The following is a 118,015-nucleotide window of genomic DNA, read 5'->3' as shown; positions in this document are numbered from 1 at the left end:
AACACAAAAATTGATGGTATGGTATATGGGGGTACAAAGATAGTGGGGCCATTCTTCATCAATGGAAACCTCAATGCCACTGGATATCTGAAATTGCTACAGTACATGATGAGGTGTTGCCCTCTTTATGCACAGAAGATGGCACGTTCCCTGAGTTTTTCCAACAAGATGGTGCACCACCACATTATGGGTGTCAGGTCCAAGCATTCCTACATGAACAGTGTCCTGGAAAGTGGATTGGTCGTCGTGGACCAGTTGAATGGCCACCAAGGTCTCCTGATCTGACCCCCTTAGACTTATCATGAAGGCAATGGTCTATGCTGTGAAGATACGAGATGTGCAGCATCTGAAACAACGGATACTGGAAGCCTGTGCTAGCATTTCTTCTGCGGTGTTGCTATCAGTGTGTCAAGAGGGTTGCATTGACAATCCAACACAATAATCCAACACAATGGGCAGCACTTTGAACACATTTTATAAGTGGTCATAAACTTGTAAATAACTCATAAAAGAATAAAGTTATGTTAAAACCAAGCACACCATTGTTTTTCTTATGAAATTCTCAATAAGTTTGATGTGTCACATGACCCTCTTCCCATTGAAAAAAAAAAAGTTGGATCCAAAATGGCAGACTTGAAAATGGCCACTATGGTCACCACCCATCTGGAAAAGTCCCCCCCCCCCCCATATATTAATGTGCCACAAACAGGAAGTTGGTATCACCAACCATTCCCATTTTATTTAGGTGTATCCATATAAATGGCCCACCCCGTACATGTAGCATGAATCAGAACGAGACTGCAGCCAGGTGTGTTTTACTATAAAATGTTGCGGTTTTTCAGAGCAAGAGTTTGAAAAGCTGACGTATAGCCAGCTACAGGGAGAGATCTGACTATTCCAACGATGTCCCAGGCTGGCAGCTCCCAACCCATGTCGACTGACACCATCTATCTATAGACCGGTTCCCTTTAATACTGCTAATCATATTCTTTAGCAAATGAATGTGTATCAGAACAATGGATGAAAATGGATGCCCAGTCATAATATAACCCATTTGATCGTCATATAATATTGCTCTATATCTTTAGGATAGGTAATGATAATGCAACCATTTACCGGAATTCCGATAATTTATTAGTCCTTGGAACAGCTTGCCCATACCAACCATTATGGTGTGCTAGAAAGCATAAGATAAAACAGCACTCAAGTGTTTTTTTTTTTTTTTACTGCACCATAGGTCCCTGCCTTCTACTCGCCTGCCGCCACCTTCATCCTTGTCCAGCAAAAAGTGACCTACTGACAGCTCCAATGTTTCATGGAGCGCGCTGGAGGTCACTTTTCAATACAAGTCTATGAGAGCCTCGTTGTAGCTCTCAGACTTGCACTAAGCTCTTGTAACATAACTTCTGACTTCCAGCCATTCAGAAGTTACAGGCACAAGATGGTGTAGAGGGACTGAAAAATGGTGAAGACGCCAGAGCAGGGCTGTGGAGTTTGGAGTCGGTATAAAATGGACCGACTCCGAAAATATATAATAAATTGGGTACAGTAGTTCAATGCAGTTTGTGGGGAATATTTTTTCATAAGAATTTGGGAAAGTTATGAAATGTCCTATAAATGTCTGTCCTATTCCTGATCTAAGGGTCTAGACTTTTAGTTGAGATTAATCTGTGCTACAGTAAATTCATCACTTAAACATGAGCCGTGTATGAGGGAGTCTGAGTCGTGGAGTCATCGAAATTGAGGAGTTGGAGGTTTGGCTTACCAACTCCTCAGCCCGCGCCAGAGGGCGAGTATATGCCCGGGGATTACATTTAAAGTGCTACTACAGAGCTGAAAGAAAAAATAATCACTGGAGTGGTGCTTTAAAGGAGATGAACTGTAGGCAATCTGATTCATCCCCTTGATGGGTAGTGTAGCTACAATAATCTAAACTTGTGAGCAGGTAAATTCAAAGCTATATAACCAGAGGTATATTAAAAGGAGAGAGGGGGAAAAAAAAGAAAAACAAAAACCCATTTAAAATAAAAATCAAACCAGTTTATTTGTGCCACCTAAAAGTTAACAAGACGATAAGGAAAGGGGGGACGACTTTCTGTGGCCAAATTCACAAACACAACACTGTATCCAGAGAAGAGGAAAAAAAATACAAAATACTATACAATGTTTGGGAACTTTACCATCAGGCTCCAAAGAGTGCATAAAAAAAAAACACCCTATATATACTACAATTTGGAAAAGGGAAACCAAAAATTCTAAGAGTCAACAAGAAAGGATGCCATACTGCCAACCTTTCTTTTATAATATTGCTTAAATAGTAAAGTTTAAATACATCCACCATAAATAAGTGGAAGGTAACTTAAGCCTTTATTCTCGCTTCCAGATGATTTGGTCCTACAATCAGGACTAAGTCACAAGCAGTAGTCCATTTACTCAATGAAGCTGAACAAACTGTTTAGACATGGCTGTAGACGGTGTCATGCTTACTGAGCAAAACTATAGCCTCAACATAGGATAGGAATTGAACGATTACAATCTGAACTGGACACTCAGCCATTCTAGTCTGTATTTCATTGTGGAGGAACAATCTCCCCCTTTGAAGTTTGCATCATTTTTACATGAATCTGGAGGAATTTTCAGATTGAGCACTTATAACAAGTCAAATTCACCAATAAAATCCCCCCTGATCAAAAAAAAAAATTCTTAAAACTAAAAAACACAAAGCGGGACAATTCACTGTATTAAAGCCTTGTTCAATTGAAGGTTTTAACAAACGAATAAGTTATCGCTAAACACGGGTAACAGACTTCTTAAAATCTCCGTGGAGGCGCTCCCTTATAGGACTTGAATCCAGAACCACTTCCTCCTCGGGGCATAGATCCTGGCATATGAACAACTCTGTTGATTGCAGAATTACTGGAAAGGTAAAAAGGGGAAAAGATGTTTTAAATAAATAAATATATATATATAAAAATAAATAAATAAAAAAAAAAACCACACACACACGCAAAATTTACCAAATGTCTTCCGATACACAGACATACCTCATCTTCCACTGGTCCTCTAATAACATACCTGGAATGAGAGGACATCATGTCTCCACTTCGACCATCTGGCATCCTTCGGCCATCATATCCACCACCTTGTGGGTTGGGACCGTGCCATTCTTTTCTCGGCCCAGCATTGTCACGTCCAGGGCCAATAGGTCTTCCTTCATTGTAGTGCTATATAAGGGAACATTGATACTTTATAGGGGAGCAAAATGGTCTTCTGTTTATACTTTTGGAGATAAACTATTGCAGGAAATGTAGAACACTTTCCCTTTGAATTCTCTTCCTTCCTGGGTGACCCGGTTAGGAAGAAGGTAAAAACATGAAAGTCTTCAGGAATGATTCCACATTTAGAGAATCTATTATTTTAACTGCTTAAAGACTGGCCTATTTTCAGATTTTATGAGTTCTCTATTCATCACTGTATTCCACACTGAAACAGCATTATTTCCCAGTCGGTGCAACGGTGAATCTTATTTTGCAATAGCATTACTTTGGGATACATATAATTCATTAACTGTTAGAGATGAGCGAACTGATTAGCAGGCTCCAGGTCCAGCGGCCATAGACTACGGACAGCCACCTTGCACATCACCTGCAGGCATTCCCGGCAGCTCTTCTATTTAACTGACGCACTGCGACATCATTGTTACGGCGTGATGAGAATGAGGACCCATCGGGCCTACTATTCAAAGAGCTGCCGGGAATGCCAGCAAGCAGAAGGCATTTGGCAGGGTTCCTGCGTGGCTGGCAAAAAGTACTGACATGGCCACTGAACAAGGGTCCTGTGAATGTTGTCGCTCAGCTTTATTAATCTAAATAATAATAGTAAGGGGTAAAGCATAAAAATACTTACTTGTCCACCGCTACCACGGTCTCCCACCATTATTCCACGATCGCCATCTCTGCCACTAAAGCCAGATTTACCACCACGATTGCCATGTCCGCCTCTGGCAGAATGACCAGGTGCATCTCGTCCAGGTCTGTCAGTTCTGTTGAAAGAAAAGGGGATTTTTTTTTAACCACTTAAAGGGAATAGGTCAGCAGGTTTTTCCTTTGTAATCTGAAGACCGGGTGAGTTAGGGGTTAAAACACATTTGTGTTACAATGAATGTTTTAAGTAAACGCACACAGTATCAGCAGGTGATCATCATAGCGGACACCCTGCTGAATCTATTGCCATGGACCATGGCCGTTTAACCCCTTAGATGCTGCTGTCAATAGTGACTATGGAATCTAGATGGTTAACAGTGTGGGGACTTGCTCTTTAGACCCATCAGCATCCAGAGATCATGATTGGTTGTTAACTGCCATGGCAATCAGGCCCACACAAACAGCAGCCTTAAAGTCTGCACATTATATAGTGACCTGTTCAAATGTTAGCAATATTAAGGTGATAAACATTTATTTCCTGCCATGCCACTTTGCATTAATTCCTGAAAAGCACCTGAAGAGTTAATAAACTACCTGATAGCAGTTTTGAATATGTTGAGGGGTGCGGTTTTTAAAATATCACTTTTGGGGATTTCGAGTACACAGGTTCCCCAAATACACTTCTAAACTGAATAGGTCCTTAAAAAAAAATTAAAGATTTTTTTTTTTTTTCAAGGAAATTCACAACACTTTAAAACTGTAGCAGTAATTTTTTAACATCCTAACAAAATAAAAAGAGCATTTTACAGATGGCCTATTTTGTGTAGTGTGACTTTGGATTAAAGGGATAATCATTCAAAGTTAGAAAATTGCGAATTGTTTGAAATTTGTCAAATTTCTCATTTTTATAAATAAAACAGTTTCCACAGCATGTGCTTGGAAAGCGCTTGACAACCCGCATGCGGAAATGCATGCAAAACGCTTCACTTCCGCTTGTCCCTGGCAGGAAAAAACGCATGTACAATCCGCATGCGTTTTTTCTCCCAGGGAGATGCAGAAACGCTTAGGAAAAATCCGGAGCATTTCTGCATCGTGGGCACATAGCCTAAGTCTAGCCTCTGATGGCCATGGAAGAATGCCTCAACCACCCCTGCCTCATTTCCAAGCACTCAAATGCAGTTATGGTCATGGCTGTGGAGTCGATAAGACAAACCTCCGACTCCTCAATTTCGATGACACCGACTCCAACTCAGACTCCCTCATACACGGCTCATGTTTAAGTGATAAATTTACTGTAGCACAGATTCATCTCAGCTAAAAGTCTAGACCCTTAGATCAGGAATAGGACAGACATTTATAGGACATTTCATAACTTTCCCAGATTCTTATGAAAAAGTATTACCCACAAACTGCATTGAACTACTGTACCCAATTTATTATATATTTTAGGAGTCGGAGTTGGTCCATTTTATACCGACTCCACCAAAATGGGCTCCAACTCCACAGCCCTGGTTATGGCTGATAACAGCATCGAAGGGGGTTAAACAGTTACGAGTTCAGGTGTCAGCTGAATAGACAAGCAAAATAACTAAGCTTTTTAGCACCAAACTCCACTAGGAAAACGGTCGATGTTAGTCTCAATGTGTAAAGTAGTAATTTATAGTTTTCAACTATGTACCTTGTGTCCCGTTTATCAGTTGGCATTCCTCCTTCTTTCCAGTTAGTGGACCGTGGTGGTTTTCCTGGAGTATCTCTTGGATGATGCCCATGCTGCATATCAGGATTACTGAGCCTTCTATCAGGGCCTTGGCCCTCAGATCTGTTTGCACCTGGTCTGTCAATACGTACTGGCCTTCGATCATCGCGATCTCTCCGATCTGTATCTCGTGGCTCATTTCGGGGTTGTGTTGGATCACTTCTTCTTGAATCATTGAAATTCTTGTTAAAATTCTTTTTGTTATCCCCTTGGTTTGAAAAACGGTCACGTCTACCAGACGGGAAAAAACAAAACATACATAAAACTGTAAACGCATACCATTGAAATAAGCAAACAAAAACAGTTATCTGCACACTTACTGTACCTTTCAAAGGATGATGCATTAGAACCCTCTGAAAACCGACCCCGTTCTCGAAGATCAAAGTCAGTGAATCTGGGCTGCTGCCGATTGTAATCAGACCCTTGGCTAAAGCGGGAGTCAGTATCCATAGCCATTTTCTTGTTCTCACCCCAGAAGTTATCATCTCTCCTATGAGAAGAAATAAATAGGCATATATAAAGAGGGGAAAAGGAATTTTTTCTCCTCCTGCCGCCACTCCTTCCTTCATGCCCCAGGTCAGGTTTATAAACATCTTTATATGTATCACCTTTAGTGCAAATAATCTTTTTCATTTATTTTTTACTGTTCATTTTTTCTTGGCATTCAGGTTTATGTGTGTTGTAAAAAAAACCAAAAAAAACAAACCCTGTTGAAAACTTAGGGACACAATTAAATAAAAATAAAGCTGTGTGCCCACTATGCGTTTAAGCGTTTGCGCAGCGGCAATTCCACTGCAGAAACGCTTAAAAAAAACGCTTGGTAGAAGGTCTGCCATGTTCCCCAATGATAATCCGCATGTGCTCTGCACATGCAGCGGAAATTTCTGCTGCGGATTATCATTGTGGAAAAAATCCACAGCACTACCAATTATTTTGCGGAAGCGCAGCATTTTCGCCGCCATTGACTTGCATTGGAACGCATGACATCCGCATCACTGCATCTGTAGATGCGGATTCCATGCATTTCAATGTGCGGATGGTACCCGGGTTTGGAGAAGAGGAGACTCTCCTCCGGACCCCGAGTACCATAGAACCTGTAAAAAAAAGAAAAAATAAATATTATACTTACCTTCTGATGGCCCCCGGTCTCCTTGTCTCAGCTTGCCGGCAGCTCTACCATTCTTTCGGTCACACTATATAAATCCATGCCGGTTGCATGGATTTATATAGTGTGACCAAGTTGTCAAGCACTTTCCAAGTGATGCTAAAATCGCTTAGAAAGCTCTTGTCAACCTGCATGCGGAAATGCATGCAAAAACGCTTCACTTCCACTTGTCCCTGGCAGGAAAACACATGTACAATCCGCATGCGGTTTTTTTCTGCCAGGGAGATGCAGACACGCTCAGTAAAAATCCGGAGCATTTCTGCATCGTGGGCACATAGCCTAACAAACACTCTCTATAATATAGCTACAAGTATAATTCTAATATACATACACATTTAAATGTATATCTTTACCGTATCTTTGGATTATAAAACACACTTTTCCTCTCCAAATTTGGGGGTCTTATAATCCGAAGTGAGCTTATCAGGGGGAGGGCGGCTGTGGTGAAGCGGGGTCACAGGAAGCAGAGTCGCTGCTTCAGGAGGCCAGCAGCTCCCGAGATCTTAATCTGTGAATGCGCCGCCTATGGCGTCCATTCATTTGGGCTCAGTGCACCGCAGGGAAATCTTGGGGAAAGGGGACGGCGCTCTCCAGCAGCAACATCTTATGAAAGTCCACTGCCCGCAGCATCAGCCCACTCCTGAAGCAGCGACCCTGCCCCACTGCACTCGGTAAGGTGTAGAGAGGGTGGGGGTGGGGGTGTGTGTGTGTGTGTGTGTGTGTGTGTGTGTGTGTGTGTGTGTGTGTGTGTGTGTGTGTGTGTTACGTAAGCTTACACACAATTGAAACCAGAAGTTTACATACACTGTATAAAGAGACACATATGCATGTTTTTCTCAATATCTCACATGAAATCAGAATAAACCCCTCCCGTTTTAGGTCAATTACAATTACCATAATTTTTAATATTTGACAAATGCCATAAAAATGAGAATGCAATAAGTAATAAAAATGCCTTAAAAAAAAGTCAAAAGTTTACATACATTTCATTAGTATTTGGTACTACTGCCCTTAAACTGAATGACTTGCTTGAAACGTGTGGGATATCCTTCCACAAGCTTCTCACAATAGTTGGTCAGAATTTGGGCCCATTCGTGATGACAAAACTGGTGTAACTGATCCAGGTTTGTAGGTCGCTTTGCTCGCACCGGCCTTTTCAGCTTTGCCCATACATTTTCAATAGGATTGAGATCCGGGCTTTGTGATGGCCTCTCCAAAACATTGACTTTGTTATCCTTAAGCCACTTTGTTACCATTTTGGCAGTATGCTTCGGGTCACTGTCAATTTGGAAGACCCATTTCAGCACAAGCTTTAACTTCCTGGCTGATGTTGAGATATTGCTTCAGTACTGCCACAATCTTCTTTTCTCATGATGCCATCCATTTTGTGAAGTGTACCAGTCCCTCCTGCAGAAAAACAACCCCACAACATGATGCTGCCACCCCTGTGTTTCACAGTTGGGATGGTGTTCTTACACTTCCAAGCTTCTCAATTTTTCCACCAAATGTAACAATGGTCATTATGCCCAAAAAGTTCAATTTTAGTTTCATCAGACCACAGGACATGTCTAAAAAAATTAAGGTCTGTGTTTTTGTGTACATTTGCAAACATTAATCTGGCTTTATGTTTCTTTTTGAGTAACAGCTTCTTCCTGGCAGAGTGGTCTTTCAGCCCATGTTGATACAGTACTCGTTTCACTGTGGATATTGACACAATCTTACCAGTTTGCGCCATCATCCTCACAAGGTCTTTTGCGTTTGTCCTTGGGTTGATATGCACATGTAGGACCAAAGCACGTTCATCTGTGGGACACAGAACCAGTCGCTTTCCTGAGCGGTATGATAGCTGGACACTCCCACCTAGTTTGTACTTGCGTATAATTGTTTGCACAGATGAACGAGGCACCTTCGGGTATCTTGAAATTGTACCCAAAGGATGAGCCGGACTTGTGCAAGTCCACAATTCTCTTCCTGATATCTTGGGTGATTTGTTTAGACTTTCCACTACACAAAGAAGCAGTGTGTTTCAGGTGTGCATTAAAATACATCCACAGGCGTGTCTCTGATTAACTCAGATGTTACCAAAAAAAACACCTATCAGAAGCTTCCAAACATATGACATCATATGGGCTGTCCAGAATTGTTTAAAGGCATAGTAATCTTAGTGTATGTAAACTTTTGACTTTGCAGGAAGGAATAAAAATGCCTTAAAATATTCTCTCTCTAATTATTCAGCCATCTGGTAAATAATAATTTTGGTAATCCTAAATAACCTACTCCTGCGCTATATTATAATATAAAATATACACACACATTATTATATATATATATATATATATATATATATATATATATATATATATATATATATATATATATATATATATATATATATATATACACACACACACACACACACACGAAGTGTTTTACATGCACAATAGTGAATGCCACATAACGACAAAATTCCAAGTTTAGCACTTGAGGCTTACAAATGTTCTGTGTCCTCCTTTTGTCACATGACACATCAAAATGGTAATCAAAACATATCCTTGTCAATGGTCATTAGAGCAGCGGTAACGCGGCCCCAGAGCTCATCCAATGCTGCTGGCAAAGATGGCATTTAAACAATGTTTTTGATGTACCCCCAAAAATGAAAAATTCACACTGTCCGATCAGGAGACCTGGAGGGCCATCAGAAGAGTGCCAAGTCAACACCAGTACAGCACCCAATCCACCAGTTTGGGAGTTGCACATTAAGATCGTGACACACCCCTGAATTTCAGAGGGGGGCGGGGCGCCTTACACCTTTGTTTTTGAGAAAGTGCATAGAACTCACATCAGATGCCATGGTCAGCTGGCGGTAAATGTTGCAATAACTGTAAGATATTGTTTCTAGCGCACTCGCAGAATCTCCCAGTTGGCTGAAGAGTGCCAAGATCACGACGTGTTGATTTTACAGGTCTCTCAAACCATCTCCACTGCTTCGCCTGTAACATTTGGTCGTGTGGGGTTTTTACTTTTACACAAGCACCTGGTGTCCTTAAATTGTCGATACCACCACAGTGCTCTGGTGACCAGGTGGATCACTTTCATACAGTCTTTGGAGCGCTCGCTGCACGGTGACAATTGATCTACACTTCCCATACTCTTAACACAAAAAGCACTTTCACTTGCATAGCAGCCATTGGGGGGGGGGGGGGGGAATCTGATTCCGCCCTGCCTCCTGGTGAGTCACAAGTATTCCAGTGTAATTATTCAGTACTGTGCAAAAGTTTTAGGCAGGTGTGGGGAAAGAAGTGCTGCAATGCTCTCAAAAATAGACGTCTTAATAGGTTTCATTTTGTCAAAATGCAAAGTGAATGAACAAAAGAAATCAAATCAATATTTGGTGTGACCACCCTTTGCCTTCAAAAAACGCATCAATTCTTTTGCGTACACAGATGCAGTTTTTTTTGAAGAAACTCTGTTGGGAGAGTTTTCCTAGAGGTTTGGAACAAGCACAGATTTTCTGTGGATGTAGACTTGTGCAAAACCTTGTCTTTTCATGGAATCCCTGACAGACTCTGTTGCAAACACAAACTCAGAGGAATCATGTCACAACTTCTAGGACTCCTTGTTTTTTGTTATGCTTAATATAGCTCTTAATGACAGGCTGTATGTTTGGGGTCATTGTCCTGCTCCAGAATAAATTTGGAGCCAAATGGGATGCCTTCCTGATGGTATTGCACGATAGATAAGTATCTTCCTGTATTACTCTGCATTGAAGTCACCATTAATCCTTACAAAACCCCAATTCTATTTGATGAAATTAAGTCAAACTTGCCTGGATCCTCCACCATGCCTCACTGTTGCCTGCAGATACTTATTATTGTACCACTTTCCAGCCTTGCAAGAAACCAATGACATTCTATTACAACAAGACAATTCATATTTTGACTTATTAGCCCAATGCACTTGCTGTCATTCCTTTTTCTGCATAGTTGAGTTGCATGGCCTTTTTTACATGTCGAACGTATGACTTTTTGGCCACAATTATACCATGAAGATCACACCAGTTCTCCGAACTATAGACGAGTCATAGCCGTGTCTTACTGGTTGCTGCTAGTTTTGAGCTTAATGCACTGCTGGACATCTTCAGATTGGAAGCATGATGTGTCTTATGTGCACATTTCTTGGTGCAGCTTTAAAATAACTAACAGCGTCCCTTGAAACCAGCTTGCTTTGAAATCTTTGCTGGGGAGAGACATTGCTGATGCAGTATAACTACCTTGTGTCTAGTTGCTGTGCTCAGTCTTGACATGGTGGATGACCAGTGACATGAAATGGTCTCTCTAACCACATTTTTGTACCAGTTTGGTTGTTAATCGCCCTGTTAAGCCTCCCACACAGCTTAATTACTGTGTTTCAACCTACACACAGGAGGGATACCTGTTTGGTATAATTGGTTACTCATACACCTTACACTATAATCCTACAAAATCCCTGACTTTACGCAAAAGTACATAAAACAATTGATGCCATTTTAAATGCAAAAGAATAGTCACACCAAATATCAATCTGATTTAGACTTCTCGTTCATTCACTTTGTATTTTTTAACTTATAAAAATAAACTTATTATACTCCTAGTTTCCATAAAATTCTTAATTTTCAGCATTCTTCCCACATTTGCTTAAAACATTTAAAAAGCTAGCATTTTGCAGCTCATTCCCCATTACATAATCAAAATGAAATTTCTAAAATTTAAAACTGGGTTAAATACCTATGGTCGACATCACGTGGACGCTTTAAAGAATTTCTTTTCTCTTGCTCAAATCGAAGTTGATCTTGCTGACGTCGCAGCTCTTCTCGTTCGCGTGCAATGCGCTCAGCTTCTTTGCGTCGCTCCTGTGGAGTGATTTAGTGAGGTGTGCATCTTTCAGTAGAATCAACCCTACTAAGCTGTCTATATGAGCATGCAGGTCATCGGAAGTTGAAGAAAATGACACCTTCATGACAATTTTATATCTTATTTCAGAGAAACTCATGTTTTTCTTAATATTTAAGAGAGGTGTTAAGATATTTGGGCTGGACATGCATCTCCTTGAGAATCTGCCTCCAGAGCTTGGTTTAAATTAAACAGAGCTTTTACCAGTGTGAGACATGTAAGGACAGACAGTCTGCTCTCTGGATGTCACGGCAGAGATGTGTGATTATAACAATATAAGGCCATGTGCCCACAAGGCGTTTTTAGAGCCGTGAAAACGCTTGTAAAACAGTCTGCCATGCAAAGCAATGTGAATTTGAATGTGCACATGATGCGCTAATTAGCGCGCCGAATTCACAATGCGTTGCAAAACGCAGCATGACCATTTCGACCGCGAGGGACATTTAAACACAGCAAACCCGCAGGTATATGTAGATTTGCTGCATTTCAATTAAATTCAATGGCCGCGAATTTTCAGCGTAATCGCGATGCGTGTGGTACCCGGGATGAAGAGGAGACTACAACATCCCGGCTACCACGCGGTGAAAAAAAGAAATAAAGTTAAAAATAAAAAAACCTGTATACTCACATCTCCGGTCTGCTCCCGGCAGAGTCCTCTCTCTTCAGCATCCCACGGTGTACTTGCAGGACCTGGCGCTGACGTCATTTAGTCAGCTGATGGTCACGTGACCGCTGACATCAGAGGTCAGGTGATGGTCGCGTGACCATCAGCTGACTAAATGACGTCACCGCAGGTCCTGCCAGTACACCGCGGGACGCCGAAGAGAGGATCGCCGCCGGGAGGAGACTGGAGAGGCGAGTATACCAGTTTTATTTTTAAACCTTAATTCTTTTTTTTTTTACCATAGATGCAGCATTTAAAGCATCTAAGTTGGTCACACAATATAAATACATGCAGGTTGCATGGATTTATATTGTGTGACCAACTTGTCAAGAACTTTCCAAGTGATGCTCAAAATAGCTTGGAAAAGTACTTGAAAAAACGCATGCGAAAACTTATGTAAAAACACTGAAAAAAACGCTTCTCTCTGGCAGAAAAAACGCATGTAAATCTGCATGCGTTTTTTTCTGCCAGAGAGAGGCAAAAACGCTCTGCATCAAATCTGCTACGTGGGCACATAGACTAACAGTGCTGAGCTTTCTCTCATTAACAACACATATGCGGCAGCAGCTGTCCTCTCAGTGCTTCAGCCGCCATCTCACAAGCAGCAAGCGTGGAAGTATGTGAGCAATAGTTCTGGGCTGCATTTTGAGAGGATAACTACAGCATAGCCACATATCAAAGTACCATTTAATCAGTCCAATATAGAAAAGTGGCACTGATCTGTAAAATCACTTTTAGTCAATAAAAAAAAAAATCTTGCTAGGGGAATATTTGTGGAATACAGCGACATCATGTGTACAAAAGCTTCTAGGGGTCACAATTAAGTATTGTGACCACTAGAAGCATTTGAACACATGAAATGGCAATCAACCACACACATCCCCACAAATCAACTAGCAAATGTGTTTTTTAATGGTGATTAAAAAAAAGTATTTTTTTACGGATCTGAGTGCCACTCTATAGTGGACTGACACCTTGCACATACTTCATCTAAGTTCAGCACCACAAGGTCCGAAGCAGCCATATGGTGAGATCTGTGTTTTTAAACTTTGACCTTTGACTGTCCAAAGCAGTCTGGTTTTGTTAGAAAGATGAATAAAATGACACCCTATGACCTGCAGGCCAATGCAGACTGCTTAGGAGGGTTGATTTTTCTGACAGACTGCCTTTAATAGAAGTGTACATTATTTAGTCAGATTATATTTAATATATTCTCTGTATGTGGTTACACACTTTTAGTAGTTTATGCCGTGCTGGATTTTTAGCTCCCTATAATTTGCAAAAAAGAAATGATTCCTATATGGCCGTCTGGGTGGCCAATGCATGGTCTTGGGTATATACAAGCCTGCCTCTATAAGAGCAAGAAATTATGTATGTCTAAGCACCAACCACAGACACGGCAGAGAGTACAAAACCGGATCCATTAAACACCTCGTCTTTCCTTCATCTCACTTAACCCCACTACCCAATCTATCACACTTTCCCGCATTGGTGTAACCCTGGTCTTTAACCAGTGTAGACAAATCCAAGCCCTTAACATCTCCTGCAACTCAAAAAACATTTTAAGAATCCACCATTTCCTCAATTCAGAATCAACTAAAAGTTAGTGCATGTCCGCCTCAACTATTGCAATATCTTCCTCTGTGGCCTTCAAACCAACACTAACACCTCTCCAGCCTAAGCCTAACTATGCTGCCTGATTAAGTCACCCATCGCTACTCCTCTACACTTTGCCAATCCATTATCTAGCTTTGAATTCTCCAGCGAATCCAGTTTAAATGTCTAAAAATGACTTACAAAGGCCATCCATAATCTGTCTCCCTCATACATCTCAGAACTAAGCACCTAACAGTAAGATTTTCCTGAGCACCCAGCCCATCCTCCGGAATTTGATGCCTCAATCCATCTGATTATCTCCCACATTTGAATCCTTTAGATGCAACCTGAAGACTCATCTCTTTAAGAAAGCCTACACCTTGCAATAACCTTACTGCCAACTCACTACCACCAGAGCTGCTCCAACCCCTGACCTATTGTGTACTTCCCCCAATAGCATGTAGATTGTAAGTTTGTGAGGGCATGGTCCTCCTCCCCTGTACCAGTCTGTCACTATAAGTTAGCTTACTGTATTATATGTGTTATATGAATGTAAACCTCCACGTGTAATAAAAATGAGTACATGCTTACATTTTACACAGGAGCGCATGTGTAACAGACTAGGCACAGACAGTCAATTGCTCACCTGTTCAATACGTATACGCTCCCTCTCAAGACGTTCCCGCTCCATCCTTTCACGTTCCAACTTCTGCCTTTCTATTTCTAATCTTTCTCGCTCTCTTTGTAAGCGGTCAAGTTCTTCACGTTCTCGCATTATGCGATCCCTCTCTCTGTCACGGCGCTCCCTCTCAGCCATTTCTCTGCGCCTAAATTGTATATATAAAAAAGTGGATTTATCCACTGTTATATATTTTACAAACAATTTATGAACTGGCTGAATGTAACCTTTGTTCTAGGGAAAAGGAGCTCAGTTTCTCACCTGGCCATGTTTATATAGTGTAAAAATAGAATTAAGACTTACCGATAATTCTGTTTCTAATAACCCTCCACGACAGCACCAAAGGAGTATGTCACCCCACCCTAATAGGGACAGGAAACACAAAGGTCAAATAGACACTCCCTCATCCTCCCTCCAGTGTTTTTATAAAGGACCACACAAGTATGGATGCTTCAAATTATATTTATTATTATTCAAATTAAATGATTTTTTGGCTAACCAAGCCAGGGAGGGAATTACCAGTGCTGTCATGGAGGGTTATTAGAAACCGAATTACCAGTAAGTCTAATTCTATTTTCTCCAATAACCCCCAAAGACAGCACCAAACGAGGAGTACCAAAGACTAATGTTAGGGAGGGACAACAGCCTGAAGCACTTTTCGCCCAAAGGTCAAGTCTTTAACGGACATTAAATTAAGTCTGTAATGCTTGGCGAAGGTATGGACCGAGGACCAGGTAGCTGCTCTACATATCTGCTCGAGGGAAGCGTTTCTTTCTTTGCCCAGGAGACGGACATGGCTCTAGTAGAGTGCGCTTTCAGCTTCTCTGGCGGTGAGAGATTTTGGATCTGGTATGATTTTACAATTGCTTTCTTGATCCAACTAGCAATGGTACTCTTCGAGACTCTTTCCTTCGTTTTGACCAGATGGCTGAATAAAGAGGTTCTGATCCTTCCTCCAGGCCCCTGTTTTTTTGGAGGTAGTGAAGAACGACCCGCCTTACGTCCAAAGAATGGAATTCTTCTCTTTTATTTCTCGGGTTCTGACAGAAGGAGGGCAGGATTATTTCCTGTGAAAGTCTGAGACCAATTTTGGTAAGAAAGATGTATCCAGTTGCAGAGTAATTCTATCATTCAGAATTCTCAAATATGGGTCATTTACTGAGAAAGCCTGGATTTCTCCCACTCTCCTGGCCGTAATCGCTACTAAAAAAGTTGTCTTCCAAGCTAACTTATCCAGCTCTATCGAGGCCAAAGCTTCAAAACGGTGGTAGTGTCAGACCTTTAAGGACGATATTGAGATTCCAGGAGGGAACATGGCTGATTAATCTGGGACGCAGACAAGTAGCTGTTGTCATGAACCTTTTTACCCATCGATGTTCAGCCAAGCTTTGATCAAAATAGGCACTTAGCGCCGCGAATTGTACTTTGAGGGTGCTGGGTCTAAGGCCTTTTTCCAGCCCCTCTTCCAGGAAATCCAAGATCTGGGTCATGTCAGGATGCCAAAGATCTGGCGTATTTGGTTTATACCATGTTAAGAAGGTCTTCCATATTTTGCTGTAAATGGAGTTTGTTATTTGTTTCCTACTTCTCTGTAGGGTATGAATTACTCGGTCTGAGAGTCCTTTGGCTATCAGGATTGTGAACTCAGAAGCCAGGCCACTAGATGGAGGTTCTCGGGATCTGGATGGAGTATTGGACCCTGATGGAAAAGGTTTTTGATTGCTGGCACAATGATGGGTCCTTCTATGCTTAAGACTGTTTAGTGCACAGAACCAGCTCCTTTTTGGCCAAAGTGGAGCTATCAAGATTATCTTGACCTCCGAGGTCCTTACTTTCTGTAAGGTCTTGGGTAGCAATGGAATTGGGGAAAAGGCATAAGCTAGATGGAAAAGCCACAGGTAAGCGAATGCATCTACCCCCCCCAAGCATACGTCGTATGGATCTAGGGAGAAGTATTTTTCCGCCTTGGTATTTTGGAGTCTTGCAAAAAGGTCCACCTCCGGGCGACCCAATCGTCTGATCAGCATGTGGAAAACGTCTGAGTTCAGTTTCCATTCCCCCGGATGAATATTCTTTCTACTCAGAAAATCGGCCTGGATGTTGTCTGAGCCTTTTATGTGCAGGCCTGATAAGGAATTAAGAGGTCTTTCTTCCCAGAAGAATATTCTTGCTGAGATACCTTTTAGATTCTCGTACTTCGTACTCCCTTGATGGGAAAGGTGAGCTACGGTAGTCATGTTGTCTTAATAGACCCTTAAGTGTCTGCCCGCAATGAGAGAAGCCAATATTTTAAGTGCCTCCTCCACTGCCTTTAATTGGTGGAAGTTGGAGGATTGTCTGCTAGTCTCTTCTGTCCAGACACCTTGGAAGGGGGTCAGGGCAACGACTGCTCCCCATCCAGTCTTGCTGGCGTCTACCGTTTTTTCTGTGGCAGGGACCAGGTCTGACTTTTGATAAATCATCAAACCACCCTAGGGTGGTCAGGATTTGGATCGTCCTTTGCAGATCTTCCTGAAGTGATACTACCGAGGGACCTACTAGTAGGAAGTTGTCGAGGTAGGAAACTATGCAGATTTTCTCCTTCCTGATGGAAACCACTACCTCTGACATAATTTTGATAAAAATTTGTGGTGCTGCGGATATTCCGAATGGCAATATGTTGAATTGGAAATGTAGCGTCTGATCCCCTTGAACCACTGCAAATCTTAGAAATTTCCGGTATGTTAGATGTATAGGGACGCGGTAGTATGCATCATGTAAATCGATGGTTGCCATTACATATTCTTGTCCTATGAAGGGAACTGCTGATTTGATGGACTCAATCTTGAATTTTCGGTAGATGACGTATTGGTTTAAGGGTTTCAGATTTATTATTCTGTAAGTGCCGTTTGTTTGTTTTTTTATCATAAACTGACATGAATAGTGGCCTGTGTGTCTTTCCATTTTTGGGACCGGCAAAACAGCTCCCAAGGATAGCAGGTTTCTTAGGCCTGACAGTGTGGTTTCTAATCTCGGGGAGGCTAGATGAATTATTCTTACTTTCCTTGGCGGATATGAGGAGAATTCGATCTTCACCCCTTCTTGAATTGCTTTCAAGACCCATTGACTGGAGCAAATCTTTCACCATTGGGGAAGGTATTTCGTGATTCGTCCCCCTACTGCTCTGGCATCACCGCTTCTGTTGTCGCTGTCGTTTCGAGAAAAAAATATTTATATCTTTCCCCCCTTTGGGGTAGCTCCATCCCCTTGTACTGAGGATTCTGCTCCCGAGGGGGGCAAAAGGGAGTTTTCTTGTAGTGTCTGGGCTCAGGCAAGGATTTCTTTTTATCAGCCGCCTTCTCCAGGATGTGGTCAAGGGCCTGGCCAAACATTCTCCCCGGAAGGGAATAGAACAGAGATTTATTTTGGAGGCCACATCACCGTTCCAAGATTTCAGCCACTGTGCTCGTCTTGTGGAGTTTGATAGGACTGCTGCCCTGGCGGTTACTCTCACAGATTCCGCTGAAGCATCTGCAAGAAAGTCAGTGGCTTTCTGCAGTAAAGGTAGGGAAGATTATATCTCTTCTCTGGGTGTGCCCATAGCCAGATGCTCTTCAAGTTGGTTGAGCCATCTTGACATGGATTGCGCAATACACGTAGAGACGTTAGTCTTCAGAAGGGCTGCTGATGTTTCCCAGGATTTTTTGAGAAGGCTGTCCATTTTGCGGTCCAGAGGATCCTTCAGTTGTGAAGAATCCTCAAATGGCAATGTTGTCTTTTTAGCGACTCTTGCCACTTGAATATCGACCTTAGGTATCTCGGTCCAACAGTTTGAGGTTTCTTCATCTACCGGAAACTGATCTTTAAATTCTGTTGGTATAATCAGCAGTCTTTCCGGATTTTCTCATTTGTCCAGGATTAAGTCCTGAATGTTTTTATGTATTGGAAACACCATCTTTTTCTTTGAACAGAGACCACCAAACATCTCTTCTTGAACTGTTCAAGTGGGCCTCCCTTCTTCCACTTCCATCGTTCTTCTTACCGCTGTGAGGAGGTCTTCCATAAATTCCGCTGAGAAATAATATTTCTTATTTTCCAGACCTTACTCTGCTGGGCTAAGTTCACCTTCCTCTATGAGGTCATCTGGAAGGGATATCTTGTCCTGAGAGTCCGAGTCTCTTCATTTTTCCAGGGAAATCTTCCTCTTAGCCTTTGGAGGGGAATCAGAAGTGGATCAGGAGAAGGAGGCCAATGAGGATTGAACCTCTTGACGGACTATCCCCTTGATTTCGTCTATGAGAGACGACCGCTCTTTCTTAATAATTTTCTCCATACATTTTTGGCATAGATATTTTTTGTTTGAAGAAGATAGCTTCTTTGCACATATAGCACACTTCCGGCTAGACTTATTTCATGGTGCAGGATCCTTGTCCGCCTAAAAAAGAGGGAGAAGGGAAATTAATCGTATCAATTTTAACCTGCACCTAGGAAAAAGGACACCCAGTGCCAGTAACTTACTGGGATTGGAATCGCGCTGGGCTTCACAGACATGGAGAAGATAGATTCTCGACCATCCAGTGTATAGCATACAAGAAGGATTAGGTCCTACCTTAAGATGTCTTCTGTCCAGGGCTCTTCTACAGGAGACTGGACTCAGCGCTCTCCCTCCTTCTCCTGGGGAATGGGGGAGGGGGGCTACTCCCCCCTTGGTCCAAGTGTTAAGCAGGAACACCTGCAGTTTCCTCTTTTTTTTGGCCTTAGTGTGTGTGCGCCGTTTACGGACCGGCAGTAACTTCAGGGACCCCGTTCCGGCGCCCCACGTAACTTTCCGGCCGTTCCTAGACTCTTGCGTTTCAGGGTGGAACGCATACCGGAAGTGACTTAATTCAGCGGTCCGCGTCACTTCCGGGATCCGGCGCGCGTCTCCTCTGCTATGGAGACAGTCTAAGCCGCTCAGGAGGCCGTCTGAGAGGGGGGAGGAGCTGGGCTGGAGAGCTCAAGGAGGCCTCCAGCACGGCACCCACCAGACCTTACCCGCAGGTGCGGACTCTGTGGGGAGGAGGATCCCGAGTCCCGGAGGAGAAGAAGACCGCTCGATCCCAGCTGCCTGGCTTAAAGGTATGGTTAGGTGTCTGCCGCCGGCACAGAGCACCCTGGATGACCTCTTCATCCCAATAGTGACAGGAAAAACACTGGAGGGAGGATGAGGGAGGGGCTATTTGACCTCTTTGTGTTTCCTGTCCCTATTAGGGTGGGGTGACATCCTCCTTTGGTGCTGTCGTGGGGGGGTTATTGGGAGAAAATTGCACTACTGAACTAGGCTTCAAATCACTAAAATGTGTTAGGTTATTACAACATAAAATCTGCGATCAGTGTTCCAAGCTGAAAATGGTTGTGTATATACACGTTACCTCCGCAGCTCCACTGCTCTGTGATATCGCTGTAACCTCTCCAGACGTTCAACGTTTTCTCTTAGTTTCTGGGCTTTCATTTTTTGAAATGTCATAATATCCTTTTTATCCCTGAACTCACGGAATTTGGGCTTATTTGGGATAAATCTTTCTCTTGGTCTCATCTAAAATGAAAATTAAAATGAGTAAACTGAATCATTCTTCAAAATATCTACATCAAAATTGTGAATGATTATTTTCCACACAACTATATATGGAGAATAGATTCATTCTTTAATAACCATTAGTGAAGGAAAGAAAAAAAACAAAACAAAACTAACCACAATATTAATATATATGAAAAACCCCTGATGTTAAAACTTACCTTGTCAAATCTTCCTTTTCTCATTTGGGGCCGCATGTAACCCTGATCACCTTTTGTCTGGTCTATTACCACCATCTGTCCTGGGCTTTTACCTACAAGTATTTTAAAAACATTTGATTACTATAAAAATAAAAAAGTTACCCCTACACTATTGTTCTATGGCAATAATAGTATAATAGAAATCTGTAATGTTAAGAGGTCAGAGCTGTTTCTTCCCCCCATATTCTATGAAGATTAAATTCTGCCTGCTACAAATAGCAAAGGCCGCTAATGGGTTTACTGCATATTATTACAGAGTTTGATTGAGTAAGCTGCTCGTAGTAGGAAGACTGGCCAACCACTGGGTGAAGAATATTTTAAACTTTTCTTACCTGGCCGTTTCCTTTCTTCATTTTTGTCTCTATGATCGTGGGAAGAACTTCCAGCCTTATCACCACTATCTTTACTAACCATCTTGGAATCTTTGCCATCTTTCTTATCAGAAGATTTGTCAGATTTTTTGTCATCTTTCTTAGAATAACTTGTGGACCTTAGCACAAACAAACAAAGTAATTCGTTTAAATCCCAAATTGCTAAAACCAATATAGTGCATATTAAAATCACAAGTGTGATTCTTACTTGCTACTTTTGTCTCCACCAGATGATTTTCTGTCACCAGAAGTTCTGCCAAACCCAGTTTTCTCATCGCCTTCTTTCTGATCTCTTCTTGAAGGATCACTCTTCCACTGGAGGGGAACAAAAATGATTTATGAAAGACTTATAAGTTGGGGAGAGCCATTGTATAACTAGAAAAAAAGGGCACCTTTTCCACGGATATCTGCTGGCCATGCAATTCTGTGCGATGTAGGTGAGAGATGCATCTGGAAACGTCAGAACTACATGACATAGTGACAATCCCATAGCATTTTGCCCCTGGACTCCTTGCATTGGTAACTACTTTGGCACTCAGAACCTGGAGGGATAAAAATGAAATCGTACTGAAAGAAATATTTTGTGAAAGGGTTTGCATTTTTCAATTAAATCACCTTGAATTCGTGACATTTCTATAGGTTTACTAAAAGTGAATGGGTATATGGCCATAGAGATAAGATAGCTGTTGTACACTAGTCCATGCCAACAATAGTCTTCCTTGATTCAACCATACACAAGCTCCCTTAGACCAGTAGTGCAGGAGCATTTGAATGGGGACTGATGTATAGACGGCAGCCAAACACCTCCCATGAAGAATAAATGATCATGGGACCATCCACCTGATCTAGGCAGGAAAGCTTTTATCCACTGACGAATCATCAACATGGGGATGAACGGAAGAACGAAACATTTACTCAACTCTCCATAACACTAATTAGGAGGTTACACTGCTTAAACCAGGGATGTCAAACTCAAGTACAGAGCGGGCCAAAATAAAAACTTGGACAAAGTCGAGGGTCAAACTTGATATCTATTAACAGCCCTCCATACAGTATAATGGGCCCCCACATAGTCCTCCTTGGTGGTGGTAGTAGTAGTGAAACATGGTATATTATATTCAATGTCAGGTTTGTGTTGTTTTCTCTAAATTAATAGGTCTTCTAATGATCGGACAAATCTGATGAGATTGTTAACCAGCACCCATGTTACATAGAAAGAGGATGGGGGGACGACAAAACACACTTTGGTGTTTTCAATATGGCTCATTCATAAGGAAGCCTGAAATGCCTCTGCAGTAGATACCAAAAACCTACATATTGCTATTATCTGAGTAAAGAAACATTTACAAGAACAAAATGATATCCTCCATAATTACCAGACCTTTCACATACCTTTCCATATTTCCCAAAAAGATTCTTCAAATCTGCAGCTTTTGTATTAGATGAAAGTCCACTGACCCACATATTCCTTAGTGAGCTTCCACTTGTGCCACTAATACTTCCTTTAAAACACGATTTTAGAATTATAAATGTAAGAAAGCATTTCTGAAACAGACAAGCTATGAATGCATGGCTGTGCGGCATAGGGTACTGTACACAACTAAGACTAGTACAAGGCTTAGAGTTTTGTGTAAAGAGATTTGCACATTACATCCATTGTGTAGTGTACGCTTTCTTGTGGCACCAACCTGGTGTTCAAGTGGTAAAGCAATGTGCAGTTTTATCTTGTGAGATGAGTGCTGTTGGTCACACATGCTCAGTCATTCCCTCTATAGCCAGCTCACTGCATAGTGAGCCCCCCCCAAAAAATAGCAAGCCGGGCAGAAAGCAATTTTTATTAGTAGCTCTGCAGTAAGCAGAGAATCACTATTCAGAGACAGCTGTGTGGAGAGTTAGGCCACGGCCCCACTATCAGTATTTGGTCAGTATTTTTTCTCAGGAGTGGGAGCCAAAACCAGGAGTGGGTGATAAATGCAAAATTGGTGCACTGGTTTCTATTAAACCTTTTTTTCTGATTGTTCCTTACCTGGTTTTGGCTCCCACTCCTGAGAAAAAAATACTGACCGAATACTGATAGTGCGGCCGTGGCTCATGTGAGCATATATGACCAGCAGCACTCGGCTCATTAGCTGGACCTCCAGATTGCCGAGTGAAGCTGGTCACATGCGCAGTTTACAGGGAGCAGTGAATCACTAAGCTGAGGCATAGCCTATAGAATCCTGCTGTGCAGATCACAAAGGTCACACCATGCAGAGATCTGGATGCGCAAGTGACGGGCTGCATGAAGCTTATGACATGGACCTGCACAATGCCAAACCCCATGAACACCAGAGATGACGTCCGATTCTAAGAAAACATCCATTCTTCATTGGATGGCCTGGTTTTCTTTTTTTTAATTGGCAAATGCGCTTATTTTATCATCATCTATACAGCTGATGTGATAAAATGATGGGTCACGCAGATAACGTCATTAATCTTGAAGATGCCTCGCCTACTTACTGAAATTGCAGCACTCAGGAGAAAATGAACCTTTTTCCTCCCAGGAGCCACTGGTATTCAGTTATACGGGAGCAGCTACAATCACCACTCACAACAATGTGTGCCGCGGCTGTTGGCGCTCTGGCACATTGACAACCAGTTCTGCATCGATGGGTGGGCTGTCAATTAAAGTACCGGGGGGCGTGCTTACAGCCATTAGTGAAAGCTGGTGGCTCCGGCAAGGGAAAAAAGCTCACTTTTGCCCAGGTGCAGCAATTTCAGTACGGTGGTCGGGCATCTTTTTAACGCTATTACTTTGCAGATTAACACCATATGCTGTTTAATAGCATTATCCAACGTGACAGGTTCCCTTTAAATACTTCACAAAGGTGTTAAAGAGCCTCAAGTTGTACACTTGATGCAGGTTCTCGACAAGTATGCTTTTCTTACCTTAAAGGGATGGTCCGATACAGTAAACATTTATGATTAAATTAAATGTTTGTAATAATCTAAAAGCTTTTCTAATATACTTTCGTTAAAAAGTCTTTATCTTTCTCTGCTTTATATATTTATTTTTTATCTACTTCCGGTGTGATGACAATTAGTTTGAACATCCCCAGTGCATGGTGGGATAATCCAACGAGACTATCAGGGGATAGAGGCTGTTGCCCCTGACAGTCTCTGTCCCACTCTGATATAAAGTCATTAGGGTTGTCCATTTCAGGGGCTGTACTAGTCAATGCTGTACTGAGCATGCATCGGTGGTCAATTCCAACATATGCTCAGTACGAGCTCCCTTGTTACGGTGCAATATTCTTTTCAGTGCACAGTGACAGTACGTTCCCTTGCCGGCTCAGCTGAAGTGTCATGGGCTGGCAAAGAGCACATTGCATTTTAAGGAAAGAAGCAGACAAGCAGAACAGTAGAGACCTGCCTTGCCACTGTGCGGTAAAAGTGATAAGACCGATTTTTCCGTTGGATCAGCACGATTACAGCGATACCAGATTAATCGTTTTTTATGCTTTGCCGTTTTTACACAAACATTTTACAAAAATGAATTTGCTTTTGATTAGTCATATTCTGAGAGCAGTAACTTATTTTTTTGACAAATGAGCAATATTCAAGTAGGTTTTTTGCGGGACGGTTAAGCGTTTATTTGTACAATTTTTTTTTTTTACATACAACTTTTTGATCGCTTTTTATTCACTCTTGTGAGTCAGCATGATGAAAGAGCATAATTTTTGGCGTGTTTTTTTATTTTTCTTTACGGCGTTCGCCATACAGAACAAATAACGTGTCAGTTTTGAAGAGCGAGTCGTTCCGCACGCAGCGATACCAATTATGTGTATGGCTTTTTTGTTTAGATTTATTTTATCACAAACAATGCGTTGCGGAACAGATTAGTGATTTGTGTGCACTTCCGTGCTTTTTTTTTTTTTTTACATATTTTTATTATACTTTTTTCACTATTTCACCAAGTTCCACTATGGGACATTTATAATTTATTTTTTTTTCAGATCACTTGTCTCATGCACTGTAGTGCATGAGACGGTCAGTGAGTCACTAACATCCTGGGAGAACCAGCTTATAGCTGGATCTCACAGGCCACCGTACCCTGGGGTCATCACTTAATTATCGGACCCCCGCGTTAAGAATCGCAGGTCCCGATGGTTACTAGTACGAACCCCTTGTAATCACTTAAATACCACTGGCACAATTGACAGCTGTATTTAAGGGGTTAAATGGGCCCGATTGGCTTCAAAACTGGCCGGGCCGATACTACAGGGTGTCAGCTGTCATACACAGCTGACACCTGCCGAAAATTCGGCCACGGGTCAGCGCTATACTATTATTCCTCAGCACCATTAAAAAGCGGCGCTGAGGAATAAGCACCCTTAACGAACACCATTAAAAGGCGTATTGGTGGTTAAGGGGTTAACTTATTGCAAATAAACTTTCACAGACCAACCATAAACAGTCAAGAAATAGCAATAAGAAATCAGCAATGTATGGGAAGCTTAAGCGGTGGTTCACACCCTTTAACAGCTCTAACCTGACGGAAGCAAAGATGTCAATTATAAAATCTTACATATTCATAGTTTTTATGCCCCGATGCTGAACCATTTTAGCTCCTTAAAGCACCACTCCAGCGTATTTTTTTTTTCAGTGCTGGAGTGAGGCTACTAATCTAAGGTACCTGCCCCGAGCATTATACTTACTCGCTGCCTTCACCTGTTATTGGCAAAGCTCTGGTTACACAGCGTCATCTTGTGACCTTCAATTCGGACTGACTGGAAGTCAGAAGTAAATGTCACACGCTCAATGTATGTCTTCGAGAGCCAGAACAAGGCACTCCGACTTACATAGAAAAGTGACCTCCAGCTCGCTCCTGAACACACTGGAGCAATCCGGTAGGTCACAACCTGCTGAAGACCGATGGGAGTGGTGGAGATAAAAGGTGAAGATGGCGGCAGTTAAGCTCAAGTCTAGAGTCAGGGAACTAAGATTAGAAATACCACTCTAGCACTGCAATTAAAGCACTAACCTTTTTTTTCTTTAAGACCAGGTTTAACTTAGTCTAAACATCCACACATCTGTTTATGTTTTTTCATCGCCTCACTAGGGGAGCCATAATTTTAATTTTTTTGTTAGTCTACGTAGCTGAATGAGGGCTTGTGTGATGCGAGAATTGTTAAATTTGACAATGCAATTTTTTGGGGGTAGAAAATACCTAAATTATTAGCTATTGGAAAAAACAATGGCTATATCTGACATTTTAAAATTGTACTCTAGCAGATTTATGTAACTAATTTTCACACAATACTCATTCTGGGGGAAAAAAACAACACACAACACACGCTTTGTTTTGGTGTCACTACTTTAAGAGCCATAAAGAATATGCTTTATAATCTGAGCTGTATGACTTTTTTGCAGGACGAGCTGTAGTTTTCACTGGTCCCATTTTTAGGTAAATATGGCTTTTTGATCACTTAATTTTTTATTGCAATGGTGAAGTGGATGGTCAAAAAAACAGCAATTCTGTGAGATAAAGACACAGCTTTATAGCAGGGGTAGACATTATTACAGTAATATTTAATTTACAACTATATTTAACAAAATTTGCACAACAAACTTTACTTCTAACTTGCTATAATTGTTTTCTTTAGAGAGCTGTGTGATTGCTTGTATTTTGCATAATGAACTGTAAGTTATATTAAAAGAGTTATTGATATTTTTCATTTTATGCGAGACAGTATGAACAAAACTGCAACACTGGCTTTTTTTTTTGCGGTGTTCAAAATGCGGGATACATTTTATTGTGCTGGTGGTTTACATGCAGGAACTGGATCATTTTTTTTTTTTTTTAAATTACTAACCTGAAAACATTTTTTCCATTTTTTTTAATCTTTAAAAAAATGTTTAGGTGTGCGTGTTTTTTCTTTAAATAATATTTACTATTTCCATAAGGGCACTTGATCATGCAACTTATTGATCGCATATATAACACATTACACGTGTAGTGCATTAACAAGCTTGGTCGTGTTATGGTCCATTCATACATGCATATATATAGGCATATATAAGGCTGTCATGTTTGTATAAGAAGGTCCAGTTCCTACATCGTGGTCTGTACTCAAGACAGTGACGCACTGATTTGAGAATCCAGCCTTATACTGATAGGCAGGCCGAAGCAAGTCTCTGGTTGGATCTATTATGTTTTGCTCTATGGAGCACTAGATCTCATTCACATACCACAGTCACTACTGACTGAAGCATGTAAGGGAATAAATGAGCAGCTGCAGACCTCTAATAGCGCTGCTGTGTCTGTGCTAGCAAGAAGAATGCTGTTAGGCAGGGGGAGCCCTGGGATAGCAGAGTGAAGATTCACTGGCCAAGCGCTGTGACAGGACGCAGTTGAGAATTTAGCCACAAAAAGTGTATATTGTGTATAGATTTTATTGCAAGTTAAGATAAAAAAAAAAAGGGATGAAGGCATACCTTTATCATCTTTAGATGTGCTCTTGTTATCCTTTGCATCCTTGGAAGAGCTGCAAGAGGCAAATGATTAAGAAAATAAAATTAAAAGGAGATCAGGAAATCCTACGAAAAAAAAACAAAGCAAAAAAAAAAAAAAACCACATAAAAACACCTTGCAATAGGTCAAATTGAATCTTAGAGGATCAAAAGGTTTCCCTCAAAGCTTCTTGATCTCATTCTCCCCAGGAAGCCCGAAGATCTAGATTTTCTGACAAATATATTCAGTGTGGAAATATGGAAAAATCTTCTCCCAAATTCAAGGATTGGACTTGGCTTCATTTAGTGTTCGGGCAGTTGTTCCTTACCATCATCACAAGGAGCTTTTAGAAACTTGTCAATTTGGAAAAATAAAAATAAAACTGCTGCCAGTAGAATAAACTGGGAAAATCTTGGTTTAAAAATATAAACAAAAATAAAAAGGAACTTATGAGGCTCAAAAATCATTATACACAAAGGCAAGGTGCTAAATATATTCTTGAAGCTACCCCTTAATGTAGAGTGCTCTTAGTGAACGCTGGTAATCAGTATCTTAATGAACTGACATAGAAAAACAAACCTCTTTGCTTGACCAGAGGTCCCTGTAGATGGACCTTTCTTCTGAGAATCCTTTTCTTTATCTCCAGATTCAGCTTTCTTTGAACCTTCTCTGGATTCCTTCTTAGCACCATCTCCTTTAGCCCTCTCCCCTTTGTCATTTTTCTGGTTCCCCGACATGTCATCTTTTTGTTCCTCCAGGCCATCCTTAGGATCACTCGCGGCTTCCTCATCTTCATCCTTTGGTTTGCATGCCTCCGAATCTGCAAGTTTCACATTTTTACCTGTTTCTAGGAGGTCATCTCCATCACAATCGATAGTGATGGCATCTTCAGCCTGGAGTGTGACAGATACATTATCGTCCTCTACTTCTTTCAGAGATGTGCTAGCCTTCTTGTCTTCTTTAGCAGCAAGCGCTGATCCATTTTCTTCTGAATGAACAGGTTTAGCTACTTCTTGTGTACCACCTCGAGAACCTGTTATATCTAAGAGGATTTAACAGGAATAAACATGGCAAAATAAGAAGTTTAAACAAATGTAAAGTGTAGTGCAGGACCTAAAGAAAACACATCTGGTTAACAGAAAGCATTGCTAAAAACTTTAGACAAACAAGCTGACATTCTCCATGGCAAGACAGCATTATAGAAATGAAAGGGCTCCATGGATCCGGTCTTGTGACGGTGCTCCAGATCTACAGGAAATCTTCATAAAAGTCAGACACCTCCCAGACGAGTGTACTTGAATAATCATGGCTCTCAAAACAGGTCAGTCTCTTCATCCATTAGTAGATTAGATAACACGATGAGGTCCAAAAGGTTTAGTCCAATCACAGATCATTCTTCACCAATTACTGGCACACCAGACACAAATACGGATCTTTATGTCCAAGACAACACAATTCCAATCTTTCTAAGCAGTTTACTCATCAAGTGTCCCAGCATATATGCCAATGGCTAGACATCCAATACTCAGTCTTACAGGTTGACTGTGCAGGAGCTCATCAAGTACTTTAATGTTACACAAGGCAAGGAGGACACTCCAAAAAGATCTCCTGTCCACTATTGAGCACAACAAAGGTGACTGTATATTCCTAGACACCAATAAGGGTCCAGATCTTCTAAAAAATCCCATATAACCAATCGTTTATATAATCCAGATAGTAAGTAGCAAGTACAAGTAGTCCTCCACAGAGAGTGGTCCAAATGGGTAAAATCATCACTACAGGTTTCTGTATGGAGTTGCAGTCAGAAACCTGATTTTCAAACTTACCTTACATAAAAACCCAAGAATTGCAACGTGTGCTGGAGTCCTGGGTGCATACAGGTATGTAGTGCTGTAAGCTATGTTTTATAGTAATAACAAAAAAAAAGAAATAAAAAAGTGAATGTACCAACTAACCTTTACTTTCATTATCGTCCTCATCTCCTTCCTAGGGGGGAAATAAAGGGGAAAAAATAAAAATTTAGGCTTAAAATTTACTGTTAAGTTATTCTGGCTTTTTAAAAATAAATCTAATCCCTTCTCTAGTCCCTTCTGTTCTAGATCTTTATCACTCCAGCTAGGAAACCCCCCTTGAGGTCTGCCATCACAATAAAGTAGTCCTGGGCAAAGTGCAGCCCCGGGCTACATCTGGCCCTTTGGCTGTTCTGGTGTGGCTCATGGGCCAGGATAGCCAATGGGCTGGCTACAGTGCTGTCCTGCCCCACTTAGCCCCCCCGCCCAGCGTTTGTTTCACCGATATCTGCATCTTCAGGACAGAAACCAATGAATACAATCATTCAACATGTGGGACTCTCTCTGCCCAGCAGGACATAAGGTCATCAGATTGTGACTACTGTGCAGGGAGTCCCTTTATACAGCCGAGCAGGGCGGAGAGCCGTTTTATTTAAATTATCAGTCAGTACTTATGTGGAGCCATCATACTTTGTGGGGAGCATTTGAGGTATATTTCTGTGTGTATGAAGCTGTGTGAGGGGCATCATACAGAGGCTGTGGGGACTTCATATTGTGTATGGGGGTGATGATGTTTAAGGTACAGCCATACTTATAGAATTAAGGCTCAACAGAAGCAGTAGGATATACCATTATCAAAAAAATCAGTAGATGATATTGTTTTGATTAACTACTGATAATACATGATACAATAAGTCATATTGTATTCAGGGCTGTGGAGTCGGTAAGCCAAACCTCCGACTTCTCAATTTCCATGACACCAACTCCACCTCCCTCATACACGGCTCATGTTTAAGTGATAAATTTACTGTAGCACAGATTCACCTCAGCTAAAAGTCTAGACCCTTAGATCAGGAATAGGACAGACATTTATAGGACATTTCAGAACTTTCCCAAATTCTTATGAAAAATTATTCCCCACAAACAGCATTGAACTACTATACATAATTTATTATATATTTTAGGAGTCGGAGTTGGTCCATTTTATACAGACTCCAACTCCATAGCCCTGATTGTAAAATGTATTAGCTGTTATTCAATATTGAGTGATAAAAATCTAAAAGCGTAATAATTAGCAGAATTAACTTTGGCTTGTTGCTTAAGCCCTTCACGACAGTCAGGGTCTCATGTGGCCCCCAGGCAAATTTATTTGCTCACTTGTGCACTAGAGACGGCTGCAGGTATTTTAAAACAGGGAAAGAGTATAATTAAGTAGCATCCAATAATGTTAGTGTTCAGGAGGGAGTTATAGTTTTTTACTTTAGAAAATAAAATAATAATCCTCTATAATGTTTATGTACGCTATAACTGTGCCATCTAACCCATCTAAAAGAGCCATGTCATGATCTAGTGCCAAGATTGGTGACATGCAGCCTTAAATTGGACCCATGTACGAAAAAGTCCCAAGTGTTAAATCATTATCAGGAACGGTCCCCATTCATGGGTGGGAGCAATAAGATAACAGCCACACAAGTACAATCTTAACATAGACTTGGGCTACAGAGTGACATGTCGCTCGACAGCAATTTTCACAAAAGCCATGCGACAACACATTTGGGCAACTTGTCATTTTAGAGCTGTGATTTGCTTGTAAATAAATCAGCCAAGTTGGAGATAAGTCAGAGATACATTGTGTGCGTCTTGCATTGAAGTCCATGGGAAGTGTAGCACATGGGTTGGATTTTCTGTTGCTTGTCACAAACCATTTGGAAACATTTAAGACAGCAGTATTTTGCAAGTCACAATATGACGACACTTTAGGGAATCATTACACCCAATGCTGCAATTTCAGTGTTACATGACATGTCACTGTGTACGCTAGTCTGAAGAGATTGTCTGGGCTTGGGACAAAAGTCTGCAGCCAGTATACGACTCTCATGATTCCTTGGCACTCCTGGTGCTAGTCTGTGGTCACAAGTATGCAATTTTCATATTTCTGGTCAACTGCAGACTCTCCTTATCTGGTGTCTAAATTCACTACTATTGCGAGAAGCTGAACGAGTCTAGTCAACTTGTGACAGCAAGTATGCAGACTTATGTCTCAAACCTAGACAAGCCCTTTAAATGGAACCAGATAGCTGACACACGCTGCCAAATCAGCTGGCGGCATGATTTCAGTCATATGTTTAATTCTGAAACGCTGTGGCATTTCAGGAGAATCAGTTCAAAAGCCACAGAGTGCCGAGACACATGGGAGACTAGTCAGACAGATGGCTCTTCAGCATCTTCTCCCTGCCAGCTTTCCTGGAGTGACAGGTCTCTCGCTATACAGTAGCTTGCAAAAGTATTCACCCCTCTAGGCATGTGTTTTGCTACCGGACAACCTGGAATTCCACTGTATTAAAGGATTTGCATCAGTTCATGTAAAGAACCGTTTTCTTTTACTGTGAAGCAAACAAATAGGACAAAATAACTGACAACTTCAGTGTGCATGACTATTCACTCCCCTAAAGTCAGTACTTTGTATCCTTTTGTGGCAATTACAGCTGCAAGTCGATTTGGTTAAGTCTGAGCTTTCCACATCTTGCCACTGGGATTTTTGCCCATTCATCAAGGCAAAACTGCTCCCGCTCCTTCAAGTTACATGGTTTCTTCTAGTGAACAGCGATCTTCAGTCTGACCACATATTCTCAATTGGATTAAGGTCTGGGCTTTGACTAGGCCACTCCAAAACATTTACACATTTCCCATTAAACCATTCGAGCGTTGCTTTAGCAGTAGGCTTTGGTTGTCGTCTTGTTGGAAGGTTAACGGCCCTCCCAGTCTCAAATCACTGACAAACAGGTTATGCTCAAGAATATCCCTGTATTTCGCACCATCCATCTTCCCCTCGATTCAGATAGTGTTCCCTGCCCCTGATGATGAAAAACATCCCCACAGCATAATGCTGCCACCACATTTCACTGTGGGGATGCTTTCCTTTGGGTGATGAGCTGTGTTTGTTTGGAGCCCGACATACCATTTACCTTTCGGGTCAAAAAGTTCAATTTTGGTCTCATCTGACCCCAGCACATTCCGCCATACATTTGGGGAGTCTTCCACATCTTTTTTGGCAAACTTAAAATGAGCCTTACAATTTGGGTGTCTAAGTAATGGCTTTTTACTTCCCACTCTTCCATAAAGTTCACAGCTTATTTTGGTCGTATGGAAAAATGCTCCAGTCTGTGTTTGAGAACTCTGCAGCTTATTCAGGGTTACCTTTGGTCAGTATGCTGCCTCTCTGATTAATGCCCTCGTTGCCCAGGCTGAGTGTTTTTTGTGGTACCATGTTCTTTCCATTTGATAATGGATTTGATGGTGCTGAGGGGGGGGATCATCAGAGATACATATTGTCGCTGACTTGTTTGGAGATATCCTTGGTCTTCATGGTGGTGTTTGGTTAGTGGTGCCTCTTGTTTTATGGTGTTGCAGCCTCTGTGGCCTTTCAGAAAAGGTGTGTATATACTGACAGACCATGTGACATAGATTGTATACAGGTGGACTTCCTTTCACCAAGCATGTTACTTATGAAGGAAATTACTTGCACCAGAAATCTTTAGGGGCTTCATACGTAAAGGGGTGAATATGAACATGCTTTTTTTGTTATTTGATCCCACAAATTAAATCTATGCTATATCTTTCTCACTTCACCAACTTAAGACTATTCAGTGTTGACGCATCACCCACAAAATCAGATTACAAAAGTATTTATATAATATGCACTAAAGGACAACACCAGACACTGCTGCTCCAGAGGGGTAACAGGTGTAAAAACTCATAAGCCACATCCTAACAGCTGCGCTGACATTTATTGATTGCCATTTGTACATGGAAAGCCACGTGTCAACGTAAGTGGCTTTCTGTATATAAGAAACTACCCACAACTACCGACACGCTGAAGGTGTCTGCAATAAGCACCAGATTGTAGGTACCATTGAAAACCAGGACTAATGAGAATTTTTACAATCTGCAAAGTCGTTCATGTTAAAATCATTCTCATCACCTCTCAAATTATAAATGATAGAATTTTAACTAAAATGTACGTTGAAAGGTGTATAACCCGAAAGTACTGAAAGTTCAGACAATTTTAAAGGGAATAGTCAGTAGGATCAATCCTCCTGGGTCGTCTATATGGGCATGCAGGTCATAGGTGGCTGAATAGTTGAATCTGCGATCTGATGTCTTCTTGCAGAGAATTCTTTGTTTTTCTTATGTGTAAAAGAGATGTTAAGATCTATGGGCCTGACACTGATCTGCTTGAGAATCTGCTCCCAGAGATTATTTTAAACGAAAGGGGAGTTACCAGTGAGAGACATGTAATGTCTGACGGTCTGCTCTCCTGATCTACATATTAAAAAAAAAACAAAAAAATACACCTCCCAAAAAAATGGATTTCTTGGGAATACAACATCGTATTGCAGTTTTCAAGGAATTATTTTATTGAACTTCGTGACTTACATGCCCATATAGTAGGTTTAGGAGGGTTGATCCGACTGACAGATTCCTTTTAATATAACCAACATGGCTGCAGTTGGTCAAATGCAGAGCTTTTAGAAGGAAAAGGTATATATTCTCGTTTTAACCGTTCTATTTAATTTATCAATCTGGCTTCAATTTGTATCCTCCATACACACATTTGCTGACTATCGCTTGAATGTGGCAATTTTGGAGAGACCCCTTCACCACCTAACATGTAGGGCCAGTTATGCCTGGCAGGACTGGTAGGGATCTAAACATTTAAATAAACTTACATCAGGAACAACATCTTGATCAGAGAAAGCCTGCATATCTTGATTTTCATTATCCTTAAAACAAGAAAAAGTGGGTTATTAAATTATCTATAAGCGGGTGAAAATATACATATTCCATGTGTGGTAACCAACAACACAGAACCTACAAACATTTCATTTATTGATCTCATGAAAGTTAGCACATCTTAGATAAAAGAATAAAACGTTGATCATGGTAATGCTGGACATACAGGTAAAAACGTGCAGTGTCAAATATTAAAGCACTTGAATATAATTTCTATGGCAAGATTCATACATTGGTGGTTGACAATATAAATACATCACACGTTCGCTTTTATAATCACATTTTACAGAGAATACACATTGTATTTGATTGAGTTCAGTGCAAGAAGCCATCCTACAGTACTACAATGAAAACGGTTCTCCTTTCACCACGCAAAGAGCAATGGGGCTTTCTGGGAAAAGAGGAGCCGATCACACTCTAAGTAATACTATACATGACGAAACATTACTTGAAGTGAACCAGTCTACATTGTGCGCTACTTAGCTTAAGTTCCAGAAACAGTATCAGCTTACTGAGTCCATTCAGTAGAAATGTTGGAAAGCTGACATTTATCATACAAAACTACAACACGTGAAAAACAGATTTATGTAAGTAAACCATCTCCACTCCGTGGTTAATCACATTTACAGGCTGTATTAACTCCCAGAACCGTCTAAAAGACCCCATACTTACATCATTTGAGCCTACTGATTTCAGTAGGACAGGCGGCTCAGTTATATGGATGCCGGCCGATTCACCTGACAGACAATAATATTCCTGAAGATAAGCAATCTCCGGATGAGTGACGCAGAAAACTCCACACTACCCACAGAGAACATACAAATGCTCAGCAGAGTTGGGATAGTCAGCATAAGAAGTGTTCAGCCCTCAGCAGGGTACAGACACCATAAACACGCTTTCACAGGATCTGCTTGCCATATGCATATACGTCAAATGCACCAAACACTCTTCTCCTGAAGGAGGCAAACCGTGCCCTTTTGGGTGCTTCTAGGTTGGCACACCTATCAGCTGCATTGATTAGTGTAGCCAACTAAACAGGAAAAATTAAAAACTAGTTGTCTACGTTTTAAACACAAAGCACCAATAAGCCAACAGCCAAATTGCAATGTACATGGAGTTACAAAGACAGGACTAATCTTGTACTAGGGACAACTTGCCTCTTGATTCAGCAAACATTGCTCTGCTGCACCTGCAGCACTTTTCTATACATCCAAACCACTTACCCTATTCTGTTCCTTCTATTAGTGTACTCAAATTAGCTGATACAGTAAGCCCCCCACCCCCAATTACACTTTACAGCTAGACATTAGCTAGTATAAAGACAAAACGTACCAATTATTCTCAATCAATCAAAAAAAGGCACAGCTAATGTACTGATGTTCTCAATCCCATGTACAGAAAAAAAGAAAAAAGTTATCGCAACAAAAAGATGAGCAGCCACTATAAAACCCTTCCCAGAAATTAAACTTGCAGGCTGACTGCTGGTCAGTCACCTCAGCCCAAATCTGTCCCCTGTTCCTAATATTCCTGAATAAATTGACACTTGTATGACTCTCTATACTCTGACTCTGTCCAATTAGTGCTAACAGCAGCAAACTGGAAGTTGTCCACTACTTTTTATAATGTCCGCAATGTATTAAAACTGTGCAGATAAGTGTTTTTGTAATTGCCTTTCGTTGTCTATATTGCCTGTGAGCAGCGCTATCGCTGGCCACTCACAGGCATTCATGTGACACCCGGCTGCAGCCGGCTTTCTTCCGCTGATGTAAAGTCAGGCATGACTCAATGACGCGGTCCCAGCGGTGGATGCTGCGCTGTGGGTGGGGTTTCCCTGTGGGTCACACCCAGCAACCACAGCATGCTATCCCAATGAATGCAGGAGAGGGAAAGCGCGCGGTGGACGCTGGGTGTGACGCGTGGTGGACACACCTAATGAAGGCTCTATGAGCAGAAACGCGTTGTGTGATCCTTTTTAAGACCCCCTTCTCCCTCCCTTTTTTTATGTATATACATGTCCCTTATGTGTATTTAATGTTTTTTGATTTTTTAAATAAACCTACGAGTATTAATCCCTTGTGGAATATACTCCATGTGATTGCACCATATTTGGAAGATTCAACAATTTTTTGGTTACTCTTTCTTCCACGGGAGCGCCTTCAGAATCCATTTGTCTCAATTTGTTCACGTGGTGGCTATCTGTCGGGTATGACAAATATACCACCACCGTCTATGGAAGAGCTGCAAACCGTGGTCTGAGAACCTTAACAGGCACAACTCTATTTGAGGAATTTGTCCATCAGCACAACTTGCTCAGGTGAGCATATAAGATTTTTTATTCTCTTAAAGTTTTTAGTCTCTACTTACTACGCTTTAGCGCTCCCTTTCCCTTTTTCCTCCACATCTTTCTACCCTGAAATGACTGATGTAAGCGGTGTGTCAGTGACTACAGCTCAAACACACTACCCTGCTCACAGAGGACACATTAATAAAAAAGCACCATGATGCAATGACATTTTTCCTGTACAAGTTCAACCCAGTTAAAAATGATTGAAACAATTCTTAGAAGGCCATTAGTATAAAATTTCAAAAGTCAAATTGAAGCATAAAATGATCCCTATTAAAAGATCAATGAGGCATGTAAAAGCAGAGCTGAATAAATGAAAAGCAGTAGCCAGAGAGATGATCCCAGCAGAAGAAAGGTAATCCTTCCACCTCCTGATAGGACCCAAAGTAGCAGATAATAAGTAAGGCCGATCAGAGTCCAACAGCTTATCTGAAAACCAATTTGCAGCTAATACTGTACAAAAGTCTACATTGTGATTGGAAGGTAACCACTTGTCATACTTGGTTTTGAGGTTCTTGCTCAGTTTCCCAGTCTGGATGTGTATCAGTGTTCTGCTCGTATTCTGTAGGTAGCACTGAGTCAGTCTTCGCACTTTCTTCATTTTCATCAGAATCCTTTTCGTCGTCATTAGCATCTTGATCACTTAAATCTTGAGACTCCAGCTCAACATCCTTTTTTGAAAAAGGCAAACAATGTGAATCTTGTAATGCTCCAAGACAGGCGTGCCCATTCAGTGAACGGGTATGCAATCTGTTTGCCAGCGTATATAGTTTGAATCCTATGGAAAGGCTCACTTGGCAGACACTGTAAATTATACCTCTACTGTGTAAGTGCATCATGCCATTTTAGCCAGTTTAACACAGCTGGATTAGGGAGGGCCACCACCACCTTATGGCTGTATCAGGTAGGCGCTCATGTCCTACTTAGCCAGACTGGCCATTGTAACCCATGACCATTAGCCTGTCCAATGATCAAGGTTAGGAGAAACACTGCAACACAATACCACCTACTCAAGCACAAAACACAAACACTTTTCACTCAAAGCCCTTGTCAACCCAAATGTTCAATGTGTTACCAGGGAATAACATTGATGACTTTCCTTAGGAATCCCAATATCTGTATCATAAGAAGTCATACTATTAATTTCATTAAAGGGGTAGTCTTGGACTTCAACAAGGAAAGGTCATCAGTATTTTAAGCAAATTTAGCCTTCATCCAACTTCACCACTCGACCAATCCATTATAGAGGTATTAACAAGCCATGCCATACAATACAATTTACAATGATGTTGCAGATGTGAGCAGGGAAAATGGGCACAAAATCATGTCCTCATCCACACTGGAAATACTTTCAAATCTGAATGAGGATTCACAAGTATATTATATATTCTATCCTAAAAAGGTTTTATTCAGACATAGGCCAACAAAGAAAATCACCAAAAATCTGTATGTCCATCACATAAAAAATAATAAATTGTGTTACAGGAGAAAGAGGAGAGTCATCATATTCTATTTAGAAGTGTGATGGAATCTAATTGTAGCACAGGACTCAAAAATAATCAGTGTGGAAAGATAAATGGGAACCAGAGGCATGGATTCCACAAAATCACTGGAGATCTTCAACAGTTCATGAGATGTTCTCCGTTTACATTGCACCAGAGTATCAAAATCAATGGCAACACTAAGGCTATGTGCCCACATAGCTGATTTGATGCAGAGCGTTATTGCCTCTGGCAGAAAAAAAAACGCAAGCAGATTTACATGCGTTTTTCCTGCCAGAGAGAAGCGTTTTTACATGCGTTTTTTCAAGCACTTTTCCAAGCGATTTTGAGCATCACTTGGAAAAGTACTTGACAAGTTGGTCACACAATATAAATCCATGCAACCGGAATGGATTTATATTGTGTGACCAACTTAGATGCTTTAAATGCTGCATCTATAGTAAAAAAATAAATAAATAAAAAAAAACCTATATATATTCTCCTCTCCGGCGGCCCCCGGCCGCGTCCTCTCTCCTCGGCGGTGTACTGCCCGGACCTGCAGTGACGTCGTTTAGTCAGCTGATGGTCACGCGACCATCACCTGACCACTGACGTCAGCGGTCGCGTGACCATCAGCTGACTAAATTACGTCACCGCAGGTCCTGCAAGTACACTCCGGGACGCCAAGGAGAGAGGACACCGCCGGGAGCAGACTGGTGGCCACCAGAGACGTAAATATACAGGTTTTTTTTTTTTTATTTTTAACTTTATTTCTTTTTTTCACAACGTGGTAGCCGGGATGAAGGGGAGTTGTAGTCTACTCTTCATCCCGGGTACCACACGCACCGCGATTACGCTGCAAATTCACGGCCATTGAATTTAATTGAAACGCAGCAAATCCACATATACCTGCGGGTTAACTGCGTTTCAATGTTCCTCAATGGCCGTGAATTTGCAGCGTAATCGCAGTAGAAATGGTCATGCTGCGTTTTGCAACGTAATGCGAATTCTGCACGCTAATTAGCGCATCATGTGCACAGCATATCCGAATTCACATTGCTTTGCATGGCAGACTGTTTTACAAGCGTTTTCGCGGCGTGTTGCTGGCCGTAAAAACGCTACAAGAATGCTATGTGAGCACATAGCCTAAGGCTGAAGCTACCTGGTGACTTGTGCCCCGAGACAAAAACAGCTGTGCAACTCGCTGTCACACAACTATATTAGACCTCAGAATGCAGGGTGACTGTGCTGAATATAAAAAACAAACAAGTAGCATGTCATATCCGATTTGCATTGAAGTCTATGGTAAGTGTGACTCATGCGACTTGCAAGCAGTGACCGAAAATGCAATATATTGGGTAACATATGCAATTATCACAGTCGCAAAGTGACATCACAGGGAGTCATTAGTTCCAGTCTTGCAATGTGTCGCTGGGATTTCAGTGTCACTCAATATACGTCAGTCTATCCCTAACCTAAAATACCAAACGCTCCTTGTGGTGTAATGAGTGAAACAAGCTTCAAAGACAACACTGAAATAAATGTATAAGCAGTGTAGTACACCCTTACCCAATGAGCAAAGACAAATATAATGAAGGGCTCCCTTAGAGAAAAAAAAAAAACTTCATTCTCAGAAAATGTCTAGTTTCATTAGAAGAAAAAAAATTATAGTTCCAGTTCTCAGCAGTTCATCTCATCAACACCTTGCGATTTTCTGTTTTTTTTGCACTTTCGTTTTTTGCTTCCTTTCTTCTCAGACATAACTATTTTTCCGTCAATATAGCTGTATGAGGGCTTGATTTTAGCAGTACTTGTACTTTTGAATGACATTACTGATTTTACCTTATAGTGTATTTATCAAAGGCAGATACTAGAGATATATATATTAAAATTAGTATTTTATTATTATATTAAAAAAATGTTATTCAAAAAGACAAGACACCACAAACTAGAAAAATGTATTTTAGGACTGTATTGGATACATGCAGTATATAATCAAATAATATTCAAATTTATCCTTAGATCCATAGTATAAAGAAGACAAAACAATGGTTTGTAGGACCTTCTATAATCAGAAAATAATAGCTTGCGTACTTAATAGCCACTCTATTAGTCAGCCATCCCTTTGGCTGGTCCTTCAGTTTAATATGACATATTCTCATTCAGTCCAAAGGAATAATACCTCACAATATCAGTGGCTTTTCACTCACCCAATTAATGTCTTATTAATGGATCCTCAAGCAATGGACAAAATAGGGTACAATACATAGAAATCAGATACATATCTATTCATGAATGAACTCAATTATACGTGCCTTTGTTTGACAGTTGTCTCTCTAATGCTACGTATAATATAATCTGAATCAATGATCAGGGGATATATCAACAGTGGTCCCATGTATTTGTATGTATGTATATATATATATATATATATATATATATATATATATATATATATATATATATATATATATATATATATATATATATGATTGATAATACTATACCGCATGGAAACAAATCAAAGATGTAGGACAACATACTTTTGAAAGAGACTGAATATTGCACATGTATCAATCTAAATTTAAAGTGCCTATATTGTCAGACTATTAATAAGACATGAATTGGGGGAGTGAAAAGCCACTGATATTGTGACATATTATTCCTTCGGACTGAATGGGGGATAGGTCATATTTAACTGAAGGACCAGCCAAAGGGATGGCTGACTAATAGAGAGGCTATTAAGTACGCAGGCTATTATTTTCTGATTATAGAAGGTCCTACAGACTATTGTTTTGTGGTCTACTTTATACTATGGGTCCAAGGATAGATTTGGATATTATTTGATTATATATGTATCCAAAACGGTCCTAAACTAAATTTTTCTAGTTTGTGGTGTCTTGTCTTTTTGAATAACATTTTTTAATATAATAATAAAATACAAATGTTAATATAAATCTCGTATCTGGCTTTGATAAATAATCTTTAGGAGTTAAACATTGGATTTTTTGTTGCTGTATCTACCTTATAGTGTACTGGAAAAAAAATCCAAGTATGGTGAAATTGTAAAAAAGTTCAATTCCACAACTGTTTTTTTTCTTCATTTACCATGTTCATCAAATGCCAAAACTCATCTGCCAATAGGATTCCCCATGTCAGCACGAGTTCTCAGATATCAAATATGTAAAAGTTTTGTTTGTTTTTTTTAAATTTAAGTGGTGAAAAAAAATTCTAAATTTGTAAGAAATAAAGTGTCGCCATTTTCCGAGACCCGTAGCATCTCCATTTTTCAGGTTCTGGGTGAGTGCCTATTTGCACGCCGAGTTGACGTTTCTATTGATACCATTCTGGAGTAGATAGGATGTTTTTAATAGCCTGTTGCTGCAATGTTACGGCGTCCAAAAAAAACCCTGTAATTCTGGAGTTTCGATTTTCTCTCATTATGCTGTTTAACAATTGAATTAATTATTTTTATAGATTGGGCGTTTATGAACACAGCAATAGCAAACATGTGTATTTTTTTTTTGTTATATTTTGAATGGGGCAAAAAGGGGGTGATATTAACTTATGATTTTCTTTTTTTTTTTTTTTTTTTTTTATACTGGCTTCAATAGTCTTCTTAAGAGACTTAAAGAGAATCTGTCACCCCCCCCTGGGCGATATCAGACCTCTACTATGGCCATAGAGGGTATAGAAAAGTAAATCTATACATACCTGTATGGCCCATACCAGAGGTCTGATTGCAGAGAAAAGCACTTTAATCAATTCTTTTTTTCCACAGGCTTGGCCTCCGGAGGACGCCAAGAAATCCCCGCTTATGTGCTTATTATTCCTCTAAATCCCCGCCTCTTTGCTTAATTATCATATTCCCCCATCCCCTGCACATCACAGGGCCCTGTGACATGCACTGTGCTCCCTGACTTCTGGGCATGCGCCGCTCACAGAGCGCTTTACTTCATCCTGACCCAGTCTACCTGTGCTCTGCGCCACAGGTTTCTATTGCGCAGGCAAGTGACAATGACCCCCACCAGCCCCTGCGCAATAGAAACCTGCGGCGCAGAGAACAGACAGGCGGGATGAAGCAAAGCGTGCTCTATGTGAGTGGTGCTCCCGCAAGCCCAGAAGTCAGGGAGCACAGTGCACATCACAGGGCCCTGTGACGTGCAGGGAAGGGGGAGGGGGAGGGGGGTTATGATAATTAAGCAGAGAGGCGGGGATTTAGGGGAATAATAAGCACATAGGTGGGGATTGCTTGGTGTCCGCCGAACCTGTGAAAAAAAGAATTGATTAAAGTGCTTTTCTCTGCAATCAGACCTCTACTATAGGCCATACAGGCAGGTATAGATTTACTTTTCTATACCCTGTATGGCCATAGTAGTGGTCTGATATCGCCCGGGGGGGGGTTGGGGACAGATTCCCTTTAAAGCTGGGACTGTCTGATCACCTGTGCTACGCATAGCAGGGCTTCAGCATAAATCATGATTTCCTATCAACACCAGCCATAGGCTGGTGTTCAAAGATTTACGATGGATGAGCACGGGGTCTTGAGTATCTTGAGTAGACCCCCGGCTGTCATGACAATCCATAGGCACTCAGCGATCACGTAACAGGGTCACCAATAGTGGTCTTGTGACATGCTTCCGCCTGGCACACATTAAATACCGCTGCCAGACATTGACAGCGGCATTTAACTTATTTAGAGCCGCGGGTGGATCGCAGATTAGCTGGACTGAGCTGTACGTGAGATTTAGTTTTTTTAGTGAAAACTGTAATAAAACTATAATATAGCCTAATAAAGGGACATCACTGGTATCAGGTTATCTGCCCCTACATGATGCTGCACTCAGATTAAATAGCAAAAAGGTGCTGACATAATCCCTTTTAAAAGGGGAAAGGAAGGGGAGGGGTGTTCGATTATAATCACATGTGCAATTGGGGTAGAGGCGGGTTAAGAAGTTACGTTTTACACGCTTGTGGTGCAGATTTAATAAAAATTCACAACAAAATAAAGTGCAATACAAGTGGATTGATTTTCAAAATCATGTACTGGTGAAAGTCTGCACGGAGAATATAGCATACTAAGGATTATTGAATCTGCAACAAGTTAAAAAGTAAACGGTCATGTGCAGAAATAAGGGTAATCTGCAGGTAAAAAAAAGTATTAAAATGCCAGCTTACTGAACAGCAGCTACAGAAAATAAAGTTTATATAATTAAAGATCTTTAATTACGGCACAGTTTTCCCATATTCAGGTCATAGGGGTGAAAACCTTAAGTAACATATTTTGCTGTGAATTGCTGTGAAGCAGAAAAATTCTGACACGTGGCTAGAAAAAAAAAGCTAACATTTTGGGCTTTTTTCATGGTCTTACCTACTAATCTATGCTTGTTCTGGCACATTCATTAGCTCTCAGTCAGATATTAAACCTTTCAACTAATATAATTATGATACTTTTTATAATAAGTACATTTCTAATAGGAGATGTGGTCCCAAAGGGAGACCGGCTGTTCCTGCTGTTGCATAGGTCGAATAAATGCGCTTATAACCAGTTTACACTGTGGACTTAGTTACAATGGGGAAAGAGCTACGGCTGCTCACCAGACAGGATGATCACCCTTCACTCTATATCATGGGATTAATAGCAGCATTTTACCTTAAATGCATCTTCTTCCATGGACGCTTCACATCCAGACTCATCAGTTTCCTGCTTTTTACCTGTAATGGACAATCACAAAATGTAACTAGTTGCTAAATCTTGAGTGGGTGTACAATCAGTATCAGCACATAACCAATCATTAACGGCTCAGTACATAAGAGCTGTATTTTTGAATCGTAAAATTATAGCTTCAATCCTCCAGGCTATGGGGCGTATGTTGCCCGGAAGATAAGACTGCCTCCGGTCTTCATTACACAAGATTTTTCCTCCCCTCTGGTCACTGTGTCCCTTTGACGTCCTATGTGCGGCCGGAAATTTTGCACATTCTGCCTGCCATCGCTACTCTGTACCGTTCTGCCCTTCTGTGGGCACAACTGCAAAAAGAACTTCGGCACTCCATACATGAATATATAAGAAATATTGTATCTAGACTAATGTCACTTTGAAAAATGAAGGTTTTTTGCGCATAATTTGGCCAATTTATGTGTGCCCATCAACCACGACAAGGTCACCTTCGTATGATGGGAAACTACGCTACGCTACCACTAGATATGCCACTCTTGGGCTGTAAGCCTGTATGGACAATATGTCTCTGCTTGGGCTTTTAACCTACAATGTATGGGCTGGTAGAGCTAGTTAAAACCACCTGTGACTGAATGGGAGGGACACATGGTCAGAATAAAAGCTGTCAAAATTATGCGCAAAAAACCTTCATTTTTCAAAGTGACATTAGTCTAGATACAATATTTCTTATATATTCATGTATGGAGTGCCGAAGTTCTTTTTGCAATTGAGATGACTTTTTTCTTCAGAGCACCCGAATAGACCAGTGAGCGACCCCTCTCTTTTTTTCTTCTGTGGGTACAGTCCTCAATATTGATGTGCACAGGCACCGGAGAGTCACTGTAACTTCCGGTCCCAGTGGAGATGGAATCCCCTCAGTGCAGAGGAGCGACGACAGGCAGAATGTGCAGATGCGGGGTTTACGGCCGCGCACATGACATCAAAGGGAAACTGAAGAGAAGAGGGAGAAGTCTTGTATAACTAAGATCGGAGGCAGTCTTATCCGTCGGGTAGCATAGCCTGGAAGATCGAAGCTATAAAAAAAATTATATTTACTGAACAAGCCATGATCCAGGAGGCATACAGGTATGGCTAATTTCAGCTGTATGCCCATATTAATAACTCAAAAGGGTGACAGATTCCCTTTAAAGGGGTTACCCGGGACTTAGCTTATTTTTTTTTGGTGTGGGGCCAAGAACTCACGAGGATATAAATAGCACGCATGCCTTTTTTCTGCAAAAATGACACCTGGTGTCTGAACCTGTGATACAAGTGTGAACATAATAAAACAAAGCTTTTTTTCGTTAGCTTATTTTTAAACAAGGATTTTGAAGCAGATCGGCTTCAAAATCAACAAAGAACTCAATGTAAACAATCCCTACTCAAATACACTTGCAAGACACTTTATGAAGCACAGTTGAAATATATGGCATTTTATACATTGGGTGTGTGTGCAAATACCCTTAGGCAGTAAATAAGAGAAGCTGCAGCTAGTACCCAACTGTGGGAAACCATCCATGAGGCAGAAACAAGCATGTACACTGCCTGAATGTCCTCAAGTAGCATTACAATCATTTATCACAAGCGGTGTGAAGTGTATAGACTTGTTCACCTTATTTCTGGACACCATTAATAAAATTGGTGGGAAAAAAAAAAAAATCTGAGAAAACTGTAAACTTGTTTTATTCAAATGAAAAGTGAATTTGGAGGTCTGCATAGTAACTCTTAAACTCTGCTTAATAAGTTGTCTTAAGCCAGGAACACTGTAATGGGCAGAGAAAAATAAGGTTAACACATTGGCACACACCTTTGCTCTTCATTTGCTTCTTTGAAGGAGTATCACCAACAGAATTTAGATCAACATTTTCAGGATCTCCGCCTTCATCTTCAATTGCCTGTATAATAAGAAAAAAACAAAACACAAATCTGGTAAGTAAATATAATTAATACATACAGCTGTAGTACAAAGAACATTACACCGAAAACTTTACGGACGGAAATCGGTCACCAGGTTTTTTCTACGTAATCTGAGAGCAGCATAATGTAGGAGCAGAGAACCTTATTGCAGGGATGTGGCATTTACTGGTCTGCTTGGTGTCTCAGCAAGATAAGTTATCAGCAGGGGATTATCACTAGAGGACTAGCTGTCTTGTGCCAGGTAATCCTCCTGCTGTCTAACCCCACCGATTGGCAGCTTTCTGCCTATTAACAATCAGTGATGTGGGCAGGGATATAGAGCTCATCATTCAGAGCACTGTTAGATCTGTAGCAGAGAAAGACAGGAATTTTATCAAAACTGCATCAAGCAGCCCAATGAGTGATAGGGGTCTATCTCTACATCATGCTGTGCTCATATGGAACAAAAAGCTGGTGACAATATTTTTTTAGGTTAATAGGTGGCCATACGCCATTCCACTCAGCCATTCCCTCCAATAGACCAGGATGCTTCACCAACCAAGTGTTATCAATTATGAGAAGGGAGTAAGCAATTGCCAGACCCTTCTTTCTCCCAGCTAGTCCAGGGAACATTTGCTTAACCCCGTTACAACCCAAGGTGGTTTGCACGTTCATGACCAGGCCAATTTTTACAATTCTGACCACTGTCACTTTATGAGGTAATTACTCTGGAAACGCTTCAACGGATCCCCCTGATTCTGAGATTGTTTTTTCGTGACATATTGTACTTCTTGATTGTGGTAAAATTTCTTCGATATCACTTGCATTTATTTGTGAAAAAAAAACAGAAATTTGGCGAAAATTTTGCAATTTTCAAAATTTGAATTTTTATGTCCTTAAACCAGAGAGATATGTCACACAAAATAGTTAATAAATTTCATTTCCCACATGTATACTTTATATCAGCACAATTTTGGAACCAATTATTTTTTTTAGTTAGGGAGCTATAAGTGTTAAAAGTTGACCAGCGATTTCTCATTTTTCCAACAAAATTTACAAACCCATTTTTTTAGTGACCACATCACATTTCAAGTGACTTTGAGGGGTCTTTATGACAGAAAATACCCAAAAGTGACACCATTCTAAAAACTGCACCCCTCAACGTGCTCAAAACCACATTCAAAAACTTTATTAACCCTTCAGGTGCTTCACAGGAATTTTTGGAATGTGGAAGAAAAAAAATGAACATTTAACTTTTTTCACAAAAATGTTATTTTAGACCCAATTTTTTTTTTTTTTCGCAGGGGTAACAAGAAAAAATGGACCCCAAAATGTGTTGTGCAATTTCCCCTGGGCACACAGATACCCCATATGTGGGGAAAAAATACTGTTTGGGCGCACGGCAGGGTTCGGAAGGGAAGGAGCGCCATTTGACTTTTTGAATGTAAAATTTGCTTGAATAATTAGCGGACGTCATGTTGCATTTGGGGAGCCCCTGATGTGCCTAAACAGTGGAAACCCCCCACAAGTGACCCCATTTTGGAAACTAGACCCCTCAGGGAACTTATCTAGATGTGTGGTGAGCACCTTGAACCCCCAAGTCCTTTACAGAAGTTTATAACATGGAGCCGTGAAAATTAAAAAAAAAAAATCAAACTTTTTCCACAAAAAATGATGTTTTAGCCCCAATTTATTTTCTTTTCACAAGGAGGACACGAGAGAGGAGGAGAAAATGGACCCCAAAAACTTTTGTGCAATTTTTCCTGAGTACGCCAATACCCCACATGTGGGGAAAATACAGTGTTTGGGCGCACGGCAGAGTTCAGAAGGGAAGGAGCACTGTGATTTTTTGAACGCAAAATCGTCTGGAATCGAGAGCGGACGCCATGTCGCGTTTGGGGAGCCCCTGATGTGCCTAAATAGTGGCAACTCCCCACAAGTAACCTCATTTTGGAAACTACACCCATCCAGGATTTTATCAAGGGGTATAGTGAACATTTTGAACCCAGAGGTAAGACACAGAATTTGATAACTTCTTCAATATGATGACCTAATGTTGTCATTAGTCTTGAGCGCAAGTGCTCGCTACTTGAGTTTGCATCGAGTACTCAGGTATTCACCATGTATCAAGGGTGCTCGAGTGACATGCTTGAGTTTCCACCCCGCATGTTTCACGGTTATTAGACACCCAAAAAAAAAAACATGCGGGGATCGCTCGTTCATGGCAGGCAATCCCTGCGAGTTTTTTTGGGCCGCGAAGCATATGGGGCGGAGACTCGAGCACCCGCGATACTCAATGCATACCCGAGCACCCGATGCAAAACTCAAGTAGCGAGCACTTGCGCTCAACACTAGCTGTCATATCGCCGACCGTCATGTGATGGCTTGTTTTTTTGCGGGATGAGTTGACGTTTTTATTGGTGCCATTTTCCGATCGCTTTCTATTCCGATTTTTGGGAGCCAGAATAAACAAAAAACAACAATTCAGGAAGTTTTTTTTTTTCTTCAATTTTTTTATTCTGCTCCGCGTGTGGTAAAATTGATAAGGTAGCTTTATTCTTCGGGTCAGTACGTTTACAGCGGTACCATATTTATATCGTTTTTCTATGTTTTGGCGCTTTTACATAAAAGCAATTTTATAGAAAAAAATTGAGCAGGTCGTGGAGCTGTGTGGTGGAGCGAGGGTTTCTGCAGGTTGTAGGCTTGTCGGAAGAGGTCGGTCTTCAGGCTCCTTTTGAAGGTTTCCACAGTAGGGGAGAGTCTGATATGTTGGGGTAGAGAGTTCCAGAGTAGGGGGGGGATGCACGGGAGAAATCTTGTATGCTATTATGGGAAGAGGAGATAAGGGGAGTAGAGAAGGAGATCCTGCAAGGATCGGAGGTTGCACGCAGGTATGTACCGGGAGACTAGGTCACAGATATATGGAGGAGACCGGTTGTGGATGGCTTTATATGCCACAGTCAGGGTTTTGAACTGGAGCCTCTGGGTAATGGGAAGCCAGTGAAGGGATTGACAGAGGAGAGGCCAGGGAATAGTGGGGGTACAGGTAGATTAGTTGGGCAGCAGCATTTAGGATAGGTTGCAGGGGTGCGAGAGTGGTAGAAGGGAGGACACAGACCAGGAGGTTGCAGTAGTCGAGGCAGGAGATGATGAGGGCATGCACTAGTGTTTTTGTAGAGTCTTTGCTAAGGAATGTGCCGATCCGGGAAATATTTCTGAGTTGGAAGTCAGCAGGAAGTGAAAAGGGCTTGGATATGTGGTTTGAAGGAGAGATCAGAGTCCAGGGTTACCCTGAGGCAGCGAGCTTGTGTTACTGAGGAGAGTGGGCAGCCATTGACTATGATGTATAGGTCAGATGGGGTGGGGTGGGGGGTGGGGGAGGGTAAGTGAGATGGGGGAAAGATGATGAATTCAGTTTTATCTATGTTTTAGAAATCTAGCAGAGAAGAATCAAATAGCAGACAGACATTGTGGGACTCTGGTTAGTAAGGAGGTGATATCAGGTCCAGAGAGGTAGATGTGTGTTATCAGCATAGGGGTGGTACTGAAAGCCATGAGACTGAGCTGTACCAGGCCAAAAAGCTGTAGATTGAGAAGAGCAGGGGTCCTAGGACTGAAACTTGGGGGACACCGACAGATAGGGGGCGAGATGAGGAGATGGTGTGTGAGTGGGGGGATGCTGAATATCCGGTCAGTTAGGTATGAAGAGATCCAAGATAAAGCCAAGTCTGTGATGTCAAGAGAAGAGAGAGTCTGTAGTAAGAGGGTACGGTCTACTGTGTCGAAGGCAGATGACAGGTCTAGGAGGACGAAGACAGTAGTGTTGCATGGATTTAGCAGTTAGTAGGTCGTTGGTGACTTTAATCAGGGCAGTTTCAGTGGAGTGATGCTGTCGGATGCCAGATTGTAAGCAGTCAAAGAGGGAGCGGGAGGAGAGGTGGGAGGACAGTTCAGAATGGACGTGTGGTTCCAGTTGTTTTGAGGCACAGGGGAGGAGTAATAAAATGGCATCTAATGATTTCTCATTGTATCACATGCGACCAGGCGCCACAGTCAAAAGTGTATCTAAATGTGTGGGATTTTCTTGTTGCTAGCAGCAAGTCACAGGAGACTACCTTGCCATAGACTCCAATAAAAGTTCTACATGACTTGGCAAAAAGAGCAGCTCTAAATTAGTTGTGCACGTTTTTGCCTATGTAGCACATTGCTAGTCACTGTGAAGCCCCAGCTTTAATGCGAGACCACTGGATGGACTCGCACTCCGGGTGGACTCCCTTTCCATGCACAAGGCGTGCATAGTCTTCAGCTTTTTAAAAAGCAGTTCTATCTGATGGCCAAGCACACTTGTCATCCAAGCCAGTAAAAATCATTTAAAAAAAAAAAGTCGCAAGGCCAAGTTCACACGTTCAGTATTTGGTCAGTTTTTTACCTCAGTATTTGTAAGCCAAAACCAGGAGTAGGTGATAAATACAGAAGTGGTGACGTGTTTCTATTATACTTTTCCTCTGATTGTTCCTCTACTGGTTTTGACTTACAAATACAGATGTAAAATGCTGACCAAATACTGAACGTGTGACAGTGGTTTAAGTATCTAGCATGTTTTACAGAATATTTGCCATTTTTGAAGACATATTTGCTGGAGGTCAATAGTTAAATCAAATACATACACACGTGTTTTTTGGAGGCATGTTCCTCGATTTTATCTCCCTATAGGTTCCATCACTCCCCTTTAAAAATTGAATACTCCGCTACAAATGTGTTTTTTTCACAAGTCAAGCAATTGTCAGATGAATACTGGAATATACAGGTGCATCTCACAAAATTAGAATATCATCTAAAAAGTAAATTTATTTCAGTTCTTGAATACAAAAAGTGAAACTCATTTTATATAGAGTCATTACAAACAGTGTGATCTATTTCAAGTGTTTATTTCTGTTAATGTTGATGATTATGGCTTACAGGCAATGAAAACACAAAAGTCATTATCTCTAAATTAGAATACTTTATAATAACAGCTTGAAAAATTATTTTAAAATCCAAAATGTTGGCCTACTGAAATGTATGTTCAGTAAATGCCCTCAATACTTGGTCGGGGCTCCTTTTGCATCAATTACAGCATCAATGTGGCGTGGCATGGAGGCGATCAGCCTGTGGCACTGCTGAGGTGTTATGGAAGCCCAGGTTGCTTTGATAGCAGCCTTCAGCTCGTCTGCATTGTTGGGTCTGGTGTCTCATCTTCCTCTTGACAATACCCCATAGATTCTCTATGGGGTTAAGGTCAGGCGAGTTTGCTGGCCAATCAAGCACAATGATCCTGTTGTTTTTAAACCAGGTATTGGTATTTTTGGCAGTGTGGACAGGTGCCAAGTCCTGCTGGAGAATGAAATTTCCATCTCCAAAGAGCTTGTCGGCAGAGGGAAGCATGAAGTGCTCTAAAATTTCCTGGTAGACGGCTGCGCTGACTATTGATAAAACACCATGGACCTACACCAGCAGATGACATTGTTCCCCAAACCATCACTGATTGTGGAAACTTCACACTAGACCTCAAGCAGCTTGGATTGTGGCCTCTCCACTCTTCCTCCAGACTCTGGGACCTTGATTTCCAAATGAAAATTGGAACTCTGGGACCTAGTGGAGTGTGTCAATCAGGGCTGTGGAGTCGGAGTCTGTGTCCATTTTGGTGGAGCCGGTAGAAAATGGACCGACTCCTAAAATATCTAATAAATTGGGTACAGTAGTTCAATGCAGTTTGTGGGGAATATTTTTTCATAAGAATTTGGGAAAGTTATGAAATGTCCTATAAATGTCTGTCCTATTCCTGATCTAAGGGTCTAGACTTTTAGCTGAGATGAATCTGTGCTACAGTAAATTTATCACTTAAACATATGAGGGAGTCGGAGTCATGGAGTCGGAGGTTTGGCTTACCGACTCCACAGCCCTGGTGTCAATGACTGCTTTCTGGACATCTGTCAAGTCAACAGTCTTCCCCATGATTGTGGAGCCTACTGAAACAGACTAAGGGACCTTTTAAAATCCTTAGGAAGCTTTTGCAGGTATTTTTTGTTAATTGTTCTAATTTATTAAGGTAATGAGTTGTGTTTTCATTGGCTGTAAGCCATAATCATCAACATTAACAGAAAGACACTTGAAATAGATCAGTCTGTCTGTAATGACTCCATATAATATGAGTTTCACTTTTTGTATTGAAGAACTAAAATAAACTTTTTGATGACATTCTAATTTTGTGAGATGCACCTGTAATTTGTGTAGGCGGACAATTTTACAGGTTGTGGTTTTGAGGTGAGGATTCCACAATGCAAATTACAGTAATTAACAGCACAATACAAGTGGGTTCTTCAAAATCTCATCCACACATTTTAGGGAGAGGGAAAAAAAAAAAAAAAAAAGTTGAAAAATGTTATCAGTGCGGATTGTAAGTCTGCAGCATGCTGGTTCTTGTCTGGATTGTCACTGCAGATTTCATCCTGTAGTGGCGGAGGGTGAAAGCTGCACCAAATTCAGAACATATGTGGATTGAATGCAGATTTGTGAGCAAATCAGGTGGCAGTTATCTGCTTCGTGTGAACATAGCCTACTGTCGCTCTTATTCATTCTCGTCTGGACTACTGCAACTCTCTACTTATCGGGCTCCCTCTTACTAAACTCTCCCCTCTCCAATCCGTCCTTAACGCAGCAGCCAGGATCATATTCCTCGCCAACCGCTACCTCTTCCCTGTGCCAGTCATTGCATTGGTTACCCATCCAATATAGAGTTCAATTTAAACTTATTATGCTTACCCACAAAGCGCACCATGCTTCAGTACCCCCCCTACATCTCCTCCCTTGTCTCAGTCTACCACCCTACACGTGCCCTCCGTTCTGCCAGTGACTTAAAACCTCCATAATCCGAACTTCCCACTCCCGTCTCCAAGATTTCTCGCGTGCTGCGCCAATTCTTTGGAATGCATTACCCAGGACAGTTCGATTAATTCCCAATACCCACAGTTTCAAGCGGACCCTAAAAACCCATTTCTTTAGAATGGCGCATCGCCTCCACACACACTGTCCATCCCAGTTGTCCCTCATATTAAAATCTTCTTCAATTTCAGGTTCATGCCAACCATGCACATAATAGCCTCGGTCAGGACTGCACACATACTGGCAGGCGACCAGTCCATGTATTATTTATCCTATATAGTATATCAAGGCTGCATTATACAATATATGTACATTCTACCTTTTGGGTCTCCCCCATTTCCTCATAGACTAAGCTTGCGAGCAGGGCCCTCACTCCTTTCAATACGAGTTATGTTTATTCTGTATTGCTGTACAAGTCCCCCCTAAAATTTGTAAAGTGCTGCGGAATATGCTGGCGCTATAAAAATAAAAATTATTACAGAGCAGAAAATTTTCACACCCCTTGTAAGGCTATGTGCCCACGATGCAGAAATGCTCCAGATTTTTCCTGATCGTTTCAGCATCTCCCTGGCAGAAAAAACGCATGCAGATTTTACATGCATTTGTTTTCAGCCAGGGACAAGTGTTTTCACATGTGATTTCGCATGCCGTTGTCAAGTGCTTTCCTAGCGATTTTAGCTTCACTTGGAAAGTGCTTCACAACTTGGTCGCACTATATAAATCCATGCAACCGGCATGGATTTTATATACTGTGACCAAGTTAGTGAAGAAACAAAAAAAGAAAAGAATAAAAATAAAAAAACATACTCACCTTCTGATGGTCTCCTCCGATACATCCGGTCTTCCCGGTGTCTCGCGGTGGTGTAAAAGGACCTTCCATGACGTCATTTAGTCATGTGCCAGGTCACGCGACCGCCGACGTCAGCGGTCGAGTGACCTGTCACATGACTGAATGACATCATGGAAGGTCCTTATACTCCATCGTGAGCCACCGGGGAGCCAGGACGCACCATAGAGGAGACCGGGGGACAAAGGAAGGCGAGTATAATTTTTTTTCTTTTTTAATTTTATTTTAAATTATTTTTTTTAACAGGTACTACGGTACCCGAGTCTGGAGCAGAGTCTCCTCTTCTCCAGACCCGGGTACCATCCGCACATTGAATAGCTTAATATCCGCATGTGCACATGTAGTCATGCGGATATTAAGCGATTCAATGCAAGTCAATGGCGGCAATTACGCTGCGTGTCCGCAAAATTAATGGACATGCTGCGGATATTTCCGCTGTGATAATCCGCAGCATGTGCAGAGCACATGCGGATCATTAGAGAACATGACAGACCTATTACCAAGTGTTTAAGCATTAATGCGGGGAATTGCCGCTGCGGAAAGGCTTAAAAAACGCATAGTGGGCACACAGCGTTAATGGATTTAGTAATAAGAGAAGCCTTAGAGTCAGTCCTGGCCGATCTACAAATACTAAACACACTGGTACATTGGCTTTTGTGGAGTCAGTGTGCGGCCTATTCAGTCTGCCCTGGATGTGGCTGCATCAGACACCAGAGGGGCCACTAGCCCATCACGATGGCAGAGCCGGCAGCACAGGGAGCCCCTCCCCCACCTCCCTAACGGCGCCCTGTCCCCAGCAGGCTCAGCTGCGGAGGGATGCAGTAATGGCAGCCGTGACCCTGGGGAGCACAGGAGAAGCACCAGACAACGTGCAGCCAGCGGCAGCAGATTAATGGCGGCCTGCACCCGCCCCGCCCCCACCTCCTCTCCGCTACCTTCTTCAGCCGAGACACCAGCACGTTCTTGACGCCGTTCACGTCCAGATTGCGCCGCTTGAGCTCTGACTTCAGGTCGGTGACGCGCAGCTCTGACACTTTCATCTTCTCGAACACACCGCCAGATGAGGCCATTTTACGCGGACTCGATCCGGGCACTAAGATGTCGCCGTGTCACGTGACTATCAGCGCCGAAGCGTCAGGCCCCGGATGTGCGAGTCACGTGGTCTAGAGCAGCAGCGCAAATCAAGTTCCCCGAGCCCTCCCCCAAAACGCGCTGAGCCTGCAACCAACGGCCCAGCCGCACCCACACGCAGGACACAATCCACACTGCGAGCAGCCACGGTCTGCAGCCCACGCACTGGCGGGACCACTCAGCACCCGCTCCTAATGTACCACTAGAGACGTGATAGGCTAAACCGCGCCCACCCAGTGACTCAGACACCCCCGGAGCCGAGGGCTAGAGAACATCAGAAGGCCCCACGGTGTGACCATCGCCAGGCAGGCAGTGACGCTCCACTAGGATTACGCCACCCACCTACCATAGCTCAGCTGTCATTAGTCTACGCCCTGTGCACATTAGTTTCTACAATGCGTCCAGAGGATTCATCTGAATCCTCCTAAGGCTGTGCCCACTATGCGTTTTTGATGCGGCATTTCTGCAGCGTAAACACTTGGTAATCAGTGCCCCATGATCTCCAATGAAAATCTGCATGCTCTGTGCCCATGCTGCGGAATTTTCCACAGCGGAAAAATCTGCAGCATGTCCATTATTCGTGCGTTTCTGCATGAGGATTTGAGGTCACAATGAATTTGAAAAACGCAAGTCAAATCCGCATGTAAAAACGCGTGTAAAATCCGCAAGCGTTTTTACTGCTAAGAACATGCAGAAACGCTGCGGAAATTTTCTGCTTCATTTCTGCATCGTGGGCACACAGCCTTAAAATGGAGCTCAGAGGAAAACCGAAGGGGCCAGTGAGTACACTGACAAGAGCTGGAAATCAATAAACGAAACGTGTGGGTTTTCACCTGAACGTGCATTTGATGGGAAAAAAAAAAAAAGGGGTTGTACCATGTTAGCCAGCAGAAAAATATTCTCAACGGGAAAACAAAATAATCTTGTAGTTAGAATATCTTAAAATAAATGTTAGAAAGCAACCTTTATAAACTTCCATTAGGCTACATGCCCACGATCAGGAATAGCAGTGTATTGGACAAAGCTCACCTGTGCTGCCTCCAAAATGCTGCATTGTACAGTAGAAGCACAGAGGATGATTTATAGAAATCCCACGCCCACTGTACTTCTATTTCCCGCCACGTAAACTCACCCACAGAGCGGATTTACGAGCCGCAGCATGCCAATTCCTATTCAGAAATTTCCCCAGCAGGATGTATTGGATGAGGTTACTCCACGTGTTCAATGAACACATGCGGATTTACCTGCGTGATCCACAGCGCTGCTATAGCCTGATCGTGGGAACGTACCCTAAGGCTGCATGCCCACTATGCGTTTTTCAAGCGTTTTTTGCAGTGGAATTTCAGCACTGAAAACGCTTAGTAATACGTGCCCCATGATCCCCAATGATAATCCGCATGTGCTGTGCACATGCTGTGGAAATTTCCGCTGCGGATTATCATTGCGGAAAAATACGCAGCATGTCCATTAATTTTGCGGACACGCAGCGCAATTGCCGCCATTAACTTGCATTGAAACGCATATTATCAGTGTCAGCACATTTGCACACACGGTTCAATGTGCGGATGGTACCCGGGTTTGGAGAAGATGAGACTCATCCAGACCCAGGTACCATAGAACCTGTAGAAAAAGAATTTAAAATAAAAAATAAAGATTATACTCACCTTCTGATGTCCTCCCGGTGTTTTCTCCCCTCAGTCTGGTCTGCTGTATGGGTCGTGGTGGTGTGAAGAACCTGCCATGACGCCATTGAGTCATAAATGAAAAAATCACCGCACAGCTGCTGAAGAGTGGTGCTCGAGTAGGGTCCGAACCCGTAATATATAAGAATAACCTCGGCACTCAATGGATATGCAAGTAAAAAGGTAATTTTATTATGCAGTCCACACAAAAGAGTCATAAACGTTTCGGTCACAGTTGACCTTCATCAGTATTGCAAATGGAAGGAAAAGGTGTACGTGGCTGGATGATCCAGATGGGAGGTTTCTAGAGCTACCTGAGTAGTGAGAAGGCACCCTTCTACTAGCGGGGGATACCGCGTAGCTCTGCCCTCTTCACTAAGGAAGTTTTGATACCTTATGTCCATACCGTCCTTATGCGAACGGGGGATACCGCGCAGTACAGTTCTTCTCACTACTCAGGTAGCTCTAGAAACCTCCCATCTGGATCATCCAGCCACGTACACCTTTTCCTTCCATTTGCAATACTGATGAAGGTCAACTGTGACCGAAACGTTTATGACTCTTTTGTGTGGACTGCATAATAAAATTACCTTTTTACTTGCATATCCATTGAGTGCCGCCATTGAGTCATGTGACCTGACACATGACTCAATGACGTCACCGCAGTTCCTTCACACCACCCCGAGCCGCCCAAGACACCAGACGGAGCGGAGAAAACACCGGGAGGACATCGGAAGGCAAGCATAAAATTTATTTTTTACCATTCTTTTTTTAAACTAACTTGGTCACACTACTATAAATCCATGCCGGTTGCATGGATTTATAGAGTGTGACCAAGTTGTGAAGCACTTTTCCAAGTGATGCTAAAATCTCTTGGAAAAGCGCTTGATAACCCACATGCAGAAATGCATGCAAAAACGCTTGACAAACACTTCTACCTGGCAGGAAAAAAAAGCATGTAAAATCCGCATGCGTTTTTCCTGCCAGGGAGAAGCGGAAAAAATATGCAGCATTTCTGCATCGTGGGCACATAGCCTTAAGCCTGATCAGATTTCTGGATTAAAAGGAATCTATCAAAAATCAGTCATGTCTCTTGATTGTATGAAAACCTATAGGCTAAGGGAAAAATGAATATATAGCTCATACACAGGAATCAAATGAATAGGGCCTAAGGCATATCTGTAACAGAAAGCCTGAAAAAACCTGTGTTCAGTCTAAACGTTGCCACATCTGATAGGCTAATAAATTTCTCACTTTTCTGTATTTTTGGAGTGCTGCCTGCTTTTCCTTTGGAATATGTAACAGAAAGCAGTCATGTGAATAAATATTACAGGCAGACTATGGTTTCAACAAATCACACCCAGACACCACCATAAACCAGTCCGACTGCAGCCCTCAATGGGGACTAGAGTTGAGCGAACGTGCTTGGATAATATATGTTAACCAAGCATTCTCGGTCTTACTGGATTATCTTCGGCGTGCTCGGCTAATATGTTTGCCAGCGGTAGACAGACTCAACACATGCGAGGATTGCCTAAGAAACATGCAATTCCTGCATGTGTAGCATCTGTTTACCACAGGAAAACATGAAGATAAATCTATTAGAGCACGCCGAGGAAAATCGGGTAACATTACCCGAGCAAGCTCACTCAACACTAATGGGGACTGAGGTTCACTAATATATTAAGGATTATTTGCCACTTATGTATGTTGCCCAGGATAAGAAATTTAGAGAAAAAAAAGTCACTCATTAAATCCTCTGCAGTCCTATCTATCTAAGGGCCCCCCAATCGGTAGTCCCTGCCAGTCGTGCAGTGATTACATCATTCACATGACCACAGCAGCCGGTCACTGACTTCCGCATGTATGAAGCCAGTGCTGCCGAGATAGCCAAAACCATCTAAATGGGACGTACTAAAACTGGAGAGGATTTTACAGGTATCGTAATATTACTCATGATCCTGGACAACCCCATAAAACGTAGACTAACTTTGGGGAAAATAACCAACTAATTTTATGTAATAAAACAAGCTATGTTCACTTCAATGAAGTCAGGCAATAAGCCCAGACAGCTCATGCATAGGTTTGGCCCTGGAAGTAAGCAGATAAGCGTTTCTTATTCTGGACAATCCTTTAGAAGTGGCTCCTCTGATTTTAGACAAGTGCACTGCTCACTATCTTCAGTATCATGGACCTTAATGCACAATTTGCAGCTCTATTTAACTGGCCATGAAATTTATGGATCCAGCCAGCGTCAGTGCCCCTGAGCTTCTGCAATGCATCGTGTGGGCCTCAGCCATGCTGCTGGTTTCAACTATCTGCAGTGCCTTGTCCCCAACCAGCAGGGAGACTATCTGCTCTTGAAGAGTCATGTTGAGAAAGTCCTTTTAATACGATTATTTTTGCACAAGGCCAATAGGAGTAGTATGCCAAAAATAACAGTCAAATCCATTGCCTGTCATGGGACAACACCTTTAATAGCCAGCATGTATCAGAAACTGGCTGCTTGATTTCAGCCATATACAGATGCATCTCACTAAATTAGATCATCAAAAAGTTGTTTTATTTCAGTTCAATACAAAAAGTGAAACTCATTATATAGAGTCAATACAAACAGTGTGATCTATTTCATGTGTTTATTTCTGTTAATGTTGATGATTATGGCTTACAGCCAATGAAAACACAAAAGTCATTATCTCTGTAAATTAGAATACTTTATAACAACAGCTTGAAAAAGGATTTTAAAATCCGAAATGTTGGCCTACTGAAATGTATGTTCAGTAAATGCACTCAATACTTGGTCGGGGGTCCTTGTGCATCAATTACCGCATCAATGCGGCGTGGCATGGAGGCGATCAGCCTGTGGCACTGCTGAGGTGTTATGGAAGCCCAGGTTGCTTTGATAGCAGCCTTCAGCTCATCTGCATTGTTGGGTCTGGTGTCTCATCTTCCTCTTGACAATACCCCATAGATTCTCTATGGTGTTAAGGTCAGGTGAGTTTGGCGGCGAGTCAAGCAGTGTGATCCTGTTGTTTTTAAACCAGGTATTGGTACTTTTGCAGTGTGGACAGGTGCCAAGTCCTGCTGGAGAATGGAATTTCCATCTCCAAAAAGCTTGTCGGCAGAGGGAAGCATGAAGTGCTCTAAAATTTCCTGGTAGACGGCTGCGCTGACTATTGATAAAACACAGTGGACCTACACCAGCAGATGACATGGCTCCCCAAACCATCACTGATTGTGGAAACTTCACACTAGACCTCAAGCAGCTTGGATTGTGGCCTCTCCACTCTTCCTCCAGACTCTGGGACCTGGATTTGCAAATGAAGATTGGAACTCTGGGACCTTGTGTAGTGTATCAATGACTGCCTTCTGGACATCTGTCAAGTCAGCAATCTTCCCCATGATTGTGGAGCCTACTGAAACAGACTAAGGGACCCTTTTAAGTGCTTAGGAAGCCTTTGCGGGTGTTTTTTGTTAATTATTTTATTTTTTTGAGATAATGACGTTTGTGTTTTCATTGGCTGTAAGCCATAATCATCAATATTAACAGAAAAACACTTGAAATAACTGTTTGTAGTGACTATATAATGAGTTTCACTTTTCGTATTCAAGAACTGAAATAAATTAACTTTTTGATGATATTCTAATTTAGTGAGATGCACCTGTATACAGTTTAATAGCCACTGGGAACAGAGTCACACGGGAGACTAGTTGAGACAGGCAAGTCCCTGGTGGCTTCTCCCCTCATGCTGCCCTGGATTTACAGGTCTCTCCCTATACACACACTCAGGGAGAGATATGCCTCACACCAGGCGGTGAGAAGCCGCCAGGGACAATGGCGCCACAGGTCTCTGCACGCTGGTTATTATTCTTACCACATGAACTGACAGACTGCTCTTCTCCTGGGTCATTACTTCTGATCTGAGGCGGTGAGAGCACACTGTCACTGTGCATATTGCACAATGACAAGCATCTACTGAGCATACTTCGGAATTGACAACAGTCACTCAGCAGAGCAGCGATTAGCTCAGCACCTGAAATGGAGGCTACTGAAGACACTTTCAGGGAGAGGGCAAAGGCTGCGACAGTGACCGCAGTCTCTGCACCATGATGACTCTTCATTTGAGTATCCCATCATGCACTGGGAGTCTCAAACGAGACATCAAAAAGGAAGTGGTCTAAAAAAATTAATAAAAGCAGTTACTGTAGTGATGGAATGCTAGGGACTTTTACAGTATATAGAAAATAGATTGGATTATGGCATTAGACAGACATTTAGGATGAACACTTGGGAGTTTTAAACCACCACATGAAAATTTCTTTTATTATAGTAGTCAAAATATTCAAATATTGTATCCCCTTTCTGACATTATACATACTAATACGCATCTGCGCCATGGGCCTATAGGACCAGATAAGTATTAGTACTCCCTGGCGAATGCGCCCACACAGAGGCTGTGGGAGCGATCGCCACCGGGTGTCACAGCTGACACCCAGTGCTATGTGCCAGGAGCAGTCCCGCACAGCTCCCGACACCTTAACTCCCAAAATGCTGCGATCAAAGTCGATCGCAGAATTCCAGGAGCAAAGGGAGGTAAGCGCCGCTTACTTACCTACTCTCCGTGGTGCCGCGCTGTGCCGTGTCTCAGTAGTTGTCGTCATCCGGGTCACCAGGAAGTTACTTGATCATGCACTGCGCATGATCAAAGTAGCTTCTGCATGCAAGCTGAGAGCCTATATAGCATAGAGATGCTGCTGCTGCATCTCTATGCTATACAAGCGCTCAGCCTGCAAAAGGTCAAAGTCCCATAGTGGGTCAAAGTGTAAAAGTAAAAAGAAAGTATCAAAGTGAAAAAAACAAACAAAAAAAATTGTAAGAATATAAAAAAACAAAAAAAATATATAGTGCACCCATAAATATTATGGGGAAAAAAAAAAAAAGTACACATATTTGGTATTACCACATTCAGAAAGACCTGACCTATAAAATTGTCCCACTAGTTAACCACTTTAGTGAACACTGTAAAAAAAATAAATAAAAAACTAAGCAACAATCGACTATCATCATACTGCCAAACAAAAAATGGAACATAAAATCAAAAAGACGAATGTAAATATAAATGGTACCGCTGAAAACGTCATCTTGTCCCACAAAAAAAAAGCTGCCATACAGCTCCATCAGCAGAAAAATAAAAAAAAAGTTATAGCTCTCAGAATAAAGAGATACAAAAAAAATATTTTTTCTATAAAATAGTTGTGTAAAAGCGCCAAAACATAATATAAATGTGATACCGCTGTAAAAGTACTGACCCAAAGAATAAAAGATGCCTTATCAATTTTACCACACGCAGAACGGCATAAAAAAAAAATAAACAAAAAAAAAATACCTGAATTGTTGTTTTTAGTTTATTCTGCCTCCCAATAATCGGAATAGAAAGCGATCAAAAAATGCCACAAGCCCGAAAAGGGTACCAATAAAAACGTCAACTTGTCACGCAAAAAACAAGCCGTCACATGACTGTCAGCCAAAATATGGAAAAATTATAGCTCTCAAAATATGTTGATGCAAAAACTAGTCTTAGCAAAAAAAAAAAAAGGGTTTTTTTTAGTGTGTGACAGCTGTCAATAATGAAAACCCGATATGAATCTGGCATCGCTGTAATTGTACCGACCCGAAGAATAAAGTCATCTAATCACTTATACCGCATGAGGAACGGTGTAAAACAAACTCTAGGGCTGCACTACGACTGGGATTTTTTCAAAAGTAAAGAAAAAAAAAAAAAAACAACGACAATATGGCAACTAGTGTTGAGGGCAAGTGCTCGCTACTTGAGTTTGCATCAGGTGCTCGGGTATGCACAGAGTATCGTGGGTACTCAAGTGACATGCTCGAGTCTCCGCCCTATATGTTTCACGGCTGTCATACAGCCAAAAAAACCTTGCAGGGATTGCCTGTCATGCACAAGCGATCCCCGCATGTTTTTCTTTTGGGTGTCTAATAACCATGAAATATGCGGGGCGGGGCCTCGAACATGTAATTTGTGAACCCGAGATACATGGTGCATACCCAAGTACCAGATGCAAACTCTAGAAGCGAGCACTTGCGCTCAAAACTAATGACAACTTATTCAATATGATGACCTAATTTTATCAAATTCTGTGTCGTACCTCTGGGTTCAAAATGTTCACTATACCCCTTGATAAAATCCTTGAGAGGTCTAGTTTCCAAAATGGGGTCAATTGTGGGGGGTTTCCACCAGGGCTGTGGAGTCAGTAAGCCAAACCTCCGACTCAATTTCCATGACACCGACTCCTTCATACATGGCTCATGTTTAAGTGATAAATTTACTGCAGCACAGATTCATCTCAGCTAAAAGTGTAGACCCTTAGATCAGGAATAGGACATTTCAGAACTTTCCCAAATTCTTATGAAATAAATATTCCCCACAATCTGCACTGAACTACTGTACCCAATTTATTATATATTTTAGGAGTTGGAGTCAGTCCATTTTATACAGACTCCAACTCCATAGCCCTTGTTTCCACTATTTAGGCGCATCAGGGGCTCTCCAAATGAGACAAGGTGTCGGCTCTCAATTCCAGACAGTTTTGCATTCATAAAGTCACACAGTGCTCCTTCTCTTCTGAACCCTGCAGTGCGCCCAAACAGTGTATTTTGTCCACATATGGGGTATATAGGGTATCAGCATACTCAGGAGAAATTGCACAACAGTTTTTGGGGTCCATTTTCTAGTCTTACCCTTGTGAGGAAAAAAATTTGGGGCTAAAAGATCATTTTTGTGGAAAAAGTTTGATTTTCATATTTTCACGGCTCCATGTTATAAACTTCTGTGAAGCACCTGGGGGTTGAAGGTGCTCACTATACATCTAGATAAGCTCCCTGGGGCATCTAGTTTCCAAAATGTTGTCACTTGTGGGGGGTTTCCACTGTTTAGGCTCATCAGGTGCTCCCCAAACGCGACATGGCGTCCGCTAATTATTCAAGCAAATTTTACATTCAAAGAGTCAAATGGCGCTCCTTCCCTTCCGAGCCCCGCCGTGTGCCCAAACAGTGGTTTCCCCCCACATATTGGCGTACTCAGGAGAAATTGCACAACAAATTTTGGGGTCTATTTTTTCATGTCACCCTTGCGAAAATAAAAAAATAAAAATAAAAAAAATGCAGGGTCTAAAGTAACATTTTTATGAAAAAAGTTAAAATGTTCATTGTTTTCTTCCACATTCCAAAAATTCATGTGAAGCACCAGAAGGGTTAATAAACTTCTTGGATTTGGTTTTGAGCACCTTGAGGGGTGCAGTTTTTAGAATGGTGTCACTTTGGGGTATTTTCTGTCATAAAGGCCCCTCAAAGTCACTTCAAATGTGATGTGGTCCCTAAAAAAATGGTTTTGTAAATTTTGTTGGAAAAATGAGAAATCGCTGCGATCCAGCCTGTCATGTGAATGTAGCAGAGCTGGAGCCGTCCTGGGAACCATGGAAAGGTAAGGATGAGGTTGGTTTATTATTTTATTTTTATTGCAGGAGATCGTTGGCTTCAGCTGGAATGGGCGTGACGGTAAGTATGGTTTAATTTAGAACATTAAAAAAATTGTGTGTTTATTTCAATTAAAGGACTTTATTCTGGGTGTTTGTGTTTTTTTCTCCAATAACCCCCCACGACAGCACCAAAGGAGGACGTCACCCCACCCTAATAGGGACAGGAAACACAAAGAGGTTAAATAGCCCCTCCCTCATCCTCCCTCCAGTGTTTTTCCTGTCCCTATTGGGATGGAGAGGTCATCCAGGGTGCTCTGTGCCGGCGGCAGACACCCAGTATGCCTTTAAGCCGGACGGCTGGGACAGGGCAGTTTTTCTCCTCCTCCCCTTATGCTGCTCCCGTCTCCTCCGGGACTCGGGACCCCTGTCCCCACCGAGTCCGCGCCTGCGGGTAAGGTCCGGTGGGTGCCGGGCTGGAGGCCTCCTCGAGCTCTCCAGCCCCGTTCCTCCCCCCTCTCAAGGCGGCCTCCCGCGGTCTCCATAGTGGAGAGACGCGCGCTGGATCCCGGAAGTGACGCGGACCGCCGATAACGTCACTTCCGGTGTGCGTTCCACTCTGGAACGCAAGTACTTAGCAAGAGGCCGGAAAGTGACATGGGATGCTGAAAAAGGGTCTACTAGGTCACTTCTGGGTCTCTCAGCAGCAAAAAAATAAAAATAAATAAAAATAATAAGAAATAAATAACCCCTCAGGTGATCGCAGGTGTTCCTGCTTCACCAACTGGACCAAGGGGGAGGAGCCTTGCCACCCCCCTCCCCAGGAAAAGAGGGAGAGCGCGGAGTCCAGTTGCCTATATAAGAGGCCTGGACTGAAGACATCTAAGGAAGGGCCTAATCCGTTTTGTATTCTTACACTGGATGGTCAGGAATTTACCTTCTCCATGTCTGCGGAGCCCAGCGCAATTCCAGTCCCAGTAAGTCTGGCACTGGGGGTCCTTTCCTAGGTGCAGGTTAGAATTGATACATTAATTACCCTTCTCCCTCTTTTCTAGGGGGACAAGGATCCTGCACCAGGAAATAAATCTAGCCGGAAAAGTGCTTTATGTTCAAAAAAAAAACTATCTTCTTCAAGCAAAAGATATTTATGCCAGAAATGCACAGAGAAGATTAGGGAAGAGCAGCAGTCCCTCAGAAGAAATTAAAGGGATAGTCCGTCAGGCGGTTCAGTCTTCATTGGCCTCCTTTTCCCGATCCACTTCTGATTCGCCTCCAAAAGTTAAAAAAGAGGAAGATTTCCCTGGAAGAAAATAAAGAGACTCCGACTCCCAGGAGAAGTATCCCTTCCAGAAGACCTTATAGAGGAAGGTGAACTCAGCCCAGCAGAGGAAGGTCTGGAAAATAAGAAATATTATTTTTCAATGGAATTTATGGAAGACCTCCTCTCAGCAGTAAAAAGAATGATGGAAGTGGAAGAAGAGAAGCCCACTAGATCAGTCCAGGAAGAGATGTTCGGTGGTCTCCGCTCAAAGAAAAAGATGGTGTTCCCGATACATAAAAACATTCAGGATCTAATCCTGGACGAATGGGAAAATCCTGAAAGATTTTCCCATTGACAGGTGAAAGGCAGGTTTCCGGTAGATGAAGAGACCTCAAAATGTTGGACCGAGATACCCAAGGTCGATATTCAGGTGGCAAGAGTCGCTAAAAAGACAGTATTGCCATTAGAGGACTCGTCGCAACTAAAGGATCCTCTGGACAGCAAGATGGACAGCCTTCTCAGAAAATCCTGGGAAACAGCAGTCCTTCTGAACACAAACGTAGTCTCCACGTGTGTTGGACGGTCCATGTCAAGATGGCTCAACCAGCTTGAAGAGCATCTGGCTATGGGCACATCCAGAGAGGAGATACAAGCTTCCCTACCTTTACTGCAGAAGGCCACTGACTTTCTGGCAGATGCTTCAGCAGAATCTGTGAGGGTAACCGCCAGGGCCGCAGTCCTATCAAACTCCACAAGGCGAGCACTATGGCTGAAATCGTGGAACGGTGACGTGGCCTCTAAAATAAAACTGTTCCATTCCCTTCAGGGGAGAATATATGTTTGGCCAGGCCCTTGACGACCTCCTGGAGAAGGCGGCTGATAAAAAGAAATCCCCGCCTGAACCCAGACACTACAAGAAGACCCCCTTTCGCCCCCCTCGGGAATAGAATCCCCAGTACAAGGGGAAATGCAAGTCCGGTCGATGGAGCTACCCCAAAGGGGGGAAAGATAGGAATATTTTTTTCCCCAAAAGGACAGCGACAACAGAAGCGGTGACGCCAGAGTAGTGGGGGGACAAATCATGAAATACCTTCCCCAATGGCAAAAGATCTGCTCCAGTCAATGGGTCTTGAAGGTAATTCAAGAAGGGGTAAAGATCGAATTATCCTTACTTTTCTTGGAGGATATGAGGAGAACTCGTCTAACCTCCCCGAGATTAAAGACCGCACTGATGTCCGGCCTAAAAAACCTACTATCCTTGGGGGCTATTTCACCGGTCCCAAAAACAGAAAGACACACAGGCCACTATTCACGCCCGTTTATGATAAGGAAACCAAACGGCACCTACAGAATAATAATAATAAATCTGAAACCCCTAAACCAATACATCATCTACAGAAGATTCAAAATGGAGTCCATCAGATCAGCAGTTCCTTTGATAGGACAAGGATATGTGATGGCAACCATCGACTTACAGGGCGCATACTATCAAGTCCCTATACATCCAACATAACGGAAATTTCTAAGGTTTGCGGTGGTTCAAGAGGATCAGACGTTACATTTTCAATTCAACGTATTGCCGTTCGGGATATCCTCAGCACCGAGAATATTTACCAAAGTTATGTCAGAGGTAGTGGCTTCAATCAGAAAAGAAAAAATCTGCATCATTCCCTAGATCGACAACTTCTTACTAGTAGGTCGCTCAGTGGAAGCACTCCAGGAAGATCTGCAAAGGACGATCCAAATCCTGACCACCCTAGGGTGGTTGATAAATCATCAAAAGTCAGACCTGGTTCCTGCCACAGAAAAAACGTTCCTGGGTGTTCTACTAAACGCCGCCAGACAAACCTCCTTCTTACCAAAGGACAAGAGGATACTTCTGAGGTCCAAGATATCGAATCTGAAGACCCTGAACAGGGTGTCCCTAAGGTTTGCCATGTCAACCCTCGGCTCCATGACAGCCTGCATCCAATCCGTAGCCTGGGCTCAGGCTCACATCAGGGTATTGCAAACCCATATTCTTGCACAGTGGGACGGATCCCCAGACTCCCTAAACAGGAAGATCATGATCCCTCATTATGTGAAAACATCCCTGTCATGGTGGCTCAGCCCAAGAAACCTAGCAACAGGGGTTCCATGGTCTCAGTTCCCTCTGGTAACAGTCACGGTAGACGCCAGCAAGACAGGATGGGGAGCTGTCGTTGCTCAAACCCCTTTCCAAGGGGTCTGGACAGAAGAGACCAGCAGGAGTTCCTCCAACTTCCGCGAGTTAAAGGCAGTGGAGGAGGCAAACAAAATGTCAGCTCCAATCATTAAATGGCAAACACGTAAAAGTCTATTCAGACAACATGACTACCGTAGCTCACCTGTCCCATCAAGGGAGTACAAGATACGAGAATCTAAAAAGTATCTCAGCAAGAATATTCTTCTGGGCGGAAAGACATCTTCGTTCCTTATCAGGTCTGCACATAAAAGGCTCAGACAATATCCAAGCAGAAGGAATATCCATCCGGGGGAATGGGATCTTAATATCGTCCTTAAAGGTCTGACGCTACCACCGTTTGAACCTTTGGCCTCAATAGAGCTGGATAAATTAGCCTGGAAAACAACATTTCTAGTAGCGATTACCACTGCCAGGAGAGTGGGAGAAATCCAGGCCGTTTCGGTGAATGACCCATATCTGAGAATCCTGGATGATAGGATTATTCTACAACTGGACCCATCTTTCTTCCCAAATGTAGTCTCAGACTTTCATAGATCTCAGGAAATAATTCTGCCTTCCTTTTGTCAAAAAATAAAAAGAAAGAAGCATTCCATACTTTGGACGTAAGGCGGGTTGTTCTTCACTACCTCCAAAAGACAGAGGCCTGGAGGAAGGATCAGAACCTCTTTATTCAGCCATCTGGTCAGAACAGAGGGAAGAAGGTCTCAAAGGTGACCATCGCTACTTGGATCAAGAAAGCAATTGTGGAATCATATCAAATCCAGAATCTCTCACCACCAGAGAAACTGAAAGCACACTCTACTAGAGCCATGTCCGTCTCCTGGGCAGAAAAGGCTAGCGCTTCCCTCGAGCAGATATGTAGAGCAGCTACATGGTCCTCGGTCCATACCTTCACCAAGCATTACAAACTTAATTTAAATGTCCATTAAAGACTTGGCCTTTGGGCAGAAAGTGCTTCAGGCCATTGTCCCTCCCTAAACAGGAGTCTTTGGTACTCCTCCTTTGGTGCTGTCGTGGGGGGTTATTGGAGAAAATAGAATTAGACATACCGATAATTAGGTTTCTAATAACCCACCACGACAGCACTGGTAATTCCCTCCCAGGTTAGGTTAGCCAATCATTTAATTTGAATAAATATAATTTGAAGCATCCATACTTGTGTTGTCCTTTATAAAAACACGGGAGGATGAGGGAGGGGCTATTTAACCTCTGTGTTTCCTGTCCCTATTAGGGTGGGGTGACATCCTCCTTTGGTGCTGTCGTGGTGGGTTATTAGAAACCGAATTACCGGTAAGTCTAATTCTATTTTTTAACTTTGACTATGGGGTTAGTAATGGGGGTGTCTTATAGACGCCTCTCCATGACTAACCTGGGCTTGATGTCAGCTGGCATTATAAGCTGACATCAACCCCAGCCCTATTACCCCACTGCCACCGCTACAGGGCAGTGGGAAGAGCGAGGCTAAGTGCCAGAATTAGCGCATCCTATGGAATGCGCCATTTCTGGGGCAGCTGACGGCTGGTGTTTCTAGCCTGGGAGGGAGGGGGGGCAATATTCATGGCACCCTTCCTGGGCTATTAATATCAGCCCCCCAGCTGTCTGCCTAGCCTTTGCTAGCTATTAAAATATGGGGGACCCCACATCATTTTTTTGGGGGGTCCCCCATTTTAATAGCTGCTAAAGCCTAAGTATTCAGCTGGGGGCTATTAGTAGCCTGAGAAACTCTGTGGGTATTACCCCCTTCCCAGGCTTCAAACATCTGTCCCAGCCATCTGCTTAACCTCCGCTAGAGACTAAAATTACGGGGAACCCTACGCCAATTTTTTTTTTTTTTTAATAAATCCTTTATTTTAACACTAAATGACAAGTACAGTAACCAACACTGTCACGCTACTTATTATATATGTGACTGACCTGTTTCTATCTATCTAATCTATGTGTGATGCTCTATTCTTTCTGCTCTAAATTGTCGGGTACCGGTGTATGCCGCTGATGAATTGCCGGCTTTTCATGTTTCACTGTGAGCACTGTTCCCATCGATTTGGGCAATCACTGTAATGCCACAACCACCATGGCTGTGACATTACAGTGAGTGGCAGACAATCCCTGCATGATTGGTGCTCTAAATAGGGCCAAACATGCAGGACGGGGACCCGAGCTCCCGCCCGAACATGCCGCAAGTACTCGGCGAGCTCCGAGCATCTCGAGTACTGAGATGCTCGGGTGAGTACCGAGCATGCTCGCTCATCACTAGTAACAGGAGAAATTGCACCATGCAGATTGTTGTGCAATTTCTCCTGAGTAAGCAGATACCACATATGTGGGGGAAAACCACTGTTTGGGCGCACGGCAGGGTTCAGAAGGGAAGGAGCCATTTGACTTTTTAAATGTAAAATTTGCTTGAATAATTAGCGGACGCCATGTTGCATTTGGGGAGCCCCTGATGTGCCTAAATAGTGGAAACTCCCCACAAGTGACCTCATTTTGGAAACTACACCCCTCGAGGATTTTATCAAGGGGTATAGTGAACATTTTGAACCCAGAGGTACGACACAGAATTTGATAAAATTAGGTCATCATATTGAATAAGTTGTCATTAGTCTTAAGCGCAAGTTCTCACTACTTGAGTTTGCACCGGGTACTCCAGTATGCACCATGTATCACGGGTGCTCAAGTGAAATGCTCGAGTCCCTGCCCGCATGTTTCACGGTTATTAGATACCCAAAAAAAACATGCGGGGATCGCTCGTGCATGGCAGGAAATCCCCGCGAGGTTTTTTTGGCCGCGAAGCATATGGGTCGGAGACTCGAGCACCCACGATACTCAATACCTACCTGAGTACCCGATGCAAACTCAAGTAGCGAGCACTTGCGTTCAACACTAGTTGCCATATCGTCATCTTTTTTTACTTTTGAAAAAAAAAAAACAACCCTAACCCCAACCCTAGCGTTTATTTTTTACGCCGTTCCTAGTGCGGTATAAGTGATTAGACGACTTTATTCTTCGGGTCGGTGCGACTACAGAGATGCCAGAATCATATCGGGTTTTTATGATTGACAGCTGTCACACACTTAGGCTGTGTGCCCACGATGCGTTTTTTAAGCGTTTCCGCAGCATCAAAAACGCATGGTAGAAGGCGTGCAATGTCCCCCAATGATAATCCGTATGTGCTGTGCACATGCTGCGGAAATTTCCGCTGCGGATTATCATTGCGGAAAAAAACACAGCACTACCAATTGTTTTGCGGAAGTGCTGTGTTTTCGCCGCCATTGACTTGCATTAGAACGTGCCAATTCCGCAAGACTACATCTGTACTTGCGTAATTGGCGCGTTCTAATGTGCGGATGGTACCCGGGTGTGGAGGAGAGGAGAGTCTCATCCACACCCAGGTACCATTAAAAAAAAGGTGTAAAAAAAGAATAAAATAAAAAATAAATGTATACTTACCTTCTGGCGGCCCGCGGTGCGCTTCTCCTTGCTTCCCAGCACTTCGCGATGGAATGAAGGACCTGCGCTGATGTCAGAGCCATGTGATGGGTGACACGACGCTGACGTCGGCAGGTCCTTCACTTTACCGCTGCCGGCAGCCGGGACCGAGCGAAGCAACACAGCGCGGGCCATCGGAGGGAAAGTATATATTTATTTTTTGACATTCTCTCAGGTCACACTATATAAATCCATGCTGTTTGCATGGATTTATATAGTGTGACCAAGTTGACAAGCACTTTCCAAGTGTTGCTAAAATCCGCATGTCCCTGGCAGGAAAAACGCATGTACAATCCGCATGTACAATCCGCATGCGTTTTTTTATGCCAGGGAGATGCAGAAACGCTCAGGAAAAAATCCTGAGCATTTAAGTATCGTGGGCACATAGCCTAAAAGACATTTTGTAAAATCTAGTTTTTGCATCGCCATATTTTGAGAGGTATAATTTTTCCATGGCTTGTTTTTTGCGGGATGAGTTGACGTTTTTATTGGTGCTATTTTCAGGTACGTGACATTTTTTGATCACTTTCTATTTCAGCTTTTGGGAGGCAGAATAAACAAAAACCAACAATTCAGGAATTGTTTTTTTTTTGAATTTTTTTATTCTACTCCGCGTGTGGTAAAATTGATAAGGTAGCTTTATTCTTCGGGTCAGTAAGTTTACAGCGGTACCACATTTATATTGTTTTTCTATGTTTTGGCGCTTTTACACAATAAAAGCTATTTTATAGAAAAAATTTTTTTTCATCGCTTTATTCTGAGAGTTATAACTTTGATTTTTCGGCTGATGAAGCTGCATGGCGGCTTGGTTTTTGCAGGACAAGATGACGTTTTCAGCGGTACCATTTTTATTTATATTAGTCTTTTTGATTGCGTGTTATTCCATTTTTTGTTTGGCGGTATGATGATAAAGCATTGTTTTTTGCTTCGTTTTTTATTTTTTACCGTGTTCACTGAAGGGGTTAACTAGTGGGACAATTTTATAGGTCAGGTCGTTCCGGACACAGCGATACCAAATATGTGTACTTTTATTGTTTTGTTTTTTTTTCATAATATTTATTGATGGGTACATTATATTTTTGGTGGATTATTTTTTTTTTTTTTTACAATTTTTTTTTTCTTTCATTCTGACAGTTTTTTTTGTGTGTTTACTTTGTCCCACTATGGGACTTTCACTTTTTTTATTCTAATTGCCAGCATAGCATAGGCCTGTGATATGCAGGCTGTCAGCGCTGCACAGTGAGAAGATAGTTTGGTCATGTACTGCGCACGACCAAAAAAATCTTCCTGCTGTCTGATGACCTGGATGTTGTCATCGGGTCGTCATGGCAACATCCGGGAAGCCGCAGCCAGAAGAGTAGGTGAGTATACCGATCACCTCCCCTTAGCCACCGCAATGCTGCGATCGACTTCGATCCTCCAGACTCTGGGACCTTGATTTCCAAATGAAATGCAAAATTTACTTTCATCTGAAAACAACACCTTGGACCACTGAGCAACAGTCCAGGTCAGACGCTTCTGGTGTAGTCTAGTGGTCATGAGTGGCTTGACACAAGGAATACAACACTTGTAGCCCATGTCCTGGATATGTCTGTGTGTGGTGGCTCTTGAAGCAATGACTCCAGCAGCAGTCCACTCCTTGTGAATCTCCCCCAAAATTTTGAATGGCCTTTTCTTAACAATCCTTTCAAGGCTGTGGTTATCCCGGTTGCTTGTGCACCTTTTTCTACCACACTTTTTCCTTCCACTAAACTTTCCATTAATATGCTTTGATACAGCACTCTGAACAGCCAGCTTCTTTAGCAATGTCCTTTTGTGGCTTACCCTCCTTGTAGAGTGTGTCAATGACTGCCTTCTGGACATCTGTCAAGTCAGCAGTCTTCCCCATGATTATGGAGCCTACTGAAACTAAGGGACCTTTTTAACCGATTAGGAAGCCTTTACAGGTGTTTTTTGTTAATTATTTTAATTTACTGAGATAATGACTTTTGTTTTCATTGCCTGTAAGCCATAATCAATATTAACAGAAATAAACACTTGGAATAGATCACTCTGTTTGTAATGACTATATAATATATGAGTTTCACTTTTTGTATTTAAGAACTGAAATTAACTAACTTTTTGATATTCTAATTTAGTGAGAAGCACTTGTATATTATTAACTACTTTGGGAAATTTCATATTCTGACTAATCAAAACATAAGAATTGCAGTCTGTCACCCCAACTCCCAAAAAAGATAAAAACATTGTAGCGACAATAAATGTTATAAATAACTGTTAAGTCATCATGCAAAAGGGAGACAACACCTCTCCATCAATAGAAAAATAAAAACGTTACAAGTCTCAGAAACTGGAGACTTTAAAAATATTTATATATATAATTTTTTTTTTTAATTAAAAAAAAAAAAAATCACAAGTTTGACATCACGATAATCATACTGAACTGGAGAGTTGAGTTACCAGGTGTTTTTTACCACACAAATGATCACTGTGAACAAACTCTCAGTCCAAGAAAAATGGAAGAACTGCATTTATTAAGTGCAAGTTTTTAATTGCACTGGAGGGAGGCGCATTAGTTATCAGAAAAGCTAGAATTGGCCCTGCCATCCTCAGTGACTGTCCACATCTCAGTTTCACTTTGCAGTCACCAACAAAATGGCTCTGCAATCCTAAATTTAGTCCTTCACCCTCTTTTTACAAACGTGAGGAGCAGTGACATCACATGTGATCAGATCTAACCCACTTTTACCGCAGTCCTAATGCGAGTTTCAGGGAGGACAGTCCCCGGTCCGGCGGGAGGAGGTCCTGTACGTCACTGGTCGCGGGTTCAGAGGACAGTCCCCGATCCGGCGGGAGGGGGTCCTGTGCGTCACTAGTCACGGGTTCAGAGGACAGTCCCGATCCGACGGGAGGGGGTCCTGTGCGTCACTAGTCGCGGGGGTCAGAGGACAGTCCCCAGTCCGGCGGGAGGGGGTCCTGTGCGTCACTGGTCGTGGGGTCAGAGGACAGTCCCGGGTCCGGCGGGAGGGGGTCCTGTGTGTCACTGGGCGCGGGGTCAGAGGACAGTCCCCGATCCGACGGGAGGGGGTCCTGTGCGTCACTAGTCGCGGGGGTCAGAGGACAGTCCCCGGTCCGGCAGGAGGGGGTCCTGTGTGTCACTGGTCGCGGGGTCAGAGGACAGTCCCCAGTCCGGCGGGAGGGGGTCCTGTGCGTCACTGGGCACGGGGTCAGAGGACAGTCCCCGATCCGGCAGGAGGGGTCCTGTGCGTCACTGGGCGCGGGGGTCAGAGGACAGTCCCCGGGCCGGCGGGAGGGGGTCCTGTGCGTCACTGGGCGCGGGGTCAGAGGACAGTCCCCGGGCCGGCGGGAGGGGGTCCTGTGCGTCACTGGTCACAGAGTTAGTGGACAGTCCCCGGTCCATAAGGGTCACTGGCCATGGCCTGCAGTACTAGGGCCTGGATGCTGCATAATATCAATCCTATCTATAGTAAGGAGGTCACCAGAGTAGTAGCATTATACACGAACAGGGGCAGATGTTACACGTCACCCCTCTCCGGCGGATTACAGTCTCCCTATGTACCGCGCCTACCTGCATCAAGCGCGCCACCAGCACATTCTTCACCCCGGTAACATCCAGGTTCCTTCGCTTCAGCTCGGTCTTGAGGTCGATAACGCGCAGGTCAGCCACTCTCTTTCGCTCGGACGGGCTGCTGGATGAAGCCATACTGGGCAGTAGCTCCAAATCACTAACCACGGCTACCGCAATGACCAGGCCTGAGTCCCGCCTCACAGGATGAATCCGACAACTGACCAAGACGGACCCGTGCTTCCGGTGACGTCAAAAGCCAGCAGCAGGCAGGGCTAGTAACTATTGGCCACGCCCACTTCACGCACAAGTGGGAGGGTCCCGTCCTGACTTATACAGCGGCTGTGGAGGTAGAGCGGCCACTACTGGTCATTTGCTCACATAACACGAATCGTAAAGCGGAGCGGTAACGCCACAATTGCTGGACTTTATTTACACTGTTTTCTCACTCAGATTTCGAAGCGAAAGCACTTTAAAATCCACATGAAGGATTATTCAATGTGGATTTAATGCGGCTTTTAATGAAGATCCCCCTTAGAGTTCAGGCGGGGTCACACTGGGTGGATTATACACACTTCAGCATATTACACTATTTTTACCAAATGTCAACCGTGTGCTTCACAGCAATCTACATGGATCCTGTCCTGCAGGGCTGGGGGTACATTAACCCTTGAGTGTAGGTCTTTGCAGGAATGATACGCTGGGAATTGTCTGTAACATCCACAGTGGTAAATATGGCACCAAAGAGGTATTTCTCCATAGAAAGGCTCATTCACACTAATGGTTTTCATAGATATAACGTGCCTGTTATAATTTACGGGGCTGTTCACATCTACATGTTTTCTCATGGACTGAGAGTCCATAAAGAATCACTGAGACGTCAGTTTTTGGTCCAACTTGTGGCTCAGACTCTCCCATCCGAGTCCATGTCCAGCCGAGTCCATATCCATCCAAGTCCATGTCCAGCCGAGTCCATGTCCATCCAAGTCCATGTCCAGCCGAGTCCATGTCCATCCGAGTCCATGTCCATCCAAGTCCATGTCCAGCCGAGTCCATGTCCATCCAAGTCCATGTCCAGCGAGTCCATGTCCAGCTGAGTCCATGTCCATCCAAGTCCATGTCCAGCCGAGTCCATGTCCATCCAAGTCCATGTCCAGCGAGTCCATGTCCAGCCGAGTCCATGTCCATCCAAGTCCATGTCCAGCGAGTCCATGTCCAGCCGAGTCCATGTCCATCCAAGTCCATGTCCATCCGAGTCCATGTCCAGCTGAGTCCATGGCTCCGCGTTCTGTCCAGTTTCAATATTGTAGACAGGAGAAGCGTCGCTATTTTTTACAAGAAAATTCTAGTAAAACCTGACACTGAAGAAGATCTGATCCAAAACACTGCGGAGAAGCTGGCCTGTGTATTCTGGAGAACAATCGCTGACGTCTGAATGGGGCCTAGTTCTCAAGGGCATTGGAAATGCGCAGCGCTGTATTTTGCAGAGTAGTTTTCTGCCGTGTGTGAGGGAGATCCAGAATGCTGACTGTAATACACTGCGGATTGTCTGCCTGGAGAATCTAGATAGAAAGTGTCCGTGTATAGGTCCCATGTGAACAGACCTGGACATCCAGAACATGAGCCATTCTACAGTCCACCACGGCAGCAATTAATTTGCATTCTGTCTGATTTCTGCACAACATCCATGACTGTGTCGGGGGGCGCCATCTGAATCACGGAACAACAGGATTCTAGCCGAACCATCAATGGTCTCCATGAGTGTAATGAGGCAAATGGTGTCAAGACACTGCCAAAAAGGGGGCCAATCAGAGTGGCACGCGTTGGACTCCATTTGCCTTAAAGGGAATGTGTCATCCCCCTGGGCGATATCAGACCTCTACTATGGCCATACAGGGTATAGAAAAGTAAATCTATACCTGCCTGTATGGCCCATAGTAGAGGTTTGATTGCAGAGAAATCTGGTTTTATAAAGTCTGTTGTCCAAAGGCTTGGCGTCCGGGGGACGCCAAGCTGACCCCTCCTGTCTGCTTACTATTCCCCTAAATCGCCGCCTCTGTGCTAAATTACCATATCCCCCCCCCCTCCCCTGCACGTCACAGGACCCTGTGACGTGCCCAGCTCTGCCTTCCCTGTTGCACATGCGCAAAGAGCCGCTCCCATGGATCGTGCTTTGTTTCCCTCCGGCCCCGTTTGGCTGCATAGTTCCAGCGGAGCGGAGGTCTCAGTGACTCAGCGTCGCTTGCACAATACAAGGCTGCGGCGCAGTACATAGCCAAATAGGGCTGGAGGGAAACAAAGCACGCTCCATGATTGCGACGCTTTGCGCATGCATGGGAGGGGAGGCAGAGCAGGGTCTGTCACAGGGCCCTATGACGTGCAGGGGAGGGGGGAATATGGTAATTTAGCACAGAGGCGGCGATTTAGGGGAATAGTAAACAGATAAGAAGGGTTTGCTTGGCGTCCCCTGGACGCCAAGCCTTTGGAAAACAGACTTTATAAAACCAGATTCCTCTCAATCAGACCTCTGGTATGGGCCATACAGGTATGTATAGATTTACTTTTCTATACAGTGTATGCTCATAGTAGAGGTCTGATATCGCCCAGGGGGGTGACACATTCCCTTTAAAAGTCCAAGTTCACACGTTCAGTATTTGGTGAGTTTTTTACCTCAGTATTTGTAAGCCAAAACCAGGAATGGGTGATAAATACAGAAGTGGTGATGTGTTTCTATTATACTTTTCCTCTGATTGTTCTACTCCTAATTTTGGCTTACAAATACTGATGTAAAATACTGACCAAATACTGAATGTTGGGGGTTCCACCCAAATCCCACAAAACCCATGATGACATTAAAGAAGTTGTCCAGTACATTTTTCAATTGCCCCAATGTATTTAGCATGTACCTTTAGTTGTATGTATTGCCTGTGAGCGGCGATATCGCTGGCCCCTCACAGTCATCACGTGACCCCCGTCTGCAGCCGGCTCTGACATCCGCTGATGTCACGTCAAGTTCCGGCTCAGTGCTTCGTTCCACGGTGAGTGATGGGCTGTGGGTGGTATTACGTGACATCAGCGGAAGGAAGAGCCGGCTGCCGCCGTAGCTCACACGACCAGCTATAGCGACATACAACTAAAGGTAATTACAAAAACACTTATGGGCACATGCTAAATACACTGCTCAAAAAAATAAAGGGAGCACTCAAATAACACATCCTAGATCTGAATGAATGAAATATTCTCATTGAATACTTTGTTCTGTACAAAGTTGAATGTGCTGACAACAAAATCACACAAAAATCAATGGAAATCAAATTTATTAACTAATAGAGGCCTGGATTTTCAGTCACCCCCAAAATTAAAGTGGAAAAACACACTAAAGGCTGATCCAACTTTGATGTAATGTCCTTAAAACAAGTCAAAATGAGGCTCAGTATTGTGTGTGGCCTCCACGTGCCTGTATGACCTCCCTACAACGCCAGGGCATGCTCCTGATGAGGTTGCGGATGGTCTCCTGTGGGATCTCCTCCCAGACCTGGACTAAAGCATCCGCCAACTCCTGGACAGTCTGTGGTGCAACGTGACGTTGGTGGATGGAGCGAGACATGATGTCCCAGATGTGCTCAATCGGATTCAGGTCTGGGGAACGGGCTGGCCAGTCCATAGCTTCAATGCCTTCATCTTGCAGGAACTGCTGACACACTCCAGCTACATGTGGTCTGGCATTGTCCTGCATTAGGAGGAACCCAGGGCCAACCGCACCAGCATATGGTCTCACAAGGGGTCTGAGGATCTCATCTCAGTACCTAATGGCAGTCAGGCTACCTCTTGCTGAAGGATGTTGCAGGCAGCAGATCGCTCTCCACGGCATCTCCAGACTCTGTCACGTCTGTCACATGTGCTCAGTGTGACCCTGCGTTCATCTGTGAAGAGCACAGGGCGCCAGTGGCGACTTTGCCAATCCTGGTGTTCTGTGGCAAATGCCAAGCGTCTTGCACGGTGTTGGGCTGTGAGCACAACCCCCATCTGTGGACGTTGGGCCCTAATACCACCCTCATGAAGTCGGTTTCTAACCGTTTGTGCAGACGCATGAACATTTGTGGCCTGCTGGAGGTCATTTTGCAGGGCTATGGCAGTGTTCCTCCTTGCACAAAGGCGGAGATAGCGGTCCTGCTGTTTGGTTGCCGCCTCCATGTCTCCTGGTGTACTGGCCTGTCTCCTGGTAGCACCTCCAGCCTCTGGACACTACACTGAGAGACACAGCAAACCTTCTTGCCACAGCTCATATTCATGTGCTAGCTTGGATGAGCTGCACTACCTGAGCAACTTCTGTGGGTTGTAGAGTCCGTCTCATGCTACCACGAGTGTGAAAGCACAACCAGCATTCAAAAGTGACCAAAACATCAGACAGAAAGCATTGGTACTGAGATGTGGTCTGTGGTCCCCACCTGCAGAACCACTCCTTTAAAGAGGGTGTTTTGATAATTGCCAATAATTTCCATCTATTATCTATTCCATTTGCACAACAGCATGTGAAATTGATTGTCAATCGGTGTTGCTTCCTAAGTGGACAGTTTGATTTCACAAAAGTTTGATTTACTTGAAGTTATATTCTATTGTTTAAGTGTTCCCTTTATTTTTTGAGCAGTGTACATTGGGGCAATTGGAAAAAAGTACTGGATGACTTCTTTAAGGACATAGAACAGAATTTAGTATATGACATACAGGTGCATCTCACTAAATTAGAATATCAACAAAAAGTTAATTTATTTCAGTTCTTCAATACAAAAAGGGAAACTCATATATTATATAGAGCCATTACAAACAGAGTGATCTATTTCAAGTGTTTATTTCTGTTAATGCTGATGATTATGGCTTACAGCCAATGAAAACACAAAAGTCATTATCTCAGTAAATTAGAATACTTTGTAACAACAGCTTGAAAAATGATTTTAAAATCCGAAATGTTGGCCTACTGAAATGTATGTTCAGTAAATGCACTCAATACTTGGTCAGGGCTCCTTTTGCATCAATTATTGCATCAATGCGGCGTGGCATTGAGGCGATCAGCCTGTGGCACTGCTGAGGTGTTATGGAAGCCAAGGTTGCTTTGATAGCAGCCTTCAGCTCATCTGCATTGTTGGGTCTGGTGTCTCTCATCTTCCTCTTGACAATACCCCATAGATTCTCTATGGGGTTAAGGTCAGGCGAGTTTTCTGGCCAATCAAGCACAGTGATACTGTTGTTTTTAAACCAGGTATTGGTACTTTTGTCAGTGTGGACAGGTGCCAAGTCCTGCTGGAGAATGGAATTTCCATCTCCAAAAAGCTTGTCGGCAGAGGGAACCATGAAGTGCTCTAAAATTTCCTGGTAGACGGCTGCGCTGACTTTGGTCTTGATAAAACACAGTGGACCTGGAAACTTCACACTAAACCTCAAGCAGCTTGGATTGTGTGCCTCTCCACTCTTCCTCCAGACTCTGAGACCTTGTTTTTCAATTAAAAATTGGAATTCTGGGACCTTGTGGAGTATGTCAATGACTGCCTTCTAGACATCTATCAAGTCAGCAGTCTTCCCCATGATTGTGGAACCTACTGAAACAGACTAAGGGACCTTTTTTAAACGCTTAGGAAGCCTTTGCAGGTGTTTTTTGTTAATTATTTTAATTTACTGAGATAATGACTTTTGTGTTTTCATTGCCTGTAAACCATAATCAATATTAATAGAAATAAACACCTGAAATAGATCACTCTGTTTGTAATGACTCTATATAATATATGAATTTCACTTTTTGTATTGAATAACTGAAATAAATTAACTTTTTCATGACATTCTAATTTAGAGAGATGCACCTGAATGTAGCCAGAGCCGGGGGCCCGTAGTGGCTTCTTGCAGGTTCCCTTACTGTGAACGTGCGTCCGAGGATCAGAATGGAGATGGGATCAGTATGGAGAAGGGGTAAAATGGGGGCAGGATGGAGACATGGGGGCAGAATAGAAAAATGGGGGGTCAGAATGAATACAGGGGCAGGATGGAGACATTGGAGGCAGGATGTGGGACATTATTACTGTAGGGACTAATTATGAATATTATTACTGCTGTGATGTATTTTATTATTGAGAATAATGTTTTCAGTGGGGTGGGGGATCCTGTTACTGTGCAAGGCGGCACTATGTCATTTTTTTTTTCTTCATCCAGTGTAGTGTAGAAGTTGAGGAAAAATTGGGAAATGTGCTCTAGAAGCTGCTCCAGATAACTGTTATTTTATGCAGAGACGAGACCTGGCTAGAAGAAGTGATAGCGGTCTGCGCTGGATGAAAAGGAAAAACGAAGATGAAGGACTTCAACTAGAGACGTCACCAGGGAGTCAGTGTGTTATCTGTACACTGACAATATATATATATGTACAGAGCTCCTGTGTATAATGGCACTTATGGTAATATTAGTATTCTGTTTTTTATTAATGATCAGTATTGTAGTATTCGGTCACTCTGTGATGGTAATATGTGATCTGGTCACAGTGTGGCGGTATTTGTCCCTTATATGTGGTATTATTCGGTCACTATGTGGTGGTAATATGTGATCTGGTCACGGTGTGACGGTATTTGTCCCTTGTATGTGGTATTATTGGTCATTTTAAAAAATGTATGTGACACATTCCCTTAGATAAAAATATACCTAAAAATAATATTGGGTATTATAAGAAATTTTTAATAGATTAGAGTAGGGTAGGGCACGACCAGAAGAGTCTCCTTGTCGTGGTGGCGGCTTAAAAAATCTTTTGGCTTGAATAAAAGCTGATGACTATGTATGTGATATGGTGTTCATTGGGAACTCTTAATGTGTGATTGGTGAGGACATGGTGCAGAAGTGGAGTTTTTCCAAGAGTGCGCGGTGGGACTGTGGAAGGTTCGAGGGATGGAGGCGGAGCTGGGGTGTAGCCTGGACAGAGTCTCAAGGGGGCCCAAAAATTTTGCCAGAATGGGGCCCCAAAATTCCTGTAGGCAGCCCTGTATGTAGCTCTGCTTGGTGTAGGACTGACGTCAAGAGTTCATGTTTTTTTTTTAACATGTACAGTGGCTTGCGAAAGTATTCACCCCCTTGGCTTTTTACCTATTTTGTTACATTACAACCTGTGTTGAAATATTTTTGTAATCCTATTTGTGTGTGATGCATTAGCACTAAGTAGTCTAAGTTGGTGAAGTGAGAAAATATAGGCATAAATTAAATTTAAGCGATCAAATACCTAAACCGTGGCATGTGCTTATGTATTCACCCCTTTTGCTATGAAGCAGGGTTGGGTTATTAAAAAAAATATCCCAATCTCTGATGATCTCCCGGAGCACCATCAAATCCATTATCTTCAAATGGAAGGAACATGGTACCACAACAAACCTGCCAAGAAAGGGCCGCCCACTAAAACTCCCAGCCCGGGCAAGGAGGGCATTAATCAGAGAGGCAGCATAGAGACCACAAGTAACCCTGAAGGAGCTGCAGATTTCCCAAGCAGAGACTGACATATCTGTCCATACGACCACAATAAGCCGCACCTTCCATAGAGTTGGCCTTTATGGAAGAGTGGGCAGTAAAAAAGCGTTTACTAACAAAAATTGTAAGGCTCGTTTTGAGTTTACCAAAAGACATGTGGGAGACTCCCTATATGTATGGAGGAAGGTGCTGTCGTCAGATGAGACCAAAATTGAACGTTTTGTAAACACTATGTCTGGCTCAAACCAACACAGCTCAACACCCCAAGAACACCATCCCCATAGTGAAACATGATGTTGGCAGCTTCATGCTGTGGGGATGTTATTCGACAGCAGGGACATCGAAAATGGTCCGAGTCGAGGTGAGGATGGATGGTGTGAAATACAGGGATATTCTTGAGCAAAACCTGTTTCAGTCTGTCAGCGATTTGAGATTGGGACGAAGGTTCACCTTCCAACAAGACAATGACCCAAAGCATACTGCTAAAGCAATGCTCAAGTGGTTTAAGGGGAAATGTGTAAATGTTTTGGAGTGGCCTAGTCATAGCCCAGACCGCAATCCAATTGGGAATCTGTGGTCAGACTTGAAGATTGCTATTCACCAAAGGAAACCATCTAACTTCAAGGAGCTAGAGCAGTTTTGCCTTGTGGAATGGGAAAAAAACCCAGTGGCAAGATGTGAAAAGCTCATAGAGATTTATCCAAAGAGACTTGCAGTTGTAATTGCTGCAAAAGGAGGCTCTACAAAGTACTGACTTTAGGGGGGTGAATAGTTATACACACTGAAGTTTTCAGTTATTTTCTCTTATTTTTTGTGTGCTTCACAATAAAAAGAAAACCAAATGTTCACAGTTGTAGGTATGTTCTTTATATGAACTGATGCAAATCCTCAAAACAACAGTGAAATTCCAGGTTGTGAGGTAAAAAAAAAGAAAACTGCCAAGGGGAGGAAAGGGGTTGACAGCAGATACCAGATAAATAATAAGTTGTTGTTTTTTTTACATTTTACTACTTGTTTTCTAATACATCTTCTAGGAGAAACTTTATTTTTTGTGTTTCTACATTTCAAAGCCCATAGCTTTACTAAATAATAAGTCCCATGCAAAAAAAAGAGAGCTGTGCATGTGTAACCACTAGTGTTGAGCGAGCACTAAAATGCTCGGGTGCTCGAAGCTCGGGCCGAGCTCGCCGTGATACTCGGGTGCTCGACCCGAGCAACGAGCCCAATGTTAGTCTATGGGAGACTCGAGCATTTTTGCGGTGGCACCCCCGGCAGTCTTTTAAAAGCCTAACAAGTGCCCAAAACGATAGTGACAGTGCTCAAATGACATGGGGACAGCATGGGGATCGCCCCAGGAAGCATTTCTGACCCCCAGGTCACTGCTGTCAACAACGTGGTCAGAGGTATTAAGCCACTTTTACGGGCTCACAATAAAACGTTCAAAGACGAAAGTGAAACTTTTTTCCTGTGAAATATGTTAAGGAACATCCTTTCCAGGGAAAAGACTTGTGTATAAGTTAAAATAAATGACCAAAAACAAAAATACTCCTCCACACCTTCGGCTATGTTCACAAGTAGCATTTTTTATGCGTTTTTGCACTTTTGTATTGCTTTCAACTATGACAAATGCATTCACCGGGAAATGTCATTTTAACATTTTACAACCTTATCTGGCCATGTGCTGTGTGACACATGCATAAAGTGCTGAAAAGACATGGGAACAGCATGGGGAAGACCCCTGGAAGCATCTCTGACTCCCAGGTCACTGTCTAAAAGTGTGCCCATCATAAGTGATCCTTGCCGCATCAGAAGATGCAGACTTGCAACTATCCCCATGCAAGTTCTAGTCCCAGGGCAGTGTTCAATTGTACCTCCCCCATTCCTTGCAATGCAAGCGCAAGTATGCATCCTGCCACCCACCCACCCCCAGGCTGCAATACCATACTGCTTGCTTGCTTGAACTTGAAATTGGGCCTTTTAGGCATGTGGAGGCGGAATCTGGCCACCACGTCATGGCTGTGTTGGCGGCCTGGAATCCATACTCAGTCCCCAGCTGCCCGGCGGCCGGGTGTCCATACTCGGTCCCCAGCCGCCCCGCGGCCGGGTGTCCTCACACGGTCCCCAGCCGCCTGGGGGCAGCCGGGTGTCCATAAACGGTCCCCAGCTGCCCCTATTTCTCCTTGGAACATCCCCCCACACACTTTTCTTAGCCCGACCTGCTTTAGGCAGCATTGGACGAGCCCACCAGAGAACCAGACTCCTCCGGTGGGCCCTGACTTCTCCATCGGTGGAGTTGAGAGTGCCAAGGTGAGGAGCATGATGATGATTGTTATGATCTGCTACAAGCACTAAGGAAAGACAGGAGATCTGTCCCTACAATCGAACTAAACTGGATCCCTACGATGTAACGGGGAACCTGATCCTGCGATCAGACCCGCTAAAGTCCTCGGCTAGTCTGTACGAAGACCTATAGATGCAAGGGAGGAATCCCTACAAGAACTAGGGACTGGGATAAAGTTGGACACCTCCTAGCAGAAATTGTAGCAGTCAAAGACAAACACACAACAAAGAACATAGAGGTCCGAAGACCTAGCAAAACTAACAGAGAACGGTAACAGAGCACCAAGCTAGCTCAAGAGTAGTAAATACAATGAAGTCCAGCAAGGCCAGAAGGGCGGAGCCGGATTAAATAGGCAAAAATGGTCATGTGACCAGCAAACTAGAAAAAACCTAACAGGAGAGTTCTAACAGTACCCCCTCTTCTAAGAGGATCCTCCGGATCCCCTAGGACCGGGCTTATCAGGAAACCTCCTGTGAAATGCTCTGACAAGTCTGGAAGCAGAAACATCATCCGCCCTCACCCATGAGTTATCCTCGGGTCCGAAACCCTTCCAAGCGACGAGATACTGCAAACTCCCTCTATACCGTCTAGAATTTAGGATGCGGGAAATTTCATATTCCCCGTCCTCCACCACTGGAGGAACAGTGGCAGAGGCGTCACCAACCGACACATCAGCTTTTTTCAACAGAGAAACATGAAACACCGGATTAATCTTCCAGGAGGTAGGAACCTCCAACCTAACAGCAGATTGGTTAACTATCTGAAGCACCTTAAAGGGCCCTACAAACTTGGGACCCAATTTTTTCGAAGGAATCCTCAATCGCAGATTCTTAGAGGACAACCAAACCATGTCACCAATACCAAACGAAACCTCTTGCCGTTTCCTATCAAAGTACCTCTTAGATTTTTTGTTAGCCTCCTGAAGATTATCACGCACATCCGTCCAAACTCTCTCCAAATCACCGCAAAAACTCTCCTCCTCCGGCACAGCCGATACCAATTTGGAGAATGACCCAAAAGACGGATGTCTCCCAGTACAACAAAAAAAAGGCGAACACCCAGCAGAAGAGGATGTATGGTTGTTAAGAGCAAATTCAGCAAGTGGCAGAAACTCAGACCACCCCTCTTGATTGTCTGCCACAAAGCAACGCAAGAACTGCTCAACATCCTGGTTCTTTCTTTCTGTCTGGCCATTAGACTCAGGATGATATCCGGATGAAAACGACAAATGAACTCCCAACCTGTCACAAAAGGCACGCCAAAAACGAGCCACGAACTGAGGTCCCCTATCAGAAACAATGTCAGTAGGAACGCCATGTAGTCTGACAATTTCCTTGACAAAGGCCTTAACGAGTGTCTTAGCGCAAGGCAGTTTGATGAAGGGAACCAAGTGACACATCTTGCTAAAACGGTCCACGACCACCCAGATGACCGTGAAACCTTCAGAGGGGGGAAGGTCAGTAATAAAGTCCATAGCCAGATGTGTCCAGGTGCACTAGGAACCTCCAGAGGGCAAAGCAACCCCGCAGCAGGAGCATGCGAAGACTTAGATCTAGCACACACAGTACATTGATGCACCCACTTAATGACTTCCTTCTGCCATCCAGGCCACCAAAAACTGCGACCCACAAGTCTCTTGGTCTCAGAAATTCCTGGATGACCTGCCAACCGAGACTCATGACACTCAACAAACAAATCTCTCCTAAAGGTCCTAGGCACAAACAACCTCCCATGGGGAGTGTTAGATGGGGCATTCTCCTGAGCTTTAAAAATCTCATCCTCCAAAACGGAGTCCAAAGCAGCAATCACAACACCTTCTTGTAAAATGCTCTCCTCCTCCTCCTCAGCACTGACCATAGGAGAAAAGCTGCGAGACAAAGCATCCGCTTTAACATTCTTGGTACCCGGGATGTAAGTAACGGAAAAATTAAACCGCGAGAAAAAAAGTGCCCACCTAGCCTGACGGGCATTCAAGCGCTTGGCAGCATCAAGATAGATCAGATTTTTATGATCAGTGAAAACCTGAATGGGAAATTCAGCACCTTCCAAGAGATGACGCCAGTGTTCAAATGCGAGTTTAATAGCCAGCAATTCCCGATTACCAATATCGTAATTAAGTTCAGTCTCAGAAAATTTTTTTGAAAAAAAGGCACAGGGATGTACTCCATCCTTGCTTTCCTGAGACAACACCGCACCGACCCCCACAGAAGAAGCATCAACCTCAACCAAAAACGGCTTAGTCACATCAGGCTGCATAAGGATGGGAGCAGAGGTGAACCTCTCCTTTAGAAACACAAAAGCTTCAATGGCCTCAGAAGTCCACTGAACCGCATTAGCACCTTTCCTGGTGAGATCGGTCAGTGGTTTGACAATAATAGAAATTTTTTTTATGAATTTTCTGTAATAATTGGCGAAACCCAAAAACCTCTGTATCGATTTCAAACCAATAGGCCTAGGCCATTCCTGCACAGCTTGAACTTTAACCGGGTCCATCTCAAAACCTTCACTGGAGATAATGTAACCCAAAAAACTAATTCTCTGTACAGCGAACTCACATTTCTCTAGCTTAGCAAAAAGCGAATTGTCCATTAATAACTGTAAAACCTCACGTACGCTCCGCCAATGAGACTCCAGATCAGGCGAATAAATCAGAATGTCATCCAAATACACAACCACATTTTTGCCGATCAAAGGTCTAAGGATGTCATTAATAAGATTCTGAAAAATTGCTGGAGCATTGGTAAGACCAAAAGGCATAACCAGATTCTCAAAATGACCCACAGGAGTGTTAAAAGCAGTCTTCCATTCATCACCCTCCTTCATGCGCAACAAATTGTATGCCCCCCGGAGATCAATTTTAGAGAACCACTTGGCCCCCACTAACTGGTTAAACAAATCAGGAATCAATGGCAGTGGGTAAGGATTGCGTACAGTAATTTTATTAATCTCACGAAAGTCCAGACAAGGACGTAAACCGCCATCTTTTTTTTTAACAAAAAAAAATCCAACAGCCACAGGAGACTTGGAAGGCCTAATGTGACCGGCAGCCAAGCTTGTCTGTATGTATTCCTCCAAAGCCTTTCTCTCAGGAATAGTAAGATTAAATAAACGACTTTTAGGAAGAGTCGCTCCAGGGACAAATTCAATGGTACAATCATAGTCTCTATGGGGAGGCAAAATTTGTGACTCCTCCTCAGAAAAAACTCTCCAAAAATCCTGAATAGGTACAGGTAATTCCCCTTTTTCCACCGCAGCAATACGTCCGTTACAACACTTGTCATAACATTTAGGGCTCCAGGACTTAATTTCATTGGTAGACCAATCCAGTACAGGATTATGCAATTTTAACCAGGGCAACCCCAATATTACTGGAGAAGGCAAATTATTCAATGCTACCAAATCCAAATTCTCTTGATGAATACCATTAATAGTGAGGGGAAATTCACAGACCTTGTGAGTAACACTCTTCAAGGGAGAGCCATCGACAGAAACCACAGCAATAGGGGATGACAAAGGTTTAGGTTTTAATGTAAGTGTAGTGCCGGCGTCCCTGCCCTCTGCTAGGCAGGGACGCTGCTCCCCTCACCGCTCTGCCCCGTGCCCGGCGTCCCTCTCCCGCTCTGCTGTCAGCGCGCGCTCCTTCCCGGCGTCCTCCTCCCGCTCTGCTCTCAGCGCGCGCTCCTTCCCGGCCCCTGTGCTTAGGACGCGCGCGCGCTCCCCTCCTCTTAAAGGGGCCGCGCGCGCCGTCCTAAGGAGTCCCCGGCCAATGGCCGGAGGACTTCATCATATATAAGGCACCTCCTCCAAAATGGAGGTGCCCGAGCAATGTTGTTTGCACCTGTGTCTCACCTGTGCTTCAGCCCTCAGGTTCCGTTGCCAGTTACCTGCCAGTTACCTGTCAGATTCCTGCCTGATTACTTGCTACCTGTCTGCTAGTCTGAGGTCCGACGGTCTGCCTTACTACTCCTGTCAGTCTGTCTAAGGACCAGCCTGCCCGCTCACCTGGGAGCGCACATCAGCTACCTGCCTGCTTGCCTGAGGTCCGACGGTCTGCCTTACAACTCCGGTCAGTCTGTCTATGGACCAGCTTGCCCGCTCACCTGGGAGCGCTTCTCCGTTACCTGCCTGCTTGCCAGCCCGGAGGCTCCGCTGTCACGTGCTGTGACCACCAGCTACTCCAGACTCTTGCCCGCTCACCTGGGAGCGCTTCTCCGCTACCTGCCTGCTTGCCTGCCCGGAGGCTCCGCTGTCACGTGCTGTGACCACCAGCTATTCCTGAGACTCTTGCCCGCTCACCTGGGAGCGCTTCTCCGCTACCTGCCTGCTTGCCTGCCCGGAGGCTCCGCTGTCACGTGCTGTGACCACCAGCTATTCCTGAGACTCTTGCCCGCTCACCTGGGAGCGCTTCTCCGTTACCTGCCTGCTTGCCTACCTGGAGGCTCCGCCGTCACGTGCTGTGACCACCTGCTATTCCAGAGACTCTCGCTTGCTCACCTGGGAGCACACATTCTTCATCTGCCTTGCTAGCCTACCTGGAGGTTCAGCCATCACAGGTCGTACCTACCCTTTATCCAGAGACTGCCCCGATCACTTGCCGTGTCCTCCTGCCCGTACACCCAGAGACTGTCCTGGTCACCTCCTGTGACTACCTGCCTGGTCGCCACCCGCTCCCTTACAAGGACCGCCCCCTTGTATTGTAGCCCAGAGGTTCCGCCTCCCAGACCCGTTACAGTTTGCTCGGGCCATGGAACCCGGTGGCACCCAAGCTCCCTCGCTCTCGGACCTCTGTCTTGAACTGTCCCGTCAGAGGTCCCAACAGGAGTCCATCCTGGGTCACCTGCGGAATGTCAATACTCGCCTGAACACTCTGTCTGATCCACCAACAACCTCCGCCAGTGCCATATCTTGCAATCCGGCAGCTCCGCTGCCCACTAATACCATGGTATCCTACCCCGGACCCCGGCTTTCTGCACCTCCTCGCTTCGGAGGCGACTCCGTCCAGGCTCGGGGCTTCTTAAATCAGTGCACCCTGCACTTTGAACTTTTGTCCCACCAGTTTAACTCCGACCGGGCCAAAATTGCCTTCATCATGTCCCATCTCACCGGGGAGGCCCTGGCCTGGCTAAATCCTCTATGGGAGAGAGGAGACCCCCTGGTGTCCAACTTGCCTGCTTTTCTCACGGCTTTCCGGAAAGTCTTCGACGAACCCGGACGGAGGACCTCATCTGCATCATCGTTGCTACGCCTCCGTCAGCAGAGTCTCACCGTGGGCCAATATGCCATACGGTTCCGTACCCTTGCCTCGGAGCTGGCCTGGGATAACGACGCTCTGGTTTCCGTCTTCTGGGAGGGTCTGTCCGGCCGTATTAAAGATGAACTTGCCGGTCGGGACATTCCTACCACTCTCGATGACTTAATAACTCTTGCCACCCGGATTGACCTACGGTTTCAGGAGCGTGCCAGAGAGGTCACCCGTGAGAGGAGGTTACCACGTCTAGCTCCTACTTTTCAGAAACCCGTCACTCCTTCTGTCTCTAACCAGGTACACCCTCCTGAGCCTATGCAGGTCGACCAGACCAAGATGGTCAAGACCCGTCAGGACTTACGCCGTGCCGAGGGGACCTGCTTCTACTGTGGCAGTAAGGAGCACCGGATCCGTGCCTGCCCGGAGAGGTCGGGAAACGCCTGTGTCTAGGTTCGCTCAGAGAGGTCCACCTAGACAAGAATAAATCCTCTCCATCCCTGCTGTTGTCAGTTTCAATCGTCTACGGGGAGAACCGTTATTTCGAACTAGCCCAACTGGACTCTGGAGCAGCCGGGAATCTTATTTCACAGTCCCTGGTAGAGAAATACCGCATCCCCACCAAACCTCTGGCTGTACCCTTGTCTGTGGCTGCCGTGGATGGGGGGCTCTTACCACGCCCCATCCAACTCATCACCGAATCCATTACTCTGCAGGTGGGAATGCTGCATTCTGAAAGTATCTCCTTTCATGTTCTGCCTGGACTCTCTCACGCCCTCTTGCTAGGTCTGCCTTGGCTCCAGAAACATGCACCTGTGCTTGACTGGCAAACCGGAGAAGTCCTTCGCTGGGGACAAGACTGTCATAAGACCTGCCTGGTTCCCGTCCATCCCGTCCGTCCCTCTCCTACCCCAGCTAATCTACCTGGACTTCCAATTCCTTATTGGTCTTATGCTGATGTCTTTAATAAAAAGGAGGCAGAGACATTACCCCCTCATAGACCATACGACTGTCCCATCGACCTGTTACCCGGTACTACTCCTCCCCGTGGGCGTATTTATCCTTTATCCGCTGCTGAGACCCGGTCGATGTCCGAATATATTGAGGAGAATCTGGCCAGGGGATTCATCCGGAAATCTACCTCCCCGGCGGGAGCAGGCTTCTTTTTCGTCAAAAAGAAGGACGGCTCTCTCCGTCCCTGTATAGACTATAGAGGCCTAAACCAGATCACGGTGAAGAATAAGTACCCCCTTCCGCTCATTCTAGAATTATTTGATCGTCTGAGGGGGGCTAGAATCTTCACCAAACTAGACCTCCGTGGGGCATACAACCTGGTTCGTATCCGTCAAGGGGATGAATGGAAGACGGCATTCAACACCCGGGACGGCCACTATGAATACCTGGTAATGCCCTTTGGTCTCTGTAACGCTCCTGCCGTCTTTCAAGAGTTGGTCAATGACATCTTCCGGGACCTTCTCTACTCCTGCGTAGTGGTGTACCTGGACGACATCTTGGTCTTCTCTCCGGATCTCCAGACTCACCGGAGGGACGTTCGTCAGGTCCTGCTCAGGCTCAGGCAGAATCACCTCTTCGCTAAATACGAGAAGTGCCTCTTTGAGCAGACCTCGCTTCCGTTTTTGGGCTACATTATTTCTCAGACCGGCCTACGAATGGATCCAGAGAAACTGTCTGCCATCGAGAAATGGCCCCGACCGGAGGGGTTGAAGGCCATTCAGCGGTTCCTGGGCTTCGCCAACTACTACCGCCTCTTCATACCACACTTCTCTTCCCGGACTGCCCCAATTTCCGCGCTCACCCGTAAGGGTACTAATCCCAAAGAGTGGCCGCCCGAAGCAGAAGAAGCCTTTCTTTCCTTAAAACAGGCCTTCTCTTCCGCCCCGGTGCTGCATCGCCCGGACGGCAACAAGCAGTTCTTCCTGGAAGTGGACGCCTCCTCCTCTGGAGCTGGAGCGGTACTTACTCAAAAATCTTCTTCCGGGAGGATGGTAACTTGCGGCTTCTTCTCTAAACTCTTCTCCCCCTCTGAGCGCAATTATTCCATAGGAGATCGAGAGTTATTGGCCATCAAACTGGCATTAGAGGAGTGGCGTTACCTGCTTGAGGGGGCTCTTCACCCGGTAATAATTTACACTGACCACAAGAACTTGGCTTACCTCCAGCATGCCCAGAGACTTAACCCGCGCCAAGCCCGGTGGTCCTTGTTTTTTGCTCGTTTTGATTTTGTCCTTCATTTTCGCCCGGCTGACAAAAACGTCAAGGCGGACGCCTTGTCTCGATCCTTTCTGGTATCTGATCTCGAGGAAGATCCGAAACACATCATCGATCCCGCCAGAGTAATGCAGGTGGCTCCCGTGAGTCTAAATCGTCTCCCTCCCGGAAAGACGTTCGTATCAGTACCTGATCGGGAGAAGATCCTTCACTGGGGTCACTCGTCTAAACTGGCTGGCCACGCTGGTCAGAAGAAGACCCTCCAGCTTATTTCCCGGCACTACTGGTGGCCTACCCTGCACAAGGATGTAATAGACTTTGTTTCTGCCTGTGTGTGCTGCGCCCGCAACAAGGTTCCGAGACATCTGCCAGCCGGTCGCCTCCTTCCGCTCCCAGTACCTGCTGCCCCCTGGCAGCATATTGCAATGGACTTCATAACTGACCTCCCACTCTCTGCCGGTTGTACGGTCATTTGGGTGGTCGCTGACCGCTTCTCCAAGATGGCTCATTTCGTTCCCCTGCCAGGCCTCCCGTCTGCACCCGAGCTAGCTAGAGACTTTATTCGTCACATCTTCCGTCTTCATGGCCTGCCCCTCCACATCGTGTCGGATCGTGGGGTACAGTTCACCTCACGCTTCTGGAGAGCCACTTGTAAACTACTAGACGTCACCCTGGACTTCTCTTCCGCTTACCACCCACAGTCCAATGGTCAAGTGGAGCGGATCAATCAGAACCTGACCAGTTACCTCCGGCACTTCGTTAATGCCCACCATTCTGACTGGGTGGATCTCCTACCATGGGCCGAGTTCTCTTACAATAATCACGAGAGCGAATCCTCCTCCAAATCCCCGTTTTTTGTAGTCTTTGGTCAGCATCCTCGGATTCCTTTTCCTGTCTCCACCTCGGTGGACAACCCGGCTGCGGAATCTCTCGTTAGCAAATTTTCCTCCATTTGGGAGAGTACCCGATCCGCACTCCTTCAGTCGTCCGAGCGGATGAAAAGACACGCTGACAAAAAGCGCCTGGATCCTCCTCAATTTCGTCCAGGAGATAAGGTCTGGCTCTCATCTAAATATGTTCGACTCAAGATACCCTCTTACAAGTTAGGGCCTCGGTTCATCGGACCTCTGGAGGTCACCAGTCAGATCAACCCGGTGGCCTATAAATTGAAACTCCCGGCCAACTTACGGATCCCTAACTCCTTCCATGTATCTCTCCTCAAACCTGTGGTGCTTAACTCTTTTTCCAAGTCTACAGGTACGCCTCCTGCTCCGGTTTCTGCTGAGGACGAGTTTGAGGTAGAGAACATTCTTGCCACCAAAAGGGTAAGAGGAAAGACCTTTTTTCTGGTAGATTGGAAGGGGTTTGGTCCTGAGGAGAGAACGTGGGAGCCCCGGGAGAACATCCATGTCCCTCTCATCCTAGCTAAATTTCTGTCTGGCCTAAAAAAGGGGGGGCCTAAAGGGGGGGGTACTGTAGTGCCGGCGTCCCTGCCCTCTGCTAGGCAGGGACGCTGCTCCCCTCACCGCTCTGCCCCGTGCCCGGCGTCCCTCTCCCGCTCTGCTGTCAGCGCGCGCTCCTTCCCGGCGTCCTCCTCCCGCTCTGCTCTCAGCGCGCGCTCCTTCCCGGCCCCTGTGCTTAGGGCGCGCGCGCGCGCGCTCCCCTCCTCTTAAAGGGGCCGCGCGCGCCGTCCTAAGGAGTCCCCGGCCAATGGCCGGAGGACTTCATCATATATAAGGCACCTCCTCCAAAATGGAGGTGCCCGAGCAATGTTGTTTGCACCTGTGTCTCACCTGTGCTTCAGCCCTCAGGTTCCGTTGCCAGTTACCTGCCAGTTACCTGTCAGATTCCTGCCTGATTACTTGCTACCTGTCTGCTAGTCTGAGGTCCGACGGTCTGCCTTACTACTCCTGTCAGTCTGTCTAAGGACCAGCCTGCCCGCTCACCTGGGAGCGCACATCAGCTACCTGCCTGCTTGCCTGAGGTCCGACGGTCTGCCTTACAACTCCGGTCAGTCTGTCTATGGACCAGCTTGCCTGCTCACCTGGGAGCGCTTCTCCGTTACCTGCCTGCTTGCCAGCCCGGAGGCTCCGCTGTCACGTGCTGTGACCACCAGCTACTCCAGACTCTTGCCCGCTCACCTGGGAGCGCTTCTCCGCTACCTGCCTGCTTGCCTGCCCGGAGGCTCCGCTGTCACGTGCTGTGACCACCAGCTATTCCTGAGACTCTTGCCCGCTCACCTGGGAGCGCTTCTCCGCTACCTGCCTGCTTGCCTGCCCGGAGGCTCCGCTGTCACGTGCTGTGACCACCAGCTATTCCTGAGACTCTTGCCCGCTCACCTGGGAGCGCTTCTCCGTTACTTGCCTGCTTGCCTACCTGGAGGCTCCGCCGTCACGTGCTGTGACCACCTGCTATTCCAGAGACTCTCGCTTGCTCACCTGGGAGCACACATTCTTCATCTGCCTTGCTAGCCTACCTGGAGGTTCAGCCATCACAGGTCGTACCTACCCTTTATCCAGAGACTGCCCCGATCACTTGCCGTGTCCTCCTGCCCGTACACCCAGAGACTGTCCTGGTCACCTCCTGTGACTACCTGCCTGGTCGCCACCCGCTCCCTTACAAGGACCGCCCCCTTGTATTGTAGCCCAGAGGTTCCGCCTCCCAGACCCGTTACAGTAAGTTTTTCCAAGAATCCCCCATCAATCACATTCAGAGTAGAACCACAATCCACAAATACCCGAAATTCAATTAATTCTTCCTGAGCAGTGGTAGTAGCAGATAGGAAAACCTCCTTAGAATTTAAACAGGCAATACGGGCATAACTGACCATTTTTTTTTCTTTGTTCATACGAAGCACACAGTTCTTAATAAAATGACCAGAATTTCCGCAATAGTAGCACAAACCTTCAGAAAGCCTGCGGTCTTTTTCCTGAGAGCGGGGTGTCAGCGCCCCAATCTCCATCGGCTCTCCTTTGTCAGCACAGACCCTCTCAAGACTCGGAGCTGACATAGCAGAGGATTTGCTCTCATTAACCCTTGCACGCAGTCTCCTGTCCACCCTTATAGCTAATTGCATAGCCTCCTGCAAGTTTCCGGGTGTGGGATAAGCAATCAGCAAATCTTTAACCCTTTCACCTAGCCCCGCCAGAAACAAACTTTTCAAAGCTGAATCGTTCCACCCCACCTGGGCAGACCACCGACGGAAGTGAGAACAATACTTTTCCACATTACCTGATCCCTGCCTCAAACGTCTCAATTCAGACTCAGCAGATGAGACACGATCAGGATCATCGTACAACAAACCCAAAGCAGAAAAAAAACTATCCACTGATCTAAAGCACGGATCACTAGGTTGGAGAGAAAAAGCCCATCCCTGATGATCCTTGCGCAAAAGTGACATTATGAACCCTATGCGCTGTGATTCATCACCAGAGGATCCGGGTCTTAAACGAAAATACAATAAACAAGCATTTTTAAAAGAAAAAAAAATCTTGTTGTTCACCAAAAAATAGATCAGGCAGACGTACCTTTGGCTCTACCAAATGTGCTCCAGAACAGCTACTCACGTGTTGTTGGAGCTCGGCCACCTCCAGAGAGAGTCCCTGCAAGCGTTGAGCCAAATCTTGAACCGAGACCATCATGGAAACTGGAGGTCTTTCCTTAGAGAAATTTTTTTTTGGGCTGGACTTACTGTTATGATCTGCTACAAGCACTAAGGAAAGACAGGAGATCTGTCCCTACAATCGAACTAAACTGGATCCCTACGATGTAACGGGGAACCTGATCCTGCGATCAGACCCGCTAAAGTCCTCGGCTAGTCTGTACGAAGACCTATAGATGCAAGGGAGGAATCCCTACAAGAACTAGGGACTGGGATGAAGTTGGACACCTCCTAGCAGAAATTGTAGCAGTCAAAGACAAACACACAACAAAGAACATAGAGGTCCGAAGACCTAGCAAAACTAACAGAGAACGGTAACAGAGCACCAAGCTAGCTCAAGAGTAGTAAATACAATGAAGTCCAGCAAGGCCAGAAGGGCGGAGCCGGATTAAATAGGCAAAAATGGTCATGTGACCAGCAAACTAGAAAAAACCTAACAGGAGAGTTCTAACAATGATGACAGAAGTTAGCATATGCTATGTTTTCTTTTAATGCAAGTGTAAGTGTGCAGCCTGCCACCCACCCACCCCCAGACTGCAATTCCATACTGCTAGCTTGCTCTTGAGATGGGGCCTTTTAGTTTGGAGGAGGCCGAAGCTGGCCACTACCTCATGGCTGCTTCGGCATCGAGGTATCCATACTCAGTCCCCAGCCGCCCCTATTTGTCCTGGTGTGCCTTATACATAAGATTAAGTGCGTATACCAAAACATTACCTGTGCCCTCCCCAGTGCATTTAGTGGGAAGGAGAGCCTATTCCGCTGTAGTGTGTGCATGCCAAACCCCTGTTCATGGTACATGCGAAGATGCCTCCCACCATGCACCTGTCGTTGCAGACTTGCAACTATCCCCATTCAAGTCCTTGTCCCAGGGCAGTGTTCAATTGTACCTCTCCCATTCCTTGCAATGCAAGCGCAAGTATGCATCCAGCCACCCACCCACCCCCAGGCTGCAATACCATACTGCTTGCTTGCACTTTAAATTGGGCCTTTTAGGCATGTGGAGGCGGAATCTGGCCACCACGCCATGGCTGTGTCGGCGGCCTGGTATCCATACTCAGTCCCCAGCCGCCTGGTGGCCGGGTGTCCCCGCTTGCTCCCCAGCCTCCAGGGGGTGGCCGGGTGTCCATACTCGGTCCCCAGCCACCCCTATTTGTCCCGGTAACCTTTCCTACACTTTTCTTAGCCTGGCCTGCTTTAGGGCAGCATTGGCCGAGCCCACCGGACTATCAGACTCCTCCGGTGGGCCCTGGCTTCTCCATCAGGGGAGTTGAGAGTGCCAAGGTGAGGAGCATGATGAGGATGATAGAAGTTAGCATCTGCTTTGTTTTGTTGTAATGCAAGCGCATGTATGTAGTAGCGGCTAGGCCTGAGGTGGTCAGCGTTTTGGCGCATATCCTACCTCCTCCGAGGATTGCTGGATGTTTTCCTGCTACTATCCAAGTTCTATGACTCCCGTTAAAACAAAGCTTCAGGTGATAAATGATGGATGAGGTAGTGGCAAAGGAGAAAGAGCAGGAGGAACAGGGACCATTCACATCAATATCAGGCCAGTCAACCAGATATGTCTTGTAGGATATGTTTCTGTAACAAAAGGAGCCGTTCGGCTACACAGTTATAGGGCATACAGTGAGTGCAATGCCTACCAAAAATTTCGAGGCACTCCAATGCCCCTTGGAAATGACATGGAGGTCAGAGGGCGTTAACTAAACCTTTTTTTCCATTTATAGCAACTGGGTCTCCTGTGCACTGTTGGCCTAAGCAGTGAATGGAAGGCTTTCCAAAAATTATCAGGAACTGCAATGCACCTTACAAGAGCCATGTGTGGCACCCCAGGGGTCTGGTCACCACAGTAATAGAGATATTACGTCGGAGAGCAAGTGGAAGGTTTCCTTGTCAGGATCCCTTAAACATGCAACATCCTCCTGCCCCAGTCCTGGGAGGGGAGAATTCTGCCCTTATAAACTGGATCTGGGGCGGGGTTGAATGAGTCAGAAAACAGAGAACAGACAGAGTCAGAGTGAGAGCAAGGGAAAGTAACAGCAAGGAGCTCTGTAGGAGCTAGGAGCTAAAGACCAGGGGCTGGAAGCTGAGCAGAGCTCGCCCTGGCAGAAGACAATAGGAACCGGACACAGGAGTCCGAGGCTGTGAGGACTTATATATCCAGCAGCAGAAACCAGCCGGCAGGGGATTTCAAGTCCTCTGGCCATAGAAGCCCGGAGGCTCAGTCACAAGCAAGGGACCAGCACCGCCGTCGTGGAGCGGAGGCTAACAGAAGGCCCCAAGTTACCAGCCATACGGGTGAGCACTACACGGTACACTCAGGGACGTGGGCTACTTCTACCCGCTTACAGCAAGGTAGCCAGGAAGAGTGCAGACAGAGGGGGAGGCCTACAACTCCACCTGGCTAGGGGAACTCCTGCTTGCTCACAGACTGACCAGGCCTCTTATGCTAGCCAGTACTCCCGGGAGGGTCTACCTTATAATCATCAGTAAAGACCCTGAACTACACTGCAAAGACTCTGAGTCGTTCCTGCTGCGCTCGTGCACCATCACCCCCATCATCCACACTCACTGCCCTGAGGCTATACTCCTCCCGTGGGGAGTTATCCCATTCTCTGCTGCGCACACAACACCAGCCTCAGCGGTCTGCCTCGCAGCGGTGGTACTCCCTGACCGCAATCCACGGGTGGCGCAGTCGGACAATTAACCTTAAAACCTAAGAAAGACTGCCACTGGTTTGACCAGCCTGAGCCACGGGACCGGGTCACCGCCACGGAGACTACAGACCCCAGAGACCCAGCACCGGGTATCCCACATGCGTGTACACACGGCCCAGGGGGCGCGTCACATGCAGTACAGCATATTACAAACATAAGTCCCATTATTGGGGAGTGGGTGTCCCATAGTATTTGCTTATGCCTTGCAAGCAAAAGCTGCCAAAAATTAGGACGGAGCAACTTGCAATGCCCCTTACAAGAGCCATGCAGTACAGCATGTTACAAACATAAGTCCCATTATTGGGGAGTGGGTGTCCCATAGTATTTGCTTATGCCTTGCAAGCAAAAGCTGCCAAAAATTAGGATGGAGCAACTTGCAATGCCCCTTACAAGAGTCATGCAGTACAGCATATTACAAACATAAGTCCCATTATTGGGGAGTGGGTCTCCCATAGTATTTGCTTATGCTTTCCAAGCAAAAGCTGCCAAAAATTAGGACGGAGCAACTTGCAATGCCCCTTACAAGAGCCATGCAGTACAGCTTATTACAAACATAAGTCCCATTATTGGGGAGTGGGTGTCCCATAGTATTTGCTTATGCTTTCCAAGCAAAAGCTGCCAAAAATTAGGACGGAGCAACTTGCAATGCCCCTTACAAGAGCCATGCAGTACAGCATATTACAAACATAAGTCCCATTATTGGGGAGTGGGTCTCCCATAGTATTTGCTTATGCTTTCCAAGCAAAAGCTGCCAAAAATTAGGATGGAGCAACTTGCAATGCCCCTTACAAGAGCCATGCAGTACAGCATATTACAAACATAAGTCCCATTATTGGGGAGTGGGTGTCCCATGGTATTTGCTTATGCTTTCCAAGCAAAAGCTGCCAAAAATTAGGACGGAGCAACTTGCAATGCCCCTTACAAGAGCCATGCAGTACAGCATATTACAAACATAAGTCCCATTATTGGGGAGTGGGTGTCCCATAGTATTTGCTTATGCTTTCCAAGCAAAAGCTGCCAAAAATTAGGACAGAGCAACTTGCAATGCCCCTTACAAGAGCCATGCAGTACAGCTTATTACAAACATGAGTCCCATTATTAGGGAGTGGGTGTCCCATAGTATTTGCTTATGCTTTCCAAGCAAAAGCTGCCAAAAATTAGGACGGAGCAACTTGCAATGCCCCTTACAAGAGCCATGCAGTACAGCATATTACAAACATAAGTCCCATTATTGGGGAGTGGGTCTCCCATAGTATTTGCTTATGCTTTCCAAGCAAAAGCTGCCAAAAATTAGGACGGAGCAACTTGCAATGCCCCTTACAAGAGCCATGCAGTACAGCATATTACAAACATAAGTCCCATTATTGGGGAGTGGGTGTCCCATAGTATTTGCTTATGCCTTGCAAGCAAAAGCTGCCAAAAATAAGGACGGAGGAACTTGCAATGCTGGCACCCTGGTGGTATAGTGGTGGTGGAGGCTGAGGATAAGGAGAAGAAGATAAAACAGCCGAAACGAGGAAGCGTATACCCATGTGTGGGTGTGAAGCGGTGCATATGAATACACCTCCCAAAATAACACAGTAGCTTTGACTTTATGTTACTCTGCTGTCATTTGGTGGTGATGAAAAGTCTGGCCCAATCCAGCCCTTGTTCATTTTGATAAGGGTCAGCTTGTCAGCATTGTTAGTTGACAGGTGAGTGCGCTTATCAGTTATAATTCCCCCTGGCACTAAAAACACGCTCCGATAACACGCTAGCGGCAGGGCAGGCCAGGACCTCCAAGGCGTACAGAGCGAGTTCATTCCTAGTGTCCAGCTTGGATACCCAATAATTAAAAGGCACAGAGGAATCACAGAGGACGCTGGTACGGTCGGCAAGGGACTCCCTCACCATCTTTTGAAACTTTCCACTCCTTGTGAGAGTACCCCACGCCTCAGGGCCTGTAAGCTGGGCGGGTGTCAGAAAACTGTCCCAGAACGTTGACAGTGTTCCCCTGCCTCTGCTGGATTGGAGTTGCATCTCTCTCGCCTGTACCCCTTGGTTGGGCAACAAACTGTGACCTCTGCTGCTAGCGTGTTCAGATGGGAATTTTTTTAAGAGTTCTGCAGCAAGGGCCTTCTGGTACCGCCCCATTTTTGTAGACCTCTCCACCTCAGGAATAAGAGAGTGAAAGTTCTCCTTGTAGCGGGGGTCTAGAAGTGTCACCAACCAGTAATGACTGTCACCCAACATTTTGACAACGCGAGGGTCACGGTTAAGGCAGCGTAACATAAAGTCAGCCATGCGTGCCAGACTGGTAACGGGCAAGATTTCCATGTCCTCACCAAGATGACGACTGACCATGCTCTCCTCCTCCTCCTCTTCCTCCTCCCCCCTGTCCTCAGGCCACCCACGCTGAACCGACGGTATGACACTTGTACAGGTACTACCGTCTACAACGCATGATAGCAGCTCCTGTTCTTCCTCCTCCTCCTCCTCCTCTCCCTCATTGTCCCCCAATGCACGTTGGGATGAGATGAGGCTGGGCTGTGTGTAATCGCCCGCTACGGCTTCTTGATCCATCTCATCATACTCTGGCTGCAATGCCTCCTCTTTAATTCTCTGCAGAGAGCGTTACAAAAGACAGACAAGTGGGATGCTGACACTAATGATGGCGTCATCGCCACTCACCATCTTGGTGGCCTCCTCAAAGTTTGTCAGGATGGTACATATGTCAGACATCCAGGTCCACTCCTGAGGTCTTATGTGTGGAGTCTGACCTGAATATCGACGGCCTTTTTGCAGCTGGTACTCCACAACTGCTCTCTTCTGCTCATAAATCCTTTGCAACATGTGGAGGGTAGAGTTCCAACGTGTGGGGACATCACACACAAGTCTGTGTGCCGGAAGCTGCAAACGCTGCTGCAACACAGCAAGGGCGGCGGAAGCTGTAGCCAACTTGCGAAAATGAGCTGACAGGCGGCGTACTTTCACGAGCTGATCTGGCAACTCGGGGTACGATTTAAGAAACCGCTGAACCACGAGGTTAAGCACATGAACCAGGCATGGTACGTGTGTGATCTCACCTCGCCTCAGAGCCGCCACCAGGTTACGGCCATTGTCACACACGACCATGCCGGGATGTAGGTTCAGCGGTCTCAGCCACAGATCTGCCTGCTCTTTCACAGCTGTCCACAACTCACAAGCAGTGTGAGGTTTATCACCTAAGCTTATGAGTTTCAGCACAGCCTGTTGCCGCTTGGCGGAGGCAGTACTGCAATGCTTCCAGCTTGTAACTGATGTGGTGATATCTGAGATGGAGGCTGAACATGAGGAGGAGGAGGAGGAGGAGGATGCGCAGGAGCTGTACACTGTGGGGGCAACTCTGACTGACATAGGGCCCGCAATCCTCGGTGTGGGGAGGATGTGTTCCGTCCCAAGGTCCTACTGGGTCCTGGCTTCCACTATGTTTACCCAGTGTGCCGTCAGAGAGATGTACCGTCCCTGGCCACAAGCACTTGTCCACGTGTCCGTTGTCAGGTGGACTCTCCCAGTAACTGTGTTGTTGAGGGCACGGCAGATTCTTTGGGACACGTGCTTGTGTAGTGCGGGGATGGCACACCAGGCAAAATAATGTCGGCTGGGGACCGAGTACCGAGGGACGGCCACCGCCATAAGATTGCGGAAGGATTCCGTCTCCACCAGCCTAAAAGGCAGCATTTCCAACGCAAGCAGTCGTGAAATGTGCGAATTTAGGACTGTGGCCTGTGGGGCGTTAGCTGCGAATTTCCGCTTTCGTTCAAAGGTCTGGGATATGGACAATTGAACGCTGCGGTGGGACGTGGACGTGGACGTTGATGCTGTTTCTTGAGAAACTGCCATAACAAGTGAAGACTGAGATTAGGGTGCATCTTTACATGCAGTATGGACAGGGGATTGCCTTGCACACACAACAGGGGGTTCTATTGCACGCACAACAGTGTAAGAAGCAGTGGTGACACCCGCTGACACTGGTCGTGGACCCTGGGTTTCGCCCCACAAAGCCGAGTGCTTTGCTGCCATGTGCCTGATCATGCTGGTGGTGGTCAGGCTGGTAGTTTTGTCACCCCTGCTGATGCTGGCATGGCAGGTGGAACATATGGCCTTTTTGGGGTTATCAGCAGTCTTTAAAAAAATTCCAGACTCTGGAAGACCTACCGCTTGTACTGGCAACGTCCCTCGTGTTGGTGTTACGGGGAACGGTTGCCTGCCTTCTGTCTGCAGCCACCACACTGCTTCTTCCTGCCTGTTGGGGTACTCTGCCTCCCTCCCCCTGTGTGCTGCTGGCCTCACTCTGCATGTCCTCCTTCCACGTTGGGTCAGTTACTAGATCATCCACCACCTCCTCCTCTTCCACTTGCGCACCACGATCCTCCTCCTCACTTCCTGGCAATTGTGTCTCGTCATCGTCCACCTCTTGTGACAGATTGCCAACGTCGACTTCCTGTGGCCGTGGCTGTTCAAATATTTGGGCATCGCAACATGGGATCTCCTCTTCCACCACTTCAAGCGTATCAGGCGAGGGGCCCAAATATGGAAATGGACCAGTGAACAGCTCTTCAGAGTGTCCAAGTGTGGGATCACTTGCTGTCTGACGACACTCGGCATGGTGGGAGGAAGGAGCATCAGGGTGAGGAGGAGTATGCGGTCGAGACTCACGGCTACTAAGAGTTGACCGTGTGAAAGACAGACCGGAGGTGGTGGTGCCCAGGTAACTTTAAGTATTATCTGCTATCCAATTAATAACCTGTTCACACTGATCAGTTCTCAATACTGGTGTTGTTCTGTGCTTCCCTAGTAATTCGGTCAAGAAGTGGGAGCGAGAAGATGTGGCTGTTGGTTGTGGCACATTTTCACCTTGGCCACGGCCCCGTCCTCTGCACGAACCATCACCAGAACGTCCACTTCCACGTCCCTTGCCACGCGCCTTGCCCATTGTAAATGAAGTAAAATTGCTTACACTTGCACTATCAATGGAAAAAGGGTAATAAAGAGTAGATTAGAACCATGGAAGAGGAAAACCACAGTTATTGTTTACTGGGGTATACCACACTTTTTTAAATAGAGATATTTGCGGCTGAACAGTGAGCGACACACTCAAACTGCTTTTTTTTTAGATACCAAAGGCCCAAAACTGGATAGTACAGCGATTTGACCCATGGAACTGCGAAACCACACTGGGATGTCGGGCCTACACAAGACTATTTTCAACAGATATATTTTTGTGTCACAACAGTCAGGAGACACTACTGTTTTTCTTTATGGAAAAAACTACCAAAAGCTGAATAATAGAGATTTTTTACCGTGGGATGGCAAAACCACAGTTATTGTTTACTGGGGTATACCACACTTTTTTAAATAGAGATATTTGCGGCTGAACAGTGAGCGACACACTCAAACTGCTTTTTTTTAGATACCAAAGGCCCAAAACTGGATAGTACAGCCATTTGACCCGTGGAGTGGCGAAACCACACTGGGATGTCGGGCCTACACAAAACTATTTTCAACAGATATATTTTTGTGTCACAACAGTCAGAAGACTCTACTGTTTTTCTTTACGGAAAATATACCAAAACCTGAATAATAGAGATTTTTTACCATGGGATGGCAAAACCACAGTTATTGTTTACTGGGGTATACCACACTTTTATAAATAGAGATATTTGCGGCTGAACAGTGAGCGACACACTCAAACTGTTTTTTTTTTTAGATACAAATGGCCCAAAATGGATAATACAGAGGTTTGAACCGTGGAAGTGCAAAACAACACTTCTGTTTCTCTAGCCTACACCAGACTATTTTCAACAGTTATATTTGTGTCTGAAAAATCAGAGACACGCTTTTTTTGGGGGGGAGGGGGGCACACACCAAAAGGTTAATAAGACGGGTATTTGTACAGTGTGAAGGAGGAAAAAAAAGGAGGATTTAGATGAAAAAAAAAAAGATTTTTCCTGGCCCCCGACACCTGGTGCTAAGTCCAGCAATTTCAGCAACAGGAGCACACAGGACTGTAATGCAGCGTTTGCTGGTATAACCACTGTGTCTCCTATACAGCCTGCCTGCCTGGTATCTGGGATGGATATTAGTCCTAAAAAGGACTGTTTGTTTGTTCTGGCAGCCTTTACAGACCCTACACTAACTATTTCGCAGTTTATATCTCTCCCTAAATCAGCAGCGCTGTCCCTACACTGTCTAATCCGGAGCGACTGTGTCCAAGATGGCGTCGCCCGGTTTTAAATACTCGATGTGACGCTGTGCGGCCAGCCAATCACTGTAATGCCCACAACCAACATGACTGCAGCATTACAGTGACTGGCTGGCAATCCCTGCATGTTCATTGGCTCTGTAAAGAGCGCCAAACATGCAGAGCAGAGACCCGAGCTCCCGCCCGAGTAACCCGGAAATGCTCGGTGCTCGCCGAACATCCCGAGTAGCGTGATGCTCGGGCGAGTACTGAGCAGTGTCGAGCATGTTCGCTCAACACTAGTAACCACCTTTTCATTACAGCACCAGACAAAGCTATAGACACATGAGAGTCTATGTGGTGGGACCCACATGAATTATACACAACATATCTGTGTTGGGAATACTCCTTTAAGTGGTAAAATTAGACCATAGCAGGCCATGGGCACCATCCGTATAATAAATTCATATAACATGTTACACGCACGCTGCTAGGTTCAGATAGGGCGAGATTGGTTTCATGAATTCTTTGGAATCCTGGGGGAACCATTACTCAGGGCGACCATAGGCTGCAGCTTCTCTCAGGCACACGATAGATTCAATTGCTGACCAGACACATCTGACAAGAGTCTCTCAACAGTTTAACAGTGGAATTTAATCTGAAGCACGGCCAGTGCAATTCGGGGATATTACAGCAACAATATTCATTACAGTACAGTCTGAGTTTCTTGAGCAACCGGCTCCAGTAACAATACAGTAGTTTCTTCACAAGGCACAGTATCACCGCCTCTATAATAATTTAGCATAGATTAGATCTCTTAGCAGCACACTTCTATGCATACACAACCACAGGCTTTTCCTTCACAAGAACACAATAATACACAGCATTCTTTATCCTACATGGAGATGGAAGGGGGGGGGGGTTTGATGAAGGAGATGATCCCTGTGACACAATTCTTTCCCGTCCTTATTTTCTTGCCCGATAATACTCTGCACTGTTAGTTCAGGGAGTTATCTGACCTGTGTTTAGTTTCTCTCCTGATCTGAGTCCTGTTCAGTTGCCTTCTATCAGATCCAGATAACACACCACCTTTCTCTTTGGCTTCAGCCAGACTACAATAACAGGTTCCCCACAATCCCCCTGAGGCTCTGCTAAAACACTCCCTGTCACCTGTGGCTGTGTTAACCCCACTAGTTGCTGGATGCTTCTGAAGCACAATACTTCCTGTCTCCTGTGTTTGTGTTACTTCTAATAGTTGCTGGATGCTTTTGAAGCAACAGCACTACTTCTGCATGTCACACTCTTCCCTCCTTTTTTAATGTCGTGCTCGACATTCGTCTTAATTGGTCAATCTTACTAATTCTGAGACAGTGGTGAAAGTTGAGTGACTTTATATACAAATTGGCATAACATTTATAACAACCTATTCTATGACCTTTTTCTTGTAGTATTTCTGTAAGAAATAAACACAATTAACACAATCAGTGTCTCTTCAGCTGGAGCTTTTCATACATCTTCAACCAGCTCTCTCTCTCTCTAGGCCTTGACAGTTATTTGTTTTTTTACAAAGTCTTTTAAGGAAAAACAAAGCATGAAAACAAGTCTTTCCACCAGGCAATATCTTCCATACTGCCTCTCGGTGGTGAATACCACTCCAGTGGGCTTACCTGGTCCGTAGGCATAAATACCCGTTTCCAGTCGACAGTCCTTGGCACTTGACTCATTTCACCAAGTGTCTCATACGTCAGCATCACGGGCCACCTTACTTCTCGAGTCGACATCCTCCTGGTGGGTTGTTCCTCAGATACCACAAGTTCTTCGGTCACAGGAGTTTCTTCCGCCACACTCATTTCCCGTGTTTCTTCAGATGCTCCTGAAACTACCTCTGTAAGTTCCTGTACTTCTCTGGAATTGCCTAGTTCTACATGGTCTTGTAATTCCGCTTCTCCTGAGTGTCGATCGGTCTCTCCAGTGACCGGTGTTCCATCATCAGATCTGAATTGGACTTCATCTGTACTTCTTGGTACAAACTCTGGAGGCTCGGGACTTAGTTCACTCTCCTGAGGATGGTACACCCATCTCCTTGCCGGTCCTAGAAATACAACGGTGTGCTCTTCTTCATCAGAGCTTTCAAGGTCACTATCCACCACCGGAGCTTCAATCTGTAGTGGTCTCTTAGTCGATCTCGGTCTGCTTCTGGGAAGTCTTGTTGTGGTGGGAGATAATCACAGGGTAGTATTAAATTCCGATGGACTATCCTGGTTTTCTTGTCCCCTTTTTCCAATCGGATTTCATACACTGGACTGTCATCGGCTTTCCTCTTTACGACCACATGCACCTTGTCTTCCCAGTACTAATGAAGTTTTCCTGGACCACCTTTCTCACGTACGTTCTTGACTAGCACCCGGCTTCCCGGTGCCAATTCTTCTCCATAACATTTTCGATCATAGTACTCCTTACTCTTGCTCTGTCCTTGCATAACCACTTTGGAGGTTATGTTGTATGCCTCTGCCATCCATTCCTTCCATTTCCGAATGTATTCCAGATATGTTCTGTAAGTCTCTGACACCAGAGTATCGAACATGATGTCGATTAGCAGCCTTGGCGATCGTCCATACAATAGGAAGAAGGGTGAGTAACCAGTTGCATCACTCTTTATACAGTTATATGCATGTACCACTTTTGACAGAGAACACTTCCAGTCTTTCCTCTCGTTAGCTGTTAAAGTGCGCAACATCGACAATAATGTCCGGTTAAAACTTTCCACTTGTCCATTACCCTCTGGGTGATAGGGCGTTGTGTGGGATCTCTGAATTCTACAGTACTTTCCTAGCTTGGCAAAGAGCTGGTTCTCAAATTCTCTTCCTTGGTTGTGGTGTAACCTCGTAGGGAACCCAAACATCAAAGCAAAATCATTGAAGATCTTCTCTGCCGCCGTTTGACCAGCTTTATTGGTGGTGACATATGCTTGGGCAAATTGAACAAAATGGTCCATCACCACCAATATGTATTTTGTAACCACCCTTGTTCATCTCGAGATGTAGAAAGTCTATTGAGACGATCTTAAACGGATACGTAGTTTGGATGTTGCCCATACGTGCCCGGGTTGATGTGTTGGGACGTTTATCTTTCAGACACCCACACTCCCTTGTCACGTCCCTCTCAATATCTCTCTTAATGTACGGCCAGAAGAAACATTCACGGATCAAGTTGGTTGTCCTTTCCACTCCCAGGTGTCCCATGTTTTCATGGAGTTCTTTGAAGACCAACCTACAGAATACTCTGGGTAGTACCAACTGCCGGTTTTGTCCTCCTTTACTATATAGGATACCGTCTTCACTGAGGTAGAGCTTCGTCCATTCTTTAACTAAAACAGATACTGCTGGTGACTCATTATCTCTCTTCCGTTTACTTGGAAACCAACTTTGGTCCATATAAAGTAGTATTTTACCAATTATCTGATCTTCCTGTTGTGCTCTATGGATTTTTCCATTTGGTAGTTGTTGAATGGACAGGGGGTAATCTTGTTCTCTCTCTTTCATGGTGGTTTCCACTGTCAACGGACAACAAAATGGTGTGTCTTCCTCTTGATAAGCTTGCACTGCTTGGGTAGTGCTCTCAATTGCTTCCAGACTGACTTTCTCCTAGCATTCTTACATGAACTCCTCAGGATCTAGTGGCATTCTCGACAATCCGTCAGCATCCGCATTGCATTTTCCTGGCCTGTACTTGATGCTGAAATTGAAGTCAACTAGTTCAGCGACCCATCTCTGACCCGTTGCATTCAGTTTGGCTGTAGTGAGGACATAGGTCAAAGGGTTGTTGTCAGTGTATACCACAAACTCTTTACTGTAGTAGAGATAATCTCTAAATCGTTCACAGATAGTCCATTTCAATGCCAGTAACTCCAATTTTCCAGAATGTAGATGGTAATTCTTCTCAGCGTCTGTCAACATTCTAGAACAGTAACCGATGACTCTCAATTTTCCATCTTAATGCTGATACAGGGCAGCTCCCAGTCCAACTTGAGAAGCGTCACAATGAAGAACAAACGGTAAGTTGAAATCAGGATATCCGAAGATGGGTGGTTTTACCAGGTAATCTACTAGTTCTTCCAATGCCTCCTGGTGGTCTGCTGTCCAGAGAATGCGCTGTTGGGACGAAATGGCGTTTCTTTTAAGCCTGGTCCTACTCGTGTTCTTCTTTTTCTCCGTGGGTGTTGTTGACTCTGTCGTTACCCCCAAGAGGAGGTATAGCGGGGCGGCAATCCTGGAGAAGTTCCGAACGTAAGTACGATAGTAGGAGAGGAATCCTAAGATCTGCCTTAACTCCCTGACAGTAGAGGGCCACTTGTCTTTTAAGGCCAGTAGCGGAGCGATTTCTGCTGAGTCCATGGTATATCCTTCTCCGGACACAATTTTCCCTAGAAATCGGACTTGCCTTTTGAACAGTTCACACTTCTTTGGGGTCAACTTAACTCCGTGTTGTGATACCGCTGTAATACGGTCCTCACGAGTTCAATATGCTCCCTGAAGGTTTTGCTGTGTACCACATTGTCATCCAAGTACGGCTGGCAGATATCGTCCCTCAATCCTTCCAAACATTTCTCCATGCTCCTCTGAAATTCTGTTGGAGCTGAACTGAGCCCAGACGGTATATGGATCCACTCATATAATGTCACGCCAGGTGTGGGGAAGACTTAGTGCAACACAGAGGGAAAAGGAAAAGGGAGCCTAGACACTAGGGAAATGGGGGGAAGTGGAGACCCCCTAGTCTGGTCTAGCGTCACCCTGTCTCAACTATCGTCCCTATATTGCCTCCTCAGCAATCGACACACGCGTGTCTCGCCCTACTCTCCCTGGCTTATGGCTACGGCTAGGGATGAAAGGAGATGAGCACTAGTCAACCTCCACTAAATTCTATAGACAACAAGGGTGGACAAAACAGGAGAAATGGTTTAGCTTTAGATGAACTCCAAATAAGCACATGGCCTCAAGCTCCAGAGAGGACGAAGTACTGCTCCTGCTAAGCTTCACAAGTAGAAATGGATATAGCGGGCGACTCCCTCTCAGACACACCAGGTATATATACACCCAGGCCAGGGAGCTAATTAGCAAGAGAGAGGTAGCCGCTCGGTCCTAAAGACAGCCTCTTATCTATGAAACTCTGCAATGCCAAATGTAGAGATCTCCTGCAAGCCACCGCAGGGCCACTGTCTATCACCTCTGACACACCCGTGACAGTACCCCCTCTACGAGTGGCCTCCGGACACTCAGGACCAGGTTTCTCAGGAAAAGAGGTGTGGAATGAGCGAACCAATCTGGCAGCATTCACCTCTGACACTGAAACCCACATCCTCTCCTCTGGACCATAGCCTTTCCAGTGCACCAAGTATTGTAGAGAACGACATTGGAGACGAGAATCTGCAATCCTCGAAATCTGGAACTCCAGATTACCATCAACCATTACTGGGGGCGGTGGTAGAGGTGAGGGCTCAAGAGGTTCCACATACCTTTTGAGTAAGGACCTGTTAAGCATATTGTGGACCTTAAGAGCCTGAGGAAGTTCAAGACGAAACGCTACTGGGTTAATCACGGCGGTTATTTCATAGGGACCAATAAACCTAGGTCCCAGCTTCCAAGAAGGAACTTTCAATCTTATATTCCTGGTAGACAACCACACAAAGTTATTCACATTCAGGTCCAGACCTGGCAAGCGTTTTCTGTCAGCCATACGTTTATACCTGTCTCCCATGGTCTTTAAATTACACAAAACACCCTGCCATACCGAGGAGATTGACAAAGCAAACCGTTCCTCCTCAGGAACTCCTGAAGCTCCTCCCCAACTGAAGGTAACAAACTGTGGATGATAACCGTATGCACCGAAGAACGGTGACCTGCCAGTGGATTCTTGACAATGATTTATTGATGGCAAATTCTGCCAGCGGTAAGTAGGATGCCCAACCCTCCTGATTTTCGAAGACAAAACATCTGAGGTATGTCTCCAAGTTCTGATTGACACGCTCAGTCTGACCATTCGACTGAGGGTGGAAGGCAGAGAAAAAGGACAGCTGCACCCTCAGTCGAGAACAGAATGCCTTCCAGAACTTGGAAACAAACTGAGTCCCTGATCAGACACCACATCGGAGGGAACCCCGTGAAGCTTCACAATCTCATTTATGAACACCTGATCAAGTGTCTTGGCATTGGGAAGTGTAGGCGACAAAGTGAACCATTTTACTGAACCTATCTACTACGACCAAAACCACCGTTTTGCCTGCATAAACCGGTAGGTCAGTAATAAAATCCATGGACAAGTGTGTCCATGGCCTACTAGCGATAGGTAGCGGAAGAAGAGTACCAGATGGAATGGTATGCGAAACCTTAGAATGTGCGCAAATACTACAAGCAGCTACATGTTCAATTACATCCCGATGCAACCCCGGCCACCAAAAACGACAAGAGAGGAGGTCCGCAGTTGCCTTACCACCTGCATGCCCAGCAAGCACAGAGTTATGATGTTCCTTGATTACTTTGCGGCGCAGATCAGATGGTACAAATAACTTACCTGAAGGGCAGGACGCAGGGGCGTCCCCCTGAGACTCCAACACCCTCCTGCTAAGTACTGCTCCTGCTAAGCTTCACAAGTAGAAATGGATATAGCCGGCCACTCCCTCTCAGACACATCAGGTATATATACACCCAGGCCAGAGAGCTAATTAGCAAGAGAGAGGTAGCTGCTCGGTCCTAAAGACAGCCTCTTATTTATGAAACTGTCTGCAATGCCAAACGTAGAGGTCTCCTGCAACCCACTGCTTGGTGACTGTCTATCACCTCTGACCTACCCGTGACATATAACCCCCACAGTGTGATGAATCCTGTCAAGGGTCTACTGGAATCTTCAACAAACCCTTGATGGTATGCGTTACCCTGATCGAGGACAGAGAGCCAGGTACTTCCTGATATCAAGCATATCTTGAATCTTTGGTATCGGGTGCCGATCAGGTACTGACTTTCGGTTTAGTTCCCGGTAATCACAACAGAGTCTCAACATACCGTCCTTCTTCCTAACACAAACAATAGGAGAGGAATAAGACGACTTCGACTTTTGGACCCAACCTCTGTTGATTAGATCTTGTAAATACTCTTTCACTTCACAGTGTAATGGTTTCGGCACAGACATGTAACTTCTGGTTACTGGGGTCGTGTCTTTCAAATTGATTTTCAATTGCAACGACGGGATACAGCCTATATCAGAGTCATCTTTAAAGAATGCATGACACTTCTCTCAGCATCTGTTTTGCTATCGCTATATCTTCAGCACATAAGTGTTCCAGGGATACTGGGGGATCCCTGGACCCTGAGATGGGTCATGCAATTTCCTCCCCTGGGCAACTCCAGTTCCTTGGAGGGGAGACTAAATTCAAGGTAGACCCCTTGGCGGGTCTCACACTGGCTGGATATACCATTTTAATGGTTTCAATGTGACCTAACACAGTCTTTGGATGCAGTCTAATTTCGTGTTTCGTAGTATTCATCACCGGTACTGTCACTCGAGCAAACCCACCAGTAGGAATCGTAAGCACAGTCTCACCTTGAACTAGGCCTTCCGGAAGTTTTGGGGAGTCTTTTGGCACGAACAGTCTTTTCTGGCATTTTCTTCCCGGTTCTACCTGGACTCCACACCTCACCCCCCCCATTTGGTTTGCAGGGATGATGGTTGGGCGCCAGCCTACCTTGACTTCTTTAAGCTCCATTGTATTCTGTGCTTTCTTTACTCTATGAATCACATTTTCCGCCACGGCGTTAGGTATGGCAAGTGATGTGGCAAATGCATCCACCACCAGGGTCCCTGACTTGTGTTTCGTGATGACCTCACTGATTACATTATAACCCAGGATAGGATCCTCTGCCACGTTCTGATCACTAGTCACGAGAAAAGGTACCAAAAGCTCAATGATGTTGCTATTCTTCGTGGCCCTCAGTTGGAAAGTCACTTCCACCCAGCCTATGAAAGGGATTTCGGTGTGGTTGACTGCTTTGCCGTGAAGTTCCACTGGTCCTAAGCGTTCTTTTAGCGACCGAAGGCAGGTATGTGGCAGGTAGACCCTTCTCCATTCTTCATTTAAAAGGCTCGCTTGGGCTCCTGTGTCGCACTGTGCTTTTACCAGGAGTCCATCTAGCTGATACTGTATAAAGCACCTTTCACCTATTAGGCTGATGATGCTATCTTTACTGACCAAGGAATCCTCCTCCCAGGAGTACATTGTTTGACCTCCGCACTGGGCCTTAAGTAACTGATGCCCCTGTCTCTCTTGCAGCTGTTGTAGACGGGAACACACTTGGGGATAGTACTGACACAGCTGTTTTACCTCATGTGCCGTTCTGGGGTTTGGTGAGATTTAGATTTGCTTCTGGGGCCTCCTCCGTGTCGCGGTTACCAGTCGCCCTGCACTGGCAACCTCCTGTCTTTTAACCGAAATGACGGTGACCATTGGCATTCCTTGGCATAATGTCCTTCCTCACTACATCTTAGAGAGTGGACACACACCGTACTCTGATTTGATGAACGACACGCTTCACAAACCGGGTATCTTCTGTTTTGGAACCCACTCCTGGGTCTGAGGGATATAGGTTCTGGCCTGGAACGAATCAACTTTTTCACCTCAATCAACTCGGCTCGCAGTTCTCCTATTACTTCCTCCCAGTCAGCGCTGGCGGTCCTCTCTTTTGTGGGTGATTTAAGGTTCCCTCTCGGAGGTGGCACTGGAGGGTCTCCATGATGATCTTCAGACTGGCCACCAGGGGTCTCCAACTTCAGCTGACTCATTTTGGTGATTTTAGGAGCAGAGCCTTTCTTTAAATTCTGTTCGCTCTCTGACTCCGAACTAGCTGCCTCATTCATTTTTTCAATTAAGACTTCATTCAGAATGCCAGGATCTTCTAGGTACTGTTTCAGCTGCAACTTGATGTCTTTGCTGATTAACCCCGTTCCCAATGATCTCAAGAACTTCTTCTGGACTAGTCCAGCATCAAACTTCTCCTCCGCTTCTACATCTCTGGATGCAAACAACAGTCTATCCTTCAGTTCAATTGCTCTGAACAAGAAACTTTGGGGTGATCCATTATTTTTCTGTGAGAGGTTAATGAGTTGGTGGAACAATTCTGAAGTACTCTTTTCTTTATAGTGCCCTTTTAAAATCATCTTCAGCTGTTGCAAGGTCAATTGACTCTTCATTTCTAGCATACTACGGAGGTTCAGTCCTGGGCTGATCGCTTTCACCACCCCCTCAACGATCTCATCTGGCTGGTAGCCTATCTGTAAGCCTGCATCGATCTGGTGCAACAAGTTCATATAAGACAGTTTCTCTTTCTGTTCACACTGTCCAATCTTTCCCAGGATCTTGAATTCTTTCCTTATGGTGATTTGTGGTGTTAGAGAGGGCTGTCTTCCTGATTTATCTAATCCGAGCAGGGTAAAGGTTCTGTCTGTCACCCGTTCAGAGGTTTTGGTCGATTCCTGCAGGGCTGTTGTTAGGGCTTTCAATTGTTCTTTCAATTCCTGTAGTTCTGTCTGCGGACGGAGATTCCTGCTTTTGGTAATTGGTGCCACCCCTCCATCCTCCAACTTCAACCTGCTTAGAAACTGTGTTAGCTCCTGGAGGAACGTCCCCATGACGTCTTCAGCTTCTTTCTCCCCCAACTCATCCATTTTTGCATTAATGGCAGCTAACAGTTGCCTGCGGTTGTGTGCTTTAGAAATCTGTTCTTCTGACATCTTTATATGTTCTGCTACTGTTCTCAATTCTTCACAAGTTAACAGAAGAAGCAGCTCACTATTTCTGTCCATTTGTATTTCCACATCCATTGCTGCTCGTGAGTTTTCTTTAGGGCTGGTCCCCTTTAACTGATGTAGCAGAGTTGAATTGAGGTGCTATGCTGCTGTGTTTTTCCAGACACCTTTCCTCTTCTCCCTCTACATGCTAATTCCTGCTCAGGATTCCCCATACGGGCCACCAATGTTACACGCACGCCGCTAGGTTCAGATAGGGTGAGACGGGTTTCATGAAATCTTTGGAATCCTGGGGGAACCATTACTCAGGGAGACCATAGGCTGCAGCTTCTCTCAGGCACACGATAGATTCAATTGCTGACCAGACACATCTGACAAGAGTCTTTTTCAACAGTTTAACAGTGGAATTTAATCTGAAGCAAGGCCAGTGCAATTCAGGGATATTACAGCAACAATCTTCATTACAGTACAGTCTGAGTTTCTTGAGCAACCGGCTCCAGTAACAATACAGTAGTTTCTTCACAAGGCACAGTATTACAGTCTCTTCAGCAGCATAATTCAGCATATATTAGGTCTCTTAGCAACACACTTCTATGCATACACAACCACAAGCTTTTCCTTCACAAGGACACAATAGTACACAGTATTCTTTATCCTGCATGGAGATGGAGGGGGAGGGGAGGGTTTGATGAGGGTAATGATCCCTGTGACACAATTCCTTCCAGTACTTATCTTCCTGCCCGATTATACTCTGCACTGTTAGTTCAGGGAGTTTATCTGACCTGTGTTTAGTTTCTCTCCTGATCTGAATCCTGTTCAGTTGCCTTCTGTTAGATCCAGATAACACACCACCTTTCTCTTTGGCTTCAGCCAGACTTCAATAACAAGTTCCCCACAATCCCCCTGGGGCTCTGCAAAAGCATTCCCTTTCTCCTGTGACTGTGTTAACCCCTCTAGTTGCTTGATGCTTCTGAAGCACAACACTTCCTGTCTCCTGTGCTTGTGTCACTTCTAATAGTTGCTGGATGCTTTTGAAGCAACAACACTTCTTCTGCATGTCACAAACATACATGTAAAATAAGCCCTCACGTTACGAAAGTCACATTTGAAATGTAATGTATAAATAAAAAAAATTACTTATATAAATCTGTGATATCTAGTAAGCCAGATGAAATATTCCATCACGTGGTAAATAAATAATAAATAATATATTTCATGTACTAATATTATTAATAAACTACTCACAATCATCCTTTTTATATTTTTTTATTTTTAACTTCGGCAGCTTTTGCATCAACAAGATTAATTCTAGTTCTTCTTCCACCTTTTAAAATTCTGCTGGCATGTTTATCTGTTGGAGGAAAAATAAAAACAGATGTGTTACAGCAAGCAGGAAATTGAAATATATTTCCATTTAGATTATTTGTGATTAAAAGCGGTTTTAAGAATTGTTTTAACAAATCTGGAAGCATGATTGTTTAAAAAAAAAAAAATGCAACAAAAAATTGCTATCTAATGTATAGTACAAATATTGCTGTGTACATAGTCATATGATTTATGTAGTTTTCCTTCTGATTTCAGTTATTTATGTAATATCCAGTGTTGGATGAAATTATCTGAGATTCAGATTGTAATGAAAAATTATCATCAAAGGTTGCTCAAAGGATTTGGAAAGGTGCATCAAATTACGGTATGCATCATGGACACAGAAGAGCCACAGAGGTGTAGGCTCTCCGTGTGCTGCTTTCATATCTTTGTATGGAAGCTATGAGGACTCCCTCACATGTCACAATTATTTTTTAGGTTTTTTTTAAACTTGTAAAATAATGGCATCACATCTACTGATGCCTGCCACGTCACAAACACAATTTGGCAGGTACGGTGGCAGTATGGTGGCAGCACGGTGGCCCACCATATGTCACCAGATGTCAGTGTGTGTGTGTGTGTGTGTGTGTGTGTGTGTGTGTGTGTGGGCAGGTGTGTGTGTGCAGATGTCATTGTGTGATGTGTGTGTGTGTGTGTGTGGGCAGATGTCATTGTGTGATGTGTGTGTGTGTGTGTGTGCAGATGTCATTGTGTGATGTCTGTGTGTGTGTGTGGGGGGGGTGGGCAGATGTCACTGTGTGTGTGTGTGTGTGTGTGTGTGGGTAGATGTCATTGTGTGTGTGTGTGTGGGCAGATGTAATTGTGTGATGTGTGTGTGTGTGTGTGTGCAGATGTCATTGTGTGATGTCTGTGTGTGGGGGGGGCAGATGTCATTTGTGTGTGTGTGGGTGGGTGTGTGGGTGTGTGTGTGGGTGTGCAGATGTCAGTGTGTGTGTGTGTGTGGGCAGATGTCATTGTGTGGTGTGTGTGTGTGGGTGTGGGTGTGTGGGTGGGCAGATGTCAGTGTGTGTGTGTGTGTGTGGGCAGATGTCATTGTGTGATGTCATTGTGTGATGTCTGTGTGTGTGTGTGCAGATGTCATTGTGTGATGTCTGTGTGTGTGTGGGGGGGCAGATGTCACTGTGTGTGTGTGGGCAGATGTCATTGTGTGTGTGTGTGTGGGCAGATGTCATTGTGTGTGTGTGTGTGTGGGCAGATGTCATTGTGTGATGTGTGTGTGTGCAGATGTCATTGTGTGATGTCTGTGTGTGTGTGTGTGGGCAGATGTCATTGTGTGATGTGTGTGTGTGTGTGCAGATGTCATTGTGTGATGTCTGTGTGTGTGTGTGTGCGGGGGGGGTGGGCAGATGTCACTGTGTGTGTGTGTGTGGGGGTAGATGTCATTGTGTGTGTGTGTGTGTGGGCAGATGTCATTGTGTGATGTGTGTGTGTGTGGGCAGATGTCATTGTGTGATGTGTGTGTGTGTGTGCAGATGTCATTGTGTGATGTCTGTGTGTGTGTGGGGGGGGGGTGGGCAGATGTCACTGTGTGTGTGTGTGTGTGTGTGGTAGATGTCATTGTGTGTGTGTGTGTGTGTGCAGATGTCATTGTGTGATGTCTGTGTCTGTGTGTGGGGGGGCAGATGTCATTGTGTGTGGGTGTGGGTGGGCAGATGTCATTTGTGTGTGTGTGTGTGCAGATGTCAGTGTGTGTGTGTGTGTGTGTGGGCAGATGTCATTGTGTGGGTGTGTGTGTGTGTGTGGGTGTGTATGTGTGGGTGGGCAGATGTCAGTGTGTGTGTGTGTGTGTGGGCAGATGTCATTGTGTGATGTCTGTGTGTGTGTGGGGGGGCAGATGTCATTGTGTGATGTCTGTGTGTGTGTGTGCAGATGTCATTGTGTGATGTCTGTGTGTGTGGGGGGGGGCAGATGTCACTGTGTGTGTGTGTGGGTAGATGTCAGTGTGTGTGTGTGTGGGCAGGTGTGTGTGTGTGTGGGCAGATGTCATTGTGTGATGTGTGTGTGTGCAGATGTCATTGTGTGATGTCTGTGTGTGTGTGTGGGGGGGGTGGGCAGATGTCACTGTGTGTGTGTGTGTGGGTAGATGTCATTGTGTGTGTGTGTGTGTGTGTGTGGGCAGATGTCATTGTGTGATGTGTGTGTGTGTGTGCAGATGTCATTGTGTGATGTCTGTGTGTGGGGGGGGGGCAGATGTCATTGGGTGTGGGTGTGGGTGGGCAGATGTCATTTGTGTGTGTGTGTGTGGGTGTGTGTGTGTGTGGGTGGGTGTGCAGATGTCAGTGGGTGTGTGTGTGTGGGCAGATGTCATTGTGTGGTGTGTGTGTGTGTGTGTGTGGGTGTGTGGGTGGGCAGATGTCTGTGTGGGGGGGGCAGATGTCATTGTGTGATGTCTGTGTGTGTGTGTGCAGATGTCATTGTGTGATGTCTGTGTGTGTGGGGGGTGGGTGGGCAGATGTCACTGTGTGTGTGTGTGGGTAGATGTCATTGTGTGTGTGTGGGCAGATGTCATTGTGTGATGTGTGTGTGCAGATGTCATTGTGTGATGTCTGTGTGTGGGGGGGGGGGGCAGATGTCATTGTGTGTGGGTGTGGGTGGGCAGATGTCATTTGTGTGTGTGTGTGTGCAGATGACAGTGTGTGTGTGTGTGTGTGGGCAGATGTCATTGTGTGATGTCTGTTTGTGTGTGTGTGTGTGTGTGTGGGCAGATGTCATTG

General features: G+C 44.6%; 1 protein-coding gene across 3 annotated transcripts; it reads right to left on the bottom strand.

Annotated features, from left to right (window-relative positions):
• Positions 1-2,018: 2,018 nt before the first annotated feature.
• Positions 2,019-74,528, bottom strand: SLTM (SAFB like transcription modulator). Of its 3 annotated transcripts, none has more exons than XM_073652961.1 (21): positions 74,247-74,528; positions 45,523-45,610; positions 43,650-43,711; positions 37,016-37,186; positions 34,108-34,161; positions 29,324-29,354; positions 27,948-28,410; positions 27,353-27,402; positions 22,268-22,377; positions 21,268-21,417; positions 21,084-21,190; positions 20,837-20,994; positions 20,466-20,557; positions 20,102-20,265; positions 14,679-14,859; positions 11,608-11,732; positions 6,005-6,169; positions 5,602-5,910; positions 3,907-4,042; positions 3,076-3,224; positions 2,019-2,916 (listed from the first exon to the last, which is right to left on the bottom strand). In XM_073652961.1, the coding sequence occupies exons 1-21, from the start codon at positions 74,379-74,381 to the stop codon at positions 2,811-2,813; spliced, it is 3,006 nt and encodes a 1,001-aa protein (XP_073509062.1). In that variant the 5' UTR covers positions 74,382-74,528; the 3' UTR covers positions 2,019-2,810. The 3 variants fall into 3 exon arrangements, with proteins under 3 accessions (XP_073509062.1, XP_073509063.1, XP_073509064.1); XM_073652962.1 differs by lacking the exon at positions 74,247-74,528 and adding an exon at positions 54,315-54,540; XM_073652963.1 differs by lacking the exon at positions 37,016-37,186 and having other exon boundaries at positions 74,247-74,527.
• Positions 74,529-118,015: the final 43,487 nt, after the last annotated feature.

The sequence above is a fragment of the Phyllobates terribilis genome, unplaced genomic scaffold (genome assembly GCF_046119375.1).
Source record: "Phyllobates terribilis strain yellow unplaced genomic scaffold, ASM4611937v1 Scaffold_11__3_contigs__length_659146591, whole genome shotgun sequence".
NCBI lineage: Eukaryota > Metazoa > Chordata > Amphibia > Anura > Dendrobatidae > Phyllobates > Phyllobates terribilis.
Note: the sequence above shows the minus strand (reverse complement) of the source record. Positions and strands in the feature narration are given on the sequence as shown.

What these genes read in the sequence shown, in the direction of transcription:
- SLTM (XM_073652961.1), bottom strand. Translation starts at nt 74,381, where the DNA reads ATGGCTTCATCCAGCAGCCCGTCCGAGCGAAAGAGAGTGGCTGACCTG. An exon ending in ACCGTGGTAGCGGTGGACAA is followed by an intron (nt 3,225 to 3,906) that starts GTAAGTATTTTT and finishes TCCCTTATATAG; the next exon opens with CACTACAATGAAGGAAGACC. An exon ending in ATGATGTCCTCTCATTCCAG is followed by an intron (nt 2,917 to 3,075) that starts GTATGTTATTAG and finishes TTACCTTTCCAG; the next exon opens with TAATTCTGCAATCAACAGAG.